Source organism: Haemaphysalis longicornis, unplaced genomic scaffold, assembly GCF_048455015.1.
Source record: "Haemaphysalis longicornis isolate Haplotype H1 unplaced genomic scaffold, Haemaphysalis longicornis Haplotype H1 scaffold_13, whole genome shotgun sequence".
NCBI lineage: Eukaryota > Metazoa > Arthropoda > Arachnida > Ixodida > Ixodidae > Haemaphysalis > Haemaphysalis longicornis.
The window spans coordinates 61,352,847-61,497,025 of NW_027526233.1; the positions used below are offsets into that span (position 1 = coordinate 61,352,847).

The window sequence follows — 144,179 nt, forward strand, 5'->3', positions numbered from 1 at the left end:
GCTTTTGAGATTTGTGAACGACCGAATGTTTGGGATTTCTCAAGGACTGTTTCTGGCGAAAGCTCTTTACCGGCAGTTCTAGTAAGTCGCGTGTGCTTATTGACCACAGCGCGCTGTGAAAGGATGCTACCGAAATCTTTTGTAGTGCACACCGGTGCCTCACACCCACAATAGGCCCTACGCCTTAAGCCGGTGCAAGCGCAGACATGGCGCGGCCGTCCAATTTAATTGGGTATGAGACAGTAAGATGTTGGATTTAATAGTAATGTTTAGGAGCAAACGTCGGGCTTTAGAACCCGCAGTTGCACGTACAGCGATTCTACAACTGATCCACTCGTCGAGAGGCTAAACATTAAGGTTAGCTTGCGCTGAAAGTTAGCATAACCCTCACAGCACTCAACATGCATTGCGAGCGCGGTGGAAAAATCACTAATGCTTCTTGGCAGCTACTTCCACACCAACACAAGAACAAAGGAACACACGCACACGAACGCACCAACACACAACCACACACATGCTTTTTGACATCATACTTGAAAACTGATTTTTGTACTTGTAGTCAGATAACATTCCGTTTTCCTATTTATAAACTGAACTCATCACCGCCAACAATTAGGCAACGCTGATGCCAAATGTCTCCAACCATCTTTTCTAATGCATAAAAACACGCATAAAAACGTTTTTATCAAGTGTGGTAATTAGACACCAGTAAACATGTTTCCCGGCGGAATATTACTCACACTTTGCGATTACCAAGCTGCCCGCTGTCAATATTCTGTGACAAATTCTATAAAGGAGCCTGATTCAAGATCTTCCGTAAAAATGCAGTTTTGCATTCCATTGTTTGGCAGCAATGTACGGCAGCTCATTTCATTGTTTCGCTGGGTGTAGGTGGTTTCAGATAAATGTGTAGCGTGCTTTGATCTCTAGATTTTTAAAATAGTTGTTTTTTTTACATTGGCGTTATACTTTATTTTCTGAAAAAAATTCTTCATTTACTCATTGGTTCAGTGATTCCTTCATTTTAATTTCATCCCACATGGCCGTAGGCCAATGCTTTCTGGCAGGAACATGCTATCAGGTGTATATTCAGCTCTAATGTCTGATAAACGTTTGAAATGGTTGCTTCCAAAAGGCGAAAATTCCTATGCGTGCTGGAAATTTAGAGTTCCAACTGAAAATGATGGTTTTAACCTGAAGCAAACTTCCAAACCTAGCCGACAATCGCCATTTCAATTTGAAATTCCAGTCCCCAGATCGAGGAAATTATCAGACTGGTAAAAATGGCGCAACCATTGTGGTTAAAAAATTTTTCAACTGGAGAGAAAATACACCCCACCTGGAAATTATTCTTTTCAGCTAGAAATGGCGCATTAATAAGGGAGGAAGTCATTATTTTCAGCTACACATATAGCATTGTTATAATCAGTCACTAGTTCGAAAAGACGAATTCAAACAGGTCCAAGTTGTCTGGAAGGGAAATATTGCAGCTTTTCTTTATTCCAAACGCACGACCAGTTCATTCTTGCGCTATTTGAGCAACGGACATCTTCGTAAAGATTTATTCACTACAAATAGTGCTACATATGCGTTTTACTTTCATAGCGTCTTGTTACCATCGCTACATCGGCAGGAATTGATAAGCGTCCCGCACACGTGCTAAAGTGTCAACCATAACCACATTCCCGAATATACTTCTAGGGTAAGGGGTAGCTCTCCTGTTTCTTAAAATTGATATGGTTCTCCTTTTTTGGAAACACTATGAAAACACCCCAGGGGGTATATAGCCACGAATACTCATTTTTTTGGTACGTGAAAAATTACTGATATAACAGTACAATTTTCTGTAATGTGATTCCCTTATGTGCACGTAAACACCACACATCCATGATGACAAACTAATTTGCCAAAATATCCGTTAGGACCCATTTATCAAGGTCTTTTGAAACGATGTTGATTAGATACATTTTTGAGACAACGTCAAGGCCAACCCAGCCAGCCGATTGATTGTACAGTTTAACGCGCCAACGCAACGCAGTCGATTACGCGCGCCATAGTGGAGGGCTCGGGATTAATTTTGACCGTTTCGGGATCTTTGACGTGTGCCGACATCTTGAACACCGTTTATGTTTTTCTCCTCCATCAGAAAAGCGGCTGCCGCGGCTGGAAATCGAACTTGCGACCTCGTGCTCAGCCGCGCAACGCCTTAGCCACTGAGCCACCGCGGCGGGTGCCAAGCCAATCGACAAACGTTCGGAATGGTAACTGCTTTAAAGCGCAACGCATGACGTGGTTATAGAGAGGTTATGTCAGTACGATGTTTTGTTTTGCTAGTTCCTCTTTGATTTACCCGCTCCAAGTCGCAGTGGGGCGGGGCAAGCAAAACGCTGTATTTTATTGTGTGCTTTTGCTTCTTCCCGGCGCGACCAAAAGCACGCATGCGCGTAACGGGACAACGGTCGTCGCTGCTACCGGAATAACAGCGGTTCGCTAGAGAAGCCGTGGGGCTCACGCGCGCGTCGTAAGATTGTAGAAATATTGTGTCAGCGTTCTCGAGACCACAAAAAAGGGGATGCCTATACACAGGGAAGAATCGCAGAGACAAGCCATTTTTGTTCTCTTAGCAAAACGGTAGACTCTCGTTCTTGAAGTGTGAAGTCACTCTGTTGAACAACCGCGCTGGTGTCGTGCAGAGCTGTACGACTACGTGTGCCGTGTTCGGTGTTAAGTTTTGCCATCTCATGTCGAACATCAGTGCTTGTCGCCGCACGTTAAGTTTATGCTCGATCGCATTTTCTTAACATCAATGAAGCCTTGAAGTGCGGTTTCGGCGGTCGTCTGACTGTCCGAGGAGCATACGTCAGCATGGCTGCGCGCCGGTCTCGGTGAGGCGTAGCTGGTGAGGAGAACGGTGCTGGGCCAGCACCAAACCGATGGGAAGTGGAAGGGGAACGACAGCCCCCACCACCTCTCCCCGGTCTGCGCCTCATTGAAGTGCTGCGATGACAATTATTATGACTGCAAGGCTAAGATGGCCGAGACGTTGCTATTGCAATTAAAACACACTTTTGGACACTCAGGCTCACCACGGCAAGAGTTGGTGTTAGTCACACAACTTGCCGGCATGCTGGGTTGAAGGACAAGAGGCCGGCGACTGGCTTCGTCGTGTGTGCTACCCCAAAGTATTATTTGCACACTAATGAAGTTACTTCCAGCGACGTTTTGTAACACAAAATACTGTATTCGGCACTAATGTACTGTCCTTAGTATAACGTGAGGTAACCTAACGCAAACCTACTAACGCACTAACCCGAAGCGCGCGCACGAGACGGCGCGCGCTTCGGGGAGGGACGCGTTGCGCTGAAACCGGTTCGGCGATCCGCTGGTTCGTCGACACCCTCCTAGAGATGGCACCAACAGCCCGTGCGTGGCACAGGCGCGCGGGTTGCGTGAACGGGGGCGCCTGCAAGACACGAGACAGAGACTCTAGCAGGAGATCCGGGCTGGGTAAAATCGACGTAACAGCGCGGCGGTGGCGGCGACCAAGTATCCCAAGTGGCTACAGTTATTTGTCGCGAGCCGTAAGTGCCTGCCTCGCGTTCGTGATCGCGACCAGGACTGTGTGATTCGTGAACGCCGTGAAGGTTAGTGCACGCATGCTTTGAGAGTTCCCAAATAAACGGCTGTGCTTCGGCAATAATGTCTACTGTGTTCTGCTATCGGCGAACCTCGCTTGGTGTTGTAGGTGATGGAGCCCTTGTGGTTGACATGCCGGGAGCTAGCGTGGTGGTCTACGCCAGAGTATTGGCTAGGTCGTGCATAAGAACCGCAAGATATCCCGCAATTTTAGGTCACATAATAGAAGCGTTAATCTATCCAAGCTGTAAATTCAGCGAGAGCCAAACATTTCTTGCTGAAACAGTACCTCAATGCCGTTTTTTCCAACGGGAAGGGAGTAACTTTACCCATTGTTTGCAGCTGCAGGTATTTTCCAGTTTTAACATATCCCAGAAGAAAAACTTTCAGATTTCATTATTCAGCGGAAAATGCAACTATTTCTGCGTGGAATGCTGACAGAAGGTATGAGCAAAATTTTATGTACGGTTTAAATGACCACTCAGTACTTCTATAAGCAGTTTATGTACTGTCTCGAGGACTTACACGGGAGGTTGAAGATATTTGAATCCAGCCCCATGAAAGTTGACACTCACTAATGGTTGCATGATTGTCAGTCGTCTGTTATTTGCGAATGCAGAAAAAGCACGCTCAACAACGGTAAAGTTAGTACAGCAGCGAGCGCTCAGGTGCTTCAGTAAAGCTATAATACAAACACCTACTCACTGGAAATTTTTATTCCGTGGTCGTACCCATTTCCAACCCACTCGTTGACCAGAGGCTGAAAAAACGATTCAGAAGATGCGAAATTTTCTTTATTTTGTGTTGCAAGGACTGATACTCGTGCGTGGCATTTAAAGGTGCAACGGAGCAAAAAAAAACAGTATTGTTCATTGAACGACTTCATTGAGACAATAACAATGTTACCAACTTTAATGGAGATTTCCACCCACATTGCTGTTTATTAGAAAAAATAGATGGTAAAGTACAGCTACACGGATAACTTCCTCGGGGGGTTGCTATGAAGGCACAGATATTTTAAGGAAAGCCAGTGCGAAGTGCTTTTATTTTGTGTGCTGCTATCTGGGACAGCCTCAGAGACACATTCGATAAACCGTTTTTGCCAAATCTTTCCCTGTCAGAAAAAGAATTACATTCAATTGTTTTTCTCACTAGAGAAAGAGGCCTTGTCGTTTTATTTAAAACGAGACGCATGAAGTTCGTACAAGTAACTTTACGTTTGTGGCCTTTTTTGCTTGAATACGCATTATTTTGTTTGTATTAGTCATTTCTAATATTTTGTGTGATATATTTAGTGATTTTTTTTGTTTCTTGCTGACTTCTTGGTTGGAATTTTATTCCTGTCCGATTGCCGCGATCGCATAAACGTTAGTTTCATAATTTCATAACGCGAGGGACGCACGTTCGATTTCGACCACGAGAACTGTTTCTTTTTGGAGACGCTTGGTGCGCCGTGGTTTATCGATATCATTGTCTTGTGACACCCGTTGTGTAACGTTGTCTTTCTGGCAGTGCGATTTCCTCGGACGTATGTCGGCATCATTCACGTGCCAAAAGGGAAGCTTTACTAGAAGACATGCTCCAGAGATGTGGCAAAGAAACGAAAATACAAAGATGCTGAAGACCTCAAACGACACAGTAGGCGCCCTGAAGCGGTTGACTCGGACAAAGGCTCTGTGTGTCAGTTTTCTTTTTTTCTTTTACAGGGAACTGCTGTATTTCCAGGCGTTGTTTGCTTCCTTAGACTAGGAGAAGTCGCTCCCGGCATCCTTAATTCGGCGCACCATCTCAATTCACCCTCCCGATGGTCGCCTGCACATCATGGTGCTGCAAGAAAAGGCGATGTGGCCAATGGCGTATTTCATGATATACAGACTGAAGAGGACGATGTTTGGATTACACCAAAGCCCGATGTTCGGTCCTCCTATCATGGCTGCCCGTTGAGTGATCACTTCAGCTGCTGTGGTTCGACTCATCTTCACCGTGCCACGGCGTAACGTGTTTGGCTGAGGACTACTGGGTCCATCCCGCGTAAACGCGTGGAGTTTGTATAATTGTTTCCCTGACCACCACAATGTACCTGGGGCAAAGCCCTCGCCAGGCAATTCAGCCTTTTGACTCTGCTTCCGTTTTTTATTCACGAACAGGCAAAGGAGCTATTACTTCCACTTTCTAACACCGGATTGCCCGGCTTTGTAGCCTGCGTGTTTATGGATTATGGCAGATGCATCGATGCCACCGCATTGTACACTACCTTCATCAATGCCGCGGAGAGTATACCCCTTGTCTTACCCGCCAATTGAAGCCCTCAAGCAACGACTATCCCTATTGTCTCTCACACAGCCTGCATGAGTGACCCTAATGGCTCCATCAATTCATCTACCATACGTATTCTCACTAACTTCTCGACCCCATCTCATTATCTGCATCATATAAGCACCTGAACACACACAAGGCCATACCCGGCCATGATGCGACCCACGCTGCAAAATAGGTCTTACTGCACGGAGCCTTTGCCGATGGTGCCAATGTCCACCTAAAGAGTACCAACCCAATCTATAGTCTGTACACGGAGAATTGCTTGTACATTACCTACAAAGTAGCCGCAGCCTTCCACCACCGAACGTGAGATTCTCCCTGAGGGATGCCCCAACATGATGAAGACTCCAGAAGAACAACTTGTCCTCCCAACCACCGACATCTTGTCTCCGAAGGTAAAAGTGTTCCCCTTGGGCTTACTGTCCCAAACATTGCTGGCTATAACACAGTGTGCGCGCACCCCAACCCATCATGAATTTGTCTCTGCTTTTGACTCGCTCTTTCTAGTAGTTAAGAGTTTCCCAGGATGGCTCACACCAGTTACACTTGGTCACCCCAGCAAGGACAGCCAGTCAAATCCACAGAATTTACTATCGCGTATTGCGGATCGCAACACCAGCCTGTCTTGAAAAAAAAGGTTTTTTATCGGGCAATGTGCACACGTCCATGTGTCGAGAGTTGTGCACTTGGTACATATTTCCATGTGGTTCAAATTACTCCGGAATAATTCCACCATGGTGCACCTCATAGCCTACGTGTAGCGTCGGCCCATTAACATCGCAATATGCTCTCTGCAGATTTATTCTCTCTCTCGCTCCCTATTGCAGGCCCATTTTATGTCACCGTAGGACAAAATTTGAAAGATTTTTGTTGTTTTCAATTTTTAAGATTTAATAAAAAACCGTTTGTGCTTTGCTTATTTTGGCTCCACATCTTTTGTGACATGGATAAAGCTGATTGAGATTCCAAAGGCTGCTTACTTTAAAGAGAACGATATTGTATTTTGTATTAAGGGCTAAATAATCCTGATGGTGCAGTAAAATCATATACGCAGAAAAAATGGTTTTCTTTTTTGAGATAAAATTACTCCATAGTTAAGTAAGCTAATTAAAAGCGCGTCATCAATGCCAGAGAGCCACAAAAAAAAAACCTCGCTGTGAAGCAGATTACCTTGTCATGAGAATCATTGGCTACCCCTCACGGAAAGCAGGAAGCATCAAAATACTGGGGCGGATCCCAATAGAAAACTAATACTTACGTGCATCGAATAGCCGTTCATACGAAGACCCATAGAAAAGAACCTGCTAAGCCCAATAGGTTCTGAGTATTTGTAGGATGGTCCGGTTTGCCAGCCATTTCTGTGTTTAATCCTGACGGTCGTGTTGTCTAGCTCTACGGAACTGTGGGTGGTAGAGGAATATTTGTCCAAGCTCATTTGAACTTTTGCAAACCTGTCAGAAAGTAGAAGCAAAATGAATATCAACTTCTCTGCTCAAGTAAATACTACCACGAGATGACGGGAACAACGGAGATTTTCTGAACAGATTTTTCCGCGGTTTTTTCTCTGTGCAGATAATCTGTAAAAAAAATTACACAAGCCACATAATGCTGGCGTGGAGTAGCTCGTTTGGGGGTGATACTCAGGTTTCGATGCAGAGTGCTTCCTACAAAAATACTTTACCTCAAGCTTCAAGTTACCTGATCTCTTTACAACATCTTTGCGTCAGTAGAGGATGAGACGAATGATAAATGCGTGAAAAATTCAGCTCCTCACAAAACGGAGCAACATCTCGAAGACGTAGGGAGAAATAATAAGATGATGAGGCCGTCTAATGTGCCTAAAGTCTTTGCTATTAAGCTCTCGGGCATAAATTTGCGTGATTAGATAATACGCAAAATAAAAGTTTGCGTGAGAATGTCGTAAAACATTGTGTCTTCGCAGTTACCACGGGAATACAGGAAATGCTTTTTCTATTGTTTGTTACCTCAATATGTAAGCACAAATGCGACAAGTGCGACGTACTCGACAGTAATAAAGGGAGGGCAAAGCTTTGAGTATGCATACCCTTATACAAAAGACATGGCTGGGCCGATCTTTAAACAAACCTGCATCTCTGTGGTTTGCTATTTTACAACAATTGCGTAGTTTTATCCTTGCATTTATGACATTCGCTATATAGTTCTGAAACTTTATAAGGCGTAATCATTGATTATAGTGTTTCGACAGGGGTCCTCGCTGTGAAACCCTATGGGATTTATTCGCAGCAACAATCTGTTCAGCGTAACGCAGCTGAAAGTGTTGAACGCGCAGAGGTAATCTCCAAAAGTTGAAACCTGTCTAAAGAACAGTCAACTTAGAAATCAATGGTGAAGGCAGCACACCCCTGAGCCAATCGTACTGCTGTCGTGGACTGAATTACACTCTATTTGTAGCGACTGGAAAATGACCCATGCCCTCCCCAACAAACTCCTCCCAGTGAGGAAGCGTTTCAAAATTCGGAGGAGGTTTCTTGTAAAGATAGGATTACCACATCGAAGGGAAGAGGTGCTTGTTGTAATGAAGATTACAAGGGAATAGATAGCAAAACCGCGCAAAATTTTATTTTTACTACAGGGCCAAAATATTCCAACACTCTTCGCAAACGTCTCCAGGAGTGGCATCCTCAGATGCGCAATCGAAGTCATTTAAAAATGGCGGGAAACGTGCCCCAACTGCACCCGCCTAGTCACTGCCAGTTTTGCATCACGGGCAGTGTTATTTAGATGGTTTTTTTCTTTAAAAACGTGTGATAGCTTTTATATTTATTTTTACAAATATTTCGCATAATTAGTAGAATTTTTCGGCTGTTCACTGCAAGCCGAAATAGCGCTACGTTTGTTGAAATACCATTGCACAGCCATTGTGAAACGTTTGTTTATGTTAGGTACGTCGTCAACCATTCTCTTAACGAGCATGTAATTGGTTCTTTTTCGACATATTAGAGCGATCTTTCAAGCCTTAAGTCTACTGCGCTGGTAGCATTGCATAGCCTTTGTCAAAATCCATCCAAGAAGCGACGAATGCAAAAATGAAACGAGAATTTTGAAGTTCGATTTCTCAAAAAACACTATTTCTGCTCTGAAAAGGGGCATTTTCCCTACAAATATTTCAGTTTCCGGAATCATTTTTTTGTCAGTTCTTTTATCAATTTTATAAACATATTCTAAACCAAAATGAGCATGTTCTCACCTATCTCAAAACGCAATAAAATTTCGGTTTTTGCTATGGACATACGTTTTAAAAATGAACAGTTAGGGCCGCTATTATTAGTCTGCTTGAAAAGGGAGCCTGAGGTATTTAAGAAAAGAAAATGTTTCAGTCCTCCGCCTGTAAAAAAATTTCTGAAAATGCTTCTTTAGCTGAGAAAAAAATATCATAAACTTGATTTTTGATTTTAGGAACTATTCGATGTTTCTGTATGAAATGTTGCTCGCGGTTCCAAGACGTCTGTTATACATATCATGCAAAATGTCAATTCCATAGCCCAAAAAGCAGTGAAGTTAGCGGGGGACGTAGTTGCACACCTGCCTTCACTATCCATTCCCTCTTAATTCCAATAATCTTCTATATCTGTCGTGTTGACCGTAGAGCTCGTATGGGTAAAAGAATGCCTCATTGTGTAACCTGCCATTTTTGCGAGTCGTATAAGCATCAAGTTCACGCAGCAAATTTACTCATTTGCTTAGTTTCTCCTTTCAATTATTCACATAAAGATGTTTTTACTTCTGCACTAATTTTGCCCTGGGATTTTATTTATCGAGAAATAAACTGCCAGAGTTTGTCAGTTACCTCTCCCAATACCGATCAAAATGTGGTACTTTCTTCAATTTGTTTCGGTATTGTTACCTACACAAACTCATGAACGACCGAACGCTTAGCAAGTACATTGTAGAAGTAATCGTTTTCAACCATGCCTATAGAGCCATCACCCAGGTAATAAACGAAGTCAGTGTCAACAAACTGATTCACGGCAAAAGGAATATGTCACGAATGGACTAAGGGGAAGTTAGAATCAAAATTCGGAACTTAGCCACCAACAAGGGTATTCGAAGTGCCGACGAAGACTGGATTGTGTTTTGCGATAAACTAAAAACTGAAACGCGCCCGCGTGCCTCTAAAGATAATGAAGGAGAGTATTAGGAACCCATGGTTCACGGGCGGAGTAAAAACGTGTTTAAAAAAAGATAGTACAAGAAGGCAACAGGAAAGAAGACCTCGTAGGATTGCTGAAACGTATAAAGATGACAAGTGAGTCAAAAATGGAAATTCAGAAACCTGAAGATAAAATGCTTACTTAAAACCTTGCGAAGTAACATAAAAATTGTGGCCTGTTTGAATCCTTAAGAGCAACGACGTAGTAGCACACATAGCAGATGATGCAGTTAACCGGGTCCATGCGGACCAAGGCACAAAGTTTGAAGCCAAACACTTCTAAAATAATTTCACACGACACATTCGTGACAACTCGCTGACGGTATCCCGCGACACCATACAACATCCGTTTGAGATTGTAAACGGTGTTACTCGCGCAATCGAGAAAGCTCGCCGAGTAGAACTTCGGCCCTGATGTTGTAGACGGCCGAGACGCGCACAAAAACCTAACCGACATAAAACTACCTAGACTCATATTCCAGTGGAAATATGAAAAAAAATAATAAGTAATAACGGACCACAAGCATCACTTTTAAAAAGTGCAACTAAGAAACGATACATTCTACGAAAACGGAACGCGAATGCAAAAGTCAGGAATGTGCGAATTTGCAGCGCTGTAGCCCTTCATTGAACTCACGATGAAGACTTGTTGTAAATGAAGACTCGTAGGCTGCATCCGTCGTACTTTGGAAATGGAAAGTCGAACCCGAAGTCCTTTGCTCGGAGGCCATACTGCAAAAAACGGAGTACACATGTATTGCCTCTCAACATAATTCATGAGGGCTCGGGTTTTTCATGTAAACTCACTAAATGCAATCTTAATTATATCTGAACAGTTTCATTAGAAAACGCTTGCCCTTTCTCTGAACATGCAGCTTGTCATAGCACAGACATACCAAAATGGTTAATCCTCTCGTTACATCAACGCTTTTGGCATGCCTCACCATTCACCGATTCTTGCTGCGGCAGTTGTACTATTTTTTGATGTTAGAATAAATAATAATCCGTGTTTTTCTGCGCTTTTCAACGGATGTTATTTATTCCGTATTGACCGGACACAATGTATACGTACGCTTTTTCAATTATCTGGTTTGTATAGTAGCCAATGCTACCGAGGTTATATTGTGGAGCCCGGTAAAGTTTTCGATGAAGTATCAGAAGAGCCCTACTGCGCTAATACTAGTCACGCTTGCTGCAACAACCTTCTTCTGCCAATTTTTCTTCACTATAAAAGAACTTTGCATGCACAACAGCACCTTGTCCGCGTTCATTCTCCATGTTTATTTACTCTTCATTTGCTACGGAGCGAAAAAACAGTTGCCCATTCTTTACTATGAAAATAAAATATGTGATTAGGTAATGCATTTTAAGAATACGTGTGATCATAAAACATGTGCTTGCTGTACACGCTTTTTCACCTCTTCCGTTGCCTTTTCAGATAAGGGGGCCTGTTGTAAACCGACTGTCCTGCACTGTCCTGCAAGAAATCTTAGGCGCCCGTAACCTGCCTAAACATCGTACTTTCAACTTTTGAGAAGTACCGAACCACCAAATACGGATCTTTTTATTGTAAGGGGTATAGAGAGACATGAAATTGGCCAACAATCAGAGGATGGAGAAAACAGCCAAATCGCTATACTAAAAGTGTAGTCGCCACGAGCGTTCGTAACTCTCCAGTTTGGTAACAGACCGCACAACATGGAACCTTGCCTATGGACGCGGTCACATCTTCCCTGTAATCTGTTGGGGCACCCATTCCCCCGCACCGAGTGGGTGGCCCTTTCAGTATATACTCGAAGTCATTAGTAGTGCTTGGCTTAGAAGCTTCTGCCGGTAACTATTTCATTTATACAACACCATATAGCAGTTGCACACGCGTTCATAAAAAAAGGGTTGTGTTGTCACATGAAGGCACTTTGAAGGGAAACAGAAAGTTGTGCTCTGACTAAAGTTGAACTGCCTCGTAGCCCTCTCAGGGTTTATGCGACGGCAAAAGATGCTTTACTTGGGGATATAATTACCATTTAAAAACGCGTTTCTTGTTTTGCGCCATTTTATGACTTGTTCCTTGACGTATACGAGGACTGAAGTGAGTGACATAGTGGTGTGGGGTAGCAAAAAAACCTAATCCTACCAACCGAAGGATCGCGTCTGCAGGAGCCACTGGTTGCTCTATCTATGCAAACGACAAAACAACTTCCCTGCCCCACCCGTCCGTATACCTGCCGCTCAATGAGCGCCAATCCGGTGCTGCACGGGACGTGCGATTGTGGTTAAACACGGTTAATGTGGCGCGCAGCCTTTTGTTTATATACAAAACATCCAGCCGAGACCGCAACCACCGGAAGAACTACGCCAGGGGCGCTCTTTTGTTTGCTGTCTCATCATGTATAGTCGGGATTAGGTCGCTTTGATGCACTCAGCTTGACTAGTTGGCGACATCTCGTATTTCCACTTTAAACAGCACGTAATTCGTAGCGTACAACGGCACTTACATACTCCGGTGTACTAGCACCTGTATTGCCCTACGCGTGTGCACTATCCTCGGAAAACTGAAAAACAACAACAGAATTTTCTTCTCAGCGGACGGGCTTAGGAAGGGCCGCCTTTGAAGATTTAAAGGTAACAGGCATGCGGCTACGCCCACGCTGAAATGACAATCGCGACCGCCAGAGGTGCCGCGGCTTAACAGGTGGCGAATGTCCCCACGACGTGAATAGCTCCTGCACAATTATAACTGTTTCACTTATAAAAGTTAACTTGCTAAGGTTTTTTGGGTTTCAGAGCTTGTGTGCACGGTTTTTGTTTTGTTGCGCGTCACGTAACACTTGACAAATCCGCTCAGTGTCTCCTCATGCAATCTCGGCTCAGTGACTGACCGCTTTGGTGTTTTATTTACGGGAATATTTTAAATGGACTACCCCAGAGACTGGTATATCCCTTTCTGTGGAATGCCAACTATCCAGTTACAACTTCAGTTTCTTCTTCAGAAACCATGTAACTGATGCGCTATTTACAGGTGCAGTAAGACTTTGTTAGGCAGCCTGTGACAAATCGTGACCACCGAATGCAATGGGACGACAAGGAGACGGGTCCGTAGAAGCGCACGAACTCTTCATCACCGATAGAGATTGTGACACGCTATGCTCACAAGTCAGCTTTCCTCCCTTTCGCCAACCACTTGGCACGTGGTACATATTGCGTCTTGCGTAGCACTTACTTGCCACCTCGTGCAGACGCACACTAATCTTTCCTCTTTAGGCCACAACAGAGCCTATTTCCTCCATATGCCCCCTTCTTTTGAAACACGCTTAGATCCTTGCGTCTCAATATAATTGCCGCTTACTGTTTTATTTCTTCGGAGACTCTTCCCTAGACGTGCGCTGAACTACACTTACCTGATATTCTACGTGTCGCCCATTTTTCTCCCGTAGTTTGCCAATCTGTGCCAGGGTGTCAACGTCCATCTCTTCGGTTAGCCGGAAGTTCATTGCCATGTCTGGGTTTGGACAGCTGCGCTGTGATTGCAAGGAAAACTACAAAAAATATTTTAAAGCTATGATATTTCTGGTAATTTATGAGGAAATTTCGCTAGGTGTGTTTCTCTACCTTTTCGCCAGTCCCTTGATTAAACCGCCAGAAGGAGATATAAAAAGGTTAAAAAGGTTTGCACCAGACGTTTTTACAAGCTAAACATTTTCGATCTTGTAAAGAAGGTTGCATGCGGCGTAGCTGTCAACATTTTAGTAAAAAATACATGGCCATGATCGACGCAAAACATATATGTATAGTGGATATAAAATATTAATGTGTAACTAGCATTTTTTTTACACTAAAAATTTAGCTTCGCGTAATATTTGCGATTGTAACCACATAAAATAAATGAAAAAGAAACGCTTTTCCGCAAATTACTCCAGAATCTGCGTCGAACTGGGGAGATCATGATGGGAGAGCCTAGCCAAATGAGAAGAAAGGGGGCCGGAAAGGTGGCGGCGCGCGACCTCCCAGGACACCTTTGAAATGTTTTTCGAAATTGAAAATTAAAAATTGAAATGTTTTTCGTGCAGGACTTTAACCTAGGTGAAACCTTGCTCTATTTATGATACGCTACAGAATAATTAAAATACATGATTATCATTACCGTCTGCAAATATCTCTACAAATTGCCTTTGGGCTTTCGTCATGTCGGAAAACTCACCCTTTTGGGCTAAGTAGCCTCACCACAGAGGACGGTACCAGCAGGGCTGAACCTGAAACGATTGTATTTCTAACATAGCTGCTCTACTCAAATTGTGGTCATCTGTCACAAAACAACAAAATATCACTGTTTAAGTCGCGGGACACATAAAATTATGGTTATAAGGACGCACGTTCCCTCCACAATATTCTGCAGACAACCATCAAATTGACGGAGAACAAAGAAAGGTAAGACAGCCGCAGCCCATCACCAGTGAAGGCAAACATAGGGACGGGCAAAGCATGCAGTGTATCACTGAATTCTTGGTGCCTAGGCGTTTTTGCCCATGGAGATAAAACCGTTCGAGGTAGCGGTATACAGCGTTGCTCTATTTCTTGTGTCTTTGCGTATTGTAATTTGTGTCTTTGCCATTAACGTCCTTGCCCGAGACATTGAAAAAAGTTTTCCGGTGTGTTCGTGTAGTTTGCGTTTATTTCAGGGAAATGAAACATTCAAGGGCGAGGCGCTGGACAACGTGTGTCCCAGTTCCTGCTCTTAGAACGGGTTACGTTGTGGCGCGAGGCGTCGGAAAAGGAGTGTCCCGATATTTAGCATTGTGACCACACCGTTCTGCGGCGGCATGAGACGACGACGACAAGAGACGCCAACTGCCCGTGCTAGTCTTCGCTCCTAAAAAGCTTCCTTAGGCCTTAGCCACTTAATATTTCTTCGTCCCTACAAATGGAGCGCACCTTTACGCATCCCGTGATTCACGCGCCGGAAGCCTAGCCCCTCCGAATATTTGCGCTTGTGACATGGGAGACGAACGGAGAACTGTGGCAAATAGACAATTTCAAATGATAACCTGAGTGGAACCAGTTGGATGGATAATTGCGAGCGCCCGCAACCCAATTGTGGCCGACGCGGGTGAGGGAATAATTCAGGTGGGAGCCCTTACCCATCTTCCCAACTCAGACGGTGGCCAGAGGTTGTAGATTCATGGCGGGAATCCAGCCATTTGGAAGGCAAGGAGTGTAATGTCCGGGAGGGAAAGGATCAGCATGGTCTCCCGAATTTTCGAGAAAGAGATGTGTAGGGGTTCAAGTTTATGTTGACTTAAAGAGGTAGGCCCAAAAATTTGCTCAATGTCGGCCCTTGCTTAATATAATGGACACTTATTTTTATTGACGCCAGGGTAACAATAGCTGTACATCACTTGGTACGGTAGTGTGTGGGACCGAATTGGATGCGAGGGTACTGACAGCCATTTCCCTAGTAGCGATGAGCTGTGCGGTGTCTGGCCGTCCCTTATCAGTAATTCTCAATGCTATCCCTCAAGTTCATCACGCAATGCTTACGTACCGTGTGAAAGGATGTATCAGATGCTCCTGGGTAGTCTGGGAAGTTCAGGCATCGAACCGCCTTGTGAGTGTTTTTCTTTCTAGAAGTGGAGAGCGCGCCGGTAATTATGTAATGCATTACAATGCAATGGTCGCCAATGTCATCGAACGAAAGCCGCTGGCTTGCCCCGGCGTCTCCATCTGGCCACCATAGTGCTTTCGTTGCCCTGTCTCCATCTCTATGATTCCATTCAGGACGAGCGATTGGCACTTAGCGGAGCGAAGGGTGCACTGACCGAAACAAGGGCTTCGACTGCAGTCAGCGTCCACCAGTAAACCTCCTGAATATTATGAGGTGTTCTGTTTCTTCGCGCATGAATTATTTCTATTGGAGACTTCCTGGAGGTCATCTGTGCTTATTCAATGTTCGCCGCGGAGCTGCGCGCTATGCCAGTGGGATTTTGAGGAATAATTTCATTTAGCATCTCGAAGGGCGCGTGTCGAGAAATGGTACCATAGGTCTTTTTAAATGTAATTTCCCTTCGGAGAATTTGTTGCCCCTATAGTAAGGAATGTTTTAGGGATTATTTGTTGTTTGGTGACACAACTAAAGGCCTGTTAATTTTTCTTCTCTTTGAGAGTACTTTGCCAAGTTTATGAGAAATGATAGGGGTTATTCTTTTCAACGTGAATCCCTTTGTACTCTGATGAGTTTTATATTGGAGTTATTATATATAGCCCTACGTTTTCCGAAGCCGTGGTTCGTGGCTGGTGGTCCGTGGTTGAGTAGTCCTGGTTCATGTATATGCCGAGTGTGTAGTTTTTCAAGGAGTTCATGATGTCCTACCAGGACTAACTGCATTATGAAGTCATTTTCCCTGTTTGGCCCAATATTTAGCATAGGGTGTCATGTTCGTCAAATGTGTCGTAAAATGAAGAAAGTGCCCAAACATGAAGCACGCGTGAAACCTGGTAAATAGATAAGTTGCTGGGAAGTTAGATCAAACCATAAGAAACATCGTGATGGCACGATAAATGATAATTGATGGTCGTTTTGATATTATAACATAAAAAAAGCTTTGCAACATACTTGTTGTGAAGCGGTGTTTGGGGTAAATTGGTTTGCGAGTTTCATTGCTTATAAATGCGGGCTTTTTTGGTTCAGAAGAACTGCGAGTTGGGCTTGTTGGTATAGGTTCATAATGGGAAACAGCGCAAAAACAAAATTGGACAAGAAAGACAACGGGACAGGACGGGACAGTTGTCTGCAGTACTGTACGAAAACTTACGCGCGATTTCCTTCGTACGTATCTGATACTCGTATTATGAAATTTGACAATTTCGCAATAACTCTTTCGTACTTAGCGCCGATGTATCGAATATAAGGTATATTGTTCCAGTCTAGAGTAACACAAATATCCGTGCAACTTGCACTCGTGGTGCAAGGATAGAGCACCAGCCTTGCGGGCGACCCTCTCTCTTCGTCTGAGACCCGGCTGTTGCACTTCACGTTGATTTCTCAAATTACCCTGGAAAGTTCTTTATGACTGCAGGGCCGGGTAGTTTTTTCACCCCCCTTAACAAATCTCCCAAAGTGGACCCCGTGAACAAGTGGTGAAAACGGAAGCCCCGGCTATGCTAACTCGGCGTCTGTGGCCCTCTTTCTAGCGCCAATGCAGAGGAACTGGGGAGTGGAAGACCACGCGAAGGTCTCCCCACAAACGCTGTGCCGAGCTTTTTGAGGCCGAGCTGGACGACCCCGGGCGCACCTGGGCGTGCGCCCGTTCACAACGGGCGCATGCCCAGGCGCCAGACTTACCGACGTCCGGTGCTTTTCACGAGGTGCATGCTAACCTACACTTATTCTTTCTGCTTGGTTGTTTTTTTTAGTTACGCCATACGGCGGATTTAAAAGTTTCAACAGCGCTGCGGGTAAATGTTTCAAGTAAAGAATTATTGATGCCCCTAGAAAGATGGGAAACGAACACATGCTTAGACATGTTAGCTCACTTTTCTTTCGGTACATAGACTACTACAGAGCGAAAGGAATAAAGCAAACTCACGCATTCGATCCCGAGGGGAAATACATTCCTCGCATGGCAATAAAGTCTTTTCGCAGCATAATTTCTATGGCTGTTCTCGCCGCCTTCTTTATATTCGGGCCTTTACATAAAAAGGTTACTGCCCAACGCCGCAATCTGGTTAATTTCGCAATCTGGTTAATTTCTGTCTGCGGCAGTTGCCGCAGACACGCAGGCAGCATCCAAATGAAAGCGTGCTGGCATTCGTTGATAAAATCAAGCGGGTATTTTGCAATGCAGACACAGAAATGGCCGAAGACAAGAAAGCGATCTTCTGAAGTCGAGGGCCAATGCCAGAGCTCTTTGCTTCCATGACGCATAACCGCCCCCCAAAAACGGTGGCCGAATTCGCGGATGAGGCAGACGCAATCGCGAGAACACCTCACATTCCAGCAAAGATAGTACGACCATAAATTCGTTGTTTTCAATCCTTACATCTCCGATGCAGTTGGTGTTGTAACAGGTGCACTTCGTGAAACCATTCGCGCCATAGTAGTACAAGAACTGCGGAAACGTTTCCCGAAAACGCCGCTACCTCACAACCATGTACCTATCCTGAGGTACATGGTTGACTATTTATGTGTCATAGACATGAAGCACACGCGCACTCTTCTGGATACCATCAACGCCATAGAACCGTCAATTAATTTTACTGCTGAGGAAGAGACCAACGGCTGCCTCCTATACTCTAATGACATGGTACCCGTCGCTCGACAAGCCTTACTTTCCGCGTTTTCCGGAAGCCTATACACTCTGTAAGGTACCGGTATTTTAATCCAGTGCACCTAGCCAGTCTCAAGCGTTTCGTGGTTGCTTCTCTAACCAACCCTGCAAGAGAAATATGCCGCGGTGATGGTGCTCTAAACGAAGTGATAAGAAGAGTTGAAACTGACCGAAAAAAAAAACGTCTAGCCATATTTGTTTATCAGAAATACGTACAAAAAAAGTTGGCACCAACGAATGAGCCTTCTTCCGAGTAACCCGGAAATAGGGAAGAAACGAAGCGAACCCCGTTTCCGTATCCGCCAGGAAAAAGCGAAGCGCTGGGGCGCCTTTTCCGCACGAGATACGGAATCAGCTCGTATGCATGAAGGACCCGCTGCCTCGCAGAAATTTCTCTGGGCACTGCTTACAAAACATCCAGCGCCAAATGTTCATCAGTTCACAAATACGAAACAAATGACTTCACGACCCGCCCGAAAGAACACCAGAATGGTGTACGGAAGAAATAAGTATTCCCTTATGCAATCGCCGAGCATGCGAAGAAAACAGGCCACCAGATTAACTGGAACGAAACAAAGATAATGCCAACGGCACAGAAGTATCAACAGGTCGAAACCGTGACTCACTAATCATCTAGACAACGTCCGACACGCTAAATAGAAACAATGGAACTTAGGGTCCTATCTATGCACAGTCAGTGGAAACGCTGCTGAGTGCTACGTAAACCCGGGAAGTCAAGCCGATTGTTTCAGTTTGAACAAGGGCGCCGTACTGCTCCCGAAACGTCACTTGCATATTTTGACTTTGGTCAGTGACCAATAAACTATTTGAAGCATGTTTGCTGACCACAAGATATACCGCAAAAACCTTGACTACAGCAAGTAATACTGAATCACGGCACCACTACAAATCGTAAAGTTGCACTTCACCCGCGAGGGAATCAAAGTCACTCGACGAGCTGGAACCTATGGTGGCCACGTCGGCTGGAGCTGCTTTGCGTAGTTTACGGGCCCATTGGGGCTTCTTTTCGAGCCGACCTTTGTTCAATTACCACTCTTGATGCTAGAGGGTAACGACATGCGTCCTCCCCATAGCGAGTTAAAACTTGGAGGGCCTCGAAGTTTTCTCTACCAATCATGTCGCTCTCCATTTCCAACACTCGATGAAGGCATATTCTTATCTTCCTAAACGCCAACCTAAACTCATACCACTGGATTACGAACGAAAGCGTACATGGCGCCTTTTTGAGCCATCAGACTTCCACGTTAATCTCCGACCAGCATAACGGCCATCTTGTCGGTAGCGGAATGAAGCAGAGCAATGCGCGCACACCCCCCTGCCTCCACCCAAAACCTAGTGCATACATAAATGGATACTCAGAAGCGGCGCAAAGTTAAGCGTGAACACCCTTAGGTGAAAATATCGGTCGGAAACTTTTAGACCTGAAGAAAAAAGGCTCGTGCTGGATTTCCATCCGGCCATGTGATCCTTCAAAAGGGCGGTATGTGAGGTTCTCGCTATGTAGAAACTGGCGCAGCAACGGCGGGCTCTGCGTGTTGGGCACCGGTGGCTTCCAGTTATTTTTTAGGCCCATGCTCGCTTTTGTTGATTTTTTGCAATCTCCTGATAGGTACGCCACGACTTCTCTGGGCGGGTTTTGGAATTTGTGAACGAGGTATCTGTGGTGGTCAGAGATAAAAAGCTGTAAAACAGGGGTCGGTGGTGGCAAGAAAGAGCCCCGGAGCGGAGCTGAGGAAATCGGCTCCCAGAAATGAAACATTGGCGTCGTTAGACACATACTGTCTGGCTGTAATAACTACAAAGCCGGAGAACACAAATCCTTATTAAACTCTGGTTGGGCTTTTTGCAGAAGTCTTTACCTTCAGGTAGCTCAATTTGCTGAGAGGAAGTACGCAGGATTAAAAGTTCCCAGTGGACCTTCAGGGTACCGTAGCACCCGTGTTTCGGTAAAATGAAGTGCTCGGTAATTGCTTGTTTTTCTAACAAGTTTTTCTCATCACGCTTCCAACAAGAAGCGTGATGAGACCGCCTAAATGCTTGTTAGAAGCCAGCGCAGACGAAAATGGTGTAGCTGAGGTTTTCCTTTATTTGCGGCGGTTCCCGTCTCACGTTGTGTCCCAAGTTTGCCAAAGACTAGCGCTTGAGCATAGGGCCAATATTTCGACTAGCATTTCATGCATACGTAAAAATACGCATCTTGCAAATTTATACCTCTGCTCAGTATCCGGACTCAGCCTAAATAAAAAGGAGAACGAGCGTTTTTCGTAGAAATACAGATGCTTTATCAACGCACGAGCTCACTTGTCTCACGGTACAGAGCTTCCGTTTTTGTTCCTTTGGAGATACAGTTTCTGAAGCCTTAGGAACTGCGGTGTTTGTTGGTAAAATGTCGTTTGAACCAACCAAAGGGAACCGTTGCGGAGAGCACAAAGCATTGTCGGTTGTGTGTGAGGGCACATAAGCTTTGTGTGAAACGTTGGTTTTGCTAGGTTTTTTGCAGGTAAACAACCGTAATTGAGCCGACACTTCTGAAATATCACTATATATTGATATTGTAGCGAGAGGTAGACTACGCACCTCGGTTGCTCTTCCCGGGGTTTCCACTTTGGACCTTGGGAGCTACAGATCAAACTAAACCTCCTTAGGTAAACCCGGCACTGAGCAGTGGCCCGATGGCAGAAGCGATAGGTGAACGAGGAGATATAGACTTATTCTTGGATGAAACCAGCGCGAACGTAAAGAAAATGAAAGTAGAACACAAAGACACCCGCTGGTCTAAACACTAAGGTTTATTAGCAAGAATGGTGAATATAAACACCTAAAACAAAACAATAAAGCAGTGCACAAGAGCAAAACAGTGTTACAAAAGCCAGGGGAATAAGAAAACTAGATATCGCTGGTTACATTCTAGGCCCACGCAGATATGCAATCTGTTCCCAATGAAGACGCACACGTGACTAGCTGGCACACTTGTGTTCGTTGAACGCTTCTATATATTTTGCGGGGCTTTTGTTCACTGTGACTAAATAAAATGGCAGTCGCACTAATTTGGTCTCATATCCGCGGCACGTAGGACAAGCTGAAGAAAGATGGCACGATGTGGGGGATGGAGTGGACTCTGTAACAATTCATTCTCTCTCAAGAACACTGCAATAGATCTTGTGTCTAGTTCTTTTGTCTTTGCGTAAGTTTGCGGTTGTTTCACTCGCGAATATATGTTTAAACTAGCTCAGCTTGCAGACCTTCTGGCGAAAGATAGGTAAGGTGGGAGCGACACGTGCGCGGGACCAGTGTCACGTAGCGGAGGAAGGCGAGGAGGCCGCCGCCGCAGCGATAAGCGCGCGCCACAAAGGCCAGGAGGCCACGTGTGGTGAAGGTCCGTGTGCGACTGAGGAAGACAAACATACAGCCGTGGCCGCTCGTACAGCGGTGATGCTTACAAAAGGCCCTGAGGCGAAAAAAGATGATGCATACGCAGTGAAGTCGTTGCAAACATGTCTGTATATCATTGCGAAACCACACCCCCAAAATGGGTCTAGAGAGGGCAGTGAAGCCTTGGCTATTAGCTAAGGTTAACCCAAGGTAAACCACGGCAATTTGTATCTTTAGGGAACCTGTTCTGCAAAGTGCAGAGCCGGAATTCGTTGCCGGCCTTGGTGAGGTCTTCTATACCCTAGTCTTTAATTCTCATTGACCGTTGCGATAAGCAGCAGAGCATCCGCTTTGGCTTAACAAAGGTCAGCAGCAGAGCAGTTTCTTGTAGTCGGGCCGAGTCAGGCAGACGTTTGTCCGACCTCTCAGGAGCGACGACGTCGTTGCTGGAGCGTCATTATAAGCGTCTCTGCCAGTGGAAATGGCAGACTGACTAAACTCGTTTTCATGGCAAAAGACAACATTGCTTTGGAGCCATATTCTTACTCCGCCGATTATAAGCAAGGCACTCTGGCGGATACCGTCCTTTGAAGATGGAAGGGAGAAGTACTTGCAGGTAGGCAGATATTTTAAGAACTATAGTGTTTCTTGGCTGCTTAGAGTCGGAACTTTTTTTGTGTTCCTATGTCTGTCCGTCCTTCGATTGAGCCACCCGGTAAATCTTAACCCAGATGCTCGGCAAGACGTTTATATGCGCAAGGGCATTTCTTAGCACGGAAACTTTGTGGCGATGTTCATACTTATCGTCATAGTAAAACCAAAACGCAATGACGAACTATGCTCCCTAATGCGTGCGAATATTGTGTGCAGGGCGAACTCCGGTCTTCTCGGTCACGCCGCATATCTGCTGCGTCTCAAGAAAAACAACGTAACACGATGAAAAACGTTTATTTACGAGTACAAGTAGTCGACGATGGTAGCCTTCATTTTGACGGTGACCGCGACCACCCTGGCAAATGGTGAAGGTTGATCTTCCTTATTTGGGCAATGAACGCCTGCTCCCGCAGCTCAAGCGTGGTAGTTGCTAAATAGGGGCTCTCAGCCATGGAAACAAAATGTGCATAAGGGCAGGTACTACATTTGGGTGAAGGGCACAAAGGCAAATTATTCGAGGGTAATCTTGCACACTTTGGAAATGTATTTGTCCCTTAAAGACGCCGTGTGTATTGGTTGATCTTGAGCTGTGTGAATACCGGAGGCTGATCATAGCGAGAGAGAAGGTTTTGTATGTTAATTTCTTTCTACGTGGCTATCCGGTCACTAGCAGATCTGACACGGTAGTAAGAAAAGACGCCGGACCGCAACTATACCTATACCGTGGACAACTTCATTCCCTTCATGTCTAGCGTGCACATATTTCCAGGTGAGTTCTAGGGGCGGGGAGTGTTGGGGGTGATTCTTGGAGATTTTTGAGGGCCTAAGGCGGAAAGAAAGCATAGGCAAAACTTTGAAATTGCCGTTTTAACATTGGTGATGATCGTGAACAGGGTCTGCTATGGCATTAGCGGTAATGCTATTGACGAATCTTCTCTAATGGCTGGGTTCGTGCTGCAAGTGGTAAAGGAGTTCTGTTTAACTCGATTGAAAGTACAATGTGAGAGTATTGTGAAGACATCATGCCGCCAATACTGCGCTATATCGACACACTAGAAGTGAGTTTTCTCATGGTATTGATGATATAAAGCTTGCGAACGTTGGGAACACCTGTCACTGTGAAATTTGGGGGGCACGTTCCTCTCTATAGGCTTCTAATTAGGTTAGCATAGTTGTCGTGAGGAGAAGGATGTTTCTTGTGGGGGTCCTGGAGAGGAGATTCGTCGCTTCAGAAGGATTCAGGTAGAGTAGCTGTTTTTGAAACTGGTGATTTTCGTAGCGTGATGAGCTTCAACTCCTCCGCGGTGTGGTGCACACCGAGTGCTTCTAGTTCTTACTGGAAGTGCAGAGTGGCAGTTTTGGTGCTTTGGAAGATTTTGTCTGTATGAGTTTCCCTATGCATAACTCTGTATTCGATGGATTTAGATGCGGGAGCGAGTGTGTCAGTCTGCTGTTGACGATGGCTTGAAGGAGCCTTAGGCGTTGAACCTTGTTTTTGTGTACCATGTTGTTCGAGCTGGGGCATGAATAGGGTATTAGATGTTTCATGTTGGATGGTTAGGCGAAAATTGGATAATTTTAATCTTCGGAACCGGGTTTTTAGGCTTGGGCAGGCGGGTGTTCGGGGGATCAGATCAGTATTTTTGGTGGGATTAGGAGCAGCTGGCATTTCGTTGGTGAAAAGGTGAGACCCGCTCGAAAAACCGCTTCGAATAATGCCTCTATTCTCTTTCAAGACTGGCTTCAATTTGAAAATTAAACTAAGTGGGAAAGGACGCTGCTTTATGGCGTGCCACTTGGAGAGAGAGTAAAGCTTCCAAAATAGACTTGGCAATTTGTATAACTGTCCTGCTCGTGAGAAAGGTTCGGATATATTTGTGCGTGCGAAGCCTGCACCTATAAGGTGAAAACCGCTGATTTTGGCTGTGTGTGAAACGTTATGAAGGGTTTTGTTTAAATCGGTTGCTACTAAAGAGGCTGTGTTATATATATGCTGTGGCATGATTATGTCATCGAATATTTGGAGGAGATGACCCTATCTGCATAGCTTAGATCAGACGCAAAACCATTGTGTGAGGGATGAGTTGTTTATGCTGCGAATGCTTCAAGATTATCTTATGTATAATTTGTTCAACGAGCTTTCCGCGGCATGAGGTCAGTAGCGAGACCGGTCTGGGATGTTTAAGCATGAGTGGCAGTCCTGGTTTAGGGATATATGTGATTTGTTATTGTTTCCATGTTTGAGGTAATGTGCTTTGAGTACAACGGTGAATCCAGAAGTTCGTGATGGCAGTATTACAATTGTCGCCTAGATTCCTTAGCATCTATTAGGTACTCTGCGATATGCCCCATGCCGGGATAGGTCTAACATTAGGGAGAGCTCCCTTACCTCTGCTTCGGAAATCTGTTTCTCGAGTTCATGTTCGTGTTAGCCTAAGTTTATTGCTAGTGTATCATGGGTGCATTTAGGCAAATATATATCAATATTTTACCGAGGAGTGCTGCATCATATTTTTTGTGTTCGTGAATGGTGTGAAAGAGCCTGTGATTCTGCTCTAATGTAAACGGGTTTGGATTTATTAGATGTTCCAGTAATTGGCAAGTGCGTCATACTCAGGTTTTCTCGTCCCTCCAGTCACCCTAGCGGAAACGTATCGTGGATGTTTCAGTATTTGGTTTTCCGGTTCGGTGATTTTGGGCTTGATTGTAGGATTGTGTTAATGGTTGTTTCACCGCCTAGGAATGCTTTACCAAAAAATATTGCAGATGTGAGTCTTTACTGTGATCGGGGATTTCTATGTCTAATGTTTAGCGTGTGTCATCGGCGTGGCTTTTTTTGCTAAATTTATCCCAGTCTATAATTATTGTATGTCTAGCTCGCCATTTACTTGCATGCCGAAGTGCAAAATTGGTTTGGATAAACAAACTCCCTGCCGAGAATAACTTCCGTTACCGCCCATTGCGAATTCGTTATGTTTGTAGCGAATGTAAGGCGCGGTGTAGGGCCTTGTGGTATGCGGTTTCCTATCCTGGGAGGGGGGTGCTTTGTTCATTCTCATGTTTAAAAAGATACATTTTGTGTTTCATCCCAAAGTTCTTGTCAAAGCCATGTATAGGCATTAAAATCTCCAACTATTCATATTTACTGGATGCCAGCTTCCTTTTGTGCAAGCGAGACGGTTAAGTTATATCTGCTATCTTTGGCATTGTGTTTCCCGCTTAGGTTAGCACAGCGATTTTGCCTGGATTTTTTTCTCCGAGTAAAAAAGTGTCGCGATCGTACGGGATACCAATGGTGTCGAATTAGGTCCTGTTTCAAATACTACGCTATATATGCATAACCATGATTGCGTTCTGTTTTTTTAGAATGCCTAATGCGTGAAGTTTTAAGGGGCTTCTGGCTTCTTGTAGAGCTCATCTCTGGAGGGGTAACAACATTTATGATATCCGGTTGAGGGAGTGATTTCCTGCAAGGCGTTCGTGCAATTCCACTGCCGAATTCGAGTCATTGAACTGTAGCCATTTTCTGTACATTGTTTGGTAGGCCGTTGGTAAGCCATTTTGTTTGCCACTTTGCTGGCCCGAAGTTTGGGATGCTGAAATGTGTGATATTCGCCCCAGGCTCGTTTTTTACTTGCACGCTGCTGATTATTTGATGGATACCGTTGTTCCTTTCTGCTCTATTTGCCTCGATTGTGGACTCGTTTATGTTTGGGTCGCGTAGGAGGAATTGTGTAAGTTTACATATTATGTTTTTGTTCGAATAAACCTGTTTGATTTTTCGCCACTTGATCCATGGGCATGGGAAGATCCCTCTTCTCCACGGTGAGGGGCAGTGTTGCACGGAACAGCGTTATTGGAACTAGTTCTTTTTTAGAGGAACCTAGGAACGCCCCCGTTCTCTTAAGGTCCAATGTAACTGTAGCGGTAACTCGTGAGGTTTATAAAGGAACGGCCGGAACGGCGTTCCTTCTGCAAACGTTTCACCACAAGGATTTGGCTCTTTCGGATGCCAAGGCTCGAGTACAAAACTTCACAAGCCGCTACTGTGTTTCTCTTCCTATAAACTGAGCAATTTGTCCACCCATAAGCGGAACGTGCTTCCTCTAAGGTCAAAAACAGAAGAATAACCACACAGCGCGCCACAGCTTGTGGTTGCTTTCATGCTGGTTGAGCTTACGACGCGTTCGACGGGTGAATAGTGCAGTCTTGAGAATTCTTTTCACTGTTCCTCGTTTGTTTGGGGAGACCAGGATGCGCGTCAGGCCCATAGAATTGTTCCCTGCTGGGGAAAGGTTTCAAAGTCCGAGTGGCGCTGCAGGTACCTTGTGAAACCGCGGTAGATTCGGATAATTACCGCATTGGTGTGCGCGAGGCATGGGTGCGTTGTTGTCGAGAGAGTTTCTCTCGCTGTGACTCATTCGAAGGGTCACCGTGATTGGACAGTCCCCGGATAACCGGGAATTTTTTTGTTCAAATTCTAGGTTAGGAACAGTCGGAGGAAAGCGCGAGCTCGTACTAACCAGTCACTTAATCCAAAGGTTTACGTTGTCATGGGCCCCAGACAGTTCTATGTCAGACAAGGCGACCATTGACATAAAGACAGAGCTGGCTACGGTTTCTGAGGCATCCAGCGCAGATTTTGACACCTCGTCCGCGCCGGAGGATTTCTTTTTCTTTGGGCAGCAAAGCCTTCCAGCCCAGGCACAGGATGAACTTTCGCGGTACCTCTTAGTAACAGTTGACAACACGCTGTCATGCAGATGAAGAACTTCGAGGGACTCAACCAACTCTTCTTCAAATACAACACGTCAGTACCCTCAAACGCTTCCGTACAACGACTCTTCAAGATTTCCAATGGAGTGTTCTCGAAAAAATGGGTTCGTCTTTCTGACTACAAAATCAAGATGCAACTTTTGCTTAGTTCAAACAAGGAACACTACTTAGTTGCGACTACGCATTCGAGCATTTTTAAGTGCGAATGCACTTCTTAAGCGACCCTAAACCTGCGTCCACCGGCGATGTCCGCGCACGTGGAGATGGGCGCGCGCAGCCTGGCCGCTGACATGGCACATACCCACGTGGGGGATATGCCAGGAATCTCCTCGTCTTCCTTGGCAACGGGGGGAGATGGGCGCGCGCTGCCTGGCCGCTGACATGGCACATACCCACGTGGGGGACTGGCCAAGAATCGGGTGTGAGAAGAGCTAATGCACCTGCTTAAAGGAGTACTGACACGAAATTTCAAAGCTGAGATCCGCTCTAGCAATCAAGTACAACGACAACACAAATAGGTGTCTGTGAATAAATGCATCTTTCTTTCTTTGTAGTTGTGTGTGTGTGTGTGATCTCTCTTTCGCGAACATTACCGAACCGCGCAAATTCAACTCGTGCATTCGCACTTTCACATTCTTCCCCTCGGGGAAATGCGGGGAATATTTGTCCACGAATAGTTTGGACATTTTTTTGTCATTGATTCTACTTTTTTGTCCCTTCTGCCCTATCCTATTACGTCGTTGTCTATTTGCCGTTTTTCCCGCGAAAATCCCACAAAATTTGTCGTTTATATATATATTTTTTATTGTCATCGTATTTCTACTTAAACTTGGGTTGCGAACGTGGCAGTGATTACTTCTCGTGTGTTTTGTTACTCGAAAAATTGTGCTCCACAATGCCCAAAGTTTCACTTCAGTAAATTCCTTACTACATTCCTTGATAAGGAGCCTGTAAGGTATTTTAAATAAACTGTAATATTAAATCAGCATTCATTTCTTTCGACGCTCTTTCTAACACAAAGACATTTATTACGTTCCTGCATATGAGTAACTTTCAATTTGCATATGTGAAGCGCAGTATCCTTACAACGCATTTTTAAGACCGAAGTGGGAAGTCACATGTGCTGCACCTATAATGGACTAGCACTAATATCGCTGTTAGACATGTATGGAGTTTGTTCGCTGCTCCCTGAAAAAAAAGCCGTCTGGGAGCGTTTCTTGGGGTTCTTTTTATCTCTAGATAAAAAACTGCCCCCGGCGTTCATATTCCTGTATTATACGTAGTTTGATGTGAGTTTTAAATTTCGCACTTATTTTTGCCTTATGAATGTGAACCCATATTTAAACAAAAATAAAATGTAACGTATGTAACGACACGTTCCAATGCTCTAAGTGGAACTGGAACGCGTTCCTACCCAAGTAAAAGAAGCTCTAAAGAAACCTAGTTTCAACCTTGGGAAGGAGCGAAGAATGAGCTTTCGTTCCTAGTTTAGAGGAACGTGTAGAGTACTGGTTAGGAGACCTGCATACTTCTATAGACGGTGCACAAGCCGCCTTCCGTGTGAGATTTTGGGGTGCTGCTTGGTGAAGATTTAGGATTGCCACTTCCATGCGAGTTTCAGTGATATATTTGCTTGTTTTAGGGCAAAAGGTTTTGCCTAAAGTTGGTTCCTTTTTGCTGTCAGGCCGTCTTGTTGTTGCTTCATGCCGCCATCTTGCTTGGGTGGTATCAGCTTTTCCTCTCGCTGGGTTAGCAGTGGAAATTGTTCCTTGTAGGGCATGGCGCAGGCTGCCTTGGCGTAGCTGTTAGGGTAACGAAACTCCTGGTCGCGATTTTTTAATGAAGCTACACGGCTGCCCCCGCAGACGATGAGCGTCGACGCGCAGGGATGCTTCTACGCTGCGTCCATGGCACAACCCAAGGTCCATCTTGTTGACATTTGAGGCGCGGGGCCAACTTTGTTATTTTGGCCAGTGCTCTATTATCTGGACGGCCTCGGTCTTTGTGCGGAAAGGTTTGCAGTGGTAAGTTGTGTCGCGGTACCTGACAGAGTATTGAAGATGGGGTGTATCGAAAGTACTTGCACCATCCTGGCTGTGTTCAATCTGTGAAAATTTGGAAGTTTAGGTTTGTGGTTGAAATTTAATATACTCTGCGACACTTTTTCTGCTGCGCCTGATTCGGGGTTATGGAAGAAAATTCCTTTTGATAGGTTAGCTGCTTTCGACTCATGCGCCACCACGCTTTGTCCTCTGCGATCGAATATGAGGGTCGAGATGTTCTTGTACCCAGCTACTCGCGCTTCAGCTCTGGTGCTTACTACGACAAAGTTTTTCTTGGCTTCACCGCACACTTGATTCTCCCTGTTCATTGGAACACCCCCTTGGTGTTCGATCTGGCTGGTGGGTAGAGCGAGGCGCCGCGAAGCAAGCTCGCGGCCGTCGAACGGTAGGAGAACAATTTTTATGTCACCGGGATGCTTTGGTTCAGGCGGTTTCGTTGAGGGGGACACTGGCCTTTCTTCTGTTCCATCCAGGGCACATGTCCGGTCGGTGTGGCGTTTGGCAAGACGGGAGGCGTGGCTTTTAAAGCGGCTCGTTGTCGCCGTACAGGGGCCATCGGGGTTCTTCCTACAGCGCCGCACGCGTCGCGTGAAGCACGGGTGTTTCAAAAACCGGCAAGGAAGCGGACGTGGCCAGCATAGATAGGTGTAGCAGGTGTGTGGGATGAAAAATGTTCAGTCAGTTGTAGCTGACCTCGCACTGCATCGAAATGAAACAACGTGGCATTGCTAGCTTCCTTGGAGCCTCGCATTACGCTTCTCTTGTCGGCGTACTTGAGTTGATCGGGGAAATGGGTGTGGCAAATACAGAACCAATGGCTGACGTGTACGCGTCGCTTTGGCTCCAGTCGGGAGGAGCTGATCGCAAGATCAGCCAATGCTGGGTAGCACGCGCAACTCTGCCGTTATACCGTGGCGCTTTGCTGCCGCCGATGTTGTTGTTACAAATCGTGCTGAAACCTCCTCCGCAAAATTTCACACGGTTCCAATGAACCAGCAAGAGCGAAGAAGCATGGCAAAAGTGTGGGAGGAAAGGCGCTGCTCGCCGTAGAAAGTGTGTAGAGGAAGTTGTGAAACTTACTGAGCCGTGGCGACACTCTTCGAGGTGACGCCTCAGCAGACCGTGCAGCTCCCCCTCACACTTCCACAACAGTATCTGCTTGCCTGTCTTTTTTCTACTGGATTGGCGCGTTCGTTTGCTGGGTTGCTCGAACGCCTTCGCCGCCGCTGCGAAACCACTACACTGGGCCCCATACCGCTTCGCGCTAAACACAACATTGCCCACATCTGATGTGAACTACAACTGCATAAGTGACATTTTTCGTATTTATTAAAATACATAGAAGCTTGGTTTTTGTATACAAAATAAAAATACCGTTGTACAAGCCGCTCTGCTGCGGTACTGGTGTCTCTACCTGGCAGTGTACAGTAGTGCGCACGTTGGTGTGTTTCGCACTGCCAGTGTGGAGGGAAACCACTTGTGTTGCACCAGGTATCTGCGCTGGTGAGTTCCGCGGTTCGTATGCGTACATTGTGTCGGAGTGCCCTTAACTTTAAACGCGGCGCAAAATCACTTCGTTTGTCACCCTTCAGGGGCCATGTCCATGCTCATAAAGGGGTAAGCTTACACGCGAAGATATGCCCAAAAAACGGAAAAAAGCCGGGGAGGATATAGCGTCCGAGAAGCGCCTGCGTTTCCATGTTTGTGATCTCACGAGGGACCAGCAAAAGCCCAAACCCGAATATACAGCCAAACCTGATACCTGAACGAGAACAGCCAGTCGAAGCCAAATATTTCCTCTCACAGGGCGAGGATATCAAAACAAAGGTATGTGCTCAAAAATCATGATTTTTCTTGCAGAAAAGCGTAATGCCCGTGTTTCGAATTTTGCGAGCAAGTTAAATATTCTTATAGTGTCAACATGGTCAGGACCCTCTACTACGCCGTGCTTCATAGCTATATGCGTAGACACGTTGAACACGAAAATCTGCTCCCTTGAGATTTATTTTCTCTTTCCCTCCCCAGTGCTGGCCCACGGTATGTCACCCTCGTGCAAGATTGGAAAGGTATTTATATTTCAATGTTTTCAATAGCAGATAAATATATTTTGACCCCTGCGTTCTTTGAACCCACGTCTTTTGTCGCAGAGCCTCTTGGAGCTACCAAAGGCTTAGTACGGTGATCTCAACAATGTTGTCTTTTGTTGTCGTGGGAAAATTACCTTGATGGCGCTGCAAAATCGTTTACTTAGAAGAAAATTGTTTTTTCATGGGTTATGCAATTTCTGGAGATATGAAAATGCAGCAAGAAAAGGATGTTATACATGTCGGAAAGTATGAAAAACAGAGCACAAGGCAAGGGAGATTACCTTCTGAAGAGAAATATGTGTCACTTCTTACGGAAAACAGAACGCGTGCAAACAAACGAGCTGTGATAATGGAAATAGGGAAACATTACACGGATAAACGGTGGTCGGTGGGAAGAGTAATAGAAAAGATCCACTAAGATGAATTGGCGATGTCAGATATTTGAATTGGATTGCTTTTCGGGCATTTCAACGTCTAAAAACGATGGCTGTGTTTTATGACTCAGGCGAACCGCAGAAAAGTGTTTCACAATACGCCTGGCATATTCAAACTTCTGCATACCAGGGAGAAATTGCAAGAGAAATCAGTGTCTGCTTGCTCAAGCCAATACTACCACGAGATGTCGGAAGAGCGGTGATTTTCGGAACATATTTTTCCGGAGCTTTTTTGGCTGTGCACATATTCTGTAAGGAAGAATGGCAGGAAAAAAAGTTTCCGTGGACTCGCTTGTTTCACGGCAATACTTTATATAGACGTTTTGTGCGTGCTGAATAAACACTTGATACAAATTAAACTTACCTTAATTTTTGACAAATTCTCTGTCTCTCAAAAGGTGGCGACGAATAAGAAATGCCAGAAAAAAATCAGCTCCTCAGAAAAACAAGAAACACATCGATAGGCTCAGGGGAGAAACAATTTCGTGAGAGGGGCAAATAATGGCTTTTAAGGGTTTACTTTGAGGCTCTCAGGCATACACTTGTACGATTACCGATTACATAGGTAATACACAAACTAAAAGGTTGCTTCGGTATGTCGTAAAGAAAGTTATGGCTCCTCGTTTACGAGTGGTAATACACGAAACCTGTTTCTATGAATTTGTACCTCAATATGTACAAGCAACTGCGGCAATTGAGATGTACTCGACAATTTACAAAGGGAGGGTACAGCTTTATGCATACAGTGACACCGCTCGGCCGAGCTTTGAACAAACATTTGGCTTGCTTTTTTGCAACCATTGTTGAATTTCGCTTATCATTGCGTCCCAGTACCTTTAAATAAGAGTGCATGGGGTAAAGCATTTTATCTCTAAAGCACGCATAAAAAGAAAAAAATGCATCGTGAATACTTGTTACGACATTGTTTTTACACTGTACTCTGTGCGAAATGTGTGATCTATATTTAAGTGGGGTAAAGAGGAAGAGGTTGTGTTTTACGCGTAGTTCCTTAAAAATTCAAGCGTCGTGATCATGAGCGTTTATAAATGTTTGAAAGAAACATGCCTGATATATTCATGGCTTTGCTGTGTATAAGCACCGTCTCGGACATGTCGGTGAAGCTTATGGGAGCGCAACGTAGCCCTGAAGCCGATAGATTAGAAAGCTTAGCCAGGGCGGCTTTCTAGAGAACGTGCAGAAGAATTTACGGTAGCCTATTCAAGTAAGTAAGCAAATGAGGCGGTGTAGACGGTGAAGGTAAGATTGGTTGTTGCGGCTGATCAGTGAATTGTTGCGGCTGCTCTGTTGAACGGCTTTGCATCCGCAAAGGCCATTCTAGAGACGACTAGCATTCAGGTTCAGGAATGCCAAGTGAAGCGCTGCCTGCACCAGGCAGGTTTGAAAATTTCGATAAAAGTGCGAAAGTCGCTCTTAGGCGAGAGCTACAGCAGATTCGCGAAAGATAATATTTAGTGGTGACTTGCCATGGTGCTTATAACTTTATGAATGGAAATGTGGTTGGCGGATGGCAAAGCAGAGCTAATGTAACGACCTTGAAATATTTTAAATGCAGAGCAGTTCTTTAACTCACGATGTCACCCGTTCTAGGCATCCGTAGCAGTCCGCATCGCTCGAAGGTGCGCCCTCTCCCCCGCTCCTCCTCTCCCGCATCACGCCACCCTCCTCGCTCTCAACAACAGGTCCGCACCCCTCCTCCTACAATATATAAAAAAATAATACTTACCGGCGCCTGGTTTCGATCCCACGACCCTGCGGGCTGAACGCAAGGTATATGGTGCTCTACCCACTGCGCCACAAAGCCGACACAGAATGGAAGGCTACGAACGCGCCTTATATCCTTGACTCATTCAAACTACGTCAAGAAGCTGCTGATACAACGCATTCACTACAATCAACTCTCCAAACACTAAACGTTAACGCAATACACCCACCCCCTATGCGACGCATTTACTAGAGTCCCCCTCGCGGGTAGATGGGCCCTTTTTTTAATCACCGTAGGAAATATTTTAATGTTTTGGAAAAATCTCTCCAAACTTAACATTTCTTAACTTAACATTTCCCATTTTAGGCTAAAACGTCTTTTTTTTTGTTTTTCATGCGTCATCGAAAGAACATGCAGGAGTATCCGCAATTGGTCGCAATTCAGTAAACACTTCCCATTACGGACTTAAAAAGTTGGTTCATGTCTACGGTCACCCCTCACCAGACCACTATTACAGAATCCTGAGCGGTTACTTTTATCACGGGCACAACCAGTACGCTTCCCTAGCCATGACTTCATGTTACGCGTAACCCTTCGCCGATACATACATCGCGCCGTGTCAAGTTTCCGGTGGAATAGGTTATCGGCGAGATGAGGGACTGGGTTCGAAAACCCGAGACTTCAATTTCATTGCAAACTATTTGGGAAACATGACACGTAATCCTCCCACGTCCCCCTTCACCGTGCCAATGGTGACGAGTTCTGACCAGCCGCGTAACAAGAGTGGGACCTGCGGCGTCACGAAAACTCTTTTACTACCACTCTTTACGGACCACACGACATCTTCTGCAATTCACAATCGTGGAAGCGCCATCAACTACCGATGTGCCCAACTGAATTGAAACTCTGCTTCCTGTTAAACTTTGTTCCATGTTATTCAGTAGTTAATTGATTATTCATTGTTTATGTCACCAGTACCTACTTTGTATTTTCTGGTTACAAGCTAATAAACAGCCTTTGCACCATGGTTGGACGGCTGTTATTTTTATGGCAAATAAGATTTTATTAAAGACTATAATCTTTTTTGGGCTACCTAAACCCAGAAATTTTGGTGTGTCTGTCTGTATGTCTGTCTGTCTGTGCCTCGATTCAGCCACCCGACCAATGTCAAATAGGTATTCTGCAATATTCTTATATACTCAGCCAAACGTAAACGCCTAAGCCCGGTTTATATGTTCATACTTGACAAATTTGTTGAACAAGAGCAAGACATTACGCAAACATAAGACAGGAAATTAGTACACAAGGAATATTAACAGTGTTTCTTTAATAAAAAATTCATGGGTGCTTGGTTTTTCCAGAGCAAACGATATTCAACATCCACTGCAGAAAACCGCCCCCTGCTGTTGCCCGCGCCACCTCCTTGCGGCATACGAAAAATCACGCGGGAACAGCAACGAAATGTTCCATTAGCTTGGTTCCACATTCTGCATGGAACGCACGTGGAACACGGCCACGCGGTTCTATAGACCTTGTCGGCTGCCTCGCTTCACTCGCATCTCCGCCGTACTGCAGCACTGTCATCGAGGAACCCGGCCTGTAGCAGTGGAACGCGGTAAATTTAAATCGCCTTGAGCAAACCATAAGTGTGTTTACCTTGGGATGAGAGGGATGGTGCAGGAACAGCATAAAAAACGAGCGGGAAAGCAAAGGGTGCATTTCCTTGGCAAATGTCTACAAAGACTATAGTCTTTTGACGACATTTGCGACGAAAGGAGCAGATACGCGGCCATTTTTTCTCTTTGTTATAAACGCAAACATTTTTAATGCATGCATATAAGATTAGTAATGCCTACCACCCCCCAAAATAGAAAGCACATATCGTCAGGATTCCATGTAAAAACAGTGCTATGTGGAGTATAATTGTCTTTTGCTGCCACAATATAAAATAAAAACCATCTTTTGTGCTCGTGGCTTCTTTGGATTCATTAACAGATATTGTTTCCTATCTATCGCAGCAGGCAACTGCTCGATCAAGCGTTATCACAGGGCGCGTCCACGAAATATTCAAACTATGATGGTGCAGCAGCCTCTGGCTTGAGCGCGCTATTTTTGCGACGTGGCACATGCTCCAGTGTGTGCTGTACTGAAGCTTTTGACTGTATACTAAAAGCTTCAAAAGGGCTTGATCGCTCTATTATTTTGGTGCGTCTTTATTAATCGGATGATGGATAATTTTGAGCCAGCCTTGTATATTCGCGGACATGTAATATAATGATCGCATGCTCATGGCCAGGTTTTTGCATATACAGATCTCCTATGACATTGTTTGAAAGAATCATGGCAGTCGATAAGAATATATGTCAAGTGATTACTCCTATCTACGGTATGGTGCACTGCGAAAGAGACGTTTTACGATCCTGCAGTTACAATTCCAACCGTACATGGAATCGAAATTGGGCATTTCCGAACAATACAAACAGTGCATTCGAAAAATAAGGACTTCTCGGACACAACGTTCTCGAAAGGCGATCGCAGGTGTGCCTGGACCATTGAGAACATTTTCCAATCGAAATGCTGTTTTTGTGCGGAAGATAAACCTAGTTTATAAACATGGTGAGTCAGACGCGGGCTACAGTACAACTCGACTGCATGAACATCTTTATGTTCATGGGTATATACAGATTGCCGTTTAAGCTTTCATCATCCCTCCAAAAACAACCATTTTCAAGACGCGTCGAAACCGAAACTGTGGGCTCAGTAGCGCCACCCCCGAGCCCTTCGCAGCATGACTTAACCTGATAGCGATGCTCTTTCGTATTCAACTGCTCTCTCAAACTGTGTCCATCCGCCATAGAAGGACAAAATCTGAAATGTCTGGGTTGGCGGTCATATGCACTGGTACTAGAAACGACACAAGTTCCCTCCAGCTGTTATGCGTACAGACGTCCAACTTCCGGAGAGAGCACGGAGTAAAGGGGTTCTTATTGACTGAGCCAGTTGCATATCTCCACACCCGTCCAAATTGGTGCAAACCTCCGACGCATCCTCTTTCTCATGCACCGGACGGCAAGCGCCTCCGAAAATTTGCGCTGGGGCCATGGGAGAAGGTTTGCAAATATACCGAGTTCGAATATCTTCATTACAACTACCCGAATAGAACATGGAGCATACGTGCACAACTTTTTTGTGCCCGACAGTGATGTGAGAGAACAGGCGAGGTGGGAGACCTTTTCATTCTTCAGAACCAAGACGCGGCTGTGGGGCGTAGGTCTGACAGCCTATCCAACCCCCAGGAGGGTCCGGAGTTGAACTTAAGGGTGCGAATTGTGCCGCTGCTCTCCCACATCTCCAAGGAAGTAATGCCTTGTCCGTGAATTTTATCAGGCCCCAAAAATGTGCCTAAGACCGGCCCTTTCTCAACATAATCTGCACCTATTTTCGTAGACCCCGTGGTTAGAATTGCTGCACGTCGCCGTAGGATTATTTTCGTAGACCCCGTGGTTAGGATTGCTGCACGTCGCCGTAGGAAAAAGGCGTAGGATTTTTTTACAGACTTCCAGTCTTCCAAGGTGCGGTGAGATGTGCTGTGACTGGCTATCCTCAATCGGTAATTATGAATGCCTTCCCAACATGTCTTCATGTCTCCCTTACCCGCTTGCGAAACGATGTCTCAGGTACTCTTGGGCAATCTCGGAAGGTCAGGCCTCGAACTACTTCGTAAACGTTGTCCATACCATGATGTGGAGACTGAGCTGAGCGCATAAAACGCATTGCAATGCAATGCGCTCGATTGCAATACAAGGAAAGTCACTGACGTGCCTTCGCACTTCTTTAGGGCGCTGTCATTGTGTTTTCTGGGCCCTGTTCCTATTCCTGTGGTCTTCCATTGAAAACGATTGGAGGTTTCACTAGTGGAAGACGGTTGAGAGTTGGGCGAGTTGTTAATGATGCATCTCGAAAAACAAACTGCGCGCAAAGTAATGCGGACAAGAACACGTGAAGACGGCACAAGCGGAGCCTAAAGTGCCATAATAGAAACAAGAGTTTTGAGAACTCTGAGCGTTCACAAGCCAACTGCTTCCGGTTTATGCGGCCTTCTGTTTCTTGGCAGACAGATTACTTGCATTCTAGACTTGCTTGAGGTTATCAGTGACGGAATAAATGCTCGGGCTACGGCGGCCCCATGTGCCAGTGGCATATCTGCGGAATATTGCTGGGTAGCAGCGCGAAGGGCGCGTGTCGAGAAATGGTTCCATAGTTCTTATTGGATATATATTTTCCCTAACAGCATCAGTATCTCCTCAAGCAACGGCATGTTGGCGGTTTTATGTGTTGTGTTATGAATGGATACGGATTTTAGCCAAATGTGTAATCGGTTCTTCGCGCTCCTATAGCTCTATTTTGATATATGAGCATGTATGAAAGGTTCAGAAGTTATGTCATGGCGTTTTTTAGTGACTCTAAATGATATTCTCGCGATTTGCTTTGAAGCACTATACAACGTCATAAATTCCAAATTCAAGTGCCTTTTTTAAATACTGGTGCCTGCAGGTAGAATATGTACTCTCACGTTTTGCTTTAGGGTGCAGTTCGAGATAGTTATTAGCGTTATCAGGCAGCCTTGACCACTCAGAACCATATATTGTTCCACCTAGTCGTGTTGTTCAAACAAGTCCCCAAAGCAACCGGTTGCACTTGTAGTATACGGGGCCCATTCGTCTTGAAAAGAGGCACAGTTGTGTTTTGAAAATTCTGGAAATTGTGGAAGTTTGCATATTTTGCGCAATTTGGACAGTCATCCTTAGAGAACGTTCCGCGTGTTCGCGCAGAAATTTTTTAAAACATGAACAGTTTCATCCTCGCGTCATGAAGCGCACGCAATTTCTACTCTATTTTCAACGCAATGGTGGAGCATCGAACACGCCTTTGTTAGCCGATGACTCATATATTGGAAAGGCAACGGCGAAATATCACTGCGGAACTGCATGTCTTTGCGTCCTAAAATTCACACTGCCGATAGGCTCCAGAACATTAAAAACCAGTTCGGCTGCTTAACACCTTCTGAAAAACACTTTCGAGTGTTTAGAGGTGTATTTGGGAGTGTTGGGAAATGTTGGTCGTTGAATCGGGCAAATATTGTAGACGAGCAAACAGCTGGAGTTTTTAAGAAGAGTTCTCGTGTATGAACGTATTACGTCTTTTATAAATCATTGTGTCTCTTACGCTTATATTTTGGGTATGTTTCTGTTGCGTGCTAAGTGCATTGCGGAAGGGAGACATTAACTATACTCGCGTACAGTAGAAGCGCAATAATAAACGTTGCCGCTGCACCTCCATAGCTCAGCGGGCTGTTCCTCTGCACGGCGGAAAGCACGCATTATTACGAGCATTTTGAATACGACGTGGGTCGTTTCAGTCATCGTTCAGAATGAATGTGCTTATAAAGTACGGAAGCGATTACAAGCAAAGTACAAAGGAAAAGTCGCGATGTCACAAATTGAGCGCAACGTTCCTTCTAACCACTCGCCGCGCTGACGTCCGGAGCAGTCGCTTCAGTGTAGTGATACGTTCCACGAGATATTGCCTTCCTAACCTCTACCCGAGTATAGCGCGTTAATAAATGACTATTCCCAACTTTAAAGTATTATTTTTCATGTTACTTACCCTATATGCGGCGTCCGAGCAACCGACAGCGGCGATTATACATTAGAGCGAGCACTGCACTTTTTCAACGAGGCCAATCAACACCCACTAGCTTATTAACCGCGTTATGAGACACTTGAACGGATGTATGACCAAATGGTTGCGCCGATGTGGCATCATAAACAATAAAAAGTTTGCTTGTCCTGTCAGAGAGACAAATCGCACATGTCGTCCTCTGGAATTACTTTCATCTATGTAAACATAAATGGCGCCTATATTTACGACGTTTGAAGTCTAAAACGTTGTTTTGCCTTCCTATTTCCGGAGCCAAAAACGCGTTTAAATGACAAAAATTTCAACCTGTAGGGGTGACGCAACAAATGGCCTGAAAGTATTTTCTGGTTTACAGCACTTTGCCACTTATTGCGTTATGCCTTATAGCAGTAATTCTTTTAAACCTGAAGAGTTTTTGGGGTGATAGGATTTACATAATTAGTGTTATTAGATGTCGCTCTTCTGTATAAGAATAGATGGCGTGGTTCCCCTGTTATATTATCGTACATATTCAAGTGCAATAAACATTTGTTTGTGTGTCCTAGTAGTTGAAGAGTAAGATTTAATATTTGTTACATTGTGTCGCAAAACAAGGACGATATGCATGCATGAAGCATGAAACAACCTGGTAAACACATGCAATCGCTGGGAATGTAAATAGTGCAGCTAGTAATGTCGTCATACCACCATCAGCGGGAAGGTTGTGTGGAGTTGCAACTTGAAAAAGCATGACGACATACGTGTTGTATAGCGGTTTTCTGGAAAAGGATCATTGCAACATTTACTGCTATAAATGCAAAATTTATTTGGCAACGCTACACATTTTATTATGTCTTAAGCACCATTGCCTTTCAAGGCATCTTGTACTTTTAGTGTGAAAATTTTCAATTTTAGCAATGACATGTTCGTAGTTCTTCAGATTTAAACACTGTCAGTAAATTGTTCTCACCCGCAACAAATTACCCGAAACTAAATTACTTAAGCCATACAGAGCAAGCTGGGAGGCGAACCCACATTTCGACATAATGGGGCGAACCATGCATTGAATTAGTTTATGTTTTCGTTTTACCACACGGCTGCGCCGGTCTGTGTTATCTGTGTCTCAAGGGATGCGCGTGTTCCATTCGTTATTTCTATGCCTCCCGTGAAACCTTCCCCTTTTGATAGGGAGAGCGTTTTCAAGTAATGTCAAGATCTTAGAACAATCGTCTTTTATCTAGAATGTCGGGATGTAAATCGACGGTTCCAGAAACACTCGCGCGAAATATAAAAGTGTACAGACCAGACACCGTGGTATCTGACTGGCCGACGCTCGCCTGCGTACGTCACTTCGTTGACACCTGCGCCGGTAGTACGCGCATAATCCCAGAAAACTTCGCAGGCCCTTCTTGTCTTCCGGTCTAGGGAATTTCGCTATGGCTGAAGTTTTCATCCTGTCAGACAGGACTCCTGCGAAGTTGACGACGTGGCCCAAAAACCTGAGCTCCTCGTAGCGAAGCGGAACTTTTCAGGCTTCAGCATTAACCCAAAGGTAGGAATGGCCTCGAGTACAGACTCTAACCTCGCAAGGTGATCGTCGGAATTCCGGGAGGATACCACAACGTCGTCGAGGTATCTGTGGAGGTGTGCCACTTCAGTCCAGCTAGCACAGTGTCCATGACCCTTTGAAACGTTGCTGGTGCCATGCACACCTCTAACGGCATCACCTTTAACTGGTATAGGCCTTCCGGGCTTATGAATGCAGTTTTCTCTCGGCCTCTCTCGGCAACTGCAATTTGCCAGTATCCCGCCTGCCTGTCTTCAAATCCATCGAAGAGAACCACTTTGCGTAGAGAAATGGTCGAGGGCGTCGTCGACGATTTGTGGCAGGGGTACACGTCCATTTTGGTGATTTTGTTCAGTCCGCGGTAGTGAACTCAGAAAACCAATGTGTCGTATTTTTTCTTCATAATGTCGTCGCTGAGCAGGTCCTGGACCTGTGCCCGAATGGCTTCCCGCACGTGTGAAGACCCGCGGTAGGGTGACCTTCGGGTAGGTCGTGCTACATCTTCGGTTATATTTCGGTACTTCGCTAGGGGTACGTGACGTAATTTTGAGTTCGACCAAAAACACTCTCTGTAGCGACGGAGCAAATACAATAACTCGTCCCTGTTTTCTTGCTGCAGCACTGGATTCACGTCGAAAGGATGCGGTAGCTTGAAAACATCTGCTCGTGCGCGTTCAAAGTTGGCGACCATGATGACTTGTCTTTTGCTTCTTTAGTTTCTTCGAGGAACGCAATTTCAGCGCTCTTGTTTAGATGCTGGTACTTTTCGGTGAAATTAGTAACCAAAACGTGATATTTTCATTGCTCAAAACGCCAATGCCTTTTGCGACAGAGAAACCACGTGGTCACACTCTACGATAGCATCGATGTCAGGACCAGCTTCCTCACAGTTGATGGTGATCATCAAGCTTGCTTGGGGTACAGGGTGACGTGATTGTCGATGATCCTTACAGCCACACGGTGTTCGGGGTGTGGTACCGGCGTTTTGGGGTGATCGGCGGCAAAAGTTATCGACCTTGTCTCCTGATCAATTATTGAACCGTTCGTCAAAAAGTCCATTCTAAGTTACATCCCGGGAGCAGTTTGGCAAAATGACGAACCCAGTAGAATACGTGGTGCCGTCTATGGTGACGCGCAATGTGCCGTTCCACTTGATGTACGAGATGGCCTCCTGCTGTGTGTATGTGCGGACCATCCCTACTCGTTGTAATTTTCTTCATCTTAGACGCGAGTGACCCGCTCATTACTGAGTAGTCGGCTCCCGTGTCGGTTAGGGCTACTAGGTCAAAGCCGTTGATGGACAACGGGATCTTGGACGTCGCTTTCCTCGAGTTTCGGGTGCGTCGGGGCGTCGTATCTCCCCTTGTGCGTATTGGGGGTAGCGCACTATGCGTTGTCATTGTCGTCGTCTTCTCAGCGGCTTGCTCGATCATTTCGGGTACCCATCGCGTCATGTTATCGTCGTGTTCGGGACTCATGTGCGGGTGGAATTGGGTCGCCGGGCTGAGGGCTTGTCATGAAATATCGTCTTCCGCTAGTCGTCGCGTCATTGGAAGGTTTTCATTTTTTCACCGTCGTGAAACTTCAGCTCCAGAAGTTGGTTCTTTTAGTTTCCCCTACGCGGGTTTGGAGCACTCCCACGCGAGAAGTCACCGTTGCTTCGACTGCTTGGCGATAGGTATAGATACGGTTACGGCGAAGGTTTGTAGTGTGTTGGACCTAGGATGGTCTTGCTGAAGTAATCTTTGATTTCAGTAGGGCGCTGGCCGGGCCGTCTTCTTGGGGCTTCGACTTTTCTAGAGATTTATATTTGACAGAGAAGTTTCCTTTTCCACATCTGGTACTTGGCCACGGGAAATGCGCAATCACTGTAACTACTGTAATAGGTTTAAGACGCTGCCAATACAATTTTGAAACCACGATGACTACTGAATACCGATCTAGCACCCTCCGTTACAAATACACCTGCAAAAATATTCAGCGTAAACATCATTCTTTTCAACACACCCTCTAAATCTGGAAATGTATGCTGCCTGGATTAAAAATTATTTTACATTGTCATGCTCTACGATAGTTACTCTGACCGGCATTTAATTAAAAAAGTTCTTCACACTTTGAAAGGAGCTTCAAAAGGTGTGAGGAAATAACACAAAAATGACAATGCAACACGCCAGCGCTTCCATTTATTTTAAAGTCGTTTTATAGAGACACAAATATATTTCGTGACCGACACAAATGCCATACCTCAACGCCACTGTCGCCTAATTCCGTATCACCGTATTCGAGTCGAACGGAAAAGACAAAAACGATGAAGAGCCCTAGCTGCAGTTTAAAAACTTCTGTGGGCCACAGCTGGTCGCTGTCGCCAAAACTGGTTGTTCAATGTAAACGTTCGAGCTACGCTTGCCGCGTCGTCCAGAAAAATCGTCTCATGTGGTAACCTCAGCCTCTAAGACGATAGCGCAGTTTGCTTAAAACCGAATTTGGACGTCAAATGACATTGCAGTGTGGGCACGGAAGTTTTTAACGAAACGGAAAGCTGGGAAGATGGTAGCTAAAATGGGTGTCGCACACATGAAAGCACAGTATGTCACCTGTTTGTACTCTTTACAAAAAAGAACACTATAGTTAGCACTTTAGGACTTAAGCAGCTAAAAGCGAGAGCGCTATTTTAGGAAAGAACGAACCCAAGCTCACGAACTCACTGCGAAACCGAAGTAATCAAGCACCGTTTTCCCGCCAAGCAGGTTTACTTCACACGCATCAAGTTTCGTGTAATATGACCATGGTTCACGTCTTGCAGGATGCTGCGCGTGTACATTCCACGTGTGAGCCAACTGTGTGTTATCATTGGGGGCCTTAGCGTTTGAATAAACCACCTGTTACGAAGCAGCTTAGAGCTCGGGCTATCCGCGCCTCCTGTCGTATTCGTCTTATAGGCGCGCTTTTCAGCAGCAACAATGAAGTCTACAACATGCCCAAACCTTTCATAAGCGGTTTTGTAGTAGTAAGGACTCTCCGTTTATTACTTAAAATGAACATTTCCTAGCCTCAGCAACGCCGTTTTGCAGTTGTTCTAACGGGCGTCTTATCAGAAGTACCACTTCCCATGCCTTAACTTCGGAAGACGGGGAAGATTCAGCTGCAGCTCTCGTCTGTAGGTCAGCAACAGCCATCACGAATTTTCAGTGGGGCGGATAACTCTGAAAGCCCCCTCCTACTTCCGAGAAGACCCTCCAAACAACTCCAACTGCCTTCTTCGGAGCACCTCGCACGCAGGCCTAGACGTAACGAGGAAAGCACGCCGGCCCTCGCGGTTTTACTTCCCGGAGACCGGTCAACCTCTGAAAGCGTAGGGCGAACAGTGCGTGGTACAGGCTTTCGGTGCATCTCTGCCCTATCTATGAACCAATCTCTGTCCTATCAATATTGGCGAAAATATTTGTGAGGATTATAAACAAATGGCTCATCGGATTTGCAAGTTCTAACTAAGTTATAGATTATTATTTCGGATTTTGCAAAAACCGGTGTAGTAAAAATGCAGAAATCCTTGGAACTATAGCAAAAAAAATCAACACTGGCTATATTTCGGGACTTTGAAAAGTCTTTGGACAGTGTTCAACACAATATACATTTAAAACCTGTCTATAGCATTTGTTGCACAGCGTACAGACTGCTAAAGAACTATTTGTCCTCTAGAAGCCAATATGCGGTAATAAATAAATTAACGAATTTCCGCCAGAAACACCACACCACGATTCGCGACGAAGGAACCTTTCCAGAGGAGTAGGAGCTTTACACCGGTTGCTGTTTTGCGCTCAAACAAAAAGTAAACAACCAAATTATATTTCACTTCTACATTCTAGCTTGAGTTACTTTTTTTAATATGGTTGACGACTACGCAAACAAACCTAATTAATGTCATGACTCTACTGAAATGGGCTATGAGGGCAGTTGAAAATATTATATCATGAAGTGCAGAGTTTTAGGCTGATGGAAATTACGACAGCAAAAATTGATGTTTAAATTTTACCGCCAAAGACAAACAAGCAACGATATATTTACCATGAAGAATTACGAAAATACAAGACCTTATGAATTAGGAAACAAACTGATACCAAATACTCCCGTTGGCACCAATATTGGGACGAGCTGTTGGTTTTAGAAATAACAGGGCTATTGAACGTGTACTCTACAATATCTGGGCTAATGCAAACTACTACGTCACTACCGGATTGAAAATAAAAAAGCATTTTTTTCCTCTCGGGTAGCAGGTGTTGTGTGCGTTAGCACTTGATCATTACTTCAATCCTTTTTGATATCGTAAAAATATCTTGTAAAGTAGCTCGTACACACAGAAAGATAATGTATATTGTGAATTTCATTTTATTTAGTTATGTTGCACGTGCGGATTTACAGATCTTTAAAAATATTTTCTTTGTATCCAGTTATCTGGTACAAATGGTGACTTTGTAAGTAGTTTGAACTCTGTCAGCCAAGGCACTTCTGATATCAACATATTTTCATGTTGTTCCTATTCATTGCTTCATTTCTGCTATGTTGAATTGCTTCGTTTTCCTATGCCTGGTAAAAGTGGCCTGGCCTCGTAAGCCATTTGTTGCCTTTAGCCTTGGCCACCGACCAAGTACTCGTGTTATAATGGTCTAGAATAAAGGCAAACAACCTTTTTTAACATGTAGCCTCACTACCACCTCGAACGGCTTACATGGAGGCCAGCGCACCGATAAACCTCCAATCCTGTCGACATTCCTTGGCGCCAGCTTCTGACTCGCACTTTTCTCTCTTTTACCATCCGCTACGTCATCCATCAGATATCCGATCCTCCTCATCTTGTAACTTCTGCCCGCTAGGTCTGACACACACCACATCATGTGAGGCTGCGCTAAACGTCCTCTGCCTAATGCCTGTATTTTAAGAGTAAGCAGCAGAGAGAGGCTCCCTTTTTCAGCATAGCATTTTACCACGAGTACAAAGTTCCGCATGTGGCACGGAGAACGGTGGGTGTTTGCGCAGTGTGTCCCTCCTAACTTTGCTCTTGTCCGCTTTTTGTGCAATTCTTTGTAATTGAGGCCCAGGGTAATCTTGAATCGAGCCTTCCTTTCTCTTCCCTGGGCCCCTTGTCTTTGAAAAAACAACGGGTGACACTCGGTACACCTTCTAGTTACACAACAAGCATGAAAGGAACGCGCATGTAAGACCCCGGTTAGCGGTTGGCCATACGGATGCGGGTGTGTGCTCAGACTTAGTAGTCGCAACAGAAACTTACAAAAGGGGAGGTATGGCACTGCAAATAAGACGTCCTGTGAGAATTCTTGAATTCGCACGCACATGGTTTTGCAATCACAAGTTATAAGAGTCAAAGACCGGCTTTACTCAATTCTGTAAAGGAAAAGCTATATCCACCCTAGCGCAGCCGTACAGATAAGAATGAAAAGAATGCATCTTTAACTTAACCTTTACAGTTGCAGAAAAATTAGTGCAGTTCCTGGATATCGTATTATTTCTAATACCGCCTCAGTTCGGGAGGATTGAAAAATGTCTTGCACTATATTATTGAGAATGCTTTGGTTTCTGCGGTATTTATTTATTGCCCCGTTCATGCAGGGACAACACGCCCTTATAGCGACAACATCTAGGGTATAGAATATTAGAAAATCCTAAATTAAGACTTTATTTTTAGATACTTTCATTGTCATTTGGAAGTTTCGCGGGTGGCAGATTTATTGGCCACCAGTGTAAGAAAACAAATTGTTAATGTATCCGTGGCTAGCTTTAAAGCTGTAGTTTTAAAGCCAGGTGAATATTTCCAAAGTCATAAGACCTTCAGGGCAAGAACACTTTAAATGATGGCCTTGGTATCTGCTTCGAAAATATAAAATGGAAATAGTTTTGTTCTGTTTGACGCGTTATCCCTTTTCCCATGCAAGCATGATAGCAACATTGAAGATTGTCACGAGGTGAAGTGAAAACGATAATGAAGATGCGCTCTTCGGGATATGCTCCAAACACCCCGAACATCATCATCGGCGTCTCCAACATCATCATCGTCTTCTTGCCAAGCACCCAATGAGAAGATGTCAGCAACTACGCAGGGGATGCGGTGACGGGGAAGAAGAAGACGTGTGTGCGATGCTGCGGAGATACATGGCTGTCGGGCGTTCGGACCCGAGCGTGTAGCGGCGAGCATCGAAGAGTGACATCCACACCTACCATCCGCCTGTCATCAACTCCAGTATCAGGAGGGGTCAACCGTGCGTCCACGAGGCCCGCGTTCTCTTCAAGCGCGAGAGCCTGGAACACGGTGCACCACAGGGAGAGAGAGAGATGAAACTTTATTAGGCAGCTCAAGTCCGAGCCGCGGAGTTATCAGTCCACGGAGGAAGGGGGTGTTCCACGGTCCTCCGACGGTGGTGGGCTTGGCGGAGGTGCACAAAGAGTTTCAATGTGGGCAGCCAAGAGGGACCACAGGGCTGCCCGTAGGTTTTCAGGGGGAGCGGCCCAGCTAGACCACGAGTAGGGAATATCAGGGGGGAAGGGGTTGGTCGAAAGAAATGTGGAAGACGAGGTCGCCCGTACACAGCGCCAATATGTATGTTCATTGTCCGGATAGCCACCGCATACCTGACAGTGCGGACGGCCTGGTGACTTTTGTATGTAGTGGAGGAACAGATCACAGGGGAGGGACAATGTCTGCGCCTGTCTAATATATGTAGCGTGTCTCCGTGACATAAATTTAGATGGGGAGGGAAGTACCATTCTTGCTTTGCGGAGGTTGCCGAGATGTTCGCGGCGCCTTTTATGGTGCATTGCTCTATCCTCTTTTGGATTGTATTCCTCAGGCCACGGCTGAGGGCTGCCCGGGAAATGAGCGTCGCGGGCCAGAGCGTGAGCTCGTTCATTACCCTCTATGCCTTGGTGGCCAGGGATCCATTCGAGGAAAACGTGTAGGTGGGGATGCGCGTGCATATATGTTGTCAGGCTAGTGTGGACAGGGGATGGAATGTCATTCGAGGCGAAGCTTCGAAGTGCTCCCTGACTGTCCGTGCGGACTGTAATGTGGGCGGTCCGATGCTGGTGAAGTGTAATGGCTTCTGCGATGGCTTGAGTCTCTGCAGCTGTGGGCGAGGGGACGTTGACGTGATGCCGTACGTGAGCTGTGCAGGGGCCAACCGATGCCGTAGTCGTTGTATGGTCCACAAAACGGGCGTCCGTGTAGTAGGTGTCATGGATTGGTTCGGGCAGATGTTGAGCGCGCGATGCTCTACGTTCTTGATCTGTGGCTTGACTCATGTGTTTTGGTATGGGTAGCACAGTGATTCTTGGTATGCTTTCCCAGGGTGGCGGCGAGGGAGTGATGGGTGGAAGGTGGTCGGTGGGATACCCGAGGGCGCGAAGAATCTCCCGCCCTTGCATTGAAGTTGTTAGTCGGTGGTGCTGAGCTTCATGATAAACTGAGGCTTTTTCTTCAAGCGTGTTGTGGAGGGCAGCGTCATTAATTAATGCTGTGGGAGCGTAGAGAGGCACTCCCATTTCTATGCGGATGCATTTTCTGATGGCTGTTTCGATTTTGTTGGCTTGTGTCTTGGTAAGGCGCTGAAAAGGGTATGCATACATGACGCGTGAGAACACGAGGGCTTCCACTACTTTGCGTAATTCGTGTTCTTGGAGGCCTTGATGGTGTCGCGTCACGCGGCGGAGCATTTGGTGAATTTGGTTAATTTGAGCAATGATGGATTTGACCCATTCTGTACTTTTACCGTCTTGTTGGAGGATGAAGCCCAGGACCTTGATGTGGCTACGGCGAGGGATGGGCAAGTTGTTTACTGTCAGATTAATTAGGTTGCGATATTGGTTATTTTTCTTGGTTCTGTTGTCTAATACCACTACATATTCTGATTTCTCGTTTGAGCAGGTGAGTCCTACGTCATGGGCGTACCCGCTGATGATATCGAGACCCTGTTGTAACGTGTATTCCTGCTCGCCGGGGCTACCCTTTGTACACCAGAGTGTGACGTCGTCAGCGTATATGGCGTGTTGAAGATTTGGGATAGCGTTCAGTTTGTCGGGGAGATTTTTCATCACTAGATTGAAGAGCGTTGGTGATAATATAGACCCTTGTGGTGTGCCTCTGCTTTACCCACCACAGGGGGCGTCTATACGTGATCGGGCCCCCACCTACAACCCAGGCCGCGACTGGCTCACACCGACGCTTCCACGCCTTACCCGGACTGACCGTGCGATGGAACTCACGAAACTGTAAGCCGTGCGCTGTGTTCAAACTTTCGTATAGTCTCTTCCGGATGGTTAAGCTGTCTTCTTTTTGGTGATACGTGTCTTTGCTCCATGTGTCTGTCGTCGGTTGACCGGTACATAAACGCAGTTATTCCTGGTCCTTTTCTCTGTTACTTCGCTTCGACTTAGAACCTGACAAAGATACCTTTATTTGTTTGATGTAAATAGTGCCGGCTCATTGATTAGGATGTACGAAAATACAAATAAATGAAATAAATGGTGGAAGCACGAGGTTGACAAGAATAATTTGGCAGCACCAAGAACACACAAGCGCTGTGATCACAAGATGTTTTGGACACACAAACAACTTTACAAGTTATTTAATCACCCCTAGCGCAAGTAAATGTCTTGTACAGAAGTACAAATTGCTTCCTTGGTTAAGCTAGTAAGAAGCACATTGTGGTTTTCACGTCGCCCTGTATTGTTCAGGTATAACTGCAGACACCTGAAAAAAAAAACAAAAGTTTGAGCAAAATAAGAAAAATGTGAGCTTAATTGAACGCTACAAATACAACATAGGGCTTCGCAGCAAGTAAGTGGTCCGTCAGTAATACTTTTTTTCTTAAATAACCACAGCACCAGTAAAACTGTCAGCACCTGCCTCAAACTTAGGTGGTCTCTTTTTAGTTGTGACGTCCTGTTGTAGTTTCAGGCCACCCGTCCGCCCATTCAGGTCACCCATCCGTTTTACGACGACGTCTTCAATGTGTACTTACATTCCGCAACCTAGGGCACGGCAAGTTGAAGGCCAGTTCATTGAGCACAAAAAGTACCTTTATCTAACAATTTGATAAAATATTCGTCAAGCCAGATTTTTGTTTCAATTTCATTCTCTGGGGAAAATGCCTTCGGCCAAGGAGCTGCATTGATTAAGATCCCAAACATGACTAGTGGTATGAGTAGAACTGCAATACCTGTTGCTCGGCTTGTGGAGGGCGGGTAAGAAACCCCGATCACTCTCTACCAACGTTCTAAATCTGAAGAATATTGTGAGTGTCAGGTGGGGTGTCAAGATGGCTACGTACAGGCATGAAGTGGTCATAAATATTTCAAATCTACCCGTCATTTTAAAAATATCTTTTACCGATAGGCCACTCGAGATATCCAAATCTTTCTTTCCGCACGCCTACAATCCACATGCAACCTTCCCCCACGTCCCTACGCTACGCTCAACCTCCTTCACCCATTACTGAGAGTGCCATCCATGCAATGTTCTGCGCCATCTAACCTCTAACATCTCTTCCTTCGAGGACTGGTGGTACCTGGTTCGTTGTGCTGATACCAAGTAGACGCGAGAACTGGTGTTGATTCACTGGCGATGGGTTAGTTTGTTTTCCTGCGTGATTTACGCACCTAGCAGCTCGTAACGAAGCGACTGTGGCAAAACTGCCGGGACGGGATGGTCTAGGATATAAGGCTTTCTGTCTCTTTCTCCCTCGCTCTCTAGCGAGATGCAAAAACTCTGCTGCACGTATTTTTATTCGAAATCTGCACGTGCTGCCGCTACATGGCGGCTAGTAGGTAAGGCCGTAACATTCCGCAACCTATGTATATGTGCCGCCATAGCTGTGGTTAAACCACACCCAGTGGCCTACGAATTGCATCATCGTGTTTGTAAGGTTTTTCTGCTACAAGACCGTGGATGTCCCGCCTCGAACCGCCTACTCGCCAACCTTCAGTTAATGACGAAGATTTCTTGGGGATGCTACGACTAACCAGATACACATACTTCCTTACGCTGCTGCTTTTGCGGCCTGCGCTGCTGGGCTGGCAGAGGGGTTTCAGAAGGGATCTATTGAAACGGTGTCCCATCAGGAAAGATGTCTCCGGCCTACCAGCGCATCGCAGAGGTGTAAACTGGTCCACCAGCACGACCATTGGGTTTGACAGGACGGACCCCAGTCCCTCCCTTCAACAGTGATCATTAACCCATCTGTACACGCAATCACACGAATGTCCCGGCAACGATAACGAAGACAGGCCGGGTAAGCCGGCCCGGCCCCCTTTGCTGATCCCGCTGAGACAACTGACCAAAGTTAGTATCAGAGACTTCGAAAAGGCTCTTTTACGCACTTGATCGCCATTACAACCGCTCAAATCTACCTGCCTGGAATCGTATCTCGCAAATGCGATATCGCCAACAATTTAATACACATTACAGCGTACAATGAAGAACAAGCCCGGTGTATCGTTCTGACCGCAAGTACACAAAGCCGTCAAAACAGCAAAATCATCTGAATCCCGTCCAGGTTATGGAATCGCGTCACCACCTGAACACGACACGCGGAGTCATCGAAGTCGTACCGAATGAGTCGAATGAAGACATCATCAGGAGGCTTTGATGTGAGTAAGCTAAGGTGCTTAGCGCACAAAGAATTCTCGTGGCCAAAAAGCAGTGGTGAACTTTCGCTCTTTAACACTCCTAAAATTCTGAATTACTCTAAGTCAATTGTCAAGGTAACAGTATACTCCCCGAAGCGTACTCCCCGACAAGCGCCAGAAGGTCGGGCATATCGCGAATCACTGCTCACAGCCAACCATCTGCCACCCATGTGGCCGGTACGACGAAGGAACTCAGGATTCTTCAAATCGTTTAATGCGCAGCATGAAAACACGAAGGTCACATACCAGTCAGCCCGAAATTCTCAAGCCATATCCTACTCTCTTTCATAACACCACATAACGATGCCGCTGGTGGCATTTCATAGGCTAATAGAGTAGAAACGTCCAGCAGCAAGACGGCATTATAAACAGCTCGCCGGAACCCGCAAGCAAGACCTTCGATTTTAGTTTTTCACTGAATCAGAAAGAACAATGTTCCACAAAATGCCCGTTAACTTAATGAGCTCGAACAACTTAGGGAAGATAATCAAAAACTAAAAAAAGACACTTTCGGAAAAGACAAGTCCGGCACTTCCACCCAAACCACACTCAAAACCACCCAAACGTTTTTTCAAGACGTAGGCCGAGCCCCATCTTTAAACGCACGTTGATGTCTCGGGACAGAATCGACCCCCTAATCTCAATAAATTGCTCAACATTATCCAATCGGACGTCATGAAAGAAAGGGGCGGTTGACGAGAAGACATCAGAAAAAAATTTTATCCTTGTAGAATCGCATGCAATAATAGAGGCAATGACAATGTAATGACAATAATACAGCCACCCCAAGTATAACACTGCCACAAGAACTCCAACAGGAACCACCTGGCAAAATATCACCACATAGAAATGCCCAATTTCAAAAGTGGTCCGCCTATTGTATAAACATGCGCTGTCAAAAATTGTGCACCACTCGGTAATATCAGTGCACAAGATTCAAAAAGTTGAGCCACAGTTTATTCTGCTTCAAGGACCACCAAGCTTTCCAAATGTCAATGAATGCGTTACGTATTCGGACCCTCTAATACCATGCAAGCTAACCTGCGCCCACAACGTGCCCCTCAGTCAACAGGGTTCTTCCTGATTGATATAAATTGATGTCATCACATCCAACTCCTTGGACTTGCACCACAGCAGCATGAAGCAGTAGTAATCCGCGGCACAGTTTTGAACGCGAAGCAGTTCTTTTCGCCCTGTTTTACTACAAGACGATCACTGGATCTGCTCGACGCGCCTCTTTTCATGAATCATCGAGCCCATGCACCATTATCCCTCCACACAGGCCATATTTACTGAAGATTTGAATGCTAAAAATACAACATTGCGCTACGCAGCTAGTAATAGTTCAAAAAAAGGATTAGAAAAAAACAATGGAGAATGTCTGGTACTATTTTCCCATTGGAGATGATACCCCATTGAAGCAACAAGAATGGGACTCCACTCTTCTGAGAAAGGCACCTCTACATAACACACCTTCGTGTCTCCAGGGCTAGTAATTACTTGAAAAACCATCTACACCACTGAGGGCCGACGGCAACTCTTCGAATATCAGTTTTGTTTTATGGTGAGGAAATCCAAACGGAAATTTTGTAATCAACATACTGGAACTCTGTTTCTGAAATTTTCAACAAATCATCAGAGCCAGCCTTATTCCTCCCGACTTTCATAAAACGTATAAAGAAGGCTGCCCAAACCTCAAAACAGGGCATCACTGTTCACACGACAGACCTGCCATGCACGGCCGCCTGCCCGACCTGCAGAATCGAGCTAGACACCTGAGACGTAAAGTCGGGCGACTTGGGAAGTGGCAGACGACAGAGTGAAACTAAGGCATCAATACAAAATCAACCAAACATATCACAACATATTGGCTAACAAACACTGGGAAGAACTGTGCTCAACTTGAGGCAAATAGTGCACTCAAAAAGATTTGACGGATACTCAGTGGCATTGTGGAAAGGGCAAACAACGTCACCCCCTCTTCTCGACGGTCACACTCCACTACTATACCGAGATGGTGGAACGGGAGCTACAGGAACACTTTTGCCTTGAGCTAGTTCACAACCCTGCATGTACCTGACTATAGTCGAGCAAGACTCTGGCAACTCTATTTTAGACCCAGCTTTCATTACAGGGAAACGTCGCACCGCCGTCAAGACATCAATGTTAAATCACCAGAAGAAATGAAACGGTCATGTAGCAACACCCCTTTAACCTGAACACACCTCAACTACATCATTTTTTTGGAATTATAAATCAATTCTGGAACACGGGTGGAATTCCTGACATGTAATGTAATGTCTTCGGGCCCTTAAGGAACTAATAAATGAAATGAAAACCTGAAATTTCCCTGTTTCACCTTATTCCAAAGATATGAAAATACACCCAAGTAATCTCCAAGCTTGGACCCATACAGCTTACACCAACATCATATAAGCTGATAGAAGGCCTCATCAACCACTGGTTACAATACGAAATCGAATATATGAATCATTGTTTCAGCCGGAAAACACTGGCTTTAGCGAGTACACAGGAACCAATGACTGCCTCTTGCTCTTACGACGGGTAATAAAATCAATGCATTCCCGGAAGACCACTGACTTCGCGACTACGTGTTCACTGTAGAGCTTCATAAACATGTCTACGGAGCAGATCAAACAAACATTTTTTTCTGAAATGGCCCAATCCTTTCCCAGCAAGGAAAGCACAATTCTTGATCAACAACTTCATAACCGACCCGTCCAATCCAGCAGCACGCTCCCTGAATTGGCACCCAATACCCACTGTAACGACAATGGTGCTACGCAGGGATCTACACATCGACCTGTACAATTCAACATCGCCTTAGCAAACTTAGTTCTACAACAAGAAATGTAAACCGGTTTTGCAATCTATGCTGACGATACGGCTGGAAGGTAGACTAGTCTTCAACATCCGACGTGTTGGCTGAGCTGCAGGAAGCAGTGAACCGCCTCGAAGCACGCATAGCGAAACTTGGCCAAGTACTCGCCCAAGAAAAGAAAACTTCTTATGGTACCACGTGATAGGAACACTCTAGCCACAGAGTTTTTACTGGTGTAGTTTAGAGACCCAACAATCCAAACGGCACATCGCCACGTACGCCGCTTCGGTTTCCCACTTGGAAATCATAACAGTCCTTAAATATTGCTAGATCAACTACGACAAAATTGTTACACCACCCAAATTATTGGGGAAATTATCTAAAACCTATTTTGGTGCGCGTTAACTAGCATGCCTATAAATAATCCAAACAGTTGCAAGCGAATTCTCGGACATGGGGCTGCAGTCTACAATCGAAGGAAAACTAAAACAAACACCTTCGTGTGCTTCTAAAGCCACATTACGTAACATCACAGGCCTCCCAAAATTTACTAATACGGCAGCTCTTGATAGAGCAGTTGCACTCCATTCTATTGGCATCATCATGAAAGAAGCTCCTGAACCGGTAAACACCTGACGTGACCTAACCCGACAAGCACTCCTTCTCACCGCATGGGAAGCGCGAATGCCTATCTCGTTCATTGACCTTCGCCAGCCTTTGCCAGCCCGGAGAACCTAAGAAAACACCAACTGCCATCTCAGCAAACCCTCACGCAGCTGTACAATTACAACATCTTAACGTACCTCTTACTTGCAGAAGTCCATACTTCCGAACGAGATCAACATATATGCCGAAGCCAGCGTGGCAACCTCCAGTATTGGTGTAGCCTTCACCTCTCCTGAAAACAAATCTTTTTGGGGGTCAAATCTTCCTCAGACGCGGCGGTGCAACTGCTCTGAAAAGCCTACTCCATACCGTAATTATGCCCTTAATCAAAGTTGCCACAACATAAATAACCTACCAGCGAAAACACGGATGAACTCACTCGTAGGAAGCCATTGAAGAACTTCGCAAACTACTCTACCTAAACCTGCTCGGCAACTCTATACTCTTACAAAAAGAATTCATCAAAGCCACAAAGTGCACGTCATAGTTGACTACATTCTAGTCCAAAAGGAGCCCAGCCCAGGCTGCCAACCGGCCCAGGAGGCGCCACAGGATTTTGTGAACTGTACGGCACCAGTGCTTCCCCTTTCAGACCCCTGTTCCACTGCTTCAGCATTGATACTTCTCCTAAAAAAAGAATGAAAAAACACAGCGTTTGCAAAAGTTTGCATTCTCCTGGTATCTTGCCTCTGATGTGGCCTGCAGCAGATCTGAAGAAGCCTTCATCAACAACCTATGCGCAGTGACGCATACATTGCTCACGTAACCAAGGAATGCACATAATCCCTCAGCAGAGATGCACGATGCCTCAGTTGCAACACTGATGCCAAATCAAACCTCGGCCACCCAGTGTGGACGTTCCCACGATTTGCAAATCATCGTCCCGAAAGCCAAACAAACATTCGTCCGAGCAGCCTACCACATGAAGCACGTGCTAGATTAAATTTACATTCATTACAAGCAGGGTTTGATTTTTGCGTTAACAGTGGTCTGGCACGAGTAGTCGAATTGGGCTGATGGCGGTAAACACTTTCATGCCCACATAACAGAATCTTCTCTGAATACATCGCTTTATTAGGAGTCACCTTATTTCCATCGTCTATCTACCCACCGGGTTGCGAACGCCATCTTTGCTCTAGTAAAACATTCCATCAATAAATCAAGCTGTATAGTGACATACAACTGCACAAACCAAAATTAGAGCATTTAAGTTTCGTGCATTACTGTTCGCAACAAAAGGAGATCGGCGTCGAAAAGGATTTATTTAGCCCTTGTACCCGTTAAATTCCTATTTGTGATGACTTGATTTTAATGTGGCATAGCTAGCGTGAGAGGAAGCAGGACACGCTGAACGCGTCAGGAGATATGCGTGATTCTGTAGTCACAGAAAGACGCAGAAGCGTATCAAGACTCGTTTTGTGGGCAAGCATGAATACTTACGGCCACGATTCGTCTGATGTAGCAGTTGTTGCTCACTTTTACATCGATGAATTGTTCTTTGTTATTGCGAGCTACAACTGCAGTGTCCTGATTTACTCCGAGGAAGCTCGTTGCCAAGAGCCACCCCTCGGTGGAGTTAGTGACGAAAACGCTAAACTCTTCGTTTGTCTTCATGGGTACACTACGGTACCATTTTTCAGCATCCTGCTGGAAGCCGATCCAAATGCTGAAAAAAGAACAATGGAAACCGAAGTGAAATGCGCGGAACCTAAACGAAGATATCAATATAGACATATATTGATATCTTCCCACTCTATCTTCTCCCACTCTAAGAAGGAACACTTGCAAAGCTGTACGCAGCCCTCAATGTGCACAAGACAAAACAAGTTTGTTTGTAATGTACTTTCCAGAAAATTTACTCAATAAAATTTGGAAGGACGCAAGCTTTGTTCAATTGAAGAAAACTGGAGAGTGTGATTCCGTCCCCCCAAGTCTGTGTAAAACCCAAACTGAATACTTTTGACCACTGTGGAGACAGGACAGGTCGGATTGCGTCGTATGTGGTCCTAGTTCAAATTTCTCGCCAGCATAAAAGACATGCCATTAGAACGGGCAGAAAGTCTATACCTGTGCGTGCACGTCCCCACCCCTCCTTTACTCCCCAACCCTCCGTTATTCTATACCCCTGCACGCATAAACCCGGAACCAAAGCACGCATAAACCACTTCTGATCACGCATGTGCGCGTGATCAGAAGTGATACACACCATCGAAAATGTCGTTCTCAGAGCTCTTCATGCTGAAAAAATATTATTGGATCATTTCGGTGTACAAGCGGGGGCAAGTTTCCCTTCATACCAGAAGAATTCGCAGTTATTCCAAACGCTCGAACCTGAGGCGGCAACAGCGGCTACAGGGGCTTTTCATTGTAATCGTGCCAAATGTCGCTATTGTTAGGGCGGCTCTTCTTCAATTTTCACTCTTCCTCCTACAAGCGAAGGACAATGCGTCCGGCCTATACCGAGTTAAAACCTGAAAAGCTTTGATGTTTATTCCAGCGGACAATCATTTCACCAATGGACAAACATTTCTCAAACATTTTCCCCATTGTGGAAATAATACCGTCTGCCTACGCAGCAACAACGAGCCAAACCGCTAGCTTACGGATGGCAACGGACAAGACGTTTTGAGCTATTAGACTTGTATGTTTAAATATCCAACCAGCAGAACGTGCATGTTCTTGGCAGCGCCATGAATCCCACCTGTGCGGGCCGAGGGCCCTCCTTCCGCCCCGGTACCGTGCACACGTGTGCGGGCAAACGGTGATTGGCGTGTTGCGGATCGACCACCTCGGTGCGGTCTAGCTACCAGGGAACGAAGCCTTGGGATCAAGGATCGAATGTCTCTTTAATGGCGGTGACTCAGTTAAAATGACAATGATAATAGTGCACGGTCCGCTGGGCGCGATCTGAGGCTGCAAGGACGCACCGTGTCTTCTTCTTCGTCGCCTGCTAGTCTCCAACATCCCCCGGGGCGCGTATAGTCGTTTCCTAGTCAGTACAGCCAGCCATCACCTGAGCTTGCTCATAGGAGTTATATCACAGCATAAACATACCTAAATCATACACAAACAGCCGAACTGAAATTTATGTATGTATGCATAAATCTTTATTAAGAAACGGGGTGGCCAGTGGCCTTAGAAGGTGAGGGGGTGTTTGAAAGGAGGTGGAGGGCTCCTCTATGCCGTACGTTCGTCGGGCTATGCCTGACTCTTTGGCAAAGTGCCAGAGGGAAAGCAATCTCTTCTTGGCATGACTAGGATTCATGGGGGTAGTCCACTCTTCGTATGATGGCACCTGTTGGGCTTGTCGTGCTTGGAGTTTACAGAGGCCCCAACAGTCCCACAGCAGGTGTCGAATGTCCTGCTTGACTGTGGAGTCCTTGCAGTACGGCAGGGGTACGGTGGGTCGATGAGAGCGGCGGAGTCGTTGCATCTGCCTGGATTACTACGTGCCGCCATTTTAACGTGGGAGCGCCACTTTTGCAGCAGATCCTCGGTAAGGCGGCCACTGTTCGGGCCTTGTAGGTAAGAACTTGAGCCCCTCTGGTGAAGCCCTTTTGAACAGGGTGCTCATTTTGGGGAGTCATGTTTCCCAGGTTTGTCTTCCTTCGTTTTCTTTCTTGTTTGACGAGGCTGGCCGGGTCGCGTATTCCCAAACCATATCCCGTAGGGGCCCAGGCCGACCACACCCCCTAAGCAGGGGCGCAGCCAATGAGGTTAAAAAATTGCATTTTTTTAACCTCCTTGGACGCAGCACCGTGACGTCTCTACCTATATGTGCGCGACTTCATGTGAGATGGGTTTTTTCTTTTTTCCCCCTCGCCTCGTTTCGGCTGCTTTGCCGGTGGCCGATGGTTTCGCTCCGCGGGCAACTTGTGTTGTACTATTTATATTTTTATTCCTGCTATTTCTTGTTTATACATTTGTATACTTTTTAGGGGCGAAGCTCCTAAAGCCATGGGTCTGTCCATCCCTTGTGTCTCGTGGTACGTGACCGCCGCATGCTTCTTTTGGAGATGTCGCAAAGTGGGCACGCGCAAGAACCGGCTGCAACCGGCAGCGCAAACTCGGCGCCGGGGGCGCGAGCTTGTCTGTGTTCGCCAACGGAGGCGCGAGCGCACGTGCACTGCGAGGGGGAGATCACGCAAGAGATCACGCCACGAACGCAGGCAGTCGTTCTCGGAGATCGAACGAGACGCAAGGACCTTTGCTCGTTTCCTCTCAGTGTACAATGTACGCACACAGTCTTACGTCTTTCTTAATGATGTAATGGGCGAACTTTCACGGGAGAGTTACGGTTACCGATGATCTCCCCCTCTCGAGGTTCGCCCCCCTTATCATCATTCATTCCGTGGAAATGGCGTGATTTTTTTGCGTGTGTGTGGCTTACAGTTGAGGCTCCAGGTGTGACACAATGCTGGCGAATTAAAAGGCCAGGCACTACAGAAATAAATATATGTGGTAGTTAAAAATGCGTCGCAGGAAACAGACACAAACTACACATCTATACCCATCAGTGGATCTCTAAAAGTGACAATTTTTTGCCGCTATTTGGACTCCGAGATCACTATCGTAAAAATACTGCGCCAAGGCGATAACTTTTCTACTTAGTTTTATCTCTGCAGCGACTACCGTGACTTCAAGCTCACAGGCAACTACTCATTAGTCCCAGCGAAAAGAATGTACGTATATGAGTGAGTGTAACACTGCATTAAATGAGAGGCCATGGGGCCCTGGGGGAGCAAGGATGAGGAGAAAAGGGGAAGGGCACAACTCGCACAATGAACACAGTTGCAGTCTTGGGGTCCTAATCGCAAATGAACACATTAAAGTCAGTCAGTGGCAGCAAAACGCACAGTTCACACTTAAATGTACAGTTCTCACTGTGGACAACGCGGTTCACACTGAAAACAGTGCACGCTGCAGGCAGTTCACATTGTATACCGAACGGGAAAGTCGGCCAGGCTGCTACACCAATTTGTAGAGTCTGTTTTCAAGGGCGTACTCGGTAATTGCTTCTAGTGCGGTGGTATCGTCCCGGACCCGACTAACATGTCCTGTTCAGTCGCAGGGACGGGACCTAGATTAAAAGGTGGTGGCGATTACGGTCGAATAATGGACAGAGCCAAATTAAGAGGTAACGATTAGGTGTGCCTTCCGAGTACAGGGGGGGCATCAGCGCCATTCGGATCCTGCTGGAGCTGTCTATTTATAAATAACGTATCTTATGCAGAAAAATCTCTATGTGCATGAAGCACAAATTGTTAAAAATAACTAATCGACATTGGCAACAGCGTGAGTGGTAGCACGCATGATCACTGATATCAAACTCGGCCTGGTGGCTTCAGTGAACAGACTGGGGTCAATAGCCCTGTACAGAAGACATATATCAAACTCCTCGAGTACTTTAGTTGCTGGACAATCCAACCATTACTTCGCCCTTGGTTGATATATATTTTCGATATTATTTCCTAAATTGTTATGACCAGCAGTGTAAATTATGCAGAATTCATGACGGAGTGTAAAACGTGTACGTTTGAGCTGGTGTCTTTCTTATCAATGTATCACCCTTGTAAGAACGATTCACACCTTCCATTGCTGTTAACAAAATGTCAATGTTTTCCTTAGTGGCACTGTTCCTGATAAAGAATAATGCAATGAAGTTAATGTTAACGAAATTAAATGTAATAGTGCTTATGAAAGTGCCAAAATGCAGCAGCTCATGCAGCTGTAATATTTCGCAAGAGTAGGACAGTTTGTAAATGTAGTCATATGTAATTGGCTGCCTTTCTTGTAATCCTTAACTACAGCACCGAATCGTGTTTTGAGCTGTGTATATAGTGTAAGAGCACCCAAGTCAATTGTATACCCTTCTGTGTGCAGTAGAATGAGCTTTCAATGAGGGTGTTTGCTTTCCGGACCGTGTATAATTGCCACATGCGCGTGAAAGCGTCCATCCGCGCGCCCGCACTTTGAGCACCGAGTCGAGCGCTTATTTAGGAACACGATCGGAGGTCAGCGTCAACTTGCAGGTGCGCAAGAAGAGCGCGGAGAGATCAGGTGCTCAGGTACAAAAGGTTAGCTTCTACCACATGTGCGTCAGCTTCCCAAGCGACGCAGGCCAGCCCCGCCCACGGAGCGAATCCATCGGCCGCCTGCCAAGCAGTCAAAACGAGGGGGGGGGGGGAAAGAAATCCACTTCGCATGAGGTCGCGCACATATAGGTAGAGACGTCACGGTGCTGCGTCCAAGGAGGTGAAAAAATTGCAATTTTTTTCATCTCTTTGGCTGCGCCCCTGATTAGGAAGTGTGGTCGGCCTGGGCCCCTATGGGATATGGTTTGGGAATACGCGCCCGGGTCGACGTAAATCAGTGGCGGCAGCAGGTGTTCGGAAGCGAGTGCAGCGTAGAGTTTTGCGCGCTCGCCCTCGCGTGAGCAAACTCGTTTACGAGGCTACCCGCGTCTCCTGCACCTGGATGTTGCGGTTGTCTTTTAGTGCTCTGCACTCCTTCTTAATAACATGGCACACTGAACCATCGATGCTTGGTCCTTGAAGCCGTTTGATGGCTTCTGTGCTGTCGGAGATTACAGAGATTTTTTGTCGGACCGTCTACAGTGAGCGCGCCGCCTCGGTGCGTACCGTGAGCGTCGCCATCCACAAGGTATGGAGTTCTACTTGTGTGCTTGTATTTCTCGTGATATTTTTAGGCCTGTGACCCTCTGTATGACCCAAAGGGTTCTCCACTGCAAGGGTAGCCTCCCGATGCAAGACCTCTCGGTGCAAGACCAATGGCTTGAGCATTTGTGCCTTGGTTAGGTCAATGGCCATGATCGGTAGCACGCTTTAGCTGGGAGGGTCATGGTGACGAGCGTTCGCAGTACTTTGGTGCAAGCAGCGCCGAAGCCGCTGCGTACTACGTGTAGTACCGACTTCCACGACTTCCGGAGCTGCGATACCCATTCGTGGGTAGTGCCATTCTCCTGCAAAGAAATTACCAGTATTAGAGTCCAGCCATCTATTGGTCGCGATATGGCATTTGAATTCAGGGTAAGGTGGACCTGCGCACGCTCAGCTTCTGAGCCCCGAACGACCACACACTGCATCTTGGTTGGAGACACTTGCTTGCCCGTTGGTCTGAGGTACTCTAAGAGTGTGCCGAGGCCTGTTTGAACTGCAGTCACGGCGGCTTCGGTGGTGGTACACTCCTTTAGAATGGCCCAGATGGTGACATCATCAGCGTAGGCAGTCGAGCCGAGACACGGTATCTTCCTAAGTGCCCGGGCGGTCTTAAATACCGCAATGTTGAAGAAGGCAGCGATATAATGGCTCCTTGAGGAACTCCAACAGCTGCAGCATAAAATACCTTGCCCTAGTTAACACTTGTTGTTGAAGAAGCAAACTCCAAGGTTCGACGCCTCAACAAAGCTCGTACGAGGTTCTGAATACGGGGACTCGCACCTGTCTCAGGCACACCCTCAAGCAGGTAGTCGTGTCTCGCCGTATCAAAAGCTTTCTGAAGATCGACAGCCATAAAACCCCGGGAACCTGGCGGAGCTGCCCGTGTCTACGCTTAAAAGCTGCCGTTATAAAGTATATGCTGTCATAGGTGCACAGTCCCTCGCGAAACCCAGTCTGGCCAGGGTCGAAGAACTCTGGTTTCAAGTATTTCAAATGGCGGGTAATTCTACTAAGCACCATTCTTTCCAGCAGTTTCAGTGGAGTAGACGTGAGTGAGATGGGTCGCAAGTTGCCAAGTCTGTCAGAAGGTGTCCCTAGTATTGGAATACCGGGCACTACAGAGTGGCGCCAGTTGACAGGCATGAGGCAGCTGGTCCAGACCATGTTGAGCTCGTCCAGCAATTTTTCTTTGTGTCGTGTGTCCAGGTTGTGAAGCATGGCCCAGGTGATTGTGTCCTTGCCTGATGCATGTCTTGCATGAACTGACGCCAGTGCCGTTGCGAGCCCTGCAAGGGTAAACAGCGAGTCTGGGACTTCCTGGGAAGCAACGGGCATTGGGCCATATATAGCCTTCGCCCACTTCGCTGCCGTACGGGGCTCCGGGAAACAAGGTGGTTGCCATATTCTTTTCATACGTCGGCGGGTCCATGTCGAGTTTCAGGCGAAGGTTGGGACCCGCGTTCTTGGCATTGGACTTGTCGCACATAGTACGAAATGTTTGCCACAGTCGACGTGCACGCGTATTTTCACCGAAGGAAGCACAGTGGTCCTGCCACCTATCACGAGCCAGGTGTTTGGCGTAGCGCCTTGCTTCGGCTGTTTTGCGTCTCTTTCCATTCCGAATGAAAACATTTTGTAGACATTTCCTTGCTGTCCACAGGTTGGCAAGGTGCTTATTCGGGATAGGAAGCTCTGGGTCAATATCCAAAGTCCGTGTGGCAAGGGCTACTGTGCTCTCTAGTACCTCCGTGATATGCCGGTTGTCTTCGTATTGACTGAGCAGCATCCTGAACTTGTCTCAGTTCACACTCCTTGTTCTTCTCCGCAAGTCGCGCTTTCGAACAGAGCTCAATCCAGATAGGGTAGTTGTCAGAGCCTAGAGGGTCGGCGTTTGTCCTCCACTCTCTCACGAGCGAGCGGCTAGACGTCCATGTGAGGTCTGGGATCGTACAGCTTGCCCTCCGTGGAGGCCGTTCCGGGAAGGATAGTCGAGGCTATTGGCCCACTCCATTCCGCAGCTTGCCATCATCTCTAGAAGTGCTGTTCTCCTGCCGTTCTCATATGTGTAACCTCAGGCTGGGTGCTGTGCAATAAAATCGATACTAGAAAGTCAACCTACTGGCCCGCTGCCTGAAGTCGGCGTATCCACATGTAATCTTGCTGCTGCTCAGAGGGTCGTCTTCCTTGGCGGTAGCCACTAGTGGCTGGCCTTGCATAGTAGGAAACCGCCACAAGTGGTCGTGAGCAAGACGGGATGAGGCACCTCACTGCAACAACCTCCTGCAGCGAGTCACAAAAGGCAGACTTGTCGATACGGGTGTGGATTATGTCTTTGCGGACGAACACCACGCACTGCCCCTCAACGTGATGAGCGTCTTGTCCCGGCAGTTTATGCTGACGGCTGTGTTGGAAATATTCCATATATCCACGGATTCCAGGGCTTTCCACGCGTTTCCTGCAGAAGCAGGAGAGCTGGGCACCCAACAGTGTGGAAAAGTTCATTCAGCTCTGAAGTGCACATTCGGAGAGAGCGACAATTCCACGGAAGCGCGTCGGGAATTAGTGAAGCTTGCAAATGAAGCAGTGGTGTAGGAGGCGACATACCATGGGCGATGGTGTCCTGCAAGTAGCTATTACGACCTAAAAACTTGGCCATGCTGCTGCACAGAATAGATATGGGCTACCATTGGCTGTAGTTGCTGCAGTAGTTGTTGCTGCTGCATTATCAGTTGCTGTGTTTGCTGGAGCTGTAACTGCTGCTGATGTATCTGCTCGATGAAAGGTTTCATTGATGTCGGCGGTGCTCTGTCATCGCTCGACGAACCATCGTGCAAAGACACGTTTTTTTAATCTTCCGGCGATGAGTGCCCCCTTGTTGGCTTTCCGGATGAGTCACCAAGAGATTGATTCGTTCGAAGCCGCCCCACCTGCTCTGGTTTCTTGATTCTTGTTTGTAACTCCCATGTTCGGCGTCGTCCCGGTTTGATGCGTTCTTGGTATTCGTCTTTGATCGCCTGGATCTTCCGTTGCAGGTCCGCCTCCCTTTTTCACACTCCGTTGTTCGTTTTTCACACTCAAGCTCAAGCTGCGCAACCTCGGCGGTCACATCGAGTGGCGACTGTGTGTTCCGCCACTCACCAATACCACCTTGCCACGTTCGGAGTGGTGCTCGGCTGTCACAGATTCCTGAAGTTGCTCATGTTTTCGTTTTTACAGCGGTTCTTGCATCGCCGTCTGCGCCTGTTGGTTGAGCGCCCTTTATCTCCCGCCTCACTGCAGGAGTCGCTGCTCTCGGACGACGCAGAGATGGCGTTCGCGTAGTAAGTGACGTCTTAAGGGGAGCTGGACGTCGTGTTGGGAAGAGGTGTCGTCTGGTGGCTGCATGAAATCTCTTCCACTCATTTGTCCTTTACACTTGATGCCAATCGGAAGCTGAAGCACGACGTCGAACTTATCTTTGGTAGTGAACGGGTTCGAGAATGCCAGTCGCCGCACCCTGGTTTGTCCGTTGATAGCCGTGACTGCAAAACGCGACTACGGCTGTGCCTCTAGCGTTCTTTGAGCTGCAATTGTTTTCTGTCGTCGTAGGCCTTGTTTTTGGGGCAGTTAGGATCGACGGCGATGTGACCATCGGCCTTACTTTGCTTGCTGCACTGTTTCTCGGGGGTACGGCTAAGTGGGCATTCCTCACCTTCTTGGGTGTGCGACGCATTTCCACATCCAGAACAGAGTGCTGGGCGGGGCACATGATGTTCATGTGTCCTGCATGCAGAACCTTCGGCATACGAGGGCTCCTGGTTGATACTGTTGCACCCGTCGAGTCTGCCACAGTACACGACGGGTCGGGGTGGCACTGGAGCGGCAAAGGTGATAAGTACCGTGTCGCGGTGTCCAATCGCTCGGGCTGCTAGAATGTCAGCAAGTTCCCACTGCAACGCTGTTATAAGCATGTCCTTAAACTCGTCGGGCGTGCAGTTAACGATTAATCCTCTCGAGATTTGGCTGTTAGGAACTTGGTAGGGTTTCACCGGCAAGGTCGGTCGCGTGTTAAACGAAATAGCCGACATGCGCAGTAGTCGTAGCACCTGCGCCTCGTCGCTTGTTTTCACCAGCATGGAGTTGAACCGCCAGCATGCCTTGATATTGAGAAGAGGGAGCAGTGGCCTGGCATTGGCGGCACCGCTTATTCCCCTGTAGAGATCCGCTGGTGCTATCCTTGTCACGTCGACTTTCTCACGGGGCTCGAGGCGGATGACCCTTTCGCCGAGCGCGACACGAGCCTGCTTGAACGTGACATTTCTCTTTGCTGTAGTTGTGGGGCTTGTGGGTATGGTAATGCCTAGTTTTTCTTGGCACTTTTTTTAGCCATGGTGGCCCAAGCCCTATCTAGGACATCCTCTCGGTCGGGATCTCGTGCTGGGGTGATGTATCCCCCTAACATACTGGTTGCACCCACGGCAGTCCCCAAGTCGCTGGTTTGAAGTCCCTTACTCGGCTTGGAAAAGCAGGTCTTCCCGCCCACAGCTGACTGGTAGTGCTGTAAGGGGGCCCACTGCTGGGTCGATTCCGTTGCAGTCTGCCTCAATGTCATGGCCGTGGAAGGCGGCAAGGTTGCAATACACAACTCCACCAGCCTCGCGTTTTTTTTGATGTGATCCGAAGTCGCCTTCTCTCTTTTCGGTTTTTTTTGCGTGCAGTGATCTCTTCGAGTGAGCGGGGTTTGGATTTCCCCGTATTGCTCCGAGGGTCATAGTGGCTCGAGGCTGTTTCAAAATCCTGGTCCTCAGTGGACGTTGCGCCGATACCTGAAGTTGGTGCAGTCACGGCGGCAATCGTTGTTTAGAAGACGAAAGAACGAACGAAAAAAATAACATCCAAAATGGACCTGCAATGGTTGAACACGACGGTGTATAAAAATATTCAACACCTATAGCCGAAATGGCCTAGAAGTGAAACCCGAAAAAACATACAAGAAGCCGTCGCTGAAACTGACCAAATGACAACGAAAATACCCAAAATCCCATTTATAATTCTTCAAGATGGCATAACTTGATTATATGCGTTATAACAAATGTTAGTATTGAAATATCACAAACCCTTGAAAAAGAAAAAATGCCGTAACCGGATTTGAACCCGGCTTAGGATATCTGCTTTGCAGGAGCGGAACTACTATACTACGAGACCAAATGTTTAGGAGCGGTTAAATTGAGGGCCACATGCGCGTGGACATAGCTTCAAACATTCCCCTAGATGGCGCCATGCGTCGCTTAGCTGTGCTCACTAGGAAACACCCATATGCCTCCGGGCCATAAATTGTGGCTGAATGTGTCCGCAGCTACATCGCTTTCGTCTGAAATTCCCATATACTCCCGACAACAAAAGATGCGAAGAACATTACTTTTAGAAATGGTTCCTGGCCTGAACATAGCGCCGTAGTTCTAGTCAAATACACAACATAGACGGTGGTTCCGAGCAGATTTTTTTCCGGCCCTTCTGCAGGTTTCTTTCTTTTTAGGTCGTACAACAACGATCCTCATCTTTCAGTGATTCATGCGGCTTGACGGCTGGTTTTCTTGACCAGGACCGTCGAGCTATGTGATCTTCCCGCTCGATGGATGCGAAGTCGTCTGACGTCCGTCAAAGAATATGTGACGGTTCGTTTGATCTGTTTCTTGCTTTGTTGCCACAAAAGTATGGTCGGGCCGCGTAAACGGTGGTTCCAAATGTCCACCCAGGGTTTCGTTGTGGGTCGTGTCGATGTTGTTCTCTGTTAGGCGGACGTTGTGAATGTCAGCTTTCTTGCCCACTGTCTGAAGGTCTTGCGCCTGAAGAGCGCCGCACATTGCTTGCTGGGGGCAAGGTGTCGTGGTCCGTTTCTCGGCTGGACCTTGAAGCGTCCATACAAGCGTAGTGTTTAGGGCCGCTAAACCGTTAACCTCGTTGCACCAAATCGTGTCCCCGGTCGCTCTTCTCCACAGCTGGTCGGATCCTACGAGCAGGCCCATGTCTGGCTCCGCACATACCTCTAGGACTGTTCTTTCGTCTGCACAACCGAGGGTCAAACTTTCTCAGCCGTGCAGCGAAAGCGCCGTTTATGTACTTATCCGCGATGTTTCAGCAGAGCGTAGATATGGTGAATGCCTCGATCACTTCACGTGCGTTGTCCAACGGGCTACGAAGCCGGAGGTCAACTATTTTGCATTTTAGAAGTTTATAAGGAACGGTCGATGCAAATGTATCGACGGTGAAGCTTCTTTCTCCCGCGAATTTTAATTTTAACTTCGAAGCGTCGTCTTCTTTGATGAACGTTTGCTGGCTGCCACCGTCCAAAATGCTGCGTATGTAGCGCGTGTCGCTGGGACCGATGATCCACGACCGGAAGGTCTGGAGGTGAACATCTTCACCCAGCTGGCAGCTAGTGAGCGTAGTAGATGCAGTCTTGGAGGCCAGCGTCTCCACCGGGAAAGTGCACCGGGCTTTGCAGGTGGGATCAGTGTGCGCCTCCTCTGTCTTCACTTTGCGTGCATAGTCTGGGTCCACAGGACAGTTGCATGCCTTCCATGGCATGTTGTGCACGTTACATTTCTTCAGCACTCCTTCGATCGGTTGCTCCTCCTTGTACATCAGTAGCCCCGCAGAGCTTTTGACAGTCGCTTCTTGTTTTCTGAGAAGCTCGGACTAGCGTAGCATGCCTCGGTAACGTGCCTTCCCGATTTGCAGAAGAAGCACTTGTTCCTTTCAGCCATCGACGCTTGAGAGGTGTGAAGAACCGACGTTGACTGGCCGTTACGTAGCAGGGCGTCACTCGATTCGGTGGAAGGCCGTACTGGAGCACGTTGCTCTCTTGTCTCGAGCTCGATATGCGTGTACCGCAAGATTTTCTTCGGTTGGCGGCGAGCCGCTAACATTTCGTCCCCAGACAAAGACTATGTTGTGGCCGTTGATGTCTCCTTGAGGCGGATGTGCCGGTGAAACGCCACGAGGATCTCTGCCGGCAAACCGTCGAGCAGGATGTTGTATAGCATCGCTAAGAAGCTGCTCGTTGGGACGTCCAACTCGTTCAGGCAGCGGATGTTCAGTTGAATGGAGTCATATAGACTGCGCAGCTCTACCATATCAGATGCAGATGACACGTGCTGAAGCTCGCGGAGAAATCTGAAATGTCGCTGTATAATCGAGATCGTGTCGCCGAATCTGTCTTTGAGCACATGAATAGCTCTTTCGTAGCACGCTATTGTTGCTGGAAGACCGGTGATGGCAGCTGCTGCGTCCCCTGCCAGGTAGTTTCGGAGGTAGTGGAACTTGTCGGTGGTCGTTAGAGAGGGGTTGGTGTGGATTGCGCCGTTTAATTGCTCCCGAAACGACGTCCACTGACACACAACCCGATAAAAAGGCTTCATGGTAAGCGTTGGGAGACGAGGTCCTGAGATCTGGGATGGAACCGTCGTTGGGGCATGTGGCGTCTTAATCGCAGACAAGGGTTCACGCTGCCCCATGCTGCTGACGCTGATTTCTCCAGCCGGTACGTAAGGCGAATCAGAGCCTCGAGCGTCTGGTCATTGTAATGCACCCCCGACTAGTACTCCCTTTCAGCTCCTCGACGGGAATCGCGTCCTTGACCTGGGCGTAGATCTTGGTAAGCTCCTCGCGGCGGGCCATGTGATTGTCCAGCACCTTTAGTAGCGCGAGTCGGTCAGAGCAGCCGCTCCCGATTAGTGCTGTCGCCTCCGTCAAAATCGTTTTCGCTTGGGCTCGCTTGGCAGCACGTTTCGCCTTCAGCTGGTCTAGCGTTAGGCGGAAAAGTCCTGCTTACTCGCTTTTTTAGGCACTGAGGTCCGCGCGTTGTCTCCTTGGGTGTGGTTCCGATGAGGACGCAGTGTTGTGGCGGCCATTTGTCGGTTAAACTCGTCATCGCCGTCGCCCGTTGTGCACATTGTTGAAAGGCGCTCGTTTTCCCTGGTTTCGGATCGACCACCTCGTTGCGGTCTAGCTAACAGGGACTGAAGCCATGGGACCCCTTATCGAACGTCTCTTTAATGCCGATGACTCAGTTATAATAACAAGGATAATAGTGCGTGCTCCGCTTGGTCGGATCTGCAGCTGCATGACCGCCCGGCATTTTCTTCTTCGTCGCGTGCTAGTCTTCAACAAGGCACGTAGTTAGGCGTCATACACAAAGGTGAAACTGTCGCTCGGACATCTTTTCAATCTGCTAAAAATTGTTGTCTCATGCCAGTATTCCAAATAGCCAAGTCATACACCATACCGAGGGTTTTGAGTGACTTAGAGATTTGAATTTGAAGAGGCAGCGTCGGTGGCTGCAGGCTCAGCAGCGGCAACTTTCGGTCGTTTGTACGCTAAGGCGGGCTGCTGTTCATTTTCCGCAATAATCCGATAAATACGATACCCTTGTCCAGCTGATTGCGCAATTTGTGAAAGAGGCATCGTTAATGGCGAGGACATAAAACTTTTGAAAGAGGGGTAGGTGGTGGTGCAAAAGTGCCCAGTAGCGATGTTAAAATAAAATCGGCCGCACTGTAATAAAAATCGTGGATCATTAGCATACGCTGCTTTGAAGTAAAAAGTTGAGAGCCACCAAACCGAAACCATTATGAATCTCTGAATGGCGCTTTTTTAGGTAACATGATTTTGTGAGCAGTACAAAGAATAAAAAGTGTGTAGTTGACTTTATAGTGAACTAACTCCAGTGTTTCTGCAGAAAGGAAAGGCTGGCTAAATGCATTGGTAGAGCGAGGAGTGCTAGAAGGATGATGAAATCTCCTAAGCGTTTTGTAGAAGCTATCGCACATGGAATAAGCGGGGAACGATCTTGTTTTATTTGGTGTGGTTCAGGTTTAACGTTGTGTTACTATTTTACTACATACCACGACTTGAGCCAGGGCAAATATTTTAAGTAACATGTCAAACATATGTAAAAAATAAGCATCTTACAAGTTGGCCTCCCTGCTCGGAGCCTCACTTACAAATTGCAGCAACCGCCTCGCGGTACAAAGCTTTCTTCTTTTATTTGGAGGCGCAGTTTCTAAAGTTCTAGTAACTGCGGCGTTTGTTGGTCAAATGTCTTATGAACCAGCCATACGGAACCAATGCGGAAGCCGCAAGCGAAAGGGGGTGCTATGGGGAGCACAAAAGCTGTGTGTGACCCGCGGTTTTCTCGTATTCTTTGGTGTTCGACGAACGGAATTAAGCTCACACTTCAGGGACATCAGTAAAATTCGTTATTGTTTAGGCGAGTTGTTCTCCAGTGTCCAGAGCTGGAGTTCTTTGCGGCCTTAAAGTGTTCTGGTATACTCTCTCCTCTACTTCTGCAGGAGCTTCTGCAGGAGCTTCTGCAGGAGCTGCAGCGGATATGGTTAGGCTTACCAAGAGACACCGGGGACCTAGTGTCTCCAAGTCCTGCCACCTGATGTACGCCTCTCTCTTGCGGTGGGTAGGTTTCCAGCGTACTTGGCGGCGCGGCACCGGACCCGCTGTGGAACATGCGGTTCATCGAAACGTATTTGAACCACTAAGTAGGTGTTCAGTCTGCGAACGTCGAGAATTTTTAGCTCGGGGTTGAAGTTGAACATGCTAAGCGAGATTCGCTCTGCTGTGCGTAATTCGGTAATGCTGAAGGTAATTGTTGTTGACATGTTCACTAGGGGTGATAAATGTGGTGCCACGTCTTATGCTTTACCATTAATTGTGAGGATGGAGATGTTTGCGAAGATAAATGCTCGAGCTTTATCCCGACTAATTACTACGGCGAATTGGACCTTGGTTGAACAAGCGCTTTGTACTTTGCTTCTCTTGTAACCGTAGGCGAGTTCATATCGGAAACAGCAGAGACCAACACCGAGCCGATTGCAAACGTATATGCATCGCTTTGCCCCAGACGGAGAAAGCGATCGTTGCGCTCGGCGAACTCTCGGCGGCGCGCGGTACTCTCGGGTTATCTGCCAGCATTTCAGTGCCAGCGAGCATGTTTTTTTAATCGTGTTTGAACATCAGCAACACATTTCACGTGGGTGGGATGATCCACAAACGGAGGAAAAGCACCTCACGAAAGTGTGACGAGTAGGGCGCTCATGAAGACCAGTACCCCGAGTACACAATAGAGACATTGACGCTAGCAGCGTACCTGTGAGGAGGAAGCAGTGCGACACACTCCGCCTTACAGAAGAACTTGGGGATCACGCATTAGGAGCATGTGCCACCGTCCTTCCCACAGTTTCGCTTCAAGACCTGCTCCTCCTGTCGTACGCAGTGGTGTACGCTGCTTACGCAACGTCATTGCCACCACCGCTGCTGCGAAACCACTGTTTGGGCGATATTGCGCTCCGCGCTAAAAGAAACCACATCTGAACCACATTATTAATATTAGCCATATCAATAATATATTAGAGATATATGCAGGGTTTATTAATTAAAAATACATTGATGCTTAGTATTGTGGGTACAAAATTGCTATTACCACAGTAGAAACAGCATCGCCCGGGTACTGGTGGCCCCACCCGGAAGTGGCCGTAGGTGCGCACCTTCCTTTGTTTTCCAGTGCCATTGTGATATGCCAGCAATTGGGCCGCCAGAAGATCCGCGCCGGTAAATTCTATGGTTCCTATATATACGTTGTGTGCGGAGTGGCCATCCCTCCAAGAAATGCGCCAGATAACACGGTTTTACACCCTTAAGCGACCATAGCTGTGACCATGAAGTGCTAAGTCTACCTCTGAAAACATGCCCAAAAACCGGCACTAAACGATAGATAAGGACGTTTCGGCACAGAACCGCCGGTGTTAAACCCCTGTCATCTCACACGAGACCAATAAATGTCCGAGTAACAGGCAGAGCGGCTAACAGAACACCATAAAGCAAAGCACACCCCGAGGAACGAAGACATGCACAAAGTGCGCGACGTACGAGTGGTACGTTTTGTACCCTTCAGGGACTATGCCTAGGGTCAGGATGCGCCATCACTAGACGAGAACATCAGCCCAGAACATCAGCGCGGAGATAAAGTTTGGCTTGCCTGTCTGTCTGTCTGTCTGTCTGTCTGTCTGTCTGTCTGTCTGTCTGTCTGTCTGTCTGTCTGTCAGATGTCTGCTCGTACGTCTGATGATGATGATGATGGTTGGAGTTTTTTGGCGCAAGGCCAGCTGGGGCAAAGGGCGCCAAACAAAAGTATCTAGAAGAAAATAGTGGCTACTAAAGCCAGAATAACACTAGAATCAATTAACGACAATGGTGATGGCTGGTGTATAGGGCCAGTTTTGATTACACATGATAGGAAATGAGGTTTAAAAAGTTTACATCAGACAAATATTTAAAAACGCGTTGCACAGTGACCATGGCATTATCACCCAAAAACAACGAAGGGTGTAGCGGAATGTGTTGTCTGTATAGTTCCTTGAAGTGTCTGTGTCTTGTTGTGTCGAGTGTCTTGCATGTGATTAGGATGTGGACTACGGATAGGCCCTCCCCACACCTGCTACACCCAGGTCTTGGAGAGCTTGTGAGCAGGTGTGAGTGTGTTACATGAGTGTGGCCTATCCGCAACCTAGCTAAGGTAACTTCAATGTGTCTGTTATGTGAGTCAGTAGCCTATGGTCCCAAGTGAGGTTTTATTACATGTAACTTTTTATCTGTCTGTTCACTCCAGTGTGTTTGCCACGTGTTGTGAAGTTGGTGTCTGATGTGTGGCTTCATATCTGTGTACGGAAGTGTTGCTATGCCCACTGAATTCGAGAGTGTAGCAGCAGTGGCCATTTCATCTGCAGTTTCATTCTCGGCTATTTCACAATGACCAGGAACCCAACATATTGTGATTTCAAGACTTGATGCGTATGCCACCATAAGGCCCTTAAAAACAAGATTGATTACATAGATTTTTGAGCGTTTTCTAGACAAAAGTGCACGTACAACACTAAGAGAATCTGTATAAACTATGGACTTTGGAATTTGATGTTGGACAATGTGGTCTAAAATAGGTAAAATGCCGTGTGCTTCAGCTGTAAAAATGCTGTTGTGGGAGTTCATTCTTTTTGCCATGTTAAAGTTCGGTCCATGCGCAGCACAAGACACAGCATCAGCTGTCTTTGATGCATCGGAGTGAAACTCTGCACACTGGTACTTATCCTGTAGGAAGAGGAAATGCTGCATAATAGCTGCCCTTGGTGCCCTGTTTTTGTCGAACTGCACAAAGGACAGGTCAGAAGAAACATCCCTGGCTTGCCATGGTGCAATAAAATCAATGATCGCTGTCTTGTGGATATATGAAAATGACACTGCTAGCTCAGAAGCTTATGCTCTCACTCTGAGAGGGAACGGCATGGGAATAGATGGACGGTTTAAAAAGAGCTGCTGTGAGGATGCATCATGAATGGTCGAGTTAAGAGGATGATTTGTCAGAGACATGATTTTAGAGGCAGACAACAAGTCAGTGTATATCCTCTGGTGATACAGGGACCATTTGTGGCACTCTGCATAGAGGCTTTCAACAGGGCTGGTGCGAAAGGCGCCGCAAGCAAGGCGAAGCCCCAAATGCAGAACTGGGTCAAGCATTTTAAGTGCCGTTTTCGTTGCAGACCCATATACAACGCTGCCGTAGCCCAAGCGAGATCCAACCAGTGCAGTATACAGACGCAGGAGTAGCTGCTTGTCTGCAGCGTACGATTGGTAAGAGACAACTTTAAGGATATTCATAGTTTTTAGGCATTTTTGTTTAAGCATTTTCAGATGAGGAAGAAATGTTACTTTGTTGTCGTATATTAGGCTAAAAACTTGTGCTCCTTTTTTACAGGAATCGACACGCCGTTTAGAGTAATGTCAGGGTCCCCATGGATCCCGCGAACACGGGTGAACACTACGCAGGGACTTTTTACGGGGTTCAGCCTAAAGCCGTTTGTGTCGGCCCAGCCATCAAGTTTGTTCACGCCGAGCTGGACTTGCCATTCACAGATTGACATATTACATGATTTAAAAGATTTGCACATCATCTACATAAACTGAGCAAGAAATGGTTGGTGGCAATGCCTTACGGAGTGAGTTCATGTTCACTATGAAGAGTGTGCAGCTCAAAACACCACCTTGAGGCACGCCATTTTCCTGAACATGTACATTAGAAAGTGCACTACCAATTCTTACACGGAAAGTTCGTTCAGACATGTAGCTAGAAAGAGTGCTAAGCTTGTTGCCCGAAACACCGAATGACTTCAAGTCACTCAAGATGCCGTATCGCCATGCCATGTCGTAGGCCTTTTCCATATCAAAGAAGACTGTAATGCAAAACTGTTTGTGAATGAAGGCGTCTTTTATGTAAGATTCCAATGCAACAAGCTCATCATTGGTGGAGCGCCCCACTGAAGCCTGCCTGGCAGCTCTCGAGAAGACCGTTGTACTCGAGGAAGTACACGAGCCTGCAATTGATCATCTTCTCGAAGAGCTCGCACAGGCAGCTCGTCAGGGCTTTTGGACGGTAACTTGAGGGGGACGACGGGTCCTTTCCCTCCTTCAAGAAAGCCACTACAATGGCCTCCCTCCAAGAGTGTGGAATGTGCCCCGAAAGCCATATTTTATTATATAGATATAGAACTGCTTCAAATGTGTCTGCGTGTAGGTGTTGTATCTTTGTGTATGTAATGTTGTCTGGGCCTGGAGCTGAGGGTTTACACGTGCTCAGAGCAGCCCTCAGCTCATGTAGTGAAAACAGGGAGTTTTAAGAAGTCTGTGATTTGTTGTTGTCGTGTAGGGACTTCTTTTCACAAGAGGCTTTATACTTCAGGAAAGTGTTCGTGTAGTGTGCTGAACTGGACACGTGTTGGAAGTGTTGCCCGAGTGTGTCAGCCTGGTCTTCCAGAGTGGCCCCTGTTGTACTGACCAGGGGCTGGCTGTGTATCTGTTGTCCTTTGAGTTTGCGTATACATGTCCATACTTTCCGTGTGTCTGTGTAGGAGTTTATTGATGTTATGAATGTACGCCGACTCTCTCGTTCGCCTCACGGCGCACACGTTTTCCTAATGCCTTGACCCGTTTGAACAAGAGGAGGTTTCCTGACGTGGGGTACCGACGAAGGATACCCCACGCCTTGTTCTGGGCCTCTCGCGCCCGCCTACAGTCCTCATTCCACCACGGCCTCCGCTGGTTGCGCGGGGACCAGAGGCGTGGGGAATGGACCTTTGAGGATGTGCGCCGTGAGGAGTTGGGTAGCTTCTTCGACGTGTAGGTGTCCTATTGATGTGTGGTGTAGTTTGGATGTCTCTGTAAATGTATTCCAGTTAACTCGTGCTTCATTGAACCTATTATGGGAAGATGGAGTGCATGGGCCTTTACCTATGTATGTGAGTGAGGTGGGGAAGTGGTCACTACTGTATGGGTCAGTGCCCACACCCCACTCGAGGAGAGGAAAGAGAACTGCGGAGCCAATCGCCAAGTCAAGACATGAGTATGTGTTGTGTCCTATGTTATGATATATAGGCTGTTTATTGTTGAAAAGGCACGCTCCAGAAGATGTAAGGAATTTCTCTATGAAGCGATCCGTGCGAGAAGAGCCCCAAAGAGTGTTGTGAGCATTAAGGTCGCCTGTCAGGATGTATGGTTGGGGCAGCTGGTCAACCAGCGCCTCGAAGTCAGGGCTTAAATGTGAAACATCGGGAGGAATGTATATGGAGCATACCGTTATCAACCTATTAAATAATATTGTTCTAATTGCCACAGCCTCAACGACAGTGTTCAGAGTGACAGGGTGGCATGCTAAAGATTTCCGGGCAATTATGGCCACACCCCCAGAAGAGTGCGTGGAGCCATCCCTGTCCTTTCTGTATATTAAGGAACTGTTCAAGAAATCTGTGTTCTTGGAATTCAGGTGTGTTTCCTGAACACACATTACACTTGGTTGATTGGCATGCAGAATCTCATACACGTCATCAAGATTATTCAGAAGGCGTCTGCAGTTTCATTGAACAATATTTTCTCTTCCCATTTTGATGTGTTCGGAGCTACTGGAGTGTGACTGTTTATGTAGGGTCTTTCGGGGCTTGAACTCTTGGAAGGGGTTTTCTGGCCTTCTCTACTGACCTGGACGTCGCAGCCCGTTCCTTCCGCTGCGATGAAAGCCGGAAGGGCTCGACGTCCATGTCGTCATCTGAAGGCAGGAGGGTGCCCAGCGGACTCACCCCCCTTGACATGGTACTCTTTCGAGTGTTCTTTGCCTGCGCCGCGGGCGGGGCAGGCGGTGGAGCTAGGATGGGCGCCGCTCTGGGCTCTCCCGTCTCCATCTCCCTTCCCTCAGGTGTCCCAGGGCAGGTGAAGAGGAAACAGTGAGAGCGGCAGAGTTCCCAGCGGCGTACCCAATCGCCACATTTGCTGGAGTCGCCACACTGGGCAAGTCCTGACACCGCTGGACTACCGTAGGCCGTCCAGCAAGAGACGGTGCCCCGCAGCCTCTACAGGTGTTGTAGAGGCAGCAGGTGGCTTCTCATCTGGGGGCTGCGACAGCAACACATCAGCAGCAAGGCTGCAATGTGTCGCTGTGCTGACCAAACGCCGCCCGAGCCCCCGGCGGGTAGCGTCTGCATAAGATGTGGCCGAAAGCAGCTTCTTCTTTTGGCGTGCCTCAGCAAAGGTGATGTTTTCTGTCACTTTCATCTGTAGAATTTCTTTTTTTGCTTTGAATTTTGGGCAGGTTCGCGAATAAGCAGCGTGTGGGCCACTACAATGCGGGTACTTCACTGTGCTGTTTGGACAGTCATCCGACGAATGGTCAGACTCTGAACATTTAGGACAAGTCAGCTTTCCTCGACATGATAGAGTTCCATGGCCGTATCGTTGGCATTTGAAGCATCGCCTGGGATTAGGGACATATGGTCGTACATTGCAGCTTAGGAGGCCCACTTTGACCTTTTCGGGTGGGGTTGTGAAATCAAATGTTAGGACAAGATACTTTGTTGGGATTTCTTCATTTGCTCTACGAATTACAATTCGTTTGACAGAGGTTACTCCTTGAGGTTGAAGCGCCTGAAGAAGTTCCACCTCTGTCTTAGACTGTAATTCCTTTTCTGAGATTACACCTTGAGAGGAGTTGAGAGTTCTATGTGGAGTCACAGTAACAGCCAGGTTAGCCAACGTGGTCTGTTTCAGGAGGTTTTCGCTTTGATTTTTTCTTTTTACTTGAACAAGTAGGTCACCGGATGAAAGCTTCTTAGCATCATAGTCTGAGCCGACAACAAACTCAATGCATTTGGCCAAAAGAATGACTGACTTCTTGCCAACAGGGGTGTCCCCTGTGAAATGAACTACAAGATGTTTATAGAAATGTTCTGCCTTCTCTTTAGCAAGTACTTCGGTGCGGCTCTTTTGGGAGGCCGATCATTGGAGGGGGGGTTTGAGAAAATATCATACAGTATGTATAAAAGCAGGGAGACGGGGGTACTTTCTCCTTTAGCGTTACCCTGGTAGTCAAAGAGGTCCCGGAGCTCCCTGCCTGGTAGACAGGCAGGGAGCCCATCGGCCGGAGCATGACCAAGGCTCCGACGGCCACCGTTAGAGGTTTCTACCCTTCACCTTAAAAACACATAACCACGGTAGGTCACAGCTTATGTTGGGGGGCTCGGGGTCCGCGGTATCGCCAGTACCGTCATCATGAATACTCAAGGTGCCCCGTGCGGGGTGCCCGTACGTCTGCCTGTATGTCTGCCCCCATGTCTGCCTGTCTGTTTGTCTGTCATTAGGACAATCATCTTTCAGCAACGTTTGCCGATAGGTAAACGGATACACGTACATTATTTAGAAAATTCATTAAGCATTGTCACTGCCTTCGTCCATCTGGGGTACTCGGCTGTTACGTGATTTTAAAGCGAAGGTCCGGTTTTAATTTCACAACTAATATTGAATGCTGTATTGTGACTGCCCCTATTTACAGTAAAGTTTGCTGTTACTGATTTTTGGAACAAGTGTATACCTAGGCATTAAGCCTATAAGGATGGATATGTTTGTTTAAAGCCAAATCAAATAGGCAAGTTGAGGACGTTGGGCCTGGTGCTTGATTTTTGAATGGCTCCTGGTGTGGCGTCATTGCGGTGTTATTTTTATCCAGTTTGCATAAATTCCGGCTCGAAGTTTTTTGCCACTGTCTTTCACGTCTAAGTCCACGCACATCACTGTTTGCCCGGTTACGCGTGCAAGGGTGGAATGGGAGTGAATGATGCATGCAAGCTCAGCTCGGTTTTATGCGCTATGAGGCTCCGGCGCTCTGTTCTTCGGCATGTTAGCGGTGCTTTCCAGGCTGCAAAGATGACTTCGGTACGGCGGCCCTGCAGAGAGGACTTCATTGCCGGGCTAGTTCGTGAATAGTTCATATGATTGGGTGCGCAATGAAAAACATGGATGGTGAATACAGAGTAGGCCGGATAGATGCTGACTTCTAACCACTTTATTGTGCTACGCATGTGCTTATACGCCTGTAGAAATAGAGAGTGCGAGACAGAAGCGCTGTGGACATGCATAGGCAATATCAACTAAAGGGATGTCTACAGCACGTTTCCAACGAAGCCCATTTCACTACTTACATTGCAATTGAGGTAGCATGTGCACTATCACTGGCTCTCTTCCTGATATAATACGCTGCCATAGCTCCATTGTCTTGTTTTGCTCGCTTTTGTTTAAATTTTTATATCATTTAACCGTGGCTGACAACCACAGGCATAGTATTGCGTAGACGAACGTGCTCCTTTATCTTTTCCAACTTGCAATTCATGTTCCCCGCTCTCTCGTTGACGATCTCTCGTTTAGTGGACGTAAAAACTTAAGCATGGTATCACGACTTCGTTTAAAACACCGATATCCCAAATCGACGTATCGATGCGAGTGGTTTTAATAAATTACTCTCCCTGTGTTCACCCGGTATGCGGGAGCACAGGCTCGCAAGTTTAAACGGGGCCGAGACCAGACGGATGACCCCGTATCTTTCGGCGCGCTTTTTAGATGCGAAGCATCTCATGCTCGAGGCTGTGTCCCTCCCTCCCTCGTTGTCCGCCGTCCGCACTCCACTACGCATCCGCGTCTCTTCAGCCCCGTCAGGGTTTGGGCTGACGTCAGCGCAGTCCACTATAAATAGAAATAGGCGGCGCCCGGTTTCCATCACACGACTGTCTGGCCGCAAAGGAAGGTACGTAGCGCTCTTCCCACTGCGATACAAACCGAGACGGGAGCATGTGCTACGAACGCGCCTTATTTCCTTCACTTATTCAAACTACGTCAAGAAACTACTGATACAACGAAGACACGCGAAGCTGAATGTCAACGTAAACGACGAACTGAAAACTAATTGGAACTTCAGTTGACCCCATGGCTTCTTCGCATACTACTCAGGGTTCCCCTGCGGGAAGATCGTGTAATTTGTTTTATGTTGTGGGCCGTATGTGCTTGTACGGAATCATTTCCGTTTTTTTTTCGCGGACGGCGGAAACCTTTTTCCTCCTCCTCTCTTGCCACTTTTCTCAGCAGGGCTTTGTACCTGTACCAGCCAAGGGTTCTATCGCGAAATTCGAAGTCAAAAAATAACTCCCGCGAACAAATAAAAGACACTTCAAACACTTACCGGAACAGAACACGGACCGAATAGCTAAACGGAGCGAGAGCCGGCTGTCTTCCCAATTGAGCTACGAGCATACGCGGAGACGGGGCAGACAGACGATGCACTCACCGAGCACATCTGTGGGTTTGTCTCCCGCGTTCTCGCTGGATGACTTGTTATAGCTCGATGAGACATCTCGCACCGCTGCGCGCTATGCCACGGCACGTGTATCGGCCATGTGCGTGCCTTCGGCATGCCCTAGGAGTTAGTAAGAAGGGACTGCCTTTTGACAGGGCACTTCGGCTTCCGGCGTTGCAACATGTGTCAGGGATGACGTTACAAACTATGTCCCAGCACGCACGTTCAAAACGTCGGACCAAGATATCGACTGCGGTGACGTGTGCCCAGTGACTAGGAGAAGGCATTGCCGTTGACGGTGTCTGCATCGCGCCATACACCCCCAAGACCGACATCAAACGTTTTTTGCGAATGCACTGTGCTTTCAATGCTGATGACCACTGTACGCCCATGGTCATCATCGCTGACTTTAACATCGACATTGTAAAGCGGCAGAAGCAGTGGTTCGTCCATTTCGTTCTGGAAGAGGTCAGACTTTTGCGCGACACCGATACCGAGCAACCGGCTGCCATCCGTGGAACGTTTGTTGACTTACCGCTCACGAAAGATATGACTAAGATGAAAACAAAAGTCTCAGTGTGTATCCCACTACCTTAAGGCCGTTATCAACGTTGTACTGAATTGAAATGCTATAGAACGTGTTACAGGTACAGTATAACGCCTGATTAACTCAGGCGAGATGTAGCAACCCGTGGTAGGTGGTCTATAAAGCTACACTTCCCAATCACCTCGACAGGGTGGAACGGCACGCACTTTTTTGAGCACCCTTTTCGCCACGGCGATGAAGGCAGTTCCGGTGAAAGCGGTTGAGTAAAGCTTGTCAATTTTACTAATGAAACTAGCCTGCATCGTGTGACTGCATGGGTTTTTTATAGCATATTAGGAGTGAGTGAAGCAATTGCCCCTTTCCTTGTTTTTGAGTGCGGCCGATTCATCTAGCAGCAGCTAGATGAGTTGAAAGGTACTTAGGAAAATTTTAGGCAGCACGGGAGGAGTCCCGCATTTACCCGCGAGGTTCCGAGTCATGACACCATACAGTTTAGACAATAATTTTTGTTTCTCATCCAACCGTGTTTGTTGGATCTTTCGGCATGCGCACGAGAACAGCTTCTGCAATATTCGTCCGCCCATTTAAAGACGGTCAAAAGGGCCATAGCGTCTCTGGTTCGAGATTCCGCAGTGAAGACGTCGTGCGAACATATTCAAGAGAGATTTGACTCTCAACTCAAAAGACTCCTGTCGGTCGGTTACCCGAGCTAGATCTTGGCGGCTGTGACTCAGGCCTTGCTGCGAAAAGCCAAAGGTCAATTCGGTGTGAAGCCCCCAGAAGAGGTAAACGCGAAGCCTGGTTTTCTTCCTTATACACACAGGTTTACGCACTACCTGAGAAAGGTAGCAGAAAGGTACAATGTTCCGGTGGTGCTTTCTGCTCCACAGAACTCTGGCGGCCTCGAGCAAATTTCTGGCAAGCACAAACGACAAAGTGTAAAATCAAACATGCCAAGCGCTTTGTGTCTGGTGACGGTGTAGTATACGAAATAATACCGCTTTCAAGATGGGAGGCCTTCATCGGCCAGACAGGCAGATGCGTGAATGACCATGCACGCGAGCACAAGTGGTCACTAAACAATAATACGTGCGCGCATTTACCAGCGCATTGTGAATAGTGCAGGCCAGTCAGATCATTGGAAACAAAATACACATATTACTTGGAGCAGGTCCAAATAGTGTGCAGGAGTGACAATACAGTAGCGAGGGAGCTTTTCATAGCGTTTTGTATTAGGAAAAAAAAGGGCCCAGCGCGTCAGCGGCACATCTGTGTTTCTTCAGGGCACTGAGTTTGAATTTTTGTAAACGCCACATTTCAGGTTTTATCATTTGTGTGCTTCTTTCCACATATTTTATTCCAAGGTGGATGATACCAGTGATCACACCAGTATAAGTACGAAAAGTTGTTTAAAAAATTATTGCGACTGAGGGCTCGTCTCGTTGGCCTTCCTTGTGTCATTTTCTAGTTCGCAGTCTATTTTCTTATAATATTTCACCAAATTGCGCAACACCTTCATTTAGAGCTACTGGCTGTTCACCGTAGGTTGGACTCGAGCTGTCCCGCACAAGGTTAGCATATGGACAATTGTACGCCGGCATACATGAATCTTCCTGCTCAGATTCGAATGTACCAGTCAATGCCACTTCAACGACATCGGTGTCGTTGCCTGGGCACTCGACACCGTTGAACGGGGAAGTGACAAAGTCCTTTGAGAAGCTTGTCTTCCTGAATAGAATCACAATGCGAACTGAAGATTTGTTGTTCGATAGCGAGGATTTCAATTTCAGATGTCGCACCTACATACCTACAGATACCTACATACCTACGCACCTACAGATGTCGCACCAAAGATTGGCATAGATTTTTTTTTTGCGCGAACTGCGTGGGTTGGTATAGGGTGGAATCCAATTTTACGCGGCAGCCACAAAACCAAGCGTTGCCCATAAACTCTTGTTTAGCATCCATGCCTCTTAGAAATTGTTGGATTTTGTTGCCGGTCTTCCGAAATTCGCTGGAATGGCTGTCAATGAGAACGATAAAGGTGAAAATATTTTCACTTGTTCACTCCGTCCTCAGAATAGCAGCGTTCTCTTCGTCGAGAAATCTCTTCGTAATACTGCCTTCAACACTTCGTTTTCGGCTTAGTTGATCTCCGCTATGCTCAGATCACAGTTCTGTCATTATGTAGTCGGTGTACGTTCTTTTCAGGTGTTGGTAAAATCCATTGCGCAGTTTAGTCATGCGTTCATTCCGTGGGGTTGCGGCAGCACTATGTAGTGATTACAATGCTTTCGGGAAAGGAAACGAACTGTATTTACCTAAGGTGACACATATACCACGTCCGTAGTCACCATAGTTTATCATCGTTATGTTTTACCGAAACGTGCATACACGTCTTCGTAGTCGGGAAATAGAGTTCCAACATTATCTGTACAGTGCATCTTTTTCTTCTTATTTCCTTTTATATCAATAGGCGACAACATCTATGCAATGCTCGCTATGCTGGTAGGACATTTCCATGTAGCGCTTCACGCCCTATGCGACCTGAGTACTGCCATCCGTGGTCTACCGCCTAGGGTTAGTGTGTTGGGAAATCCATGAGATGCCTACTACAGGGAAGAGAAACATAGAGCTCTAAGTTAGGTTACTTGATAGAAACACTAATTGTCCCGGGTTTTGTTAAGCTCAAGATTCCGATCAAACATTACAAATGTGTTTTGTTTCGTGAACTCTTTGTACACGGCTCTGCTCTCCTGGTCATTCGTCCTCATAGAGTCGGGAGGCACTTATATTTTACGCTTTTTTTTGCTTTACGCCCGAATTACATTCACAATATTCTTTTTTTTTGGTTTTTGCTTTGGCGGTTGTTTATTAAGGGTTTTTATCATTGGTGGCAAATTGATACTACAATCATAACGGGTAAACAGGTGATAGCTTTCCACGAATTAAACCTCAATGCATTCGGGGTTCCACAGGAACAAAACGGCTCTCACGTTAACGTGTCCCATGACGAGCTGCACGATTCTAATTAACATTAAGCCGCTACAAAGGCGCATATGTAGCGCGTAGGGTAACCCACCTGGCTCTCAACATCGAGACATTTAAGTGATATAAACCTCAAATCTATTTTTTATTCGTATCTTCACAATTGTGCCCACTTTCTGTTAGGAAGAACAACTGCAACAACATGTCGGAATTTAGTAGAGGGGGAAGTTCAACTCTTGTACGACTCTGCGGGGAAGGGTCGGCCACTGACAGGCCCTGATTGCTAGTGGTAGAAGGAACGTGTCATATAGCAGGAAACTATATAAATGCAAAAAATGTTTCCAAGAAACCTTAACAAAATACGGTATAGTAGACCAGATATCGAGTGACGGCAGCATCTGAGTTCTACTGCAAACTTTCTTTTTAGGAACGTCGTAACAGTTAATGAAAAGGGAAAAATAACTAACCCGCACTAGGCCGATCATTGCCCATAACTGTAACAAATCTTAAGTTTCTCCAAAAAAATTATGTGATTCACGTCTCTTATTTGCAGGCGGAAACTCCGCGTTGTTTTTCAATACCCAAGCACGACTACAGCAAAAGATATCAAATACAGTTGAATCCCAATAATTGGAACTTAAAGCGTATCACAAATTTTTCAAAAATAAGGACGCTGGAACGAAATTCAAGCCGTTACACTCAATGTGCATTCCCTCGGAATTGCAGCCCCGTGATCCGCCATAATAGGCTGGAGCGCCGTTATCCGCTTACTGGTACTACACAATGCAATGAAACTTTCCCACATTCGCTGTGCTTTAGCGCATCCTGCCTGAAACAGCACCAGCCGGGGTTTTGTTGTTGTCATTCTTTCTTTCCTCCAGCATGTACCAGCGTTGCATACCAATTTATTTTGTTCGCTATCCTGAGAACAAAACCAAGAGGTATTCCGAACAAAATAGATGCGGGTGCTACCCGGTAGATACCTAAATTTTCCCCAAACGTCCCTGCAGTTTTATTTGCGCTGAACAACAGGGTGGGGGGAGGGGGTGTATGAGAAGCGGTCGCGGTTGAGGAGGTTCGAAAGGGTGTGAGAGTTCTTTTCGAAGCCTCTGCGGGACGCCCTAGGGCGAAACGCCGGGCTCTACTTGGGTCTGCTATCTCGCTGCGCCGCTTGATTCTGGCAGTCGATTGACGTCGAGCATTGAGCGAGCTACGATGTCAAGGCGAGCCCCTAGAGTGTCTTGCACTTTAGAGAAAGTTTATTGAATTGAGGACGTACCGACTGCAGCCAATCTTAAATGAGGATGTAGTCGAGCATTTTCTCAGGCGTATTTGCATTTGAAACTGCAGAATGCTCATCAATACAAAAGTTCTCAGTTGTGCTCTTCTACACACGTTTTCTCACAATTATTCGAAGAACATGGCTCGAACTCCGCAGAGATCCTAAGAAGAATCTGCATTTCGCTGCAAGAGAAGCAATGCGCGGCTGCGTCCAGAACCGAGGCAACTTCAGTCCCACTCGGTGGAATTGATGGGACAAGAGGCACGTCATCGACGGCATCAGAGATATTGCCAGTGACAGCCGATGGGTCCTCAGAAACACCGAAGTTCTGGCATTTAGCCTGCATCATTTCGGCATTTGTGATGACATCACAGGGCTGTTCCACCGCGTACACACACACATAATCTTCAATGTTTACGCCGTCCGGAAGAACACTGCCGCCAGTTTCAGTCACTCAGCTATCGCCCGACAAGGTCTGCATGAATTGATTAGTGGCATCATCCACATCACCCCTGGCCGTGGGTTCACTGAAACCACATCTCCGGAAACATTTGCTGATGGTGCCCGGCTAATGAATACCCTCGCAGTCACAACACTATGTAAACCCCTGAGGGAGTCGACGACAAACGTTTTCTCGCTGTCCACGCACAATAGCATCCGTTGCAACATAAGGAGCCTGAAGAGAGCGCTGAAATCTTCAGTGATGCTCGTATCCGTGGGCTGGAGTACAGTCATTGTGTTTATTTGAAGAAAAATCAGCCCAATAGCAAGTACGCCCTGTAGGGACGTAAACAACGTACCCCGAATCGCACGTCACAGTTTTCGAGGAAGAGAAGCACGTCTAGGGCTTTAGCGCCAAATTCTGTCCAAAGTAAGGAGCCATTTTAAACACATATAAACTGTCATCCACAACTTCTGGTTTGCGACGTATTAGACCGGCAAGTTTTTTGCACCTTGAAAACAGCAAGGCTTTGCCAATTTCTCAATTACCAGATACCGGCAATGCTCCGTAGAACTGGCGCACACCATCACTGTCAGCTTCTTATTCGGTTGGCGCCATGATAATCCTCGCATTGAAAGTGATCCTATTATTGCGAAGCAGTTTGTCATGCAGGGATCTTTCTTCGGAGTAAAGATGTCAAGAACGTACGAAGGAATGCGATGCTGCAGCTCACCAGACAGCCGCGATTGGCTTGCCGCAGTGTAGCTTCCATTGCTCGGCCACAAACAGTCTAAATGTCAGCCTGGCGTTCGTCAAAGAGCGACAGCCATGCTACGCTATGAATCCTTCTCTAGCTATCTTTCTCGACAACTCCCACGCTTTGGCTGCAATTGCGGTCCCGCCAAGAGGAAGGCTCCGCAACGAACCTCCTTTAACCACATGGCGAGGGCGCCTTCAGGTTGAAGATAAGATCATGTGCGTCCGCTACTTGGATGGCGAGACGTTCTACTTTTCATACATAGCTGCGATGGAATCCGCGTTCTTTAAGTAAGTCACCAGAGTGCTGTTTGTTTTAACGCGTTTCCTCGCCGTCTCACTCATCCTGACGGTGCATCTGTGAACATCCTCCATCGTCTCCATTTATGTTTTGAGGTCCTTTGGTTGGCGATATTTGCCCCGGCTCGGCAAGATGCGGGCGAACGTAAGAACAAGACGCGGTCACTGAACTAGGTCAAATTGTAGCACCTTATTACATAAAATCGATGACCACGACGATTCTCCGCTGCCGCAGCCATTTTCTGCAAATGTTTTTTTTTCGCAGCCAGGCTAGAAGGTTAGTGGACAACGCGTGATCTGTTGGATGGTTGGTTCATGATTGTTGGTTGCGGAAGGCGGAAATTTAAGGGCCACCGGAGCTGCTCCCGTAGCCGCACTGGAGTCTCTGATAGGAAGAGAGTGGAGAGAGAGCCTGGTACGGTCCCGCATTAGCATCCCAGAAAATCAGCGGGTGATTCGAAGCATTTTCCTACCGCGGCATCTTCGAATCACCCGCCGTAGATGCTTACGCACTGAAATTACCGGGCGTTTTTATCAATTTAAATACACATAACTTAGCTGGGACCGGAGCAGCAGTTCTAAGAAGCAGGAAGATGAAATTAAGCTTGTTCGAAATAATGAGATTTTAGTTACATCACAACCGACAAAATGTTTTGCCGAAATAACGCGCCCATTCATTCCTGTAACCCCCCTCGTTCACACATTATAAAAGAAGCTTCACAACCTGGTCAGCATTCTCCGTCGTCATCGTACCAGTCACCTTCTGGACACCTCACGAATTAAAACACCACCTTCTAAGCTAGATCTATACAACTACAGAATATTCTGCGTAGCTTTTCTCCATTCGGTCTTCTAACTGCTTAAAAAACCCCGTTGCTCTCCTAAGCCTGTCCACCAGAATTTACTATCGCCGTGAGTGCTATAACGTCGTAATCGTCCTGGTGAAACTGAAAAATATGCCCGCAAGCCCTTTTCGCCCCTAAGCAAGTAAATGTCTCTCTGGAGGGGATCAACAAGCCAGGTTCTTGAAATCATTAGTACCCGATATACAATTTCAGCTTTTCATCAATCAGCCAGTCTGGCACTAGCCGAGCTGTATGAGTACAGTCAAAAAGGAATGCAAGAGCAAATCGTCAAAAAAACACAAAACAAATCCGAAAGTTACTCGAAACCAAACAAAGACCACAAAGCAGCCTCCGCGAAATGACATATTCTAAGCCAAAAGCAACTACGAGAATGACCATGCCCGAAACTTTCCTAGTGGCTTCACTCTACCGTATAATAGAGGGTGTTGGGAGTTTTGGAAGCGACGAACATGAAACACCCCGTGTGCACTTAGCTCTGGTAACATTTTCGGATGACGAAAACCTAGAGGTATTTATCAACACTGGTTCACCACTACAACATGTTTCTGCCCCTGTGTTCTCTTCGTTTCTTATAATTTCGTCAGGCCGATCGGACATAATTCATATGATGGCTCCATATTCTGAAGTCTGTAGCCGGAGGATCTTTTTATGGTGACGTGCCTCACTTTCACATTCCACGTGCCATGCAGCACACTCAACTGATTTTTCTGCTGTCCATGTGTGAAGACAATGCGCTGTTAACGCAATCGGCTCCTCTCCTGAGGCCGGGGACAACTCCCACCAGGATCCAAACTTGTTTTGATTCTTCTTTGGGAAATAATATTCGGAGCCACACGTATAAAAATGTAAGGGTGGGTACTCCGCTGCAAACCCAGAGTACCCATAACAACAGAACGATATGATTAAACCAGGTAAACTGAGCGTGCGACCTTCAGAAGTAATGATACATATAATATAGTTTTGCGCATTTAGATCACGCAGCTTCAGGCTTCCTGAGCTTCGCTATGATACTGACGTCCCCGCGATGTGAAGCTTGGGAGAAATCTTATATTGACTACCGCCGGGCATACTGGTTAGGAAACCGCCCGCGATACCGGTCGGGTACCAGATATTTACTACTGCTTTTTACCAACCCACGCGAATTCATTAGCAAATGGGTGCCGGGGGGTCCTCTTTTCGCTATTGCTAACAACTATGATCATACACCTGAAATTAAACCTTTCGTGGGGAAGCGTTTATTGGAACACCGTTTGGCAACGTGTTCAACAACGTATTAGTTTGCCTCGTGACTTTGCAAGTCACCCTGCAATAGAAGAAGGCCCTTGAAAGCTTCGAGAGGCGTGTCATCGTTAAGGGGCAGTAGTAACTCCTTAAACAATGTGCTTCTTATACGCTTGCTTGCCTACACGGATTGAGACGAAGCAGAAATTACGGTTAATTTATTACTGCATGAACACCTTCTTTGCACACCAAATACAATTCTTGTTCGCACAACTTACAGCTTTCTTCTGATGGTTTTGTCTTCTAAAACAACGAGGGTGAGGGTTAACGAGGGTATACGCCTGTCTGTGCGCGTGCGCACTGGTGTTGGCGTTATTGTGTGCGTGCGCGCATAAAATACACATAATATGCTGACGTAATATTTTTGGAGAAACTGTTTTTAGCTTAGCGGCAACCTGGAATCGCTGCGGTGCCGCATCTAACCACTCGACTCAAAAACTTGATTGACGTAAAAAAGCGAAAATCTACTACATCACTTGGGGAGGAGCAAGCAGAGCTGACCGACCAGTCGCCTTTTCATAGTTACTATGACCATTTTAAAAACAGCAGTTGCAGCTTTACCAGCCGTGTCATAAACTCTGACCCCCTTTCAGAAAGTCATCCCTTCTTATTTGGACCTACATTTTTCGCCTGCGCCTTTGCCCGGCCCTCTTACTGCAGCTCTGCAAACAGTTTGTGACCAGTTGCTTCATTTGTTGGTTAAGTTTAGCCACTATATTTTCCCGGGAAATCTGTTCTTCCAAATCAGAAAACTATTTGCTGAGCTCTCCAGTGGGGAGACTTTCTTACGTTTCGGAAACTTTGTAACAAAACCCTCCAAATCGCAGCAGTAAAAAGTATCATACCTTCCCCTCTTATGATTGTGTTTGACAGCATATTCGGCTTGAAATACTAGAGAGGTAGGAGGCCGCTCTCCGCACCACCGGGACGGGCGCAAGTTGGGAAAAACCGTGACTGCTGCTTTGCGTCCCGGACGCAGAGCTGCTGAAGTCAAGGAATACCGGAATATAGATTCCTGTTACAGGGAAGCGCCCAAGCATGACCCTGCGCCCAATGAATAAAAAATATTTCCCTCTGTCTCTACATTTTCATTATGATCCATTGTCATACCTGGCCGTGAATACATGATATTTATAAAAAACATGCTAACCAACACCTAATCGGTTTTTTTTCGGCTTCAACACAACTAAAATGGTTTACGTTGAAACAACTCACTCTTGATCACCTGTGGTACCGCCCACAAAAACCGCAAAGACGGTGAGGTAGGATCCGACAGGAAGGAGGATGTTGGAGCCGTAACTCTGATTCTGCGCACAAAAAAAATTTGGGACCTTTTTAAAACCAAACCATTACAGAATGTAGTAGCTTTACAACAAGTTGTGTGGAAGTATACTTTAAGCGATTTGATTAAATTATCTCTGACCTTGCGGTTACCACATCAATTACTGGATGACAATGAACGGCCTCCTCAGGATCCGGGCCTCTCTCACGGACTTCCCACAGATCTTGTCCTCCGCCGCTCGAGTCTACTGTTGGCCACCGAATTTTGCCGCTTTCTTCCTCTATAGTGTTATTGGACTCCCAGTCTTTCAAGGCTTGGTACTTGGTATACACCCTGTTACCCTAATGATACGCCGATTGGCTGTTTGTCTCACTGCGTGGTCAACCCACGTCCACATGTTTTTGTTTGCTAAACTATGCTATATATTTGGGGGCATGGATGGTTGAGGAAAGGAACGGTCTCCTGCCTTTATAGCCAGTTCGTGAGGTGTCAAATTCCTATGTAATGCAACACTTTCGGCAGTCATGCAGCTTTTCCACTTACCGAACATTGCATTACGGATTGTCCACATCTGCGAAAGATGAAGAGGGTCACCTAAACAGTCGCGGAGGTATCTCCATAGCGTAGTGTGCAAGTCCTTAGTGGAAGATGCACCCCTTTTAGTTGCGAGGGTAAGTTTCTGTCTAAGGTGTGGTGTGATGCGTTCTCTCTGTAAACGCTTCAGTAAAAAATGACGGGAATTCCGGAGGTTAAGCAGATGGCGATCAGGGTCTAGTTTTGGTGTCAATTTACGGAACCAATCCTCCCACAGCCACCTCCTACGGACGTGGACTCACGTTTCACGTAAGCCGAATTAAAATTTGCTTTCCACACCACCAACTCGAATGGAGCCCCGAGAAAGGGCGGGATTACAAATTATGTTTTTAAAAGCCTTTCTGAGAATGCCAAAACAGTTTATTGGATGAAATAAACAATATTTGGAAAAGCAGCACACTACCTCTAGACTGGAAAAATTTGTTTATCCCAACCCCTAAATCAGGCAACCCACCTACCTCCCTAGCCAATTTACGCCCAGTATCACTTACGTTCACTATCTGCAAATTAATGAAACGAATGCTCTCAGATTGGTTACAATATTATATGGAAATAAACGACATATACACCCTTTTCAAATATGCTGCAGACTGTATGCCAAGGCCCAAGATGCTCTACTGCTCCTTCACGACCACATTGTTCTTCCTGTCACGTAACATGAACTCAACTTCGTTTTTGTTGTACGTCCAGAACTCTTACGTGTTTTGTTTCTATTTGTTCCTTTAGACAAGAATGTGCTCTTCAATACCACGTCCTCTGTATCTGCAAATATTGCTGGTGTTTCTCCTCGACTGTTGCGACAGTCTACTTTAATGCTTCCCACTGATTTTCCTCCAAATTGTTTTTTACCGACATTTGAAGTACAAATATATTCTACCTCCTATTTATTTATACGTTCAGCTTTCCGTTCCAGCTTTGCAACACCATGGCCAATTCGTTTGGCCTGACTATAATTGTGCTTTTTCATTTGTTCCAAACATTACTGCTTGCGGTAAATGGGGTTGAAAATGGGTTATGTACATGAGATGAAATGATCCAGGCGCAGATTGTGTAGGCTTCAGTAATCTTGTTTAAGAGCCCTAACACGCTTTCATCGAAGATTTGCAGGTTTTGAAACAATTCTCTGGACAAGAAGTGTTCGGTTTGTTCCACATGTAAACAATCCAGTCATTTATTGAGTCGAACACTGCATCTGGTAATGATATTCGATACAGCAGCCATAAAAATTGAAGAAACGACAAAAAATATTTTCCTATCAGTTATACATTTTCTTGCAGTACAACTTTTACTGTCTTTAGGGTAGCGCGACGTGAGAGAAAATTATTTTAATGGGGCTCCAGCTGATAGAGGTTTAAGTCATGTGATGAAGACTTTATTATGAGCCTACAAGTAAAATTTGTATCAATTTGGAAGAGAAATTGTCTTGCCTAATCAATAAAGCTCCGCTTACGCCAGCCACCTAATTAAACCTCAATAAAGCAAGAGCTTAGAAGCACGATGAAGAACTGTACTTCGAAAACCAAAGTGGGAATGTCTACAAAACCTGCTGACAGGTCAGACTCACGTCTTTTTATCACGCAGCACCTTAGTGTAAAGTTTCTATATAAGTTCTACGCGCAGGACACTCTCCGCACCTATACAACGCTTAGAGCTTTTAACCTTATACTATAATTTATCACCTATACAATTGCGTGTTCGTTGTATTTTACCCACTGAAGTTTTAAAGATTGCAGTGTCATTTTTAGCTTCTTTTCTCTCCACGAAACTCTAATGTTAAACAACTGGTGACCGCGCAGACCGAATCGTAGCCGGAGACACATCCGCTATTTCTGATTTGAGTGATGGAAGCAGCACGGGCCTGTGGCCACTTAGAAGGAAGAGGGTGAAGAAGGCCCCTAAACGCAACAATATTTAAGCAAATGTTATGTACTATTACCCTTGTTTGGGTCTACGACACCACTCTCCTGAATAGAGATAGAACTTTTCGTCTGGTAGCTACACTATTTAAGGCCTACGATGATGTGGAAGGGTTATATAGAAATGTTGCCGCAATTCTATATGCTCAACTATGCTGTATACCGAGCTTTCGCCATTTCAAGGATGGCTGGGATCTTCGCACTTCTGGCTGTTCGCTCGAGCAGATTTTTAAAAAAAGTAAAACAGAGTATTCCTAAAGGCTTTCTTGGTCAAAGATTAATTTCGCTGCTCAGTAGACGTCAACGTTTCCTCAATCTGTGGCACGTAATTCGCGACACTCTTATATTAGAAGTTGGACGCCGCGAATACTCCACATGAAGGACGCAAGCGCAGGAAGTATGGGGAACAGGCGGGAGACGAGGAGCTAACTCGCACAGCCGCATTCACTGCAGGAAGGTTTATCGGGCTTTGAGTATCGTAGCTCTACAAAGGCGTATGCACCACATAATGAGGATGACTTGAAGATGATGCGGATCAATGCTTTTGCTCACTAGTTCTGTATATTCTGTGACTGGGTTGAATACAATTGCGGGAAAATGTAAGATCAGTTTGGAAGGCGTTTACTGCAGATTTGCCTGTTTCTTATATGGGAAGTACAAGCTCATGCCTGAGCGGCACCGTTGCAAATTAGGGGCAACTACGGGTACCACGCGAATGCGTCTGAATAAATTCATTGTGAACACCGCCATCATTTTCGCGCGAAAAAAATCCGTGGAAACCGGGTAGCATTTGTTAGGTGGGACGAGGGCTGTCACTACTCCCCAATGGAAGTGTGTGATGATGGGCTTTAGAAGAACACCGTTCAACGGTAGCGTTATTTCGACCAAAGGTACGTCCTTAGGTACCTGTGTAGATGAGGACTTCAGCAAGGCTATTGCGAAAATCTTAGTCTTTTGATTCTCTACGTCGGCAACTATTGTTGGTGAACTGGGATATTATGCAATTGCTAGAACAGAGTTCGCCCCAACGACGCACTGTAGTACTGCCTTAACACGTACTTCCCCACCGTTGTTTCTAGAAAAGAGGTTTAGTACTTTCAAAACTTCTGTTTTTGTTGGCTGGAAATGCTCTAGATAACTCAACAGGGTGTTGTAGTCACGGCACCAAAATAAGTATTAACAAACGGACGGTACTGAAAACAATATGAACAACTCTTTTAGACGCTACACCGAGCACAGTGCACCCTTTCTGACTCAACTCCTGTGTCATACCGGATGAGTGGAGGGTAGCCTCCATTGTACGATGGCACAAAAAGGCGACCGACTTTATTATGCAACAATGCCTCTTGTCGATTACTAGCGCATATTGCAAACTCTTGGAGCATGTTTTCGCAAACTATACGAAAGATGTTTTAGCCGGCCGAAATTCTTCCACATCCTGCCAGCACAGGTTTAGGATGGAAAATTAACCACCACGCAACTGTCTTGACAATAAAGAAAAATTGCTCGAGTTCTTGTTATGTATTGGCAGGTTGGCATCTTAGGGCTGGATTTTAGTAAGGCCTTCTATAACCTGCCTCAGGCGGAACTAATTTACAATCTTTTATGTCTGAACACGAACTCTTCTTTTTTTTGGTAGATAAGTTATTTGAAAAATTGGAAACAGTACGTAGAAGTAAAAACCTGTGCAACAAAAGTGCTTTCTGTAACCTCCCGGGGTGCCTGAATGAAGTAGAATGGGTCCAATACTGTTTTTTATTTTACGTGAATTACTTGGTTGATGTGCTGCCTGAAGATGTAGCCATAAAGTTGTTCCCGGATGATTGTATTCTTTTCAAAGAAATGGTGTCGGAAATAGCCATAAGCATTACAGAAAACGCTTGATTGTAAGAGTAACTGGAGTGGCCGCTGGGGTGACTTTCTAAATGATGACAAAAGAGTGCTTCTGAAGTCAGAAAATATAAATATGGTGGTTATAAAGCCAGTAAATATAAATATCGAGGTGTCACCTTTACAAAACTCAAACGTTACAAAGCATAGTCAACACTTTAATATGCCGCAGTTGTCTGAGTTGTTTCCAAAAAAGATTCTCTCGCTGAAAAATATCCAAAATGGGCCGTAAGATTTATTTTCTTTTTAAAGAAAAAAGGGTGTGACTCTCCAACATCTTCGATTAAACCTAACGCCATTGCATCTTTAGAAGCAAGCATGAAAATTAGTCGACTATTATTCTCACGGGATTGTAAAATTGCAAGCTGAAATACTCCTCCCAAAAATTGTTAAACCCCGCATTATTAGGACAACAGGAGGCAGTGATAAATGCGCTTTAGCAGCATTCGCTCGAAGAATTGCTTTTAAAAACAGCTTTTCAACGCGCACAGTGTCAGAGTGGAAGTGCCTTCCGCCACGTGTGTTTGAATTCGGTAAAGACTTGAAAGAACTAGAACGTGCCTTCGTGTTTGCTTAGTACTGCTGTGGGGTTATGAAGACATTGGCCGTTTCTCTAATGATGTTTGCCATGTCATCTACCCTATTGTATTTGACGCGCCTCCAGGGTTGTTTGTGACCATGCTAGTCTTATTTTCCTTTGTCTTTATTGTATTATTGGCGTGCCCTACCAATGAAGAAAAAAACAAATCCTCCTGGGAGATACAATTACAATGGGTAATTTTTAAAAGCAGAGCCAAAAACGACGAGACAAAATCATGACCATATTTTATCATACCTAAACTGGCCTCATTTTCAATAAAGAGGGGTTTGGAGTGCCGGAAGTGTGGCTTTCACTTTATTGAATACAATGCGCTGGCTGTTTTAATTAGCGGATAAAATATAATTCGTACAGCGTTAGGGTTTCATTTATTTTTAAAATATCGGCATTTGTAATTCGGGCACACGCAATTCGACGACCGGAAATAGGCTCTTACTTCTTTGTCTTGGTTTGTTCCACCGTTCTTTTAGTACCTGTTTCATAATGTGAACCATTTGTAGGGAGTTAACGGGTATTCACCACTGCTGTTCTTGGATCACAATTGCAGCAGTCATTATCACCTTTGTTGACGCCTGATTTCGCAAATGATAACGTAACATTGTGCGAGGTTCAGAAAAAGGGAAGCCACTAGGTTTAAGCAGTGAAACGGAGCTGCTCAAGTGGGCTCGCTAAATTTCCCAGCAATAGTTATTCAGGGGACTTTAGCAATGTAGACGGCTGATCACGATTATGTATCTAGATCAACAATGCTGCGTTATCTTCGAATGATATATACTGTAAATGGGAACCTTTTAGGTGGTCGACCTCAAGAAGTATCCCCACCTACACCATTCTTCTAAACTGAAAATCGTCAGGAAACGTTGCCACATTCTTTACAAAAACAGCACAATGTAGGTCACAGGTATTCACCAAATACGGCCCCGCATAATACAAAGCAGAAGTAATATTATACCGTCAATATTGGTACGCGTCATGGCATTGGATTGTAAGAAATGTTTCACTTACCAGTCCGTAGGCTGGGAAACTTCCACCCACTTCATCGCAGATGTGGAGGGACACAATGTAATTTTCGCCAGAGTAGATCTTCACAATCCAGCTCTGGTCTAAGGGAAAATAGCAGTGAGGGTACATTGTGACGATGAATAAAACAACGTCCGCGTGTAGGCATTACTTCAGGATGAAACTAAAGATCACACAAGCCTACCCCAGTACTGCTATTATCACCATCAAGGTGTCATAGCCGGCTTAGTCTCCCTGACCTCGAACAACCGGTGCAAGATTGGCAACAAAATTTTGGAACACGGCTCATAAGCGGTCACTTTTTTTTCCACACATACAAGGATGTCTGATTGTGTACTAGTCCGAATTCTTACACATTGACGCACTCAAATCTTACAGTCTCCTAAAATTCAGACTGATTGCCTGGTACACTATTTCAACCTGCATTAAAATGCAGAAAAGAGGCTGCGTTGTAGCGACCAATACAGCGATGCTAAAGCACTGGTGCACACGTTTTTATGGAGGAAACTGTTTGCATCGCAGCGGTCGCGGAGCCGTGCTTTAGCCATTCCATCAAACAGATATCTTTACCACAATACATCTTTGGCGCAGAAGCTCCACAATGTTACCACTGAGAAAACAGGCACTCGAAGGGAAAATGATACAATAGACTCGATAACAACACGCGGCATCAATGGCGTCACTAGATATCTATGACTGCTGTTCACGATGAAATGTTCATTGCTTCGCTCGAGCGAAAATTAAGGCGACGTTAGACACGATCTACCGTAGGTGAAACCATGGGGGGTCTCTTTGAGGTGTACCTGCTAGTCTCCCTGACATAACTTTAAAATAATTACAATAACAGAAAAAAGTTGCCGAAGCTTGCACTAGCGGTACAAGGTGTGGAGAAGCAACAGAGCTTGCGGCCTCTCTCCCTTCATCCAGGATCCGGTGTTGGTAAGGACGCTTAAGTTCATTATCAGGTTTCTTTTCGTTTTTCCGCTTCAAAATTAGCAATACATGAAACGTTTTTCAGCCTTTAAATTTTAATTTTTGGATAATGTCTGACATTTGGTAGAAGTGCACCCTGAAATAGAGAAATACCTGCTAGATTTCGGGGTTTCACTCGAGACTGCAACCAAGGCCTAAAATATGCCGCCTGAAAATGCAGATGGAAACTCTATAATTCACGCAGGAATTGAAGCACGAAAACCTGGGTTCCACCAGGAATTCTGCCGGAAATTTTCGAAAGTTCATAACGGAACTTTCCGGAAAAACGTTCCGGCAGGAATTCTGCCGGAACGTTTATATTTTGTCGGAATCGTGGAGAAGCGCGGCCAGCCATCTCACGTGTTGTTTGTCACGTGTTGTTTGTCACGTGTTGTTTGTCGGCGCGGCCAGCCATCTCACGTGTTGTTTCGGCGCCTCTCGGCGCCTCCCGAGAGATGGCCCCACCGGTTCCCATCCGGCACAGGCGCGCGGATTGGGTAAACAGGGGGCCTGGAGGACTCGAGACAGAGACACTAACAGGATATCCGGCATGGTAAAATCGGCGTAACAGCGCCGCGGTGGCGCCGACCATGTATCTCAGGTGGCTACTCTTATTTGTCGGCCGCCGTGAGTGCCTGTCTCCCATTCGCGATAGCGACCAGGACGGCGTGATTCGTGAACGAAGTGAAGCTCATTGCACGCATGCGTTGGGAGTTTGCAAATAAACTGCTGTTGATCGGCATTACGGTCTACTGCGTTCTTCTATCGGCGTACCTCGCTTGATGTTGTAGGTGCTTGAGCCCTTTTGGTTGACACGCTGGAAGCTAGCGTTGTTGCCTAAGCCGAAGTACTGGCTAGGTCGCCCTTAAGGATCGAAAGATATCCCGCAAATATAGGCCGCTAATACGATCGTCAATCTATCCGAGCTGTAATTTCAGTGAGAGCCCCACATTTCTTGCTGAAAGTGTACTTAAAAGCCGTCTTTTTCATCTGGAAGGCAGTATCACTACCCATTGTTTGCAGCTGCAAAAATGTTTTTCAGTTGTAACATATCCATGTTAAATAAATTTTTGATTGTATATGCCAGCTTAAAAAGCCAATATTTCTGCGTGCAATAGTGAAAGAACGGTATGAGACGAATGTTTTTACGGTGTAAATAACCACTAAGTATTTTTACGTGCAGTCTAGGCACTGCCTAGATGATTTACACGTGAACTTGAAGATATTTTATTTAGGCCCCATGAAAGTTGCCCCTCACTGAGTTTTGGATGATTGTCAGTCGACTGTTATTTCCAAATGCAGAAAAAACACGCTCAGTAACGGCAATGTTAGTACATCAGCGAGTGCTCAGGTGCTTCGGTAGAGCTGTAAGACAAACACCTACTCACCAGAAACTTTCGTTCCGTGGTCGAACCCCCCTCCAACCCACTCGTTGACGAGAGGCTGGAAAAACGATTCAGAAGAAGCGAAAGTTTGTAATGTTTATTGCAAGTTCTGATACTCGTGCGGGGCATTTAAAATGACAACTAAGCTAAATAAGATTTTTTTTATTGATAGACCTGATTGCGACAACAACAGTGTTGCCAAATTTAATGCAAATTTCCAACCACATTGATACTCTTTAAAAAATATATGGTAGAGTACAGCTTCACGCGTATCTTTCTGGGATGATTGCTATGAGGTCACAGAGAGTTTAAAGCAAGCCAGCCTGAAGTGCGTTTATTTAGTGTGCTGCTATCAAGCACAGCCTCAGAAAACCATCGCTAAACCATTTTTGTCAAAGCTTTCCCTTCCAGGAACATAATTATCTTTAATTCTTTTTCTCACTAGATGAATGGCCTTTTGGTTGTGCTTGTAATGATACGCATGAATGCGCGTACAAGTAACTTGACATTTGTGGCCTATTTGCTTGAACTGCAATCGACTTGTTTGGATTATTCATTGCCGATTTTTTGTGTGGTTTATTTCTTTGATTTTTTTGTTTGTTGTGGACGTCTTGGTTAGAATTGTATCCCTGTCCGATAGTCGCGATCGCATAAACGTTGGTTTCATATTACGAGGGACACAGGCTTGATTTCGACCAGAAGTGTTTCTTTTTTGAGATGCTTGGCGTGCCGTTGTTTATCATCATTCTCGTCTTGTGACACCCATTGTGTAATGTTGGGTTTGTGGCAGTACGACATCCTCAAATGCATGTCGCCATAATTCAGGGGCAAAAATCTAAGCTTTATTAAAAGACATGCTCTAGACGTGGGGCAGAGGAACGAAAAGAGAAAGATGCTGAGGTTCTTGAACGATGCAGTGCGCGCCCGGAAGTGGTTGACTCAGGCGAAGTCTCCGTGTGCCAGTTTTTTTTTTTCCACAGAGGGAGCCACTGTACTGCCCAGTGTTGTTTGCTTGCCTAGACTAGGAGAAGTCGTTGCCTGCATCCTTATTTCAGCGCACCCTCTCCCTTCACCCGCCTGATTGTCGCCGCACTTCATAGTGCTGCAAGAAAACGGGAATTTGGCAATTGCACATCTCATGAAATACAGACTGAAGAGGACAATTTTAGTATTGCTCCATAGCTTCAATGTTCGATCGTGCAATAAGGGCGGCCCGTTGAATCATCACTTCAGCTGCCATGGTTCGAATCATCTTCACCCTCATCATCATCATCATCACCACCCTGTGTACGCCACTGCAGGGCAAAGGCCTCTCCCAATATTCTCCTATTACCTCGGTCCTGTGCCAACTGTGACCAATTTATCCCCGCAAACTTCTTGATTTCATCGGCACATCTAACTGTCTGCCGTCCCCTGCAACGCTTGCCTTCTCTAGGGATTCACTCTGTTACCCTTAATGACCAGCGATTATCTTGCCTTCGCATTACATGCCCTGCCCACGTCCATTTCTTCTTCTTAATTTCTACTAATATGTCTTTAACACCAGTTTGCTCCCTGGCCCACTCCGCTTTCTTCTTGTCCCTTAATGTTACACCTATCATTTTCCGCTCCATTGCCCGCTGAGTCGTTCTCAATTTAAGTTGAACCCTCTTAGTGACCCTGCAGGTTTCTGCCCCGTAGGTGAGTACCGGTAAGATGCAGCTGTCATACACTTTCTTCGTCAGCGACAATGGTAGGCTGCTATTCATTATCTGAGAATGTCTGCCATATGCACCCCACCCCATTCTGATCCTTCTAATTATCTCTGCCTCATGGTTGGGATCTGGAGTCACAACTTGGCCTAAGTAGATATATTCGCTTACCACTTCCACTGCCTCCCCACCTATCTCAAACTGCTGTGCTGTCCCGAGGTTTTTGATCATTACTTTAGTTTTCTGCATATTAATTTTCAGGCCCACGGTTCTAGTCTGTTCGCCCAGTGCGGAAAGCATGCTTTGCAATTCATCCCCCGAGTTCCTTAGCAAGGCAACGTCATCAGCAAATCTGAGGTTACTAAGGTATTCTTCATTAACCCTTACGCCCACCTGTTCCCAATCCAACGTTCTGAATACTTCTTGTAAGCATGCTGTGAATAACATTGGAGAGATTGTGTCTCCTTGTCTGACACCCTTCCTTATAGGTATTTTACTGCTCTCCCTATGGAGGATGATCCAAGCTACCATCATCCTCCATCATCCTCCATCACCCTGCCACGGCGTAACTCATTTCGTGGACGGTACTGGCTTCATCACCCGCACATACGTAAGGTTTGTATAATTGTTTTTGCCTGACCCTAAAATGTACAGTGAGCACAGCCCTCGTCAGGCAATTCAGCGTTTTTACTCTGCTTGCGGTTGTTTTTGACCAACAGGTAAAGGAGCTATTACTTCCACTTTCTAACACCGATTTAAGCGGCCTCGTAGCCTCCGTGGTTACGAATTATGGCACATGCGTCGATGCCAACGCATTGAACACTACTTTCATTGATGCCGCGGCGGATGTAGCCTTTATGTTACCCGCCACTTCCAGACGTCAAGCAGCGACTATCCTTACTGCCTTGCATACAGCCTGGATAAATTACCATATTCGCTCCATCAATTCATCTACCATGCGCATTCTAACGAACTTCTCTACCCCCTTTCACAATCTGCATCATCTATGCATCTGACGGCCCACACAATGCTATACCCGGCCATGAAGCGACCTGCGCTGCAGATTATGTCTTACAGCACGGAACCTTTGCCGATGGTGGCCAAACTCCACATAGTGCCAACCCAATGTACAGTCTGGACACAGAGAATTGCTTGTGCATTATACACAAGGTCGCCGCAGCCTTTCACCACCACACTTGCGAATCTCCCTGAAGGATGCCCTAACCTGTTGACGACTCCAGAGGAACAACTTCTCATTAAAATCACCTATATCTTATCTCCCAACGCGAAATGGTCCCTCTTGGGCTTACTGCCCCAAACCGGGCTTGTTACACCACATTGCGTACGCACGCCAATGCACCATATATTTGTCTCTGCTTTTGATTCGCACTTTTGAGTAGTAAGAGTTTCCCATGCTGGCTGACACCAGTGAAACCGGGTGACCTTAGTGAGGACAGCCAGTCAAATCCAAAAATATACAATCGTGGGGTGCGGCCCGCGACATCAGCCTGTCTTGAAAAAATGAGCATCTTTGTCGGGCAATGTGCAAATGTCCATGTGTAGAGAGCTGCGCATCCGTTACAAATTTCTATGCGTTTCAAATCGAAACGGAATCATCCACTATGGTGCACCTCATAGCCTATGCGTTGACCAACGTTGTTCAACTCAGACAGTTGAACAACGTAATCTGCTCTCTCCAGATATATTCTCTCTCTCGCTCCCTATTGCTGGCCCATATTTTGTCACTGTCAGCCAAAATTTTTAAGATTTTTATTCTTTTCATTTTTCAATAATATTGAAACGCCTTCTGTGCTTTGCTTCTTTCGGCCCCCCACCTTTTGTGGCATGGATAAAGCTGATTGAGCTCCCAAAGACTGCTTACTTTGAAGAGAGCAATGTTTTATTTTGTACTAATGGCTAAACAATCCTGATGGCGTGGTAAAATCACATACTCAGAAAAAAATAGTTTCCTTTTTGGCTATCAAATTACTCCATAGTTAAGTAAATGAAATTACCAAGCGTGCCATCTGTGTCACAGAGAGCCACAAAAAATAGACCACGATGTGAAGCAGATTACCTTGTCATGAGAATCATTGGCTACTTCTCACGGAAAGAAGAAAGCATGCAAACAAATGACTGGGCTGATACAAATGGGGAATTATTACTTACTTGGATCGAGTTGCCGTTGATACGAAGACCAATTGAAACGAACTTACTAAGCCCAATAGGTTCTGTATAATTATAGGTTGGCACTCTAGACCAGCCTTTTCTGTGTCCAATAGTGACGGTTGTGTTGTATAGCTCTATTGAACTGTAATAAGTATTGTGATATGACTCCAAGCTCATTCGAACTTTTGCATATCTGGAAGAAAGTAGATGCAAGATCAACATCAGTTTCTTTGCTTAAGTAAATACTACGACGTAATGACGGCATCAACAGAGATTTTTCTCAAGAGCTTTTCCCGCGCTTTTTTCTCTGTACAGATAATCTGTAAAAAATAGTTACAGTAGCCACATAATGTTTACTTGGAGACGCTGGTTTGGCGGATATACTTTGGTTTCAATTGCTGGCGCTTGCTGGAAAAGGATTTATGCAAAGTTCAACTTATTTGATCGATTCATAACTTTTTTGTTAACCATTCAGGCGGCGACGAATGATAAATGCGTAAAAAACTCAGCTCCTCACAAAAACGAGCAACATTTCGAAGCCTTAGGGGAGAAAGAATTGGAAGATAAGGACATCTAATTTGCGTAAAGAAATTTATTGTACCAGCCAACATTAGGACAGTGAAAAAGCTTAAGAGAATACTAACCACAAGCTAGAACTTCAATTCAGTTTATGCCACATGAACAGGAAAACACTAATAAGTACACGATATTTGAAGGGGTTATCATAAAAACTCACTGAAAACATTATCGCTGATATCACCGACCACATTAGAGCGCCGGCCGATATCACATGGCGGAGATTTAAACTAATACGTGGGAACAGCGTTCATCCATCGCCCAATGCTCAACCACCTTCCCCTCTCAAAAAATTTCATTACTTTGGGGATAGTGCCAAGGATGGTGCAATCCCGCACCTGTTCCCCTGTTTTTGTATCAACAAAGCTTCCATAATTTCTCGGTCGGTTTAGGAGGTCACTGTTTATGCAAGTTTTGTGTGACGCGGAAAACTTTCTTAAAAACGTGTGATAACGTATATTTTTATATTTATAATTATTGCACCTGGTTAGTTGAATTTTTCTTTATTTCTCTGTATGCAGCAATAGCGCTCATTAGTTGAAATACAATTGCTCAGGAATTGTGAAAGGTTTGTTTAGTTTACTTACGTCGTCAATCATTCTGTTAACGAGCATGTAATTGGTTCCTTTTTTGACATATAGTAAACCATTCTGTTAACGAGCATCTAATCGGTTCCTTTTTTGACATATAGAGCGATTTTTCAACCTTTAGGTCTCTGTGCTACAAGCGCTGCCTAGCTTTTGTCTGAATCTATGCAAGAAGCGACCGTTTGCAAAAATGAAACGTGAACTCTGAAGTGCGAGTTCTTAAAACACCATTTCCGGTGAGGAAAGGGACATTTTCTCTTAAACAATTTCAGTTTCCGAAACCACTTTCGTTTGAGTTTTTTTATCAATACTGTATACATACACTCTACCAAAATGAGCATGTTCTTACAAAAAGTTCTCTTGTTAAATTCACATTTCTTTATCTCAACACTCAATAAAAATTCTGTTCTTGCTAAGTTTATGTTTCTAAAAATTGACGGTTAGGGCCACTATTATTATTCTGGTTGGGTAGAAATCCTGAGGTGTTGAAAAGATATAGTAAAGACATGGACATAGCAGCAGCAGCAGCAGCAGTTGCGGCAGTTCCATGAGCTGCAAGTAACCTCCTGCTTGACGTGCAGGTTCCCCAGCGCTGGAGAGTACCTACCCCTATCACCAGCTTCAGCGACGTCGTGCACGTGCCTTACTGAGATGCTCTGCTACTCGCATTGATTGCCGGAACGACGACTGCGGCTGCGCGGACCAGAGTCTCTCTCGGATGACGGTCTTCACCGCCAGGGAGAGCATATAAGCATGGCACCACGCCACCTTGCACCACATAGCAGCAGCAGCAGCCGCAGCAGCGGTTGCAGCGGTTCCGTGAGCGGCAAGTAACCACCCGCTTTACGTGCAGGTTTGTCCTTATTTATCTCCCGATTAGTAGATATTATACTGCGCCGCAACTGCTGCTGATTGAAGTTCCTGCTGGTTTAACTTCCTACTCGTCTTGCCGCTGCACTTACAGTAGACTGTATGTAGTAATTTTTTCTTGTTACCCTGCTACCAACTTTGCCTGTAAAATGCCGACCGTTGCGGAGTTGGCAAAGAAGCTGGAACTGATGGAATGGACTTTCGAGGATGAGCTGGTGTCTTTGACGAGTGAAATTGATACGCAGTTTAGACGCAGATGTAAGGAACCTGGCCTTGATGTTGCCGGAATTTTGGTCGAGAGTGTGAAATTCTTGCGCGAGAAGTTTGACGAAATACTCGCGAAACAGAATGAGCTCACTGCTGCGAAAAAGGTACTGAAAGAGCAGAATGAGGCCCTGGAAAAAAAAGGTGGCCGATTTGGGGCAATACACCCGGATGAACAAATATAGAAATTAAGGGAGTGCCTTTAACTGCGGGTGAGCACTGCGGTTCCGTTCTAAAGCAAATGGGCGACGTAGTCGGCTGTCCTTTTTCCACAGATGACATCGACACCATCTACCGCCAAGGTCTAACGAAAAGCTATCGTAGCACGCTTTATCTGCAGGGAAAAAAGAACGAGTTTATCAAAAAAGCGCTCAAGGCTCGGCAACAGGCCCGTCAGATAGATTTCTCCGGCGGCAACGACAGGGCAATCTTTGTAAACGACCATCTCACCATGGAAAACACGCGGCTATTTTCAAAAGCACTGACACTCAAAAAAGAACGCCGATGGCTATATCTCTGAACTGAGAATTGGCAAATCAAAGCACGACAGTCAGGTGACAGCCACGTTTTTTGCATAGCCTCGCAATCGGATCTCCGCATTTTCAACTAACATTAGGTGAAACACTTGCTGAAATTGTGCATGTACATTATCGGCCTCGATGGCTTCGCTTTCCCTGCTCAATGTGAAACACATACGTTGCAAAAAACACCATTGCCTCATTCCTTTCAATGCGCGAAGCATCCGAAAAAACTATGATGGCATCGCAAACTTTAACTCTTCTTTGTGTCATTCATTCTCGTTTATTTGCTAATCTGAAACGTGGCTTTCCACTCACGACTCAAACGTGTATGGGTTCCCTTCAAACAAAGCTGAATGTTGTAACTGCACAGGCAGTAGTCATGGGGGTTCGTCCATTTTCATTTCTCCTGCTATCACATACACACGCAGGTACGGTCTAAAAATTGACGTTGTTAGCTGTCAATCGGTTTGGGTTGAAACTGATTCATCATTCCTTGCTGTCGACAACGTAAATATCGTGTTAGGGTGTATTTATTGGTCGCCCTTATCTCCGGTTTCTCATTATATTAGTGCTTTTGATGCCACGCTGAATATATTGTCCATAGAAAGTAAAAACGTGACAATTATGGGAGATGTAAATTTAAACTTACTGGACGTTAATTCTAATGCATATGCAACCTACGTAAACTGCTTCACGGGTTTTGGGTACGAATCCTTAATTACCTCACCCAAGGGTCACGCCCCCCACAGAACCGAAACCCTTATAGACCATGTCTAATCGAACTTGCCATCTACTGAAATAGCTGGGATAGTACAAACTGATATTACCGACCACCTTCCAATCTTTGTTGCTTTTGAAACTAAACCACCTTTTTCCGAGGGATGTTACTACACTTCAGTTTTCAACGGAGATAAATTTACCGAAACCAGCAGGGGCATTGATTGGTTTATTGTCAGTCACCTGCATGATCCATTCGATGGTCTTAATTCTTTCTGCTCACCTTTCTTGAACGCTGTTAAAAGTTGCACTACTATCGTGCAATGTAAAAATAAATACAAGTTTACATGCAATCCTTGGATGAATAAAGGCCTAATAAAAAGCATACGCAAAAATGATCATGTGTACAAAAAAACTAAAAGTGAATCCTTTAACAAAAACGTTGCCTTGCGTTATAAGAACTATCGTAATGTTCTTAACACCGCATTAAGACAGGCCAAGAAACGGTTCTACGAAAACGCCTTCTTACAAGCTAAACATGATTCGAAGAAACAGTAGAAGCTTTTAGACGATTTCTTAAACACGTCTAAACAACACTCTCCTATATCTAAAATCAAGTTCAATTACAGCGTGTATCACGAGCCCGTTGACATTGCCAACGCCTTCTGTGATCATTTTCCTCACCCATCAACATGAGACCAGTCACTGGCATCCAGAAAAATTTTCGCCGCACCCCCCGGTCATTTTTTTTTCTGCCAGCACGGAAGAGGTATATCTGACAATTTTACATCGTAAAAATACCAGCCCAGGTTTAGATCGTATTTCCATGCGCCGCCTTTTGAAAGCAGCTGCTCGAATTATTTCTGTTCTGGTATGCCATATCATTCATGTTTGAAGCGTAGACAGACGAAACACGAGAAGAGGAGGACAAGACGAGCGCATTCTATCAACTGTTTATTCAATACAAACACACACACATTTATACTCGATAGTTCATTCACAACACATGCGCAAAAAGCATGAAGATAACTTCTTTTGTCATCATGCATTACCATCCCCCATGATCCTCGATTGCTGCATCCAAGAATTTGACTTCTTTTTGCTGTAGTGTTATTGATGGCTTGGCGACACACGCATCTCCTGGTTTTTGTATCCTGTAAGCTTCAACAATGAGGCGACACATCTCTTCTTTGTGCGCATAATCTGCTGTGGCAGTCCTACAAACTGGCTGGAACCCTTTGCAGTCTTTGCAATGCAGTGCAAGGTTCGGGTTCGGCGTTTCTTTCGTGGAATTCTCATGTTCGCGCAGTCTCACATTTAGGCAGCGACAGGTTTGACTGATGTAGTGCTTTCCGCAAGCCAACGGAATGTGGTAAACAACACCTTTTTGCACTCTACATACGTGTCCCGGTGCTTGACGGCGCATTCTTCAGAATCTTTGTACTCTCCATCTATTCTCCTAGCAACGCTTCCGCAGGTTCGGCAAAGCTTGTTCCTAGCCGTAAAAACAACGTCCATGCCATATCCAGCAGCGACCTTTTTCAGGCGATGCTACAGGTTGTGTATGTAGGGCACGACCGCCATCTTCCTTCTACCCTCCTGCTCTTCCCTGCAGGGTGACCCCTGCCTCAATCACTTCAATTTTCCCAACAGTCGCTCTGAAATTGAAGCAAGCAATGTCGTAGGGAAACACGCTTGTGCCAGCCTCCGTACTTGCACTTAGAAACTTTCGTGCATTCCTAGTATATTCCTAGTATACAAATATTCCTAGTATACAATGTTAGCTAAGGTGTTTTTGAACAATACCGGATTTTGTATACAGGCACTGGAATCGGGAAGGTGGTTCCAGTCTGTGGCTGTCCGGGGGAAAAATGACTGTGAGAAAGCGTTAGTCCGTGCATGGGGTATCCCGACTTTATTTGAGTGGTCTAAACGAGCAGAAATGTAATGAGGCGCTTCAACGAATTCACTGCGTAGTTCTGGGTGATAGAATATTTTATGGAAAAGGCACAGACGAAGAACTTTACGACGAGACGCTAGAGATGGTAGGTCAAGCCTCAATTTCGTGTGTGTGACACTGGAGGTACGGTTACAATCGGATAGTATGTAACGGGCCGCGTTATTCTGAACTAATTCTACTTTTTGAGTCAGGTTAACTTGGCTTGAATCCTAGAGTGATGCCGCATATTCAAGCTTCGGCCGAACCAGCGTCTTGTAAGGTAGTAGTTTTAGTGAAGAAGGTGCTCTTTAAAAATTACGCCGAAGGTATCCTAATGCCCGGTTAGCGTTATTGACGATATAATCCATGTGAATGTTCCATGTAAGGTCAGCTGAAAGGTGAACACCTAGGTATTTGTAACATGACACATTTTCTAGAAGGGAATTATTAATAGAGTACGAAGGTAGCTCCTGAGCAGTTCGGGACACACGCATGTACTTGCACTTGTTAGTGTTTAGCTCCATGCACCAGATTTTACACCAAGATGTTACAGCGTTTAGATCTGCTTGTAATGTTTTGACGTCGTTGTCAGAGATTATTTGTCGATAAATTACACAATCATCGGCGAACAAATTAATGTGGGAAGAAACGCGAGACGGTAAATCGTAATATAAATTAGAAAAAAAAGAGGACCCAATACCGAGCCCTGGGAAACACCTGAGTGAACGCCGCTGGGCTCGGAGTCATAATTGTCAGCTGAAACGAACTGGGAGCGGTTAGCAAGGAAAACTTCTAGCCATGTTAGTAGCTTGTCATCTAGGTTAAGCGAGCGCAGTTTATGTATGAGTAATTTGTGAGAAACTTTATCGAAAGCTTTAGAAAAGTCTAAAAAAATACAATCAGAAACGGAGTAGTTGTTGAGACTGAGGTTAAGCTTATGTGTGAAGGATATTAGCTGTGTTTCACATGAATAGGTATTTCGAAAGCCATGCTGCGATTTAGAGAAAAATGAATTTGACTCCAGGAATTTACTGAGATTCGAAAAGAGGATGTGCTCGAGGATTTTACATGGAATGCTGGTTAGTGAAATAGGCCTGTAATTGAGCGGGGAATGTTTGTTACCGGACTTATGTAGCGGGACCACCTTCCCGATTTTGAATTGAGCAGGAAGGACACTTTCGTCGAGGGTTTGCTGGAAAATTTTTGTTAGTATAATTGAGGAGTAGGTACATGTGTTAGTTAAATATTATGGGCATATTTCGTCACAACCTGGAGCAGAGGAAAGTTTCAGAGATTTGATAGGTTTCTCTACGCCACCCACATCGATAGTGATAGGTGCCATTACAACGTAGTCATAGTAGGGGGTGGCAGGTAAGGGAGGATTAGTGTTTTGGCAGAAGTTGCTTGTAAATACGGCATTAGGAGCGGCTGCGCATTTATGAGGAGGAATAGCTGTTCCATCCGTGTTGATTAGTGTTAAGTGGTCACTACGACTCGGATTGATAGTACGCCAAAACTTTTTGGTGTCTGGTGTTAATAGGCGTGGCAATGTGCTTTATAGGAAGCTAATCTTGCAAAGTAGGTATTGCAAATCCACTTGATAGACTTGACAAATTAATTTTTTGAAATCGCTACTGTTTCTAGTGTTGCATTCATTTCCGTAATTACTTGAAAATAACCATTTCTGTTCGCTTCGTTTACATGCCACCTTAGTAATGAACTACCGAGGGTCCCGTTTCAGCCTTATGGATTAGGGACCCTCGTCTGAATATACGTATAAATGTAAATTTTTTGTGTGAATTCAATAAATCTTTGAAACCTTTAAAAACGTTTCAGTCCGGCGCCTGTAAAAACATTTCTGAAAATGTTCTTTTACCGAGAAAAAATTTCAAAAAGAAGTATTTTTTTTGTTTTTAAGAATATTACTTGTTTCCGTATGAAATTCTGCACGCTGTTAGAAGACATTCATTATATATATCCTGCAAAATGTCAAGTCAATACCTCAAAAAGCAGCGAAGTTAGCCGTAGGCGTAGTTGGACATCTGCATTCAATATGCATCCCCTCGTAATTCTAACCACCTACCATATCAGTCGTGGTGATCATAGAACTCGCATGGGTAAAAGATTGCCTCATTTTGTAAACTGCATCATTTGTGAGGGGTATAAGCCTCTCGATCATTGCACCATATTAATTCATTTACTAAATTTCTCCTTGAAATGATTTACCTGAAATTGTTTTTTCTTCCGTACTATTTTATCCGGGGATTCTAACCATCCAGCAATAGACTGGCCGAGTTTGTCAGTTAACTCTACCAATATACAGCAAAAAGTGGTACTTTCGTCAATTTGTTTCGGTATTCTTACTTACACAAACTCATGCACGACCGAACACTTAGCAATCACATCGTAGAACTAATGGTTATCAAACATCCCGATAAGGCCATCACACATGTAAAAAACGAAATGACTCGCCACAAACTTATTCACTGCAGACTTTCCTTGCCGCGAACGGACTAAACGGAAGTTAAAATAGAAATTTGGAACGTTGCGGTCAACTTCAAAATTCGAAGTGCCGACGATGGCTGGATTGTATTTTGCGACAAACTGAAAGAATGAAACGCGCCCCCAGGCCTCAAAAGATAATCAAGGTGAGTATTAACGAGGCGTGGTTGACGCACAGGGTAAAAACATGTTTAAACAAAATAAATTCATACATGAAGGCAACAAGAAGAACTCTCGAGATTTCAGAATCACAACAGATCACAAGTTAGGCAAAAATTCAAATTGACAAACCTGGAGGTAAATTCCTTCCTTAATATAAGAAGTCACCTAAAAATTGTGACGTGTTCGAATCCTTGAGAACAACGACGTAGTAGCACAGCCAGCAGACGATGCAGTTTACAGGATTCATTTGGACGAACGCACAAAGTTTGAAGCCAAACACTTCCAAATTACGTTCACGCGGCACCTTCCTGACAACTCACTGACAGTACCGCGCGACCCCATACAAGATCCCTTTGAGATTGTAAATGGTGTCACTCGGGTCATCGAGAAAGCTCGCCAAGTACAACTTCGGCCCTGGCGGTGTAGTGGGCCGAGATCCGTACGAATACCAACCCGACATACTTACACCGTTGTGCCATCAGGAATATTAAAAACACTGGGAATATGGGAGTGGGTATATCTGCTTTTCAGAAACCTATTGTGATGACGTAGTAGCTGGCAAAAGCACTCATATTCCGCTCTTCGTACACGAAAATGCTTATACCGGAAATTATCAGCTCCACTAACGAATGTGCTGTTCAGTCTAATATAGCAGAAGTATCAAAAGGGTGACACATAAAATACAGGTCGCAAAGAAGAGAAAAACACAACATGCAAGGTATTTCTTGTCCACCTAACATGCTTCCAAGTGCTACACAATAAACTACATCGTAGGTTGATCTGCCTTCTCACATAAAAACATTTATTCTGTCCTCCGAGTTGAGAAAATTACATAGAATACGTAACCAATCCATGTCTTAAAAAGATATTAACTTAAAGTCTGAAGTTCAGGCAAAAGCTTCTCGCATATACATCACCCATACGACTTCCCTTAGAATATTGTTCAGTTTATCTGGCACCACTATTACGACTGCCGAAGCAATTCACTTCAACCTGTGCAGTACCGGTAACAAGATTTATCTTCTCATTATATTGGCGTTTTCGGAACGCAACTGCCGTAAAGTAGTAGCTGAACCTCCCGGCGCTTGCCATACACAGAAATTCCAACCGGCTTCCTTTTTTATGCTGATTTCTACGTGGAGCATCTTCATTTTCCCAGCTCCCGCTTCAGCATCTACTCGTGCACGTTTGACGTTTTACATGAAATATTTGGCTGGCAATGTTAAACAGGACGTCTCCCTGACGCATTTTATCGTGAGACCTAAAGTTGTGATACTCTGTGAAAGAAATGTGTCGAACTATAGAATAAAGCAATGCGAAAGTCAAATTAAATCTCTGTAGAGGGTTTTCATCCGACAAAGAATTCTTAAGGTTCAACGTCAGGCAGACCAGTCTCTAGTGGCACGCGTACATGAAGATTTGCAAACTTTTACAGTCAATTACGGATACCTGGTCCTCCAACTGAGAGGACGATTAATTCATTGACGTCCAGCAACGGTTTTGTGCATAAATAACTGAAATTGCCGGAGTGTATGGGCAAACTAAGGCTTGATTTTAGGAAGGGGCGCACCAGAGGGGGTAAAAGCGCTGAACATTAGAGAACGCAAGGAAAATCAACCGGCAAGATCTCCACGAAAACATATTGATACAGCTGTGACATGTATAAGGAAATCGAGCACTTTTTCACAGCCGCGTAATTGAATTAACAGGGAGGTACATCTCAAATCTGACAAGCTTGTGTGCAAATAGGTTGGACTAAATAGCTATCAACTCCATAAAAGGTCCCTTTCATATGTTTTTGATCGTTTTTTCTCTTGTGCTTGTCTTTACCGTGCGGCACCCACAGACTAGTGAAAAAAATTGGGTTTTATTTACGCTATAACGGCCGGTTTCTAAACCTTGTTATGCAAAATCAATGCACAACCATTGTGACGATGTAATAATTTCTTATAGAGAGAATATTAAGCAACAACGGACCGGAAGCATTACTTTTGAAACATGCAACGAAGAGAGCATACAATCTACGAAAACGGAACGCGATTGCAAATGGCAGAAACGTGCGAACTGGCAGCGCTTTAGCCCTTCATTGAACTCACGATAAAACCCTGTTGTAAATGAAGACTCGAAGGCTGCATCCGTCGTACTTCGGATATGGAAAGAAAAACTCGTAGTCGTTTTTTCCCCCTACTCGGAGGCCATACTGCAAAAAAACGGAGTAAGCATATATTGCCTATGAACACTATTCATGAGGGCTGGGCTTTTTTATGTAAACTCACGCAATGCAATGTTTTATTATATCTGAACAGTTTGATTAGAAAATGCTTGCACTTTCTACAAACTTGAAGCTTGTCAGAGCTAAGACAAACCCGAACGGTTCAACCTCTCGTTACATCAACGCCGGTGGCATGGCTCACGATTCACGCATTTGTTCTCCGGCAGTTGTGCTATTTGTTTTATGTTAGAATAAATGGGAATTCGTCTTTTTCTGCACTCTGCCGCGGATGTTAATTGATATCGTATTGACAAGACACATTGTATACGCACGATTTTGCAAATCTCTGGTTTGTCTGGTAGCCAATGCGGACACGGTAATATTGCGTAGCCCAGTAAGATTTTCGCCGAAGTATCGTAAAAGCCCGACGACGCATAACACTTAGTAATCATGTTGGCTGTAAGAACCTTTTTCCGCCAATTTTTCTGTACAACAAAAGTACTGTGCGCGCAAAACAACACCAAGTCCCCGTTCATTCTCCATGTTCATATACTCTTCATGTGCTAGTGAGCGAAAAAACAGTTGCCCATACTTTACTAAGAACATTAAAATATATGATTAAGTAATGCGTTCAATACTACGCATGATTATTAAACTAGTCTTGCTGCACCTGGTTTTTCACCTATTCCGTTGCGTGTTTAGATAAGGGAGCCTGTTGTAAACCGTCCTACACGGTTCTGAAAGAATCTCGTGCGCCAGGGCCCGGCGTAAACATCACAATTTCAACTGGTGGCATTGCGAAAAGCCTTCGCAAAAGCCTTGCAATTACCTTCTTGAGGAAGGTAATAGATAATAAAAACAACGCAACAGGGTGTTCATTGTGAGTGTAAGTACAGATTTCCGTCGATTTTTTTTACTGATATTGACTCCTTGGGCCCATTTTTCTACTGTTCAAGGTTGTCCCCATTTTTATATCCTGGTAGCCGTTCAGTTTTATCTCGACTTTTGAGATGTACCGAATCACCAAGTACGGGTGTTTTTATTATAAAGGGCACAGAGAGACACGAAATAGGCCAACAATCAGAGGCACTCAAAGGAGGGAGAAAACAGCCAAGTCGCTATACTAAAATGTTAGTCGCCACGAGCGTTCCAAAGTTGCCAGTTTGGTGACAGATCGCACAACATGAAAACCTGAAAGCCTATGGACGCGGCCACATTTTCCCTGTAATCTGTTGTGACCCCCGTTCCGCCGGATCGAGTGGGTGACCGTTTGAGTATATAGACGAAGTCATTAGTAGTACTAGACTTAGAAGCTTCCGCCGATTACTATTTCATTTATACAATACCAAATAGCAGTTGCACACGTGTCCACACAAAAAATGTTGTGTTGCCACATGAAGGGGCATTGAAGGGTCCCAGAAAGTTGTGCTCAAAGTAAAGTTGAACTGTCTCGTAGCCCTCTCAGCAATAATGCGGCGGCAACAGATGCATTACTTGGTGATAACTTACCATTTAAAACGCGTTTCTTATTTTCGCCATTTTATGGCGTTTTGCGTGACGTATACGACGACACAGGTGAGTGACATAGTGGTGTTGGGTAGCAGAACAACCTAATCCTACCAAGTGAAGGATCGCGTCTGCAGGAGCCGCTGGTCACGCAATCTAGGCAAACGACGAAACAACTTCCCCGCCCTACTCGTCCGCATACCTGCCGTTCAATGTGCGCCACTCCCGGTGCTGCACGGGCCGTGCGATTGTGGTTAAACACTGTTTATGTGCCACGCGGCCTTTTGCTTTACCTACAAAACATCCAGCGGAGAGCGCAACCACCGGAAGAACTACGCCAGGGGGGGCTATTTTGTTTGCTGTCTCATCAAGGAAAGTCGGGTTTAGGTCGCTTAGATGCACTCAGCTTGACTGCGTGACGAAACCTCGTATTTCCACTTTTAACAGCACCTGAAGCGTAGTGTAAAACGGCACTTAAATACTCTGGTGTACAAGCACCTGCATTGCACTACGCGTGTGCACTATCCTCCGAAAACTCGAAAGCGACAATACAATTTTCGGCTAGACAGACGGGCTTAGAAAGGGCCGTGTTTGAATATTTAAAGGTAACAGTCATGCGGCTACGCCAAGGTGAATGACCAACGTGACCGCCAACGATGCCGCAGCTTAAGAGATCGCGAGTGTCCCCACGGCGTGAAGAACACCTGCACATTACAACTGTTTCACTTATGAAACTAAACTTCTTAAGAAACGTTTTTGGTGGTTAAGAGCTTGTGTGCACGGGTCTTGTTTTGTTGTGCGTCACGTGATTCTTGGCACATCCGCTCAGTGTCATCTTACGCAAAATGTCGTCTGGGCTACTGACAGTTGTTGTTTTTAATTTACCAGAATATTTTCAATGAACTGCCCCAGACACTGCTATATTCATTTCCCTGAAACTGCAAGTATCCAGTTACTACTTTAGTTTCTTCTTCAGAGTCCCTATGACTGATGCCCTGTTAAGTGGTGCGGTGGGACTTTGTTGCGCAGCCTTTGATATACTGTGACTACCGAATACATCTGGGCGACAAGGCCTGGCTCCATAGAAGCGGACGATCGCTTCATCACCGGCAGAGATTCCGACACGGTATGCTCACAAGCCAGCTTGCCTCACTTTCGCCAACCCTTTGGCACGTGGTACATATTACGTCTTGCGTAGAACTTATTTGCCACCACCCCTTCGGCGATACGCACAATAATCATCTTTCCTCTTTAGGCTCAAACAGGGCCTATTTCCGCTATATGCCCCCTTTTATTTAAACACGGTTAGATCCTTAGTCTCAATATAAGTGCCGCGCGTTGTTTTATTTCTTCGGGGACTCTTCTTTAGAAGTACACTGAACTGAACTGACCTGATATTCTACGTGTAGCCCATTTTTCTCCCGAAGTTTGACAACCTGTGCAAGGGTGTCAATGTCCATATCTTCGGTTAGCTGGAAGTTCATTGCCATGGCTGGGATCGAACCGCTGCGCGGTGATTGCAAGGAAAACCACAAAAAATGTTTTAAAGCGACAATCTTTGGTGTGTTTTATCATACAATGTGTCTACGTCTCTCTCTCTCTCTCTCTCTCTGCCTGTCCGCCTGTCCCTTGAATAAACCGCCAGAACCAGAGATAAAACATTTTGCACGAGACATTTTTACACTCAAAACATTTTCGATCTGGCAAAGAAGGTTGCATGGTGTGTAGTTCTCAACACTTTAGTAAAAGGGAAATTGCCATGATTGAAGCAAAACATAAATATATAACGGATAAATAACATAATTATGTACATAGAATTTTCATTTACTCTAAACATTTACCTTCGCGTAATGTTTCGTTTGGTCAAGCCAAACGAAAAGAAAGAGGTCCCGAGAGGTGGCTGGGTGCCACCTTTCAGGACCCCTTGAAATGTTTTTTGAAATTGAAATGTTTGTTTTTTGAAACCGAAAATAATAATTGAAATGGTTTTTGTGCAGAACCCTAACCTAGGTGAAACCGTGTTGTATTGAATACGGGCTACCGAATAGTTGGACTGCATTTTGATCTTTAGCGTCTACAAAGATCTCTACAAATTGCCACTTGGGCTTTCGTCATCTCGAGAAGCCCACATTGTCGGGCTTAGTTGCCCAAACCACCGAGGACTGTGCCGCCAGGGCTGGACCAAAAATGATTGTGTTTCTAACACAACTGCTCCACTCAAATTGTGGTCATCCGTCAAAAAACAACAAAATATCAATGTTTAAGTCACGGGCAACGAAACATCAGGGTTATAAGGACGCAAGTTTTCTCAACATGGTTTTGCAGACAATCATCAACGTGACGGAGAGCAAAGAAAAGTAAGAAAACTGCCGAGCATCATCCCTGACGGCAAACATGGGGGCAGGCACAGCATGCAGTGTATCACTGTATTCTTGGCGCTTTGATGTTTTTGCCCATGGAGATGAAACCGTTTGGGGTAGCGGCGTACAGCTTTGCCATAATTCTGGTGTCTTTGTGTCTTTGCGTTAACCGTCCGAGGCTTTGGAAAACGAGTTTCCCGGTGTGTTCGTGCAGTATGCGTTTTTTCTACGGAAATGAAACATTCAAGCTCAAGGCGCTGGACAGCGTGTGTCCCAGTGCCTGCTCTTAGAACGCGTTACGTTCTCGTGCGAGGGGTCGGAAAAGGAGTGTCCCGATGTTTTAGCACTGTAACTACATCGTTCTGCGACGATATGAGACGACGACGACAAAAGACACTAACTGCCCGAGCCGCTCTTCGCCCCTAAAAGGCTTCCTTAGGCATCAGCCAGTTAATATTTCTAGGTCCATACAAACGGAGCATACCTCTGACGCACCCCGTGATTCCCGTGCTGGAAGTCTAGCGCCTCCGAATATTCGCGCTAGTGACATGGGAGACGACCGGAGAACTGTCGCAAATAGGGCAGTTTCAATTGATATCCTGAGTTGAACCAGTGGGATGGAAAATTGAGAGCGCGTGCAACTTAATTGTGGCCGACGCAGTTGAGGGAATAAATCAGGTCGGAGCCCTTACCCTTCCCAACTCAGACGGTCGCCAGGGGTCCTAGGTTCATGGCGGCAATTCGGCCATTTGAAAGGCAAGGAGTTTAATGTCCGGGAGGTTAAGGATCAGCAGGGTCTACCGAATCTCCGAGAAAGAGATGCGTAGGGGGAAAAGTTTATGTTGACCTAAAGGGGCATGCTTGAAAATTTGCTCAAGGTAGGCCCTTGCTAAACATAATTGACAGTTGACACCTATTTGTATTGACGCCAGGGTAACAGTAGCTGTACGTCACTGGGTTCGGGAATGTGTGGGGTTGAATTTAATGCCAGGGTACGGACAGCCATTTCACTCGTTGCGATGAGCTATGCGGTATCTGGCTGTACCTAATTAGTAATTCTCAATTATATGCCCCAAGTTCGCTACGTGATGCCTACGTACCCTGCGAAAGAAAGCATCAGATGTTCCTGGGCAGTCCGGGAAGTTAAGGCCTAGAACTGCCTTGTGACTGTTTTCCTTCACTAGAAGTGGAGAAACGCCGGTGCCTATGTAATATATCACAATGCAATGCGCGCCAATGTCATAGAACAACAGCCACAGGCTTGCCCCTGCGATTTTTCATATGGTCGCCGTTGTGCTTACTTTCCGCTGTCCCCGTTTCTATGATTACATTCGGGACGAACGATAAGTGCTTAGCTGAGCGAAGGCTGCACTGACAGAAACAAAGGCATCGAGCACAGTCAGCGGTAAACGTCCTGCCTTTTATGAGGTGCTCTGCTTCTTCGCGCATACATTATTCCTATTGGAGACTTGCTGGAGTACGTCTGTGCCGATTTTATGTTCGTTGTTGAGCGGCGCGCTATGCCAGTGGGATTTTGCGGAATAATGGCATCTAGCATCTCAAATGGCGCGTGTCGAGAAACGGTACCTTTGGTCTTTTAAAATGTAATTTCCCTTAGGAGTATCAGTTGCTCTTAAAGTGACGGCATGTTTTCGGTTTTATTTGTTGTTTGGTAGCACAACGAAAGGCCTGTTATTTTTTTGTTTTCTTTGAGAGTACTTTGCCACATATATAAGAAATGATAGCCGTTATTGTTTTCAACGTGAATCCCTTTGTAATATGATAGGTTTTATATTGGAGTTATTATATAGAGGCCTACTTGTTCAGGAGCCGTGGCTCGTGGCTGGTGATCCGTGGTGCAGTTGTAGTGGTTCTTGTATATGCCGAGTGTGTTGTTTCTTTAAGTAGTTAATAATGTCCTACCGGAACTGAGTACAATATGAAGTAATTTCCCTTTATTGGCGCAATATTTTTAGCGTTGGGTGAAATGTTCGTTAAATATGTCGTAAAACAAAGAAATTGCGCTTGCATGATGCACGCGAGAAACCTGGTAAGCATATAAGTTGCTGGGAATTTAGACCAAACCATGAGCAACGTCGTGGTGGCACGATAAATGATAATTATGATCGTCTTCATATCATAACACAGAAAAAGGCATTGCGACGTAGTAGTTGCGAAGCGGGTTTTGGGGGAAAGGATGTTTGCGAATTTCATTGCTTATATTTGCCGCCGTTTTTGGTTTATTTGTCTGCAGTACTGCATGAAATGTTGTGCGCGATATCCTCCCTACGTATCCGATACTCCTACTATGAAATTTGCCATTTTTGCAATACCTCTTGCGTACTTAATGGCGATGTAACGACTATCAGGTATGTTGTTCCAACCTAGAGTAACAAAATTATCGGTGCAGCTTGCACTGGTAGTGCATGTATACAGCTCCAGCGCTGCGGGCGACCCTCTCTCTTCGTCGGAGATCCGGCTGTTGCAGTTCGCGTTGACTTCCCAAATTACCCCTGAAAGTTCTTTATGACTGCAGGGCCGGGTAGTTTTGTCCACACCCCTTCAAGTATCTCCCAAAGTGGACCCCGTGAACACGTGAATAACACGGAAGCCCCAGCTATGCCAATTCCACAAATGTGGGCTCCTTTAAAACGCCAATGCACAGGAACTCGCGAGTGGAAAACAACCCGAAAGATCACCCCACGAACGCGGGACGAGTGTTTTGAGGCTGAGCTGGCGGACCCAGGGCACAGCTAGGCGCGCGCCCGTTCACAACGGGCGAATGGCCAGGCGCAAGACTTACCGACGTCGGGTGCCTTTCATGAGGTGCACGCTAACCTGCACTTAGTCGTTCTTCTTGGTTGTTTTTTGTGTAACCCTATCAGTCGTATCTTGTGTAACCCTATAACTTTCACCAGCGCTGCGGGTAAATGTTTTGAGTAAAATATTATTTGGGGTCCAAGAAAGCTCGCAAGCTAACACATGTTTATACAAGTTATCTCACTTTTCTTTCGCTACATAGACTACTACCGAGCGAAAGGAATAAAGCAAACTCACACTTTCGATCGCGAGGTGAAATGAATGGCTCTCATGGCAATAAAGCAATTTCGCAGAATAATTCCTTTGGCGTTTCTCCCCGCCTTTTTTATATTCGGGCCTTTACATATAAAGGATACTGCACAACACTACAGATCTGACTAGTATCCAAGGTATTTCGCTAGGAATGCAAACCTGTATATTTTATATGCTTCCATTTTCTGGGCCTAAGTATCTCCGACAAAAACCATGGTGTCACATAAAAAACATTTTAAAGTGATTGCATCATTTGTATCTGGAGCAGGTTTGCTGTAGCTGGAGGAATGTTTTAGGGGTGCTCGGGTCAACCGTGATTGTACATGCTTGCCAAACGTTCACGGTTATTTATCGGTTTTCAACAGCTCAACCAAAGAATAAGGATGAGTTTTCGCCGAAGACCAAACAATCTTTTTCGAATTGATCTAACCCTGAACTGAATGGCTTTGGTCGTTTGCATAGTACAGATGAGGTTTAAAAGGTGTGGAATGCTGTCTATATAAAATTCTACACACTTGGGGCTGAACTGAACCAATAGATGTTTTGGTAAGGCTTCGGCTTACCTCGATTAAAACGTTGATTTGGGAACACGAAGTTTGTTCGAGCAGCGGCAACTGGTGCAAAAGAAGCAGTGGCGTTTGGGAATCTAAGAGTGACTTTGCGGTTTCTCGGTAGGGCTAGTCACGCAAACTCCAGCTTGGTAAGAACAAACGCGAGCCTTTTCATTGGCAGCAATGCCCCACCAATGCAAAAGGCTGCCGTGTTGCTAAGCAGTAACCGATTGGGTGGTACTCGTGGTTAGAAACTCCGCTACCGGCGGAGAATATTGCCATTGGCTCGCACGAGTGATTAGCAACTAACCTTGCCGCACGCAGTCCACGCAATTGGCTGCAGCACCTGGATAGCCCGTCCACGGGCCAAGAAATATAACACAATAGACTTCCGCCAAAGTAAAACAGCTGTCACTGCAGTAACTCACCTTTCCCCGAAGCTGCCTCAAACCTGCTTAGGCCTTCCACATGCCCAGCGGGATGGTGCCTTTACGTGCAATGAATAGGTTTGCTTCGCTCGTAAAATATATGATATGTGGAGCACGCCTCTCTGTCCGCATTGTGTAATGTACGTGCCCGCACATATTGAGCAGGATCCGCAGTTTCAGTGATTTTGGTGGAATATACTGCAATTATACATCTACATAATTATGTGGCACTACAATGCTGCCTTGGCAATAGAAAAGACAACGCCTGCTAATGATACACCTTCTCAAAACAACGCAACTTTGATAGCCAAGGAGTGTGCATTGCTACGCCGGAACTAGAGATCAACCATGGCCCAAGGAGGTGTGTCTCACTTTACAACTGGCTTTACAGCAGGTACTGAATACACAACTTCAAAATCACCGCATATAAGAGCATTTGCTAAAACACATAAACTTATCGCTGATGCCTATGTTATGCCAAAAAAGTGACATTGATTTCAAAAAAGTGTCCATATTAAACGTAAAATCCGCTTCTGGTATTGCCGCGAACAATGCATTTTGTTTGTTTCTTGGGTATTTTTCGGTTTACCCTCCGCGGTGGCTCAGTGGCTAAGGCGTTGCGCTGCTGAGCACGAGGTCGCGGGCTGATGCCTATGTTAGGCCAAAAAAGTGACATTGATTTCAAAAAAGTGTCCATATTAAACGTAAAATCCATTTCTGATATTGCCGCGAACAATGCATTTTGTTTGTTTCTTGGGTATTTTTCGGTTTACCCTCCGCGGTGGCTCAGTGGCTAAGGCGTTGCGCTGCTGAGCACGAGATCGCGGGTTCGATTCCCGGCTGCGGCGGCCGCTTTTCTGATGGAGGCTAAAAGCAAAAACGCCCGTGTATACGAGATTTCGGCGCACGATAAAGATCCCTAGGTGGTCAAAATTAATCCGGAGCCCTCCACTACGGCGCGCCTCATCGCCTGTGTTGCGTAGGTGCGTTAAACCCTACAATCAATCAAAGTATTTTTGGTTTACCGTGCGGTGGCGCCCGGTTGTGAAATATTGTTTTTATGTGAAGCACGTATATCCTTTCCTGTCTTTTGGATGCGGCATAGGGCATCTTCTTAGATAGGGATAGTGTTTTGCCCTGACCTAAGTTGAGTAAAATATTCTTCTTTTTTCATATTAATTGTAAGGTTTAACGCGCGGACGCAACGCAGGCGCTGAGGCGCGCCGTAGTGCAGGGCTCCAGATCAATTTCGACCACCTGGAGATCTTTAACGTGCGCCGAAATCACGTACACATGGGCGTTTTTGCTTTTCGCCTCCATCAGAAAAGCGGGCTCCGTGGCCGGAAATCGAGCCCGCGACCTCGGGCCCAGCAGCGCAATGCCTTAGCCGCTGACCCACCGCGGCGGGTTCTTTTTTTGTCTCAAGTAATGTAGATGTAATTCCACTGTTCCACAAAAAATAACGCCAAATGTAAATGCTCGCAATGCACACGCCACGGCCTTCGATTCGTCGATTCAAGTCTGCACACGTCACGCTGTTGATTGCTTCTACGTCCCTTTTATTTTCTCTTCGTTTTAGAAGAGTACTAGTTCGCTGTAATAAAAAATTGACCACATCTTTCCGCGGGCGGAAACCATGGGGTGATGCGACGCATCTGGGCGGTGCTTGTTACGGTTGCGCCGACCATCGCGGTAGCAGACCTGTTAGTCTCTATTTAAATCATCGGTGGTCATAGGATGTCATCGGAGCGGCGCGGTGGAGCGACTGAGCGAAGCGGCGCAGTTATCGCGTTTATATGTACCGCGTTTTAACGGTGAGGGGAATGAGAGAGTAGCGCATGCGCATGTGTTAACCGAGCGCTAACGCGCGCTGACGCACAGCTGGCATGGCGAGGGGAGCGAGCGCTAACGCAAGATGGCACTGCGGTGAGGGCGGCGTTACCGCGCAGCTGGCGTGGCGAGGAGAATGGGGGAGAGGCGTGCGGACTGCGGATGGATGGAGGGACAAGGCGAGTCAGAGAGATGCGTCGCATCTAAACTGTTTTATGAAGACATCTGCCTACTTTTTGGCTGCGTAAGATCTGCTGGGTTGCGGGGTACAGCTGCGCAATTGTTAATGAATATCACTGGGGCGTCGACTGTTGGGTTTCTCCGCCCTGTATGACGCAGCAACACAGCAAACTCGGCACTGTGGCTGCGTGCGTACTAAGCACTGGCTGCGAAGGCCGTCGTCGGCTATCCTGTTACATGAGCATAATGCTATCCCACTTTTTTCGTTCGCTTATTCCATAACCTGCCAAACAGCCCTTAACGGTGGTAATAGAGCACGATAAAGGAAAAATACCAGCAGTGAACAAATCTGCGAACAAATCTTGAACTGTGCGTTTTTTAGCAATTTATGCAGTATTGGTTCAACGGGTCTTGTATGCAAACCAGTGTGATAAACGAACAAAACGATTCGGGGCGCGCTCTGTTCCTGAAAGAGCCGAGCAGACGACGGCCGCCACAGCCCCTTCCAACTGCTGATGCGGCAGTTAGAAGAGGCTCGTTCGTACGACGCTGCTCAACCGACGTGTCCATGCTCCCGTGACAGTGACAAAACATTGGCCGGGTGTACAAGCTCCCAAGACTCCCCGCAAACCACCAAAAAGGCCCAACTCGTTCCAGACGCCGTGAGCAAGGTCCAAATACGCGTTTGGACGCCTGCTGAAGAAATTGAAAATGAAGTCATCACGACCGTCCCATAACTAACGCGGTCACCCTGACGAATGCCGCCTGCACTGCCGTCGTTCTGAAGCACCCGCGGGAGCCACCATCTTTATACGGGGCACTATTGGAAGGTGTGTAGAATGGCGGGAACATCTCGAGTATCTCCGGCCATTCAATAGATGGAACGTCGCCGAAACGCTTTAGGAAGTGTTCTTTTATATCGAAAACTGCTCAAATGTGGTTCCAGAAGTCCAAACGCACCCTTAAGACCGGAACGTTATTCAAGAGTATTTTTGAAACAGTTCACGACTCTTGTATGCAAGGAACTGGCCGAGCAGTTTCTGCAGACGCGCATGCAGCATCCCAATAAAAGCATACTCGCAATCGTTGAGAAATCAAGCTGGTATTTTGTAATGCAGACCCGCCAATTACTAAACAAAATAAACTGCTCTTCTGATGCGAGGGTCAATGCAAGCCCTCGTCGCTTGCTTCGCGCGTAACCTCTCCTTCCCCTTTCTTAAGACGGTGGCCGAATTCGCTGATAAGGCGGCCGCAATCGAGAGAACGCTTGTCATTTCAGCAAAGATAGTACGACCATTAATTTGGTGTTTTCAATCTCTACCCCTTCCATGCGGCTGGTTATGTGGAATGAACGCATTGCGTGAAACCATTCGCGCAGTTGTAAGAGAAGAACTGGAACAACTGCAAGTGCAACCGCCAATCAGCAACTTTAACTCCTGAAGTTCGCGGTTTTACTTTTACCCGCGTGGGCAGAGGGACCTTCCAAGTGCGTATGCAGCATTTTTACGGCGGTTCGGAGACTGGTATGGGTAGCGCGATGGCGAACGGTTGAAAAGGGATTGCCCACGGCTAGTTTGGAATAGATAGATACTCGTCGATCTCACATTGTCGCTGGCCAGGGAGAGGGGTGAGGTCTGTCGACGCAGAAACCACGCAGTCCGAGCCTCATGTATGCGCAGCGACGAGAGATGTGGTTGGCACCACCGCAGTTATAGCAAAAGGGACGATTAAGTGGACACGTCGGTCATCCTCAGCGTCTGTTATTGTACTACACGGGGTCTTGCGGGCGACAGTGGACTGCAGTACGGCCGGGTCTCTTGACGCCGGGGTGGAGCAGGGCGGAGTCGATGAACAGCTTCGGAGTAGGTCGAAGCCTGTGGCTCGCGGGGTGCATCGGATGGCGTAGATATCGCCAATGCCTGCTGAACCGCTTCTCTGATGACGTCAATCAGGGAACTACTTGAGGTTGCGTTGACGTTGGAAAAAGTTTACGAAGATGCTCCTTGATCACTGCGCGCATTTTCTCAACTTATGTATCGGAGCTAATAGCCCCGGCCGCGATTGTCTCCGAAGCATGCGCATTGAAGGGGAGGCCGTACTACCTCGTACGAATTTCCAGCGTCTTCTCTAATGCGGCAGTCTCAGACGCAAATTCGGCCGAGGCATGAGAAGGCAAGCAAAAGCATTACAAACCTGAAATTCTTTTCTTGAGTCATTTTGGGGTCCTCGTTGCAAAATGTTCGCTTCATTTCCTCCACGAGATCAAGAACCCTTTTTTGGGGTGCTGCCTGTGCGTTTCCAGCAAAATTGCACTCGTTCTTTCCGCACTAGCTTTAGGAACCAGCTTTAAGAGACAATCAAGTCGGTTGGGGAGCTTTCATGGTTCTGGAACCACGTTCGCGCTGTGCCTTCCAAATACAAGAAAACATGGCCGAAAGTTTGTTTGTCATCCCACTAAACAGAGGACCCGTTCCGCTTCCTCCGACCAGTCCTCAGGGTCTCCACCGGGGAATCCACGGAGCGATGGTGGTTCCCGGCGCTCTTGCAGTACGGTGGGAAGAGTGGTTTGCACCAGGTTTTCGGTTGCACCGGTCTTTCTCTTGGTTTTTTTTTCTGGTAGGACGCCAAACTCGGCCGGTAAACCTTGCAGTAGGTGGTTGTCTCGGTTTCGGCTGGCTTATTGGCTTTCAGAAGGTTTAGGGAGCATAAAGGGCGCGTACGCAGATGTCACGAAGCCAAAGATGACGCCGTTATTTTGAAGGAAAAATAAGCTTATTGTAGCGAACGTGAGCGCACTTAACAACTCAAAGAATACAGAGGAGGCGAAGCAGCAGTCGACAAAGTTACGTGCTCAGGCGAGTGTCGGCAAGTCGAATACCGCAGCGTACGCTCTGCAGGCATTTACCTTTCGGCGCGAGTGGTTGTCGGAATGTCGAATTGCATCGAGAAAACTGTAGATCAAAGCAGATTATTCGAGCCCGGTAACGTTAGTTTGAGACACTCTCCCTTTAAAATGAGATACCACATGCGGCATAAGGAATGCAACACGCGCTTCACTTGGCGCATGGATAACACAGATAACACTGCCAGGTGCAGCAGGTCGGCGAGAAGAAAACATAAAAAAACAAACACAATCCATCGTTCGCGACAATATCGTCGATGTACATTACCAATTATGCGTGTATAGAATGCTTTCGGAAAGCCATTTACAAATAGTGAAAATAGCCTTGGCCCTAGCAGCTAACACTGCGGAACGCCCATGCGCACTAGCTGTGGGGTTGAACAGAAATCGCCCATCACAACTACTTGCTTACGATTTTCGAGGTAGCTGGAAAGGAAGTTCTACCTTTTACCTCTGAATCCATAGCGTTGTAGTTTGTTAAGCACAATTTGAACATTGATAATATCAAAGTCTACAAATAAAAGTGTGGCCATTCTGTGGTGGTTCACTTCCGTGTAAAAAATTTGAACGAGCTTGACTATACCATATGAAATGGAGTGGTTTGAGCGAAATTTGTGCTGTTCCGGGGAAAGTATTTTTTGTTTCCCATCTTAGACAACTGATGCGATTTGCTGTAATTAGGCACTGTAATTAGGCTGCGAAAATTTTAAGAATGTATCAAATACATATAGCCTCGATTCTTTGGCCTACAGCAGTCAATATTGTAATCGCCAACAATCACAACATGTGTATCGTTGTTTATGGTAAACGTTGACTGAATTGTTTAAAGTTTGTAAACACTGGAAGCTACATTGGAATTTGGAGGGGGATGGACTACGCTCATTTTCAGTGAAGATTCTACTCTTAAAAAAAATCTTAAGTTCTGCGTAGCCACAACACAGATGGCATGATGAATCCTTTTTAGTCGAAGAGATGACAAAGGGCTTAAATAATTCCAAATAAAACTGGCAAAGTCGAGCTCCCATAAAATTAGGGCGTGGTAAGGGGAGACAAAGCATAATCTTTTGGTGAATACAGTGGTGCCCGGAAAACCACGCCAACCTTTCGAAGATAGGAGTTGGTCAGGTGGTTCCCGTGTGAGTTCAAAAATAAGTTAACGTCCACTATTTCAACTAAATAACGCACTACACTGCGCATTGAACGTGTTGTCCGAGCAGAGAGTGTGGGAAAATGAGCGGGACTGTATTACGAGTTGTGTAATCGGGATGGTTTCGGAGAGATGAAGATTTAAAAAGTTGCTGTACACCATGCCGAAACTGCATTGACCCTATTTTGCTGCAGGACGCGGTCATCTCGTGAAGAAATTGCGTTATAGAGCTTCATATTATCCCCATACTGAGAGAGGGAGCTGCCAAATAACAGGGTGGATGTCATTACAAAAATTGTTAACAAAAAGAAGGCCTGATGTAGAGACTCAGGTACCCCTAATATCACTTCGAAAGGCCATGAGGGGCCACGTTCATAACAGACATGGACATGATAACAGACACAGTTGGGCCTGCCTTTTGAATAACTGCGCAATCAATTACAGACCTTACTGGATATACCGTATTGGGACAATTTGTGAAGGAGTAAGTAATGATTGACAGCTTCGAAGGCCTTGCTGCAGTCAAAATATACTGTATCTACCTGTTCACGTGAGAGCACTGGAGGGCCTATGTCATTTATAAAACATGCGAGATTTGATTTTACTGACCTTGCTTGGCATGAAGCCATGTTTTTTTGGAGTTATTATTTGGACGCATTGCTGCCAGAAGGTAACCACGCAAGTTTTTCTCGAAGACTTTGGAAAAGCAAGACAACAGGAATATTGGCCTATAGTTCCCGGGAATAGTTGCTCTTCCGGACTTGGGCAAAGGGCAGATAGCGCCTAATTTAGAGTCTTTTGAGAAATGTTGCTGAACAAGTTACATGCGTATGATGTGACAGTGCCGAGGTGCGAAGAGAGCACCACAGCATTTCACAATGAAGCAGGGAATGCTGTCGCAGCCCGCTGGCTTTTTTAGGGGAGTTCGCTCATTGCCGGTAGTGTTCCTTATTTGGAGTACTGACCCATGAGAAGGGAAGAACAGTTCGCTGCCGCTGTCAGAAGACGCTGGGTAGGTCGAAGAAAAACGATGTGCGAAAAGTTTACATGCGCCTTCCTGGTCGGCTATTCCCAAACCATATCCCCTTGGGGACCAGGCTTACCACACCCCCTAAACAACGGCCCAGCATCGTGGCGTCACTTCCCCTGATGCTGTAGCGAAAATGGCGGCGCCCGTTTGAAAGCATTCCTGCTGTGGCGTCTCAGGCTGTCAGGCATTGCACTTTCTTTGGATCTCAGGATGCGGCTTTGGCAAACTACTCGCACCGCTACGTATTGCTGAAGTCATCGTTACGCCTTTGCGAGAGTTCGGTGAACGTTTGCTTTTGGCGCTAGAGGCGCGCAGCACTGGCGCAGTTAGCAGCGAAACTGAATCTTGGTGATTTGCACGTCGCTTCCGGGTAAGAGACATGTGCACGCAATCTTTTGGCTGATACCATCAGTGCTGGGTGCATCTAATCCAAATCATTACGACCCCGCAGCACTGGAATGGCGAAACAGTAGCCTAGATATCGGCGCTCTGCATGCAGTTAGGGGGTAAATGATTGCTAGCACACGTACTCGCTCGCACGCGTACGGAGTGAATTGGCGTTAAGCTTGCCGACTTGCCGCAAAATTATTCTTCTAAATCTCCGACAGCGCGTCGCTTAGTCCTCCGTCGGTACTGTAGAAAATCTTTTTGCCCTATTTTGAGCATCTTAGACGCGTTTTGAAATTGTAGCAAAGGCAAGCTCTGAAATTTCTTGACGCGTAAGCATATTGCGTAAGAATTTTAGCCTGGTGCATAGTTAGTGCAGTCTGCTTCTTCTTCCCCACACACACCCCCACACAAAGATGTTGCAAAATATATTGCACCTTACGCACTGCACTGCAACGGCGTACCCGTGCAAAAAGCAGTCGCGGTTCGGTTTTGATCGAGACAAGCTGCTTTCTCAAGCTGATCCACTTCAGGTGCGAAAACTCTTTATTCCTTAAAACAAATTGAACGTCTATGTACACTGGGTCATGTTCAGAGAGGCAGCGTTGGTATAGTGTTGGCACATATTATAGCAAAGTTTTTTGTAGACACCGATGAAAGGTTGTGGAACAACCACTAATGACTATTGCTGCCGAGCCAGCGGTGCATTCTAAAGCCCAAGGACAACAGCTGCACTGGCACGATGTGAATGTTAAGAAGAGGTGAAACAAAATCTGCAGATCCTGGTACCTTTACAAAAAAATCATGCTCGCTCCGAGCCAAAAGGGTCTGAGTATCATGCTTCCATACCCCAAAAAAGCCATTCTAGTTCATGAGTGAACTACAGTGCCACTGTAGCGCCACAGCACGATAGCTGGGCCAGGTTTTTGGCAGGACGTTGTACACCTGGCAATGCCTGAGCCATATACACAGTGGGTGCTAATTTTTCATATGAGTTGTGCATTTGAAATAACATAAATGCATTTGAACATATTCCAGACCTATTAACCTGCACCTCATGGCATGAAAATTGTTCCTTGAAAACACTTGGACAACATCATTTGCGGCGGCCTTGCCATGCCAGAATCTTGCAACGGTCATTCTGAGCCCATATGTTTCACTTATTCGTGCGCAGTAAAAGCAGAAGCCACACCTTCTTGCATATTTTGGCCCATGTAATAAATATATTTCTTTCAGTTCTTGTACAGAAAGACAAACGTGGAGCATATTACACCCCCTTTTTCTTAAAGCTCTTCTTGAGTGGGTAGATGTTTTTTTTTCTTTTGGCTTTATTGTTGTACCCCTCCTTCCCTAGCCTGTCCTCTCTATCTGCATGCCCTCCGTTTTTCCAATGCCCACACCAGCAAGAGTTCCGGAGTCCACCCCTAGATGCGACAAACTACACCTGTTGGTAGACTTTCCATTTTATTTTACAATTAGTTAATAAATACATTCGATCATTACAACACTGCACTATAAGAATTAAAGCAAATCTCAGTAGCATACCTACAATTTTATTCTTAGCAATTCACCAAATTGCACCAATCCTGCTTTCAAGTCAATGCAAGCACAATATTAGGCACAATGCTCAAATACAGGAATTTTAGTAGACATGATTTGTTAGAAAAATTAGTAACCTTATAGATAGGCCGAAGCAGGGCCAGTTTTTATCTGTAAGAAACGAAGGTGTCATCCTAGTACATTCAGGTTCTTATGAGGGTGAAAACGAGGGCTAGTCGCTATACCATAACTAGAAAACAGCGTGAACAGATGAATACACAAGGGAAAGAAAGACGCAAACACTGCTCCCAACTGAAACTTTAATTTACATACAGTATAAATTCCACACTATAAACAAATAAGAAAAGGTGCAAGCTATACAATGACAATTTTACAAGCATACAAAACACAAACGCCATGATACCAAGTACCGTAGCGCGAGGGCATGACTGTAGACACACATCACGTCAGAAATATATGTGGGCCCTTATGCACTTTCGTGACCAAACCTCAGAAAAATCTAGTTGGCCCTTTGTGAACACACATCTAAGAAATTCAATTCCTTAGTGGACAGCGAAATGGGCGCCATGTTCATGCACATTTTGCATAATGTGCAGTCTCTAACACCTAAACTAAGCCATGTGCAGTTTGGCTGCCATGTCTGGAGATGACGAAATTTTGATCAAAGCATGGTGAGCACCCGCAGTTCCAACAGTGTATGCCCACTAACACTAACCAATGTATGCCCATTACTTTTTGGACAGGTAGCCATGCTCCCTTAGCCTTTCACTTAGGCACCGGCGTGTCTCCCTGACATATTTTCTGCTGCACCATAAGGCTGTAGAGCAGACCATGGATTCACAGCGCAAACAAATCTCATGTGGTGCTTTGTGACACATGCCAGCCTTCCTTGGGCACCCGTATTTACTTACCCCCATGCGCACAACAGCTTCAAATATTAGAATGCAAGGTGCCTCCGCAAGGTGCGAGGTGCAAGGGGCAAGGTGCCTCAATAGCTGACATGCTTTACTGCTTTACAATTTCATTGCATGGCTTTTTTGCTTCACTTTCGCAATTTGAACTTTCGTTAATTTGAGATGATGTTGCACCCGCTTTAGGTTCGAGCAATGAGATTTTTTTAAGCTTCGGAGAAACACCATACCAGAGGGCAAATAAGAACACAGCGTTGATGATGGTTTCCTCCCTCCCACACGTAACCAGTGTGTCAGCTAAATCACAAATGATCAGAACTGATACATAATCTGCAAAAAATATGGAAACAGCAAGCGAAAGGTCATTCAAAAAAATTAACGCTTTACCTCTTCCAGGGAAGCAACACCATGGAAGGTGAGTGCAGCTCTGAAGCAGTCTTTTCGAATATCGTAAGAACCGCCAGCCACTTGCTTGGTGTTTATATGTTTACCAATAAACCAAACAGTTCTAGAGTTCCAGGCTTCCGCTGATGCCTCTTCAAAGTGCTCAGAAGCATGGCAGTGTTTCGGTGTTTTTATGTTTGGTATATGCACTCACCCAATGGGATAAAACGCCATTCATGTGAGGCTGCTTATGCAACATCTCCCCCTGAAACAAATGCCTCCGAAACAAACGGGAAAGAGAAAATACGACAGTGGTCGAAATGCTGGTAACTTTTATGCGAGGGAGGACTAGGCAGTGTTTGAGATGCAGATGACTTTATTTCTTTCTGTAGCCTTTTCCTGCCAAGTCTGAGGACTGATTGGGTGGTGCCAGGAGATTTCATGCATTTGCTGCTGCTATCAAGTCTATGGACTTACTGGATGCTGCTGAAAGAGTGGGTGCGCTTACCAATGCCATGCCCGCTGTTCCATTTCAGAGGCTTGTTTCGAGGTGAAGTTGGAGCAAGTTCGATGCTCCTCCTTTGACTTCGTTGTACTTGAGATAGTAGTCCCCGACACGACGACATACCTCGCGTTAAGTTAGCGCCTATCACCCCTGTGAAACCGATGGGGTATGTGGTGGAGGAAGGACTGCTATGTGCCGCATGATGATGGCAGGCGCAAGGTGCTGGGCGAGAGAAGAAGAGGAGCGGTCAGTATCGCGAGTGGCACGCTCTAAAAACCGGACCAGGACATAGGCGTGCGCTGCCTTGCCCGTTTCTGGTCTCTGCCTCTTGGATGCGTTTTGCTGGTCCCCAGCTATAATCCCCCTTATATCGTGTTTTTTGCATGATGATGGCAGGCGCAAGGTGCTGGGCGAGAGAAGAAGAGGAACGGTCATTATCGCGAGTGGCATGCTCTAAAAAAACGCACCAAGACATCGGTCCGCGCTGCCTTGCCTGTCTCTGGTCTCGGCCTCTTTCCAAGCGTATTGCTGTTCCCCAGCTATAATCCCCCTTATATAGTGTTTTCTTGCTCTTCGCGTAACCTTTAAGCAGAGTGCAAACAGTATGAAAAGGACCTTTGCTTCTCTAAATATACAATAAACTCAAGAACTCAGCTCTTCGCTAAAGACTCGTTCTACCCACACCAATAAATGAAGTGCTTGAATTGGCCCAGAAAAGGACGGTACATGAATACACAGGACCATTTCACTTCACTGTGTATGCCTCTGAACGCTGATAGAAAACACCTGTATAGAGTTGACCATGTGGCTGGAATCGGAGGCATAAAAATAGGTGAGAATTAAATGCCAGTTTTCTGAGGAAAGCGTAGTGAAATTTATGGAGACTTTCAGTGAGCTGTTGCTTTCGGCATTCATGCTACCCCTTGTACAGATAGTGGTCACTCATCTGACTTGTTGAGCGGTCACTGAGGCTTGGCCAAAGCAAACTCAGTTTAACGGCGCCATGAAGACAAAACATAACTTTGGTTCATTCAAATGATTGTCTCGTTAGAATCAAACTGACACACTTTTTTAACATAAACTTCTCTCAAATAAGCTATAAATTAGGCAAAAAGGGAATCGGGATGGGACCCACTAGCGCATTTCCCGCCACAGAACCTATGATGTCATACCGCCCAGCTCTACGATTCGCGGAGGGAAAAGCAAACGCAAATTATGCCGAGGTTACAAGTTTTCCGAACGCGCCATTTTCGCTTAAATTTAGGGCGCATTCTTTTTAAAGCACTAAGAACCGTGAGACATCAGTGGAAGTTACGAAAGCACACGTACACATAGAAGTACCGAAGCGTACTGCGCGCGTACTGTTGGTAGTGCAAGGACTATGCTTGGTTTAGCTGAACAGGACTGCGGGGCTTTGGGATTGTCTCAAACGACGCACGCCAAATGACGCAAGCAACAGTGTCTTCCGTGACCATTTATTTGGAGCGACACTATGTTTCACGAAACTATTATTTTCTGTCTGAAGAACCACAAGCCACGTTTAAATGCGGTAAAAAAAACTAAAAGCAGAAAATCTCTTCCCTCGGTACGGTTGCGTCATCTAGTTTCACTAACAATAAACAAAGCGTCGCAATCGGCTGCAGAGCGGTCAGTTGCTGTGATGTCATTGCAGACGTGGCACGAAAACGCAGGATTCACTTCAATTCAATTCAACCTTTATTTCCAACAAAATGTTGAGGTCCCCCAGGCGAGAAGTGGCCATAAAGACCACTTGAAAGGTGCCTGTAGAAAATGTAGACAGTTACAGTGTTCTGTTTCTCTTTTTGTCGCATTATACAGAGTTGTTCGACTTCAAGCGTAGGCTGGGAACAATATACACTATCATGCGCAAATGAAGAATAAAGCATAGCAATTGCAGTGAAACAGGAGCAAAAAAAGAAAAACAGTCGTAAAATCGAAATTTTTCCATACAAAGACTCTATAGACAAGAAAAGGCAAAAAGCGAAAAAAGAAAGAAAAGAGAAAGAGAAAATAAACGACCGTTTTGATCAACATATAAAAAAAGAATGCTTTGCGTTAACAACTTTTCAAAAACAATTCCCTCATTTCTTTTCGGGTGTAGCCACTTAAATTTGTGTTTACAATATCCCATTTGTTTACCAGGGAAGGGACAGTACATCTTAAGAAGTGCAGAAGATAGTTCGTCGAAGTGGAACTAGTCACCTGTCACAACCTCGACTGTGCGAATCACCCGGTTGCATTTTTAAATCCCCCATGTGTTCCAAAAAAACTCGGTACCTTTCATTTGAAGAGAAAAAAGAATACAATAGACGAAATTTATAAATGATATTGACAGACAAGCTTTTACATTGAGAGAAATGAAGACTGAGTTGAGTGCGAGTAGGGTACATTGGCAGTGTAGTGCAGGGCCCTTTTTTGTAAAAGAAAGACTCTTGCAATAATTCCAATGGTAGTGTCGTCTGTATAGCGAAAGAACGCCACGTCGTTTTTGGTTTTAACAATATCATTACCGTAGATATTAAACAACAGCGGCGCTAATACGCTGGCTTGAGTTACTCCATGATGTATTGTTTTATGGGAAGAAATAAAGCCTCCAGCTTCAAAGCACTGTTTCCGTTCTGAAAGGTTTGATTGAAAAAGAGAATGCGCTCTACCGCGGACGCCATAGCGTTGTAACATTGTCACTAGAATACCATGGTTCAGGTAGTCGAAAGCTTTGCTATAGTCTATAAATATACCGAGTGTAAGCTTCTTATCCTCAATATTTTTAATTATAAGTTTGGTGGGAGGATTTGGTGGCAGAATGGAAATTTTAACCTAAATAGATTAGTTTTTAGTAAATAACGCATCATTTGCTTCATAAAAAGTGCTGGGGGCACTATAAAAGACGTGTTTCGAATAAACAAGCTTGTATTTTGTCTGCATGGCCCATTTAAATTCACCTAAGGGCTTTTTTATGCAGTGAAACGACAGCATAGATGTCAGCGGAGCTCTGTAGCAATCTTTTCATATCTCAAGAGAATGGTGCAATTGTAGCTTTAAACACTTCCTCTCGTGCTGTAGGGCAATCTCTCGCAACTAAAAAATAACACTTCAAGGCTTCTGCTAAGGGCATTGACTCATCAGCACCCATAATGAGTTTCGATTTCAGTGGTTGCCCTTATGCTGTGATGGTAGCTTCCCAAGTGTGTAAAAGGGGCACATGGATGTTTGATGAAACATTTTATTGTTACATCTATGATGATAAGAATCTGGGGTATATAATGGACCAGATTTAGGGAAAATCCCCAATACAGCCATACAGCTTCTAAGGTAAGCTATACACTTCCTTAGAAACTTCGCAGTTGAAGAAAAATTCGTCCTGTTCCAGGATTCGAACCCGGGACCACTGCTTAACCGGGGGAGTCGCTGTACAAACTGAGCTAACCAGGAGGCTACTGGTTTTTTAAACCATGAGGCTAGTCGTTTTTAGCGCGAGAACGAATTGATCAACAACTCGAAGTAATGTGTTATTCGACAATATTTAGGTGAAGTCCCCAAGGTGGAGTAAGTTTCTGCTAATGAAAGTTTGACATCCACCTCAATGAAGCCGTACGGCTACAAAGGAAAGCTATGCAGCTTCCTTAGAAATTTTGCAGTTGAAGAAACATTCTTCCAGGTCCAGGATTGGAATGTAGTTTTGTTTGTAGTTTGCAGATATAACGTTGTTTTTCTGTAAAATAACTATATTCATATTTATTAAGAATTTTATCTGTCATTTTTAAACCCCTTTTTAAGAAAACTGCGCAGGGTGCAGCTAAACAAGGTACCAGGGAACTATGCACATATCAAGCAGTGCCATAAGAGTGACATTATCATTCTATCTGGTCTGCAGCCGAAGTTACGACCGTTTAAAGTTGGGGTCTGGAATGCAAAACCGGTTTTTAAAGACAATAGTCTTTCCTGGGCTACTTAAAGCCAGAAATTTTGGTCTGTCGGTATGTCTGTCGTATCTCTGCCTGTGATCCGATTCAGCCACCCAGCCAAACTAAACAATGCCGGCAGAATAGCCGTATATAGTCACAGTAAATCTACCCATCTAAGTCCGGTGTAATGTTCATACCTGTCAACAAAGTTGAAGAAGAACAATACATTACGCAAATATAAGGGAACAAATTAATACAGAAGTGATGTTTGCAGTGTTCCTTTATAAAAAATCATACACACTTGACTTTGGCGAAATTGTATGCTTCAACTGTAGAAACAAAATTCACTTTGCCGTCGCCTGCTGTCGCCCACGCCACTATAGCTCCTTGCGGCATTTTAACAAATCAACCGGCAACACTTACGAAAGGTTCCACTAGCTGTCGCCCGCGCCACTATAGCTTCTTGCTTATTTTAAGGAATCAACTGGTAACAGTTACGAAAGCTTCCACTAGATAGGTTCCACGTTCTGCTTGCAACGCACGTGAAGTAGGGAAGCGGGGTTCTATAAACATTGAAGAAGGCCGCCGCGATTCACGTGCGTCTTCGCCGTACGGCAGCGTTGGCATCGAGACACCCGGTTTGGAGCACTGAAAAGCGGGAAATTTAAAATGATTTAGCAAACCTTTGGTGTCCTTACCTTGGGACTAGCGCGACGCAAGAGGAACAACATTAGAGGTGAGCGGGAAAGCGAATTGAGGCATTTACTTGGCAAAAGTCAATAAAGACTATCGTCGTTTGACGACATTTGCAACGAAAGAAGCAGATACGCGGCCAATTTTTATTTTTGTCCCTGTGTTTCTTGCAGTGTGTGTCACCATGAATCTGAATCTCCACCAACAGCCCAACTTCTCATCTTACCTTGGTTTTTCTGGCTAACACCGTTAAATCCCAAACTTCAAACGGTCGTAACTTCTGCTAGAACCCAGGTATAATGATTTTAGTCTCATTGCACTGTTTGATTTCGGCACAGTGCACGGGTACCTTGTTCAGCTGCATCCCTCTAGCAGTTTTTTACAAAGGTTGTCAAAAAAGCAATTATAAAAATATTTGAATATAGTCATTTTACAGAAACAACAGAATTCAGATTTACAATGAAAATAAAACTACAAATGCCACCCAATTTTAATCATGTTACCAGCAAAAAATACTTTTTTTGGTTTAAGACAAGTGCGGCTGCTTAGGAAGAAACCCAGGCCACAAAAAAATGCGCCTGCGTGCAGGATAGCTGCCTTCAACTCCACCCACTATCCTAAAGAGGCACACTAATAAAAACATCCATTTCTTGTGGCATGAGTGGCATTTCGTGTTTTCCGCATGTCGCATTTTCCACTCGGCAGGTGGACGTGGTTGCCGATTTCCACTAATTTTACCGCATGACCTATTAGTACACTTCACGCAAGACGGTCTCGCTGCAGTTTTCTTTTGACCTATTTTCCACGACGTGTAAAGCCCACCTTGATGATGGGTACCAAGTGAGGGCAAAACTCATTGCTGCTGCTTTGCTGTTGTAAGTTGATGTATAGAGTGTAGCGTTAGGTCGTGATTGAGCTGTGGTCTGGAAGATATCTTGCCATAAATTCTCACTACAAATCATTCACAACCTGGTTCTCTTGAATGTTGCTGTAGAAGGCTGGGCCACTGCATCAAGCGCTGTCACACTCGTCAGCAGACTCTTCTTGAACATGTCTGCTGTAGCATGTTCAATCATATTCAGAAGAATTTCGATGATATGATTCTGTGTGATACGAATTTCTCAGAAGTCCTCGCAAAATTGCATTGTTTGCAATGGGCAGAGTTTTGGCTCTTACGAATGGACCTTTGCGGCCCGGAGGATGATATAAAGGCACTGGTGCGGCGCTTCACATGTCAGAGTTGCCCTGACCGCCGAGTAAGCAACGGCGACGTCCAGGTACAGGTTCCCTCTTTCCTATGTGTCACTCTTTCTCTGGGAACGAACGTACGGTCTCGCCCTCCTCTTTTTTTACTGTTTCTCAGAGATTAAAATCTATGAATGCATGAATCCAAACCCACGGCATAACCCTTACAAGGAAAAATCAGAATTTATGATTGTAGGATAGCAATACAATAACCACCCACCATGTATTAATTTGGCAAACGCAAAAAATACGAAGAGGTAATGAAATGATAATCTTTTTTTGCCGCACCTTAGATATCTGAAGACAAAATTGCTGAAGTAACATACAACTTAAACCGAACAATAAAAATCGATAAAATCTCTAGTCATAAAATTATACAATTGTTATACAAAAGAGGAATAGAAAGAATAGTAGCATATGCATCACCCGTCTGGTATAGCAGGAAAGTTGCTGTAGTAAGGAAATTAACTTGAATACAGAGACTCCCATTAATATGATAACTGAAGCAGTTAAAACAGCGTCGAACATATCACTCAATGTGATAGCGGGCCTACCACCACTTTCTTTCTCTATCGAAAAAGAAAATGAACGACATAAACTATTTAAAGAAAACAATGGATTTAGGTGGAAAGACAAACTATATTCAGGTCAAGAGATAATGAAAAATGCCATTATTGGGCTGACCAGACAACTAAGAAAAGGAGTATAGTAATTACTGAGCACGAGGAGGATGCTAACTATCGTATATGTACAGATGGATCGAAAGAAGAAGAAGAAGTTGGTCCAGCTTTTGTATTTCTAAACGAGGACCGTGAAATGATTAGTAAAAAATTTCACTTACCTGAGTATAGCTAAAATATGAAGCTGAAGTTCTGGCAATAGGAAAGGCTATAGAGTATATAATACATTACGGAGACAACAGTAACTACCAACTTTTTACTCATAGTTGGTCTGCATTACAGGCACTAAGAAATCTGCTAAATACAAACTAAATGATCAACAAAATTAAGAAAGCAATACCACTGAATAATTTGTTAAATCTTAAAATAAGTTATGGTAAAGGACACTCTGGATCGTTGGGGAATGCTATAGCAGATGAGCAAAAAAAGCGTCAAAAGATGGTGGAAAAGTTTTTCTGGTTGGAGTTTTTTGGCGCAAGGCCAGCTGGGGCAAAGAGCGCCAAAGTTTTTGTACAACTTACGGAACGATTTATTGCTAGACAGCTTCAGATAATGTTAATGAACGAATGGAACAATATTTTGAGTAAGGAAGGATAATCAACCTATACATTTAACTGGATAAAAAATTTTAATGCTTCAAAATCATTTCTCTACAAATGTTTTGTCATCACCAGCCTTAACAGGACACGAAAGATTTCCGTTCTATTTTTTACGATTTAGGATAACAGAATATTCACAATGTAGTTGCACAAGCCTAGCAGAAAGTTTGATATATTTAAGAGATTGCCATCTATTGACTAAAGAAAGGAGAGAATTTGCTAAAATATTTGAGAGAATATAGTTGATAGGGAATCAGAAATCATAAAGAACGAGGATACAAGAAAGATACTCGAAAGAATAGTTTAGAAGATTATTGAGTTCATTTTACAGAGGTAGAAAAGTATACTACGAGTAACAGTAATATAACCCTATTACAAGAGGTGACATGATACGGAGATGGGGTAAAAAGGCCATTTTGGTGGGGATTCTTCCGCCTTCATTTCCCATCATGCCCTTGGTTCATCACAACATATACTAACCACCAGGACACACGTCAGACAAATCACAAGTAAAAAACCACTCACCCTGCAAGATGCAGGATAAATCAAATTAGGCATTTTAAGCAATATCCTTCAAGCCCAAAGGAACAATTCTTGAATCAACTCTCAAGATCAGAGCAAGAACGTGAAGAACGAAGAACATTTCTGTAACCACTTATATTTTATTTAATTATTTTAAACCCAATAAAAGGTCGCTGAGCCTGGCCGTTTCTAAACCTGTGGTTGAGCTGATGGTGATCGCTCAATCATTTCTTCTTCTTCTTGTTCTTTTTCTCTTTTTTTATATTCCTTTCCATCTTTTCCTATCATATCTCTAACTTCTTATTCTTTCTTCTCTTTATTTTCGTTCTTTTTCCTTCTCCTGCAATACATCTGTGGTGCAGGCTGGGCTCTCTTGCCCTAATCACAATCTGTTTCTCAGAGAATGGCCGGGCTGTTGTGGTCTTCACGCATGCATGGTGCGCCTAGTTTACTGCAGACGAGCAGGCAGGATATTAGCAATGCCACTCCGGGAAGAAGAGCGCCTAGATGGCCTTAGGCAGGCAGGTGCCTATGATGCAGTTGGCTAGCGGCTCAACTTCAGTTAGTTTCTAACATCTCATTGGTCCTGGGCCGGGGGCCGCCCTATAGAATTTCGGAGACTTTTGACCCCATTCTCGCCGTTGCCGCCATCTGGTCTCGGTGGTTGTTTGGTTTCTGAGACGACTGTGCAAGGTTTTTTTCTCTTGACAGGCTTCTGCCAACCAAATTAACCAGGCTGTCAGCTACGTCGCGCAAAAGGAAAGCGGTTTCAAGAAGAAGCTGGAGATTCTAGATCTCGATTAAGTCAGCAGCGAACCAAAAAGGCAGTGCAGCGACTTCGAAAAAGAGCTTGGCTTGCCAAAGTCGACATTTTGCACCGTCTTTGGGCAACGTAACATGGTTTTGAATGGCGTGAACATCAAGGAGTCCAAGACAGCTCAGCATGTCAAGGTTGAAGAAATGCTCCTGACATGGTTCAAGGAAGTGACTGTGGCTAGAGTCAAAGTTGTCGGAAAGGAGGACTGTGGCAAAAGTGAAGAAGCACTGTCAGCAAGTGAAACCCTGCCATTCCCTTGATGTATTGTGGTGTGCAGTAGGATTGGGCATCATGAGTGAGGAGACGATTGTAAAGTTTTATGTGCTCCAGAAAGGACACCTTCGCAAAATGGAGGTTAAGAAAAAACAAAAACATTTCGGATTTCTTGACACAAAAGTAACGAAAGAAAAATACAAGATCTTTTTCTGGTGCTGAAGTTTTGGTCTGTGTTGGTTCATACGAGTTTGCATGCATGGAACATTTTTTGCAGTCCCAAGAGATAGGTATCATTTATTTTCAACTGTATAATGTTTCAGTGGAACGAAATATTTCTTAGAATGGCCCATCATGACAACCAATTTTTGTTGCATCTGCGGCAAGGTCAGATATGTTAAAAGTGGCAATGGCTCTGTCGCCTATGATGCAAAGCAAGGCACCTTGTCGGTGTTCTTAGGTTCCGTGTTTAGGCTTGATGGCAGGTAGAAATAAACGAGGTAGTTTTCAAATTTGCAGAGACAGTGCATATGAATGCACAAGCCGAACAATTGCATCACAGGTTCACCACACCCATTACAGCCCAGTTCCCCACATCGGCACTTGTGCTGTACTATCGCTCCATGGCGAGCCGCCACTTTGAGACTTGATAAAACTGCAATTCCTATGGTATGTCGCCGATGTGGGGACAGAAAATATGTCCTTGTCCACCAGCATATAAAAGTATCTTGCCAATTGGAATGGTGACATCAGATGATGCCTTTGATCCCAGTCCACCTTATTTTGAGCAGCCGTCAACCAGCGCCACTCGTTGTATGTCACATGAAAGTGACACAGCAGCTGTCTTGCTTTTGGCAATGCTTGTAATGCAGCCTTCTCTGCACTTGAATTATCAATCATGAAGACCCGTGCTGCCTGCAAAACGGTAAAACATGGCCGATTGCACATAACTGGCCATGTGGAAAGCTACACAACTGCCCTAACACAGCAGGCTCTACAAGTTTCATTTCAATTTCTCCTTGCAAATATAAAATGTTTACATTTGTTGAAGACAACCTACTAATACTACTTTGAAGCCTAGCACACTAATTGAAAGCAACGCTACACTATACTTTACTAATAGTTCAAATTTGCCTACAAGGCAAGATTTTATTCCAATTTATTTGTTCCAGAGTCAAACCTAAGCACCGACTTTACAGAATACTCATCTAAAGTGCATAGCACAGTGCCATGGCTTGTTTGAAACAATGTCATAACATCCCTTATGCGCACTTCATGGCATCATAACGTGATAGAGATGCTAGTTTGTAGCCCTAAGCAGTGGTCATAAGACTTTGTGACCTGCTTAGCATGGTCACAAAATGCATGCATGCCAGTCAATAAAAACAAACGTTTAGAGAACATATTGACCAATTTGTTTGATCAAACTTCTGACAAGCAGTGCCACATTAAACATTAACAATGGAATCATCTGTAACATGACACTGATTCTCAAAGGAAACAAAATGGATAGGTGTCCTTTAGTAGCTTCAAGGCTTCTACGTATCCCTGAGTGCTTTGCTTGTTGTGGAGCAGCACTATTATGTAGACTGCACCAGGACTTGTTGCCACCGGCGCCACCGTGCACCTGGTCATGTCGCTGGTGGATGCCAAGTGAATGAAAATATGTCCCGTGCCACGTCCAGTGCCTGGCCTCGCCACATGATGGGAGTCGTCACCAAAACTGCTCAGCAGGAACTGCGGTGTCTTCTGCTAACAGTCATGGTGGTGCCTGCAAATTGTACAAGGAATCAGTTACACTTTCACAAATAAGTGCCCCATGAATATTGTGTTTGACCCTCAAACCCTTGGAATCACCTTCTGTGCAATTATAAAACTGGCCATGTAAAGTAGAACCCTTGTGTTACGTTCTCAGTTCATACAATCTCCCCGTTACTACGCTCTCAATTGTGAACGCCTATTATGTTTCATAGCATTACGGTGTTTTTGCCTCGTTACTGTGTTCTTGGATAGCACTATTTCCCAGTAAGCACCTTTAAAAATTTAAAACTTTTATCTAACTAAGACCAGATAATACATTTTACGGTGAACAAGAAAACGTGCTGACCAACTGAGCTTCAGTGCACACGGCGCAATAGACAGGCGCCGATCGGAGGTCGGGCCGCCTGGGTCACCATGGCGGCTTTCCCGCAGGGCTGGGCTTGCCGGAGTCACTTGGTAACGCGGCTGCCTTTACTTAAATTCGGCTGTATAACCACGTTCTAACGTGCAAAACGCTAACCCTGAAAGAACTCGCAGTGGAATAACGCCATAAAGCAGCACAGGAACATGACAAAGCATCCAAAGAAGTGTGGCACAAAGGTAGCGCAGCTTCTTGTAGCTGCGAACCGGCGGTGACATTTCGCACACCAGGCTCAATTTGTGTGTATGGCTGGGGCACAGTGGGCTCGTTTAGACACCATCAATACAAAAGCGATGAGAACCATTACCTGCCTTAACCCCATTTAACTGCCTTAACAGCAGAACCATAACACCAGTTTCTAACTACAGGAAGAAGCTGGACTTGACAGCAGTGACGACGGGCATGCTTTCTTAAAATGAAGGCATATTCGTCTGTGGTTGCCTCAAGTTTATATATGGGCCTCAAATTTAATACACCAACATCTGCCTCTTCGGAACTCCCTTCTTGAACACAAATATTACTGACTGCAAGCCTCTGAATTTGTCTAGCCATGTTGTTCCACAACTTGCACCCAGTGCTAGTAGAAACGCATTTTATGTCGACGCCGCTGTTTTAGCGCCGCCCCATCACCACAGTAGTTGTGACCCCTGACATGCAGTTTTGTCAAACACGGCACTACTATGCCACTCAGAGGCCTCTGTCAACACTGGATGAACTACAAGTGATTTCCGAAGCATTGACGACGGTAGAACGTTTTACGCCAGAATAATCACAACCTTTCGTGATTTCCAGACTCAATGCAAGCCGTTCAACACCCTTAGAAAGTACCCCATCGAGTGCCCATATTCCAAGCCACCTGCGCAAAGGCTGCAACGCTTAGCTTTAAAGGTAAGATTGCTTGGGCCCACAGGACGTGAACTCCTGGACAGCGACATCTGAATGGTGGCAACGTGTATACTGCTCAGATGCCTCTAATACCTTTAGTTCAATTTGACTCTTTTACAGAATTTACCTTTGACAAATACCTTCGCCACTTCACCCATGCAATTATCCCATTGTCCGGGTCAACCCATTGTCCCATTGTCCCATTATCCCATTGTCAACCACCCTGGTGAGCTCATCTGCTGATACGAAGAATTTGTGTCGGGGCCACGCTTGCGCCAGCTGTCACCCACTTCTGGCCCCCAGATCCACAGGAATCATTCGGTCCTACACATTTGTCTTGCTCCATAGACATTCACGATGTTCTGTGGACTTGCCGGGATCTCCAGCATTCCCAACAGCAAACAGTGTTAAGTAGTGTAGGGCAACCCCCACACCAGCCGCCTGACTACAGATGCTGGATTTTTTATCTGTATCGCAGGAGCCTTAAGATTTCCTCTGTTCCACTGCATTTAGCCTCACTTGTCTACACAGTGTTTTGCTGCAGAGAAAACTCTCAGAACTAAAAAAGTATGCATTCATTTATTTTAAAAGGGGCCATGAAGACAATATGCGCAGTTGGTTCATCTGAAAGATTAACTTCTTACAATTACACTCACACTACATTTAACGCAAACTTCACTCAAACAAGCTATGCAATTTGGAAGAACAGGATCACCATGCAACTCACCTGGTTCTTTTTTGTACTAAAGTTATGACCTAATTAAGGGCGGATTTTTGCAGTTTGCTTGGGCCGACAAAAACAAGTGTAAACTAATGCGGGAATATAACGCCACAAAATATGGGTTCTTGGATTGTGGGCCTATTCTTTTTGTAGAATTAGAAGCCTGTGGTAAACAACATAA

At 45.6% G+C, this 144,179-nt stretch overlaps 1 protein-coding gene across 1 annotated transcript; it reads right to left on the bottom strand.

Moving 5' to 3' along the window:
- Nucleotides 1-28,948: 28,948 nt before the first annotated feature.
- LOC144163859 (uncharacterized) lies at nt 28,949-112,738 on the bottom strand. The gene is made up of 8 exons (XM_077694538.1): nt 112,647-112,738; nt 102,413-102,605; nt 98,556-98,610; nt 96,181-96,278; nt 90,111-90,202; nt 56,488-56,713; nt 47,076-47,156; nt 28,949-29,113 (listed from the first exon to the last, which is right to left on the bottom strand). The coding sequence occupies exons 2-8, from the start codon at nt 102,587-102,589 to the stop codon at nt 28,949-28,951; spliced, it is 894 nt and encodes a 297-aa protein (XP_077550664.1). The 5' UTR covers nt 102,590-102,605; nt 112,647-112,738.
- Between the last annotated feature and the right edge of the window lie 31,441 nt (nt 112,739-144,179).

Coding starts and splice junctions, on each gene's coding strand:
- LOC144163859 (XM_077694538.1), bottom strand. CDS start 102,589: ATGAGCTTGGAGTCATATCACAATACTTATTACAGTTCAATAGAGCTA. Junction 96,279..98,555: donor CCACGGAACGAAAGTTTCTG/GTGAGTAGGTGT, acceptor ATTTTCCCTTAG/ACCAGAGCTGGATTGTGAAG. Junction 47,157..56,487: donor ACATCAGACGAATCGTGGCC/GTAAGTATTCAT, acceptor ACCGTGTTCCAG/GCTCTCGCGCTTGAAGAGAA.